The sequence below is a fragment of the Nycticebus coucang genome, chromosome 17 (assembly GCF_027406575.1).
Source record: "Nycticebus coucang isolate mNycCou1 chromosome 17, mNycCou1.pri, whole genome shotgun sequence".
Classification (NCBI taxonomy): Eukaryota; Metazoa; Chordata; class Mammalia; order Primates; family Lorisidae; genus Nycticebus; species Nycticebus coucang.
In genome coordinates this window covers 32539324-32683502 of record NC_069796.1, presented here as the reverse complement: position 1 = coordinate 32683502, position 144179 = coordinate 32539324, and the positions used below count along the sequence as shown (strand labels likewise).

The 144179-nt window shown below is 40.8% G+C and overlaps 3 protein-coding genes across 4 annotated transcripts; 2 read left to right on the top strand and 1 right to left on the bottom strand.

Moving 5' to 3' along the window:
* Window positions 1-14823: 14823 nt before the first annotated feature.
* On the top strand, window positions 14824-23700 carry CDKN2AIPNL (CDKN2A interacting protein N-terminal like). Its single transcript, XM_053566152.1, has 3 exons — window positions 14824-15113; window positions 17361-17460; window positions 23558-23700. The coding sequence occupies exons 1-3, from the start codon at window positions 14875-14877 to the stop codon at window positions 23567-23569; spliced, it is 351 nt and encodes a 116-aa protein (XP_053422127.1). The 5' UTR covers window positions 14824-14874; the 3' UTR covers window positions 23570-23700.
* Window positions 23701-37141: 13441 nt separating this feature from the next.
* Window positions 37142-54744, bottom strand: UBE2B (ubiquitin conjugating enzyme E2 B). Of its 2 annotated transcripts, XM_053566149.1 has the most exons (6): window positions 54566-54739; window positions 52414-52494; window positions 50772-50797; window positions 45489-45578; window positions 41017-41105; window positions 37142-38448 (listed from the first exon to the last, which is right to left on the bottom strand). In XM_053566149.1, exons 1-6 carry the CDS (start codon window positions 54607-54609, stop codon window positions 38320-38322), a joined length of 459 nt encoding a protein of 152 aa, XP_053422124.1. In that variant the 5' UTR covers window positions 54610-54739; the 3' UTR covers window positions 37142-38319. The 2 variants fall into 2 exon arrangements, with proteins under 2 accessions (XP_053422124.1, XP_053422126.1); XM_053566151.1 differs by lacking the exon at window positions 45489-45578 and having other exon boundaries at window positions 54566-54744.
* A 3927-nt stretch (window positions 54745-58671) lies between these two features.
* CDKL3 (cyclin dependent kinase like 3) lies at window positions 58672-123452 on the top strand. Its single transcript, XM_053566141.1, has 12 exons — window positions 58672-59462; window positions 64536-64730; window positions 79085-79263; window positions 93012-93124; window positions 95384-95523; window positions 99906-99994; window positions 105729-105882; window positions 106001-106329; window positions 108390-108483; window positions 119743-119905; window positions 121025-121122; window positions 123391-123452. Exons 1-12 carry the CDS (start codon window positions 59271-59273, stop codon window positions 123442-123444), a joined length of 1800 nt encoding a protein of 599 aa, XP_053422116.1. The 5' UTR covers window positions 58672-59270; the 3' UTR covers window positions 123445-123452.
* The last annotated feature ends 20727 nt before the right edge of the window (window positions 123453-144179 follow it).

Below are 144179 nucleotides of genomic sequence, written 5' to 3'. Positions count from 1 at the left end.
AACAAAACAAAAGAGCAATAGACTGGCTGGTCTGAGTGCAATGGTATTAATAACTAATTGATCACAACGAGTATTCCTTCTCTATTCCCACTGCTTCACTTGACTAGCAAAAAATAAAAACAAACAAACAAACAAAAAAGCCAAAAACTCCCCAAACAAAACAAAACAAAACAAAGAAACAGAAAAAAAGCAAGCAATAGACTAAAATAGCCAAAACAGTTTTGTAGGAGATGGACACAAATGAAGGACCCATTTTAAGAATTACAATAAATTTACAATAAATTTAAAATGTGATTGGCAAACTATCATCCATGGACCAAAGGTAGCATGCAGCCTGTTTTTGCAGGGCTTACAAGCTAAAAATGCTTTTTACATTTTCAAATTGTTGAAAAAGGAAACAACACAAAAGTATGTAGCAGGAATTATATGTAGCCCACACTTTACATTTGCTAACTATGAACTCCAATAATCAACATGGCACGGTATTGGCAAAAGGATACATGAAGATCAGTGGAATAGTGTAGATTCAAACATATATGGTGAATTTATTTTTATTTATTTATTTATTTATTTTGAGACAGAATTTTATTATGTCGCTCTTGGTAGAGTGCCATGGTATCAGACAGAATCTCATTATGTCGCTCTCGGTAGAGTGCCATTGTATCACAGCTTACAGCAATCTCAAACTCTTGGGCTTAAGCAATTCTCTTGCCTCAGCCTCCCAAATAGCTGGCACTACAGGCACCCACCACAATGCCTGGCTACTTTTTTGTTGTTGTAGTTGTCATTGCTGTAGCTGGCCTGAGCCAGGTTCAAACCTGTCAACCTTGGTGCATGTGGCTGACTCTGCAACCTCTGTGCTAGGGTGTGAATTGATTTTTGACAAAGTTACCAAAGCAACTGAATATAAAAAGGACACTCATTTTGACAAATTGTACTTAAACAAAAAGACGCCCACATGCAAAAAAATTTCAGAGCAAGATTCTTGATTTGGACACGAACTGCTCTTTTGTTCCAGATTATCTTCTTAAAGACAAATTCCTTAGAAACAGCTTAGAGACAGTCTCTATCTCCAGAGCAAAGGGCAAACATGTTAACTGTCCAGGTAAAAATAATGTATTGCTCTGGAGAAAAGGTCAGGCATATTTGTTTTCAGTTCTCTATAATTTATTGATGTTCCCTTAAATTTGGGTTCTTCATCTGTGATAAAACCTACTATATATGTACCTCATCTCTAAAAAATAAGGTTTTTAAAAAACACTCCCACCTCCTCTTTTCTTCCCTGTCTGTTTAAGAATCATGAGCAACACAGTAACTATCTGCACCAGGAAGTTCATGATCAACAAACTAGTTCAGAGGAAACAAATGGTCATTGATATCCTTCACCCTGGGAAGGCAAAAGTACCAAAGACAGAAATTAGGGGAAAACTAACCAAAATGTACAAAACCATGCATTCAATGTCATCTTTGTATTCGGATTCGGAACTCACTTTGGTGGCGGCAAGACAATGGGCTTTGGCATGATTCATGATGCCTTGGATTATGCAAAGAAAAAGGAACCCAAACATAGACTTGCAAGGCATGTCTGTATGAGAAGAAAAAGACCTCAAGAAAGCAGTGTAAAGAATGCAAGAATGGAATGAAGAGAGTCAGGAGGACTGCAAAGGCCTATGTTGTACAGTCAAAATGACAGTCCAGGAGGAGTAAAGATTCTAGCATGACAGTATCTGCAGTCATTGTGTGGACTTTTCAAAAGAGAATTAATAAACTAAAGACTTTTCATGTGGAAAAAAAGAGAAAAAACCCAAAGCCAGGTGTGGAGGCTCACACCTATAATCCTAGCCCTCTGGGAGGCTGAGGCAGGCGAATTGCCTGAGCTCACAGGTTTGAGACCAGCCTAAGCAAGAGCAAGACCCTGTCTCTAAAAATAGCCAGGTGTTGTGGGGGACACCTGTAGGCCCAGCTACTTGGGAGGCTGAGGGAAGAGAATCGCTTGAGCCCAAGCGTTTGAGGTTGCTGTGAACTATGATGCTAGGGCACTCCACTGAGGGCAACAAAGTGAGACTATCTCAAAAACAAAACAAAACAAAACAAAACAACAACAACAAAAAACCCCACAACCACAGAGCAAATATAGCAAAAGTTAACATTTATTGGAGCAGTTGATCAGGTGACTGTTACATTATTTTCCATATGTTTGAAATTTTTAATAAGCAAAAAATTAACTATAATAAAGGGGAAAAGAAAGGGAAAAAGGGTAAGGTATCTGAATACACATGTCTCTAAAGAAGATATACAAATGATCCAGCAGGGTCCAGAAGATATACAAATGATCCAGCAGGGTGCGGTGGCTCACATCTATAATCCCAGCAGTTGGGAGGCTGAGGTGGGTAGATTGCCTGAGCTCACGAGTTCAAGACCAGCCTGAGCCAGAGTGGACCCTGTTTCTAAAAAATAGACAGACAGGGGCAGTACCTGTGGCTCAAAGGAGTAGGTCTCAGGCCCCATATGCTGGAGGTGGTGGGTTCAAACCCAGCCCGAGCCAAAAACTGCAAAAAAAATAAAAGATAGCCAGTCATTGTGGTGGTTCGGGTTCCTGTAGTCCCAGCTACTTGGGAGGCTGAGGTAAGAGGATCTCTTGATCCCAAGAGTTTGAGGTTGCTATGAGCTAAGACACCAGGGCATTCTACCAAGGGTGACCAAGTGAGACTCTATCTCAAAAAAAAAAAAGTAAATGGCCGATAAGCATATGAATATGTTCAACATCAAAACCAAAATGAGTATGAGAAGCAGTGACACATATCTGTAGTTCTAGCTACTTGGAGGTATGAGGCAGGCAGACTCCTTGAACCCAGAAGTTTGAGGTCAGCCTGGGCAACATAGTGAGAGCCCTGTCTCTTGAAAACAAAACAAAACAAAAAAGCCGGGTGGAGTGGCTCATGCCTGTAATCCCAACACTTGGGAGGCCAAGGTGGGTGGATTGCCTGAGCTCACAGGTTCCAGACAAAGCCTGAGCCAGAGTGAGACCTTGTCTCTAAAATAGCCAGGCGTTGTGGTGGGCACCTGTAGTCCCAGCTACTAGGGAGGCTGAGACAAGAGAATTGCTTGGTTGCTGTGAGCTGTGATGCCGCAGCACTTTCCAAGGGCGACATAGTGAGACTCAGTCTCAAAAAAAAAAAAAGAAAAGAAAAGAAAAAGAAAAAAGGACACTTCATACCGGTCAAGGGAACAATATAACAAGAGGGCATTTCAATTCTAAGTATTTATGTACCAAACTTAAATGATCCCAGATTTATGAAACAGACCTTTATTGGTCTGAGCAACATGATATCCTCTAACACCATAAATTCTGGGGACTTTAGCCCCTCTGACAGAACTGGACAGATCCTCCAAACAGAAACTAAACAAAGATACAAGGAAATTAAATGTGACCCTAGAACAAATGGGCTGAATAAACATATATAGAACATACTATCCTAAAGCTAAGGAATATATGTTCTCATCAGCCCATGGAACATACTCCAAAATAGAACATATCCTAGGACACAAATCAAACCTCAAAAAAATGAAAAGAATTGAAATTATACTTTGTATCTTTTCAGACCACAAGGTAATAAAGGTGGAACTCAACTCCAACAAAAATTTTCATCCTCACACAAAGGCATGGAAATAAAACAACCTAAGGCTGAATGACCACTGGGTCAAGGAAGAGCTAAAGGAGGAAATTACTAAATTGGGACAGGTGGCATGGCTCAGGCCTGTAATCCCAACACTCTTGGAGGCTGAGGCGGGTGGATTGCTTGAGTTCACAAGGTTGAGACCAGCCTGAATCAAAGCCAGAACTTGTTTCTAAAAATAGCCAGGCCAGTACCTGTAGTCTCAGTTACTCAGAAGGCTGAGGAATTGGGAGGCTGATTCTCTCAAGAGAATTGCTGAGCCCAAGAATTTGAGGTTGCTGTAAGCTGTGATACCATGGCACTCTACTGAGGGCAACAAAGTGAGACTCTGTCTCAAAAACAAAACAAAATAAAACAAAACAAAAACAGCAACAGCAATAACAACAAAAAAGGAAATTACTAAATTCCTCAAACATAACAACAAAGAAGCCACAAACTACCAAAACCTGTGGGACACTGAAAAAGCAATATTGAGAGGTAAATTTATCACATTAGATGCCTAGATCTGAAAAACAGAAAGCCAGCACATCAATAACATAATGAATCATCTTAAAGAAATGGAAAAGGAAGAACAATCCAATCCCAAGCCTACTAGAGGAAATGAAATAACCAAAATTAAATCAGAAATAAATGAAATTTAAAACAAAAGAATCATTCAGAAAATTAATTAAAAAAAAAGTTGGTCTTTTGAAAAGATAAATAAAATTAATAAACCTTTGGCCAGATTAACTAGAAACAGAAAAGTAAAATGTCTAATAATTTCAATCAAAAACAAAAAGGGGAAAAAACAACAGATATCACAGAGATACAAGAAATTATCTCTCACTACTACAAGAAACTCTATACCCAGAAATTTGACAATGTGGAGGAAATGGACCAATGCCTAGAATCACATCATTTTAACTAGGAAAAAATAAATCTCTTGGCCAGGCACCCATAGTTCAGTGGCTAGGGTGCTGGTCATATGCTCCAGGACTGGTGGGTTTGAACCCAGCCCAAGCCTACTACAAAAGAAAAAAATAGCTGGGCATTGTGGTGGGTGTCTGTAGTCCCAGCTACTAGGCAGGCTGAGGCAAGAGAATCACTTGAGCCCAAGAGTTTGAGGTTGCTGTGAGCTGTGATTCTATGGCACACTACCAAGGGCAACAAAATGAGACTGTCTTAATTAAAATAATAATAAAAAATAGATCTCTTGAACAGAACAATATCAAGCACTGAGATAAAGAAGCAATAAAAAATGTTTCAACTGAAAAATGCCCTGGATCAGACGGCTTCACTTCAGAATTCAAGGACGAGCTTGTACCTATAATGCAGAACCTATTCCAAAACATTGAGAAGGAAGGACCCTCCCCAACACATTCTATGAAGCAAATATCACCCTGATCCCCAAACCAGGAAAGGACCCAACTAAAAAAGGAGAACTACAGACCAATTTTACTAATGAATATTGATGCAAAAATACTCAAAAAATCTTAGCCAATAGATTAAAGGTACACATTAAAAAAATTATACATCACAATCGAGTAGGCTTCATCCCAGGGATGCAAGTCTGGTTTGACATACGCAAATCCATAAAGGTAATTTACCATAAACAAAACAGAGACCATATGATCCGAATAGATACAGAAAAAACATTTGATAAAATTCAGAATCCTTCTTTAACAAGAACATTTAAGAATATAGGCATAGGTGGCACATTTCTTTTTCTTTTCTTTCTTTTTTTTAAATTTATTTTTACATATACATGTGTTTATTAGGTTTCCATTCTTTTGCCTTCACAAAATTAAAAAGGTTTAAATTTTAATAACAATAACAATGTTTAAAATAAGGACTAGAAACAAAAACCTTGTAAAGAATGAATGAACATAAATACATTCAGAAAAGGAATCGGACAATTGCTACATCGAAATATTAAGCAATAATAATAATAATGATAATGCAAAGAAAGTAACATTCACATTATCAAAATAAGAGTGTGTCTCTTATAGAATGCTTTGACTCTGCGATTCAGTATGGAGTCATCAGTTAACTTCCTATTTTTTAAGTCTCAAAAAATAGACAACTAATATTTATAAATAAAAGTAAAAGATAATTTCAAAAAACAGATCATGCCAAATCTTATAGACAATAGAAAAACAAGAAATACTTTAAAATCATTCTACTTTATCTGGGTACACCTGATATTAAAATTGGAGAAAATATATTATTATAAAGGGGAAATTACAAACATATGTCACTTATAAATGAGGATGTAATATCCTAAACAACATATTAACAAGTTGAATTAAAAATTAATGTTTAAGTAATGTACTTTGGTAAAAATTAAATCCAATTTATGTGAGAATTAGTCACTAGTTTCTTTTCTTTTCTTGTTTTTTTCTTCTTTTCCTTTATCTTTCTAAAAAATATAAAGCTTTTGTTTTGGAGACAGACTCTCAGTATGTCACCCCCGGCAGAGTGCCGTGGTGTCACAGCTCACAGAAACCTCCAACTCTTGGGCTTAAGTGATTCTCTTACCTCAGCCTCCTGAGTAGCTGGGACTATAGGCACCCACCACAACGCCCACCTATGTTTTAGAGATGAGGTCTTGCTCTTGCTCAGGCTGGTCTCAAACCTGTGAGTTCAGGCAATCCACCTGCCTGTTCTTCGTTTTGTATGGAACTAGAAAAATACCCTTATAGCCAAGGCAATTTTTTTTGTTGTTGTTGTTGTTGTTGCAGTTTTTGACTGGGGCAGGGTTTGAACCCGCCACCTCCCGTATTATGGAGCTAGTGCCCAACTCCATTAAGCCACAGGCACCACCTAGCCAAGGCAATTTTTAAGGATAAACACAGAGCTGGAGGCATCACTCTACCACACTGTAGGTTATATTCCAAATCTACAGTAATCAAAACAGCCTGGTATTGCCACAAAAATAGAGATATAGACATATGGAACAGAATGGATAACCAAGATATGAAATTAGTCTCTTATAGTCATCTGATCTTTAATAAACCAAACAAAAGCATACACTGGGGAAAATAATTCCTATTCAATACATGTTGCTAGGAGAACTGGATAACCACATGTAAAAGACTGAAACTGGACCTGTATCTTTCACCACTTACAAAAATGGACTCAAGATGGATAAAAGATTTCAATCTAAGATATGAAATGATAAAAATCCTAGAAGAAAGTGTGGGAAAAACTCTTGAAGATGTAAGCCTGGGGAAAGATTATATGAAGAAGACTTCAGTGCCAATCACAACAAAAACCATATTAAACAAAAGGGACTTAATTAAACTGAAAAGCTTCTGCACAGCTAAAGAAACAACAATTAAAACAAATAGACAACTGCAGAATGGGAAAAGAATCAACTAGAATCAACAAGAATTCAAATTAATCAATAAAGAAGAGCAAACATTCCCATCTATCCCTGGGCAAAAGATATGAACAGAAACTTTTCTGAGAAAGATAGACAAATGACCAACAAACATGAAAAAATGCTCATCATCCCCAATCATCAGAGAAATGCAAATCAAAACCATCCTGAGATATCACCTAACCCCAGTAAGATTAGCCCACATCACAAAATCCCAAAGCTGTAGATGCTGGCAGGAATGTGGAGAGAGTGGAACACTTTTACACTCTTTTTTTTCTTTTTTTCGAGTTTTTATTTATTTATTTATTTCTTTATTTATTGTTAAATCATAGCTGTGTACATTAGTGCAATCGCCTGTATCCATTCTAAGATGCACCATAGATGTGGCCCCACCCATTACCCTCCCTCCACCAAAACACTTTTACACTCTTGGTAGGACTGCAAACTAATATAGCCTCTTTCAAAACAAGGATGGAGAATCCTCAAAGATCTCAAATTAGATCTCCCATTTGATCCTGCAGTTCCATTACTAGGCATCTACCTAGAAGAAAAAAATAATTTTATCATGAGGACATTTGCACTAGACTGTTTATCTCAGCTCAATTTACAATTGCCAAGATTTCAAAACAACGTAAATGCCCATCAACCCAGGAATGGATTAATAAACTGTAGTATATGTATACCATGGAATACATATTCAGCCCTAAAAAGTGGAGACTTTACATCTTTTATATTAACCTGGATGGAGCTGAAACACATTCTTCTGGCTTGGAGCCTGTAGCTCAGTGGCTAGGGCGCCGGCCACATACAATAGAGCTGGGGGGTTCGAATCCAGTCCAGGCCTGCCAAACAACAATGACGGCTACAACCAAAAAATAGATGGGCTTGTGGTGGGTGCCTGTAGTCCCAGCTACTTGGGAGGCTGAAGTAAGAGAATCACTTAAGCCCAAGAGTTGGAAGTTGCTGTGAGCTTTGACACCACTGCACTCTACTCAGGGCAACAGCTTGAGACTCTGTCTCAAACAAAACAAAACACAACACTTCTTAGTAGTATCACAAGAATGAGAAAGCAAATATCCAAGATACTCAATGCTAATATGAAGCCAGTAGACTATCTATTACATGTTCCCATAAGAGAAAAACTCAATTCAATTCAAGGTGGGGGGAGGGGACCCAAGGGTGAGGGAAGGGAGGGGCCTGTGTGCTCCCATTCAATGGGCACAATGTAAGTATACATAGTACACTTCTTGGGTATAGGACACAACTACAAGAGGGACTCTACCTAACAAATACAAATATTGTGCCTAGTTGTTTGTACCCTCACATTAACATGAAATTAAAAAACAAAACACTGATTACTGCTTGTACTTAGAGGAGTTCAAGACCAGCCTGAGCAAGAGAGAGACTCTGTCTGTAAAAAAAAAGAAAAAACGCCCAGTTGTGGTGGGCACCTGTAGTCCCAGCTACACAGGAGACTGAGGCAAGAGGATCACATGAGCCCAAGAGTTTAAAGTTGCTGTGACACCACAGCACTTTACCCAGGGTGACAGAGTGAGACTCTGTCTCAAAATAAACCAACCCAAAACAAACACAAAAACACTGATTACTATATTTTAGAATTAAGGCAGTCATCATTCTTAGAACCCATTGCCTGAAGAGGCAGTGACAGCCTCAGGGGAAAGGACCATACAAAGCCAAGGTGAGATATATACACAGAATAGATAGTGTTTCACAGAAGAATGAGATCCTTGGTTATTCATTTGGTAAATGTGGACTGGCGTGTAGAAGATTCTAAGGCCTGTTGCAGGATGTCAGAAATAGGGTCTGTGTTGATAAGGAAACATGGAAACTGAAGCATCCTTATGTAGTCATTCTCTTTCTCTGTTAGAAATGGAATATATTGGGTGGTGCCTGTAGCTCACTGGGTAGGGTGTCGGCCACATACACCAAGGCTGGAGGGTTTGAACCCAGCCCGGGCCAGCTAAAATCAACAATGACAACTGCAACAACAACAAAAAATAGCTCGGCATTGTGGCAGGGGCCTACAGTCCCAGATACTTGGGAAGCTGAGGCAAGAGAATCTTAAGCCCAAGAGTTTGAGGTTGCTGTGAGCTGTGACACTACAGCAGTCTACCGAGGGTGACATAGTAAGACTTTGTCTCAAAAGAAAAAAAAAGAAAGGAATATATTGGGAGAGACGTGGGGAGGAGAGGTAATAAATAGAGTTCTACTAAAGGACTGGCTTATAGAAAAACACACACACACATACAATGAGGTACAACATGACATTCCCCAGGATTGCTATAATAAAGAAAAGGAGGCCCTTGGGTGGCGCCTGTGGCTCAGTGAGTAGGGCGCTGGCCACATATACCAAGGGTAACGGGTTCAAACCCGTCCCTGGCCAAACTGCAACAACAAAAAAAATAGCCGGGCATTGCAGTGGGCGCCTATAGTCCCAGCTACTTGGGAGGCTGAGGCAAGAGAATCGCCTAAGCCCTAGAGCTGGAGGTTGCTGTGAGCTGTGATGTCACAGCACACTACTGAGGGGCAGCAAAGTAAAACTCTGTCTCTAAAAAAAAAAAAAAGAAAGAAAAGGAGGCCCACAGGTCGCTCATGCCTATAGTCCCAGCACTCTGGGAGATTGAAGCAGATGGACTGCTTGAGCTGAGGAGTTCGAGACCAGCCCAAGCAACAGAAAGACCTAAAAATAAAAAAACTAACTAGGCAAAGTGGCAGGGGTCTGTAGTCCCAACTACTCAAAAGACTGAGGCAAGAAAATGGCTTCAGTCCAAGAATTTGAAGTTGCTATGATGACACCATGGCACTCTGTCCAGGGCAACAGAGTGAGACTTTGTCTCCAAAAAAAAAAGAAAGAAAGAAAAGAAAAAAGAAAGAAAGGAAAAATACTAAGTGTTTACAAGGATGTGAAGAATTGGAACTCTCATACTTTTTCTTTTTGGAGACAGAGTGAGACTCTGTCCCCCTAGGTAGAATGCTGTGGCGTCATAGCTCACAGCAACATCAAAATCCTGGGCTCAAGTGATCTTTTTGCCTCAGCCTTCCAAGTAGCTGGGACTATAGGCACCCAATGCCACATCCAGCTAATTTTTCTATTTTTAGTAGAGATGGGGTCACTCTCTTGCTCAGACTAGTCTTGAACTTCTGAGTTCAGGCAAGCCACCCATCTTGGAACCCTCATATATTGGATTCAGACACTGTGGAGACACTGTGAAAAATAATCTGTTAGTTTTTATAAAAATTAAACATAGAGTTACCATATGACTCATTAATCAACTATATACCAATTTCAATTTCAAGGGAATTGAAAACATATGTCCACACAAAAAGTTAATGAATATGCTAGCAGCATTATCCATCATAGCTGAAAAATAGATATAACTGAAATATTCATCAAGTGATGTGTATGGTAGATCTATGCAATGGAATATTATTCAGCTATAAAAAGAATGAGGTACTAAGGCCGGGCGTGGTGACTCAGGCTCGTAATCCCAGCACTTGGGAGGCCAAGGCAGGTGGGTTACCTGATCTCACAGGTTTGAGATCAGCCTGAGCCAGAACGAGACCTCCGTCTCTAAAAATAGCCAGGCATTGTGGTGGCGCCAGTAGTCCAGATTCTTGGGAGGCTGAGGCAAGGGAGTTGAGCTGTGATGCCACAGCACTCTACCAAGGGTGACAAAGTGAGACTCTGTCTCCAAAAAAAAAAAAAGAAAGAAAAAAAGAAAGGAAAGAAAAAAAAAAGAATGAGGTACTGACACATGCTACTCATGTGGCTGAAAGAAGCCAGTCACAGAAACATTAATTTACATGAAATGTCTAGACTAGGAAATCTATAGAGATAAAAAGTAGATTAGTTGTTGCCCAAGGCTAGGCAGAATGGGAGGTGACTGCAAAGGGGTGTGGGGTGATGAAATATTCTATACTTACCTTGTGTTGATGGTTGCACAAATCTGTGAATACACTAAATATAAGGAATTGTATATGTTAAGTGGGTGAATTTTATGGTATTTAAATAATATTTCAATAGAGATGTTTTAAAAAATGAGGTAGGATCTTGTTTTGGCTGTATTAATAAGTACACCACACTGGTAGCACTTGTAGCTTAAGTGGCTGAGGCGCCAGCCACATACTCCAGAGCTGGAGGGTTCGAATCCAGCCTGGGCCTGCCAAAAAATGACAACTACAACCAAAAAAATAGCCAGGCATTGTGGCAGGCGCCTGTAGTCCCAGCTACTTGGGAGGCTGAGGCAAGAGAATCACTTAAGCCCAGGAGTTGGAGGTTGCTGTGAACTGTGATGCCATGGCACTCTATCCAGGGTGATAGCTTGAGACTCTGTCTCAAAAAAAAAAAAACAGTACTCCACAATAAGAAATAAAAAATAAAAATAAACTGGTCAATAATTGGACTTGTCATAGGGTCCTATGGAATGTTAATATTAACCAATATTTCTTTCTTTTTTTTTTTGTAGAGACGGAGTCTCACTTTATGGCCCTCGGTAGAGTGCTGTGCCCTCACCCAGCTCACAGCAACCTCCAACTCCTGGGCTTAAGCGATTCTCTTGCCTCAGCCTAAAGAGTACTGGGACTACACGTGCCCGCCACAACGCCCGGCTATTTTTTGGTTGCAGTTCAGCCGGGGCCGGGTTTGAACCCGCCACCCTCGGTATATGGGGCCGGCACTTTACCAACTGAGCCACAGGCGCCGCCCAACCAATATTTCTAAACTGCTTCACATTTTGTAAGTAAAATGTTAACAATTTGATATTGTACACAAATACTTATTTGTGTACTTTTGGCTTTATGTCTTTACGCATGTCTAAACATGTTTATATGTACTTATATGTTTATGCCCCATACTGGTCAGTGATAATGCTAAATAAGGTAGGTGAAGTGTGACTTTTAGCTTTTCATACATGTAGGGAGGGTTGGCTCTGTGGCTGCAGCTGCTAGTCACAGAGCCCACATTCCTATTTCTGGGATAGCCTCTGCACTGTTCAATCAAGTGACCAAGAATTTGGCTCAGAGAACCCTTAATAATGGTTGAGTGGTTTTCAAAGATAGGTCACCTACAGGTGGAAGCAGAATTACCTGGAGCCTTGATTTTGAGCATCCAATGGGGGCCTGGGGAAACCTGTCATTTTAAGAAGCCCCACAGGACATGTGATCTACACTTGATTTTTGGAAATTTAGCTCTGGGCTATCTATTCCTGATTGCTGTCAGTACCTGAGTCTGTCTTTGGTTTCACAGACCCTGTTCACACTCTCCCTGCCCACCTGAGCACATCAGCATGCCTCCCTGTTGTTAACTGTAAGCCTGGACACGGAGCCTGGTGCTGGGTCTCCAGGCTCATTCTACTCCTCAGATTGCCTGGTATTTCCATGCTCTATTGGTTCTTGCCTGCTGGAGGCCTTGACACTTCAAAAGCAGCAGCAGACAGCACATAATCAGCTCCTCTACTGGCCCCACTCACAATATAGGACCTATGCTGGAGTCCTAGAACCTGGATTCTAGGCCCGCCTTTCTACCCCAATACTTCACCAGATGGAGGACAATGGGGACTTTTCAGTCAGTAAACTGTGAAGGTTGGGGGAGGCTCAAATGATTTGCCATGTTGGGGCCTAAGGGAAAACTTCCCCTTTGCTCTCTCAAGGTTTGCATAAAATCAACTGAGAAATGGCAGATTAATAGGAGAAGAGGCATACAAATTAATTAACATTCATGGTGGAGAGTTACAGAGTGGCTACCCAACCATGCAATGGGTTACAGATGATTACATGCCCTTCTTAGAGGGAAGGGAGATAGGGAGGTGTGGATGATTTTAAATGGGTAGTAAATGATTTTTAGGTGAATTCAATGGGCTTGAAGAATGTGCAATAGCCTGGGACAAAGTCTTAGGCTGGCAGAGCAGACAATGGTTGGTGACAAATGTCTGTCCAGGTGTGTTGACAGACTTCAGTCTTTCTTCCTGGGATATGAATTCAGTTAATGAAAACTCAGGGATGGGACGAGAAGTAATTGTTCTCTTCTTTGGCATTTTGAACTGTAGGCAGATAAGGGAACTTTAGAGAACAGCTTCTGGTTGTGCTTTGGGAGAGACAGAGGACTGAGACAGGAGAGTAGGGAGAACGTCAGAGAGACCTTGAGCTTTCTTCAATTCAGCATGTCAAAGCACAGAATTTCGGGGTCTCTGTTTCTGACCTCCAACACTCAATTACAGCACTAGAATGCTTCAGGGGATAGGGAATTCACCACTTAAAAGGCAGGTCTTCTTTCAGTGGGTCTGCCACTTAACCCTAGAACAGACAGCAGAGAGTCATGCCAGCTAAATCCAAATCCTTGGGCCTACCTGCTCATCTACTGTGGTTATATTCTTTCTGGCTCCTTCCAACACCTTCTGTAAACACAGGTTTCACTGTTTTGGCTAGAATGTTTCAGGGTTCTCATTCCTCTTTGAATCCTGACCCAGGCTGACCTCAGCAGCCTTATCTCCTCCACTCTACCCACTTCACCCCGCCCCGCCCCCTCTTCTGTTCCACTGTCTTGCAATTCTCTTGCCATGGCCTCCTCCCCTTTACTTAACTCCTGTTCATTCTTTAGCATCACTTCCCTGATGCGAAGAGTAGACCAGGTGTCTTGCTTATTTATACTTGTAGCTCTCGGGGTTTCTCTTTATTAATATTTGTTGACTTTAACATTTTCTGTTTCCGGCCAGGTGCAGTAATTCTAGCACTTTCAGAGGCTGAGGCTAGAGGATCGCTTGAGATCAGGAGTTCCAGACCAGCCTGAGCAAAATTGAACCCCTGTCTCTACTTAAAAAAAAAAAAGAAAAGAAAAATTAGCCAGGTGGCATTGTATGCGCCAGGAGTCTTAGATACTAGGGAGGCTGACCCAGGAGGGTCACCGAACCCAGAAGTCTGAGGTTGCTGTGAGCCAGGCTGACACCACAGCACTCTAGCCTGGGTGACAGAGCAAGATTCTATCAAAAAAAAAATTAAAAAAAAGTTCTTTTGGGCAGTGCCTGTGGCTCAGTGGGTAGGGTGCTGGCACCATATTCCCAGGGTGGTGGGTTTGAACCCCGCCCTGGCCAAACTGCAACAAAAAAATAGCTGGACGTTCTGGCGGGCACCTGTAGTCCCAGCTACTCGGGAGGCTGAGGCAAGAGAATCGCTAAGCCCATGAGTTGGAGGTTGCTGTGAGCTGTGACGCCACAGTACTCTACCGAGGGTGATAACGTGAAACTCTGTCTCGTTGCCTCTTCAGCACCTAGCAAAATGCCTTGGCAGGTATATATTGGGATGAATGACTCGCTCCAGGAAGGCGGGCCCCAAGCTTAGTGGGGTGTCAAGACTCCTGGGAGACAGACCTCAGGCAGCTACACGTATAAGTCCCCAGAGCTGAGAATATCCATGTTCTGCTTGGGTCCCCTGATGGTTGCTCAGGACAAGGCGATACCCGGAGAATTCTCAGGGCAAGAAGGACACACAGCATAATTTTAGCTGGCATCTAGCTGCTGACTAGGAAGGAGGCGCCAGACTCTACACTTGGGGGGGGGGTGTCTCAGTTTCCCCACTGGTTCCCTGCGGGGTAGCCCATTAACCGCCCTTGCAGCCCTGGGTAGCTCCCAGCCAGGTGCTGTGGGTTGCATAGGCCTAGAACCGCAGGCTGAGCTGTCACAGGCCGCCTGGCCGGGCGAGGGCGCTCCAGGCCCATCCTCCGGGGCCTGCGCACGCCACCGGGGCCCCTCTAGTGGGCAGGTGGTAGAGCGATGCGCGTCGGGAAGGCAGTGGGCGGTCCGGCCTTAGGCGGATGAGGGTAGCATGGTGGGTGGCGAGGCGGCCGCCGCGGTTGAGGAGCTGGTGTCAGGTGTGCGGCAGGCGGCCGACTTCGCGGAGCAGTTCCGCTCCTACTCGGAGAGCGAGAAGCAATGGAAGGCCCGCATGGAATTCATCTTGCGCCACCTACCCGACTACCGTGACCCGCCCGATGGCGGCGGCCGCCTGGACCAGTTGCTGTCCCTCTCCATGGTCTGGGCCAACCACCTCTTTCTGGGCTGCAGGTGCGGACCCCTGAGGCCGTCCGGTCCTACCCCTGCCTTTTGACCGGCAGCCCTCTCAGGGCTCACCCCTGACCTAGACAGTGCCCCCGACCTCCTTGCGCATTGGCCAGTCCGACGGGTGATTCCCGCCTCGGCAGCCCCTCTGAAAGATACTGAGCTTCGGTTTCCTCACTTGGTAAAATGGGTGGTTGTGATGACAACAGTAATTAAAGGGTCAAGAGCTAAATACAAGATGGACTTCAAAGTTGCTATTGTTATTTGTGTTTTTGCTATTACTACCTGAAACCACCATCATCTTTGCAGAATGCATTTTAAGTCCATTAGCTCCTTTTACCCACATGGCAAACGTGTAAGGACAATGGATAATTTAACAAATGAAAAAGCCGAAGGAAAGGAAGCGATGTACCTGGGATCATGCAACTTTGGGGGAGGGTTGGTGGGGTTTACTACATATAGCCAGATGTAATTCTGTGTTCTGTGGCTTTTTCTCCCCGTCCCCCACCTTCCTGGGTCCTGAGAACTTTATCTCTACTTGCCTTCCCATGAAAACTTCAGATACTTTTTTTTTTGAGACAGAGTCTCACTATGTCACCCTCGGTAGAGTTCTGTAGCGTCACAGCTCACAGCAACCTCCCAACTCTTGGGGTTTAAGCGATTCTCTTGCCTCAGCCTCCCAAGTAGCTGGGACTACAGGCGCCAGCCACAACGCCCAGCTATTTTTTATTGTTGTTGTGGTTGTCATTGTTGTTTAGCAGGCCCGGGCTGGGTTCGAACCTGACAAACTTGGTGTATGTGGCTGGCGCTGTAACCACTGTGTTAAGGGCACCGAGCCTGATACCTTTTTGTCAAGGTCCCAAAGCCCACTGCACTAAGAGGGCAGGGGCCTACTTTTGAAGTGCCTAATAAGGGGCTTTGTTTACCACATTATTAAGAAGGTGGGCAATTGTGTTAGGAGAATAGGATGGCTCTGTTTGCTCTGGTTTCTCTACCTGTTATGGCTGTCTGACTCTGATCACATGGCTCCTCCAGGCCTAAGCCACCAGGTTTTGTTTCAGATGTTGGGGCTTAGGATGCAGGGAAGCAGTGCCAAATGCACCCATCTCTCTTCCTTGCCTTCTTGGTGCTCTTGGGAAATCCTGATTAACAGAATTTGTGGTTAAGCAAATGTCAGAGAATTGGGCAAGTGAACAAATAAAGTTATTTTTATTAGATCAACATTCTGCATGTTTAAAAAATAATCAGAAATATTTTTGGCCCTTATCTCATATCTGAGAATATGTACTTTTAGAGGTACAGTGCCTCTGTTTTTATAAATTTTGAAACATCTGTTCTGTTGGCATTCCTAAAGCCCACTTTTGTATCTACAAGCAGGAAGAACCATTTCCTAACCTTGTATTGAATATGTATGTTTCTCTTGCAGTATCAAATGAGTCATCTTGACAGTTTGCAGTGCAGCAACCTGCTATTTCTTATTTGGTTAGGTGTTTACTTTTTGTTTAATAATCCTTTCTACAGTTTTTACAGGAAAACATAACTGGTTTTTAATTTTCAGAATTGACTTTTTTATTTTATACTTTTTTCATTTGTTTTCAATGAAACATACAAATTTTTTTTATCTTCATGTGTTAACTCTTAAATTTTTACTTTATTATTTAGTCCCTATATATGGATATGTAAGAAATCTAAGCGTTTAAACATTGTTCCTGATTCTGTAATAGTTAATTAAGATTTATTAATTAAAATTAATTCTAGAGCTGGGCACAGCGACATGGGCCTATAGTTCCAGCAACTTGGAAGGCTGAGGTGGAAAGACTTTTGAGCCTAGGAGTTTGCGTTCAACCTGGGCAACAAAGTGAGACCTTCATCTCTGAAAAGTACATACAGCAGGGTAGCAACCAGAATGAATCTGACCATAACTGCCACAAGTACTTGGTCACTTAACTCCTTTTATAACTGAATCATCACCCAGTGTCAAACTCTAAACTTCACCTTGATACTTGGCCATTCCAGGTCTGAAACTAGGCTCAGCTTATGGTTCAGAATTCTTTGAACTACCCAGAATATAGAATCACTCTGAGGCTGCATTTCCTATGCCCTGCAGAGGAGCTATCTCACTAATTCCTGGTGAGAGGGGACAGAGACTTGTTTCTGGGGACTGCTCCCATCACCCCTCCAACCTGCAATTACTAAATAATCCACAGTGGCAATTTTTCCAAAGTTTTTATCTTACTACTTTTTATTGTGCAGTTACAATAAAGACCTTTTAGACAAGGTGATGGAAATGGCTGATGGGATTGAAGTGGAAGACCTGCCACAGTTTACTACCAGAAGTGAATTAATGAAAAAGGTAAACAGGATATCCGAGTGCATATAATGAAATGTTATAGAGTTAATGGACCCTGCTTTGATCAAGACACTATATTAGAGTATATTATTTTTTGAATGTTCTTGTTTACCCTAAAGATCTAAGCCCTTTCATTATTATTTCCCCGTAAGTGGTAAAAAACTATTTTAGAATTTAAAAAGTCAGTATGATAAATTATGCATTGTTGGTGGATAACACAAACTTGGCCTCTTCAGATTGTCTAGGAACACTGTTTTGAGTTTTTTGCTATAATTTTGTTATTATTTTTGAGACAGAGCCTCAGGCTGTTGCCCTGGGTAGAGTGCTATGTCATCACAGCTCACAGCAACCTCCAACTCCTGGGCTCAAGCAATTCTCCTGCCTCTGCCTCCCAAGTAGCTGGGACTACAGGCACCACCACAATGCTTGGCTATTTTTTTGGTTACAGCCATCATTGTTTGGCGGGCCCAGGCTGGATTTGAACCTGCCAGCTCAGGTGTATGTGGCTGGCGCCTTAGCGGCTTGAGCCACAGGAGCCAAGCCTATTACTTTTTTTTTGTAGAGACAGAGTCTCACTTTATCGCCCTTGGTAGAGTGCCGTGGTGTCAACACAGCTCACAGCAACCTCCAACTCTTGGGCTTAGGCCATTCTCTTGCCTCAGCCTCCCGAGTGGCTGGGACTACAGGTGCCCGCCACAACGCCCAGCTATTTTTTGTTGCAGTTTGACTGGGGCTGGGTTTGAACCCGCCACCCTCAGTATATGGGACCGGCACCCTAGTTACTGAGCCACAGGCACCGCCCTTTTTTGCTTGATTATTAAGAAAATACTGGTTACAGTTCTAAAGTTTCCAATTTATTAAAAAAAATCTTGTTAATAAAAGTAACTCATTTTTACCCCAACCAGAGAGGACCTGACTAGACTTACTTGACCTTTTTTTGACTTGTTGATAGTAATGTGACTGGAATAATAGCCAGATACTATAGCTGTTTTCTTTTTTTTCTTTCTTTTTTTCTTTTTAAGCTGTTTTCTCTTCTTCAGGGCTTAGTCTCATCTCGGGTTATAGACTTTTTACACAGTGAACTCTTTCTTTGAAACTTCAGTCTGGACCTTGGAGGTGGGGCTATAGAGGGGGTGGCAGAAAGAACCTCAGAGGGTGGGACTGGGCATCCTAGGTACTTTTCAGACATTTTCCAGTTGTATTTTATCACATTTGTCCCAGTTCTCTCAAAGTTCCTTTTGTACTTTATTCAAGCATCTTTTAGAGCAGTTGTAACCTTGAGGGAAGAGATGGTACCTAAAATTTTTAGCCTTTACAACTCCAAAACCTAGTATAGTCATACCGTAGAGAAGATACTCAGAAAATACTTAAAAATTGACCACGACAGTAGAGTTTAAAGCTGGGGGCCCTTATTCAATTCTACCTCCAGCAACATAGATAAGCCCGTTTTACTCCAGTTGGGTCTTATTTGGGGAGGCAGGGCACATAAGGAGGTCCCCTTATCAAGGAACTAATGGCATTCTCAGCTAGTCATGTATTAGTCCCAAACAACACCTCCAACTTGATTTCAGACGGTTTGTTTTCCTTTCTTTTTGAGACTGAGTCTCACTTTGTTACCCTCAGTAGAGTGCTGTGGCATTATAGTTCACAGCAACCTCAAACTGTTGAGTTCAAGTGATTCTCTTGCCTCAGCCTCCTGAGTAGCTGAGACTACAGGCATCTGCCACAATGCCTGGCTATTTTTAGAGATAAAAATCGCTCTGGCTCTGGCTGGTCTCGAACCTGAGAGTTCAGGCAATCCACCCGCCTTCACCTCCCAGATTGCTGGGATTACAGGCATGAGCCCCTGCGCCCAGCTGGTTTGTTTTCCTGAAAAAATATTCTTTTAGTTTTCAATCTGAACCAGTAGTTAAAACCTTCAGGTTGGTGTTCGAGACACTGTTTTTTTTTTTTTTCAGACAGAGTCTTACTCTGTTACCCAGGCTAGAGTGCCATGTCATCAGCCTAGGGCACAGCAACCTTAAACTCCTGGGTTCAAGTAATCCTCCTGCCTCAGTCTCATGAGTAGCTGTCACTACAGGCACCTGCCAAGACGCCTGGCTAATTTTTCTATTTTTAGTAGAGATGGGGTCTTGCTCTTGCTTAGGCTGGTCTCAAACTCCTGAGCTCAAGGGATCTTCCTGCCTTGGCCTCCCATATTGTTAGGATTACAAGGCACGAGCCACTGCATCATGGGGACACTTTTTTTTTTTTGCAGAGTTTGGCCGGGGCTGGGCTCGAACCCGCCATCCCCGGTATATGGGGCTGGCGCCCTATTCCTTGAGCTACAGGCGCTGTGTGTGTTTGTTGGGAAGGGTTTGTCTACCAGGGGTCCTCAAACTTTTTAAACAGGGGGCCAGTTCACTGTTCCTCAGACCGTTGGAGGGCCAGACTATAGTTTAAAAAAAAAAAAATCTACGAACAAATTCCTGTGCACACTGCACATATCTTATTTTGAAGTAAAAAAACAAAGCGGTGACAAATACAATCACATCGCCGCATGTGGCCTGCGGGCCATAGTTTGAGGACCCCTGCTTAAATCCATTAAAGGTTTTCATACCTCAAAAATAAGGAACATTGGGCGGCGCCTGTGGCTCAGTCGGTAAGGCGCTGGCCCCATATACCAAGGGTGGCAGGTTCAAACACGGCCCCAGCTGAACTGCAACCAAAAAATAGCTGGGTGTTGTGGCGGGCGCCTGTAGTCCCAGCTACTCGGGAGGCTGAGGCAAGAGAATTGCTGAAGCCCAGGAGTTGGAGGTTGCTGTGAGCTGTGTGATGCCACGGCACTCTACCAAGGGCTATAAAGTGAAACTCTGTCTCTACAAAAAAAAAAAAAAAAACTTAAAAAAAAAAAACAAATAAGGAACATTGCCACCTTAGAATCTCAGCTAAGAATGTTTCTTGATGTTATCATTGTGTAGTTGCAGCCTCCAGGGAAGAGTCTTTAGGCATGAAGTTAGCATCCCTGAAAAACCAGTGCTAATAATCATAAGCAGTTAGTTATGTGTAAGAAGCCCCTACAAAAGTCATAATTTTATAGCATTTTTGGATTATGTGTATTGCAACTTCCTTCAAATAAAACTTAGTAACCAAGTTTTTTTTTTTTTTTGAGACAGAGTCTCAAGCTGTCACCCTGGGTAGAGCGCTATGGCATCATAGCTCACAGTAACCTCTAACTCGGGCTCAAGCGATCCTTTTGCCTCAGTTTTTCCATATTTTAGTAGAGAAGGGGTCTCGATTTTGCTCAGGCTGGTCTCAAACTCATGACCTCAAGCAATCCACCCAACTTAGCCTCCCAGGGTGCTAGGATTACAGGTGTGAGCCACCTCCCAACCAGGTTTAACATTTTCTTTTTTTTGGAGACAAGAGTCTTACTATGTTGTCCTCGGTAGAGTGCTGTAGCATCACAGCTCACAGCAACCTCAAACTCTTGGGCTTAAGCAATTCTCTTGCCTCAGCCTCCCAAGTAGCTAGGACTACAGGCACCCGCCACAATGCCGGGCTGTTTTTTGGTTGCAGTTGTCATTGTTGTTTTAGCAGGCCCCGGCCAGGCTTCAACCTTCCAGTTTCAGTGTATGTGACGGGCACCCAACTCCCTGAGCTACAGGCGCTGAGCCCATGTTTAACTTTAGACTGTTGATGCCACTGAAAATGAAATTCAGCTGATCCTGAAAAATGAGATACTAAGAGGGTGCATAGAGTTTTGCCAGTTGTTAAGACTAAGCCCATCCTGAGAATGAATGATCAGATCTATGTGCCATGACAGATTGTGTGGTATTGAAGGCTGTCCCCTCTCCATTGATGGCCACCCTGAGAACCTACTGTTCAGAGAGCCATGGGTACTTTGTAGGAGTAGTTTTGTCCCTTGCCTGTATTTTTTGCACGTGATACATTAGTCTGGCAAATAGGCAACAGAGAAAAAAAACCCTGATGTCAAACCACGCACCTGACAATATTGTTCTTTCTAGAATTGATCCTTAATTCTAAAAGTAAGCGTTTGTTTGGATTTTAAAGCTAGCTACCAAGTGGAAATGAATTGCCCGGCATTGTGGGTATCTCAAGACCAGAGAGTGATGAAAACTTGGAGACAGACATAAGCTTATTAAAGTAGGATTTTAAAAATACTTCATGGTTATTCTGCAGCTTTGAGGCAAGTACATCTATGTGTCTAACTTTTTTTTTTTTAGTCTTAGAAAAAAGCATTGGTCTTGGATAGGTGAGATTTGTCAAGATTGTTGCAGTGTAAGATTTTTTTCTTTGGAAAAAAGGGGATTCAAACAGATTCAATGTATTGAGCAAACAATCTTGATTATCTAACTGCTATCCTAGGCACCTGCTAACAGCCTTTGTGGCTGTGCAGCTTAACTTTTAATGAGTGATAATTAACAAAGAACAGCGGCTGACTCAAGAAAGGTATCATCACTATGTGTCAAGAGTTAATATTTTCAAGATAATGTCTTAATCAAAGAGAAAGAGGAGTAATTGACCAGGAAACCATCATTATTGACTCAAAGAAAGAAGCTGTCAACCTAATTACTTGGTCCATTTTTCCAAGAACATTTTTATCCCAGGAGGGAAAATGGCAGTATGAAAAATGACTATGAAATGTGAAAAGAAAGTTAGAAAAGCAAGTGTGTCCACATTTCATTCTTTTTGTGCATTATGTTCAGTCTTGGCAAGCTCGGAGGTAATGGAGCTTTCCACTTTTTTGGTGGAAAAAGCTGTGTTTCTAAGGAGGCAAGTGTTGGTTGAGTATTTTAAAAATTCAACTTGTTTGGCCAGGCGTGGTGTGGTGGCTTACCTCTGTATTCCCAGCTACTTGGGAGGCTGAGGCAAGAGGATCACCTGAGCCCAAGAGTTTGAGGTTGCTGTGAGCTGTGATGATGACACAGCACTCAGCCCAGGGTGACAGAGTGAGACTCTCTCAAAAAAAAAAAAAAAAAAAAAAAATTTTTTTTTTTTTTTTTTTTCAACTTGTTAGATTAGTTAAATCAGAAGAGGTCTTGTATCCCAAGATAAATGCTCAGTACAGGTACTTGTCTTTTGCTCTTTATCCACTCTGAAATAGAAGCCAGAAAAGCTGTGTCTGACCCTGCCGACCAGTTTTATCTGATGTACAAAATGAGTTGAGTGGATCACCTGTTGTCAGCACCTTTTGGAAAAGACTACTTGGTAGCAGCCCAAACCAAATGGCACTTGTGTCCCTCTCAGTCTTGGCCTATCCCATTGGAACTTTGACAGGTGGCTTAGAAGATTTTTTTCTCTTTGGACACAAAATGGTTTCTTTAGGTGATATTGCATTCTTCTAAATGGAGAAAGACTTCTTATATTTTGCTTTTGCTGAGGAATTTTATTTTTTCATCTGAAAAGGACTGGCTTAAATAGAAAATAGGTCATACCTTGAAATCTCTTATTACTAAAAAGACTCTCAGATTGATTCACTCACACTGCTAAATGTTAAGGAAATTCATTCAAATACAAGGTGACAGCCAAAGTGATTTCTTAACACCCTGCTTAAAAGTTGTCTAAAGCCAAGTTTAAATTTACCAAAGGTGCTAGAGAGTACCCAGAAAGAATATATCCGCTTCATTTTACCACTATCTGAAGACGTGCTTTTACAGTTTCTAATAGTGTGAAATCCAGAAATATATAACCTTCACATATCCTAAATAATCCTGACTCAATGTGAAATGTTGTGAATTACTACCTGAATCTGAATGGTTTTAATTTAGAACAGTAAGTGTTTGCGTGAGTCTGCTTTTAGAAGTGTTGACTGTAGAGGATGCCAGGAAAAGTTGTATTTTAAGTATTTCCATTATCTCTTTTAATTGTGAACATTTATAGATCACAAATGACAAGAAAATTAGGTTCTGGCCTCCAAATGGATGGTGTGGTCATTTTTTTGCTGAATTTTAAAATATTAATAATTTCTGAGTATACTTACCATTGGGTTAGTACATAAATACTGCATCACTGCTATATTTTAATTTATGAAGATGAATTTGAATCCATGAATTCACTGGATTACATGGTTACATAACCTTTTCTTTTTTTCCCCTAGCATCGTAGCTAAGGCAGAAGATTTATCCCATTTTCATCACCATCTACAGGCTTAGAAAAGAGGCTGGGATGAACGTGAAACAGACCACAGTAGCTCTCTTAAGACTCCTGGTATTACCAACAGAAAGAGGCAGGTGGGATGAGGAGGAATCTGTCTAGCTAGGCTTTTAAAAAGTGATCATTCTTCCAGTAGCTGTCACCATAAAAATGTGCATGGATATTTATGTATTTATAAACCATCAACATTGTAAAAGCTCTTTTCTATTTTCAGTTGTTAAATGTCAGACTTTTTCTTTAAAATGATCTTTTTTTGTTGATGTGATAATGGCAGGTCATGAATTTTATAGTTTGGATTTTTCAACAATTTAAGTGTGATTCTGTTTTATGGCCTTTTATTCCCCCCCCGCCCCACGGCATACTAGATCCTTTATTTCCTTATTTCCACCTTAAATTTATACTATACCTATATCCCACTACCACACAGACTCATCTTTTCTTGAGAAATGAGAATTGAATTATAGACCTGAGGTAACCACCAGCTCATGGGAAGAGGCAAGGGCAGCCTACAAAAAGGTTTTATTTTATTATTATTTGGTGACAGAGTCTCTGTCACCCTGAGCAGAGAGCTGTGGTGTCATGGCTCACATTGGGCTTGAGCGATCCTCTTGCTTCAGCCTCCCTGGGTAGCTGGGACTACAGGTGTGTGCCATGATGCCCTGCTAGTTTTCCTATTTTTATTAGAGATGTGGTCTCATTCTTGCTCAGGCTGGTCTCAAACTCCTGAGTTCAAGCAATCCACCCACTTCAGCCTCCCAGAGTGCTAGGACTACAAGTGTGAGCCACTGCACATAGTAAAAAGGACTTTATTTTAGTACTATTTTATTGACAGGTCTAAGGCTGCAGCCAGCCAGCCACCACAGCTCCAGCTGATTTGTAGGTTTAGAAGATCTCCTACACTTTTTTCCTGGATAGAGCCTGAGGCTTGGATCTTATAGACTTGAGGAATTGCCTTGCACATGGCCTCTTAAAAAATACTTGTACTGGGGCGAGGCCTGTGGCTCAGTGGGTAGGGCGATGGTCCCATATACCAAGGGTGGCAGGTTCGAACCCAGCCCGGCCACATTGAAACAAAAAATAGCTGAGTGTTGTGGCAGGCGCCTGTAGTCCCAGCCACTTGGGAGGCTGAGGCAAGAGAATCCCCTAAACCTAGGAGTTGGAGGTTGCTGTGAGTTGTGATGCCATGGCACTCTGCCGAGGGTGATAGGTTGAGACTCTTAAAAAAAAAGAAAGAAATACCTACCACAGAGAGCTGGGGGCAAGGACTTAGACAGCAGAAGTTAGAGGGCCAAGCACCATGTTAATCGAGTCCCTTCTATCCTCAAATGTATCTTTTTTCCTTTCTGATTATTTGACAAACTTGTGAGGCTTAAAAAATGAAATTACAAAATAGGAAACAGCATGATTATTCATGGTGGTCCTTGTCTGGGTGCAGTGGCTCATGCTGGTAATCCTAGCAGTTTGGGAGGCAAAGGTGGGAGGATCACTTGAGTCCAAGAGTTTGACACCAGCCTGAGCAACATCATCAATTCTATTTTCTGGTAATTTTTTTTTTTTTTTTTTTTTTTTGAGACAGTCTTACATTCACCTTTGGTAGAATGCCATGGCAACCTCAAAGTCTTGGGCTCAAGTGATCATCTTGCCTCAGCCTCCCAAGTAGCTGGGACTATAGGTGTCTGCCAGAATGCCCAGCTATTTTTAGAGATGGGGTCTTGTTCTTGCTAAGGCTGGTCTTGAACTCTGGAGCTCAAGAGATTCACCTGCCTTGGCCTCCTAGAGTGCTGGGATTACAGGCGTGAACCACTGTGCCTGGCCTTTTTTTTTTTCTTTTAGAGTCTCTGTGGGCCTGAGAAAGTGCAGTTGTATCATAGCTCACAGCAACTTCAAACTCCTGGGCTCAAGTGATCCTTCTTGCCTCAGCCTCCAGAGTAGTTGGGGACTACAGGCACCCACCACCACACGTGGCTCGTTTTTCTGGTTTTAGTAGAGAAGTCTCACTTTTGCTCAGGCTGGGCTCAAACTCCTGATCTCAACCTATCAACCCACCTCTGCCTCCCAGAGTGCAAAGATAACAGGCAAGAGCCACCACGCCTAGCAATTCTATTTTCTTTATATGATATGATGTCACAATAAAATAATGGCCTTTTAGGAATGCAACCATTGTATGAAGCAGGTTTAAGTTGTGTAATGATTTTTTCCCAATATTTTTCAGTTTGTTTTTTTATTTTCAGGACTTCTCTGGTTAAGTTATTTTCCTTTTCTTCTTCTCTCAAACTGCCTGCTTTTCATCTTTTACAACCTCTATGGCTATCTCACATATAAAATTCACTAGTATTTTAGAATTTCATCCTTTATTTCTGGAATAGAAAGTGGTAAAGAATCTAAAGTTTTGCATGGCAGCACTTCTTGTATAGGTAAAATAGCCCACTGTTAACCCTGAAGTAAGAGCTCATACCACCATAAAAGCTGCATGTTTCTTAACCGTGTGTGTGTATGTATATATGTGTGTGTATATATATATATATATATATAGAGAGAGAGAGAGAGAGAGCGCCCTTTTCAAGACCTGGGGTGACATGATAGGAAGGAACAAATAATTACCAGGAGATGTATGTCTCAGGCCTTGTGAGGCCTAATATTTAGTATAGTTAAGCATGCTGAGTTAACATTGATGCTCTCATATTACCCAAACACCTAGAAAAGAGCTTTCTGAAACATTCTTTAAGAGCCTGGCCCACCGGGGCGGCGCCTGTGGCTCAGTTTGTAAGGCGCCGGCCCCATATACCAAGGGTGGTGGGTTCAAACCCAGCCCCGGCTGAACTGCAACCAAAAAATAGCTGGGTGTTGTGGCAGGCGCCTGTAGTCCCAGCTACTCGGGAGGCTGAGGCAAGAGAATTGCTTAAGCCCAGGAGTTGGAGGCTGCTGTGAGCTGTGTGATGCCATGGCACTCTACCGAGGGCCATAAAGTGAGACTGTCTCTACAAAAAAAAAAAAAAGAGTCTGGCCCACCTGATCAATCCTCTACCTTATCAGAGGTAAGAATCCCCTGTGAACTTATCTAGCATCCATTTGGATCAGTAGCTTATGTATGGGCACTGGGAGGAATCATATTAAGTATCTTTGCCCATGTACTGATGCTTTGTAATCTGTAGTAAAATATGTATTGTGTCACGTGATATGCGATTACCCTAAATGTCAGATAAGTTGGTGCTGCCCAGTTCTCTAGCTTTAAAGAGTCTCTGCTAGGTACCCATATGTTTTTTTTTTTTTTTTTTTTGTAGAGACAGAGTCTCACTGTACCGCCCTCGGGTAGAGTGCCGTGGCGTCACACGGCTCACAGCAACCTCTAACTCCTGGGCTTCCGCGATTCTCTTGCCTCAGCCTCCCTAGTAGCTGGGACTACAGGCGCCCGCCACAACGCCCGGCTATTTTTTTTTTTGTTGTTGCAGTTTGACCGGGGCTGGGTTTGAACCCGCCACCCTCGGCATGTGGGGCCGGCGCCCTACTCGCTGAGCCACAGGCGCCGCCCGGTACCCATATGTTTTGAAGGAGAGCACGAGACTTTTGGTATTGTGGCCCTTATGCCCTGTGACATCTAGTCGTGGCTTTCATTCTGTTTTTTTTGTTGTTGTTGTTGTTTTGAGAGTCTCAAGCTGTCACCTCAGGTAGAGTGCTGTGGTGTCACAGCTCACAGCAACCTTAAACTCTTGGGCTTAAGTGATTCTCTTGCCTCAGTGTCCCAAGTAGCTGGGACTACAGGTGCTCACCACACCTGGCTATTTTCTTGTTGTTGTTGTTTTAGCTGTCCCGGGCTGGGTTCGAACCCGCCAGCCTTGATGTATGTGGCTGGTGCCCTACTGACTGAGCTACGGGCGCAGCCTCTTTTTTGAGATCACTCTGTTGCCCAAGGTAGAGTGCATTGGTGTCATCATAGCTCAGTGCAACCTCAAACTCCTGGGCTCAAGCAATATTTCTGCCTCAGCCTCCAGAAGGGACTATAGGTGCATACCACCAGGCCCAGCTAATTTTTGCATTTTTTGTATAGGTGGGATCTTTGTTGCTCAGGCTGGTCTTGAGCTCCTGGCTCAAGCAATCTTTAGGCCTCAGCCTCCCAAAGAGTTAGGATTATAGGTGTTAACCACTGCTCCTGGCAATGGTTCTTTTTTTTTGTAGGGCCACTTTATGGCCCTCGGTAGAGTGCCGTGGCCTCACACAGCTCACAGCAACCTCCAACTCCTGGGCTTAAGCGATTGTCTTGCCTCAGCCTCCCCTGGCAATGGTTCTTATTCTTAACTTCTGTAAAGATAACTTTCTGTAGGAATAAGTAAACACTGATGTGCAGAGGCAAGGTTTAGAACTTATAAAATAGACTTTTGGTCATATGGAAATTATGTCATTCAACAAATATTGAATACATGCTAAAAAAAAAAAAAATCTCTGCCCTCATTGTCTATGTGTATGTGTAAAATGAAAAGCAAGCCAGGCAAGATTATTTCTAACCTCCAAAGTTTACTGTGCTCTTTTACATTTTTTTTTTAGAGTCTGGGTCTTGCTATGTTGCCAAGGCTGGAGTGCAGTGACGGTTCACAGGTGCAATCACATAGCACACTACTGCCTCAAACTCCTGGCCTCAAGCAATCTTCCCACAAGGCCCTACTAGCCTACCCAATAGCTAGGACCTTAGGTACACACCGATTTGCCCATCTCACTATGCCCTTTCTAAAATTAGGACTCCTGGAGATATTGGGTGGTGGCAGTGTTGTCTCCTTATTTTGGTTTGGAAGGTTTTCCCACAATGACAGCAGTGTCCACGTCCTCATGTCAGCGATGGAAGTGGGCCTAAAGCCTTGCCCACAGACACCAGCACACTGAAGACCAACTAAGGGTGGGTAAAGAGACCATTATCTGAACACAAATTCCCTTGGAAATCAAAGTTGAGATTATCAAGTTCCCCTTAGAATCAGGCTAATTCTTACCTAACCTAGACCTGGGCATGTGACAGGTCCTTTTGTCCTTGACAATGTGAAAGATAGGGATGACTTTTTAGATTGTAATCCACACGGTCCCAGCCCAAATCCCATCCATTTTTCCAGCCTAATAGACTAACGAACCAAGTAAATCTAGAGTATCCTTGAATGTGGCACTCCAACCTCATCTGTCTGGGAGAAAGTCTGTTAGGCCCTGAGGCAGGCATTAGTCCTCTCCTACCATAATGAAGGGGCAGTAGACAAGGTCAAGCCAGGTAGTCCCAGATACTTGGAAGGCTGAGGCAGAGGAAGACTGCTTGAAGCCAGGAGTTTTGAGATTAGCCTGGTCAACATGATGATACCCCTTTTCTTTTTTTTTTTTTTTTTTTTTTTTACATCTTTTTTTTTTTTTGTAGAGAGAGTCTCACTTTATGGCCCTCGGTAGAGTGCCGTGGCCTCACATAGCTCACAGCAATCTCCAACTCCTGGGCTTAAGCGATTCTCTTGCCTCAGCCTCCCGAGTAGCTGGGACTACAGGCGCCCGCCACAACGCCCGGCTATTTTTTGGTTGCAGTTTGGCTGGGACCGGGTTTGAACCCGTCACCCTTGGTATATGGGGCCGGCGCCTTACCGACTGAGCCACAGGCGCCGCCCGATGATACCCCTTTTCAAAGAAACAAAACAGTGAAGAGGTCAACCTTGAGCTGGGTGGGCCCACTGACTAAAGCTCTTGCTGGTGTCTCTTTCCTTTCCCTTTGACATTTCATTTCCTCATAGTAAGAATGTTAAATCATCCCTCCTGTGAGCAACTAGATAGTTCTTTCTTTCTTTTTTAAACAGAGTCTGTTGCCCAGGTTAGATTGCCATGGTGTCCTAGCTCACAACAGCCTCAAACTGGGATCCTTCTGCCTTAGCCTCCCAAGTAACTGGGACTGCAGGTGCCTGCCATAAAAATTGGCTAATTTTTTTTATCTTTAGTAGAGATAGGGTTTTGCTCTTGCTCAGGCTGGTCTCCAAGTCCTGACCTCAGGCAATCCTCCCGCCTTGGCCTTCTAGAGTGCTAGGATTATAAGAGTGAGCTACTGCCCCTGGTTAATAATTTCCTTCTTGCTGGGTTATCTTCGTGTAGGCATGTGCAAAGTGGGGATGATTCCTTCTTCAATCTTCGTTATAGGAGTCAGTGCAGAAACTGTGAAGGTACCTGGTACTTTATGTTCTCACTGCTTTATTCCTGTCCTAGTTTCCCTTTAAGGCCAAGCTAGGAAGGTAAGAAAACTTTTCAACTTAGATTTACACAAAAGAAAAATGAGTGCCCACAATTATCCTACTCAACCAGACTCCATCCCAGGGCTGTAAAAGGGCAGACTTCTGTTTTAAGTTGTGGTGCAAGGCCTCACATACAACCTGGCATTCATTAGGTCCCAAGTAAATGTGGTTGACTGATGGAACAGTGGCAGGCACTGAACAATGGATTACCAACCAAATTCAAAACTGCTCTGGAAAAGCTAAAGCAAAACCTCCAGGGGAAAGTGGTTTCTAGGTGGCAAACCTTAGCCAGAGCTCATGTGGCCACTGCAGCCCTCTCAACAGTGAGTGGGTGTATTGGAACCCCTGTAGTGGATATGGAAGGTCTGGAGTTTGTGCAGCCTGTGGCAATGTTCTTTTTACCTGAGCATGGACTTTGCTCCAGCACTGACAGAGGCTTGTACTGGAGTTTTGTCCTGCAAACTGATTAGATTCCTTATCACTGTGGCTGTGAATTTCAAGTCCCAGCTCACTGTAGCACCCATTTTCCCAGTATCTCAGGCTATGCAACTGACCCAAGTTTCCTTCTACCTTTGTTTGTGCTCACCAAATTAGCATTTACAACTATTTTCTATTTTTTTTTTTTTTTTTTTTGCAGTTGTCGTCGTTTCGCTGGCCTGGGCTGAGTTCAAACCTGTCAGCCTCGATGCATGTGGCCAGCGCTGCAATCACTGTGCTACGGTTGTTGAGCCTATTTTCTACTTTTATAACAAAACCCACTACTGCTATTTAAAGTGTCCCCAGAGGAGTCAGAGCCTGGGCCCCAGAAGTCCTCTGCTATCCTATAGGCCTCTTGCCAGGGCCTGAGTGTACACAGCCAGGGGCTGTCTGAAAACCAGTTCCTAATCTTTGGGTGTAACTTTCAATCTTTGGTTCTTAAATTGTTGCTCTTACAGCTTGATTCCTGACTTGGTTTGAGAGGAAGGCATAGTGATTGTGACCTGTTATCAAACTATGCTGTGCAAAGGAAGACCTACCTAGCTTTGTCAAAGAACCAATGTAGCCAGGTGCAGTGGCAGTGTGTGCCTATATTCTCAGCCAAATGAGAGATCTCTTGAGCCCAAGAATTTGAGTCTAGCCTGGACAACATTGTAAGACCCCATCTCTTAAAGTTAAATTAGAAACAATGAGCCAGGCTGTGTGCCTGTGGTTTAGTGGTTAGGGTGCCAGCCACATGCTCCGGAGCTGGTGGGTTTGAACCTGGTTAGGGCCTGCTAAACAAACAAACAAAAAATAGCCAGGTGTGGCTCGGTGCCTGTAACACAGTGGTTATGGTGCCAGCCACATACATGGAGGTTGGTGGGTTCAAACCTGGCTCAGGCCAGCTAAACAACAACAACTGCAACAAAAAGCTGGGGCTTGTGGTGGGTACCTATAGTACCAGCTACTTGGGAGGCCAAGGCAAGAGAATCGCTTAAGCCTAAGAGTTTGAGGTTACTGTGAGCTGTGATTTCACAGCACTCTACTGAGTGCAACTAAGTGAGACTCTGTCTCAAAAACAAAACAAAAAAACAATGAGCCAATGTATTAATGCTAACAAAAGCCAGGAGTGGAACTTTTCTCTTAAACTCACCACTGCCAGGCCCCAGTACTGCTACTGCTGCTGGGCAGATCTCTTATATTCACCCCTTTAGAGTTATTGTCCTCACTCTAAAGGCAACCTTGCAGCTGATGTTCTAGGGAGTCTCCACCTGAAACCACAGCCATGTGTCCATGCAGGAATAGCTGACTGCCACACAGCAAGGTTACTAATTTAGCTTTCTTTGGAGGTACTATTTCAAGCCTATAGCCAAAGCTTATGACTACAGGCTGAAGTCTCTGGATTCCTCCCTATTCTCTGCCCAGTAAGGTCATCAGGCTAAGCAAAGCATCTTTTTTTTTTTTTTTGAGACGGAGTCTCACTTTGTCATCTCAGTAGAGTACTGTGGCATCATAGCTCACAGCAACTTCAAACTCTTGGTCTTAAGCAATTCTCTTGCCTCAGCTTCCCAGGTAGCTGGGACTACAGGCACCTGCCTGTTTTTTAGAGATGGAGTCTCACTTTTGCTCAGGCTGGTCTCGAACTCCTGAGCTCAGGCAATCCACCATCTCAGCTTCCCAGAGTGGTAGGATTACAGGCATGAGCTACCTTTGGCTGGCCAGCCAAAGCATCTTTTTTTGTAGGAAAAGGAAAATACCCTGCAGATTGAAACCAAGTAGTAGCTAAGCAACTTCTAGTTCCTTCTTTTCTTTGCTCTAGCACCAACACAAAAACAAAATTTCCAACTTAAATTCTATAAAAAGACATTGTAAAGGGGCCAGCCATAGAGCTACAAGCTTCTCTGTATTTGATATGCTTTTGTTCAGGAGTGCAGCTAGTCCAATTCAGTTGGTGGGCTGTGGTATTCTTGGCAAAAGATCTTGTTTGTAAAGGGGGAAGGGTTTCTGAAAGAAAGCAGTCATTACCAACATTTTGCTCTAAGAGGGTCTGTGTTAAGTGCTCTTATGTTTGCATTCTGGCAGCCTTAAAGATAATAGAGAACCCCTCGAGCATTACAGAAAGAATCACTAAATTGTTCAGGTAGGTGGAGCTTGGGGGGAATCTTTTCAGAGGCTGATTCCCTTTATACAAATTCTCAGCCCAGTGGCACTTTATGAATCTGAGTTTTCCAAGTAAGACTTCAGATCAGCCAATCTTTCCCCCCAAAGACTACAGGAACATCATACTTGTAACCAGGACCATCACCAACCATAAAGACTTTCTCTGACTAAAAGGTCATTTTCTTTCTCTCAGGAGACCATATTCTATAAATTATACTTTAGAGTCTTCTAAACATATTAATCCAAGAGTCACTGATGAAAGCAACATGTAGCCAAGCTTTAGCACTTAGTGAAATGCCAGAGTTCCTGAAAGTCATTCCATATGCAAGTTTCTCATTAAAGTCTGAATATGTCATATGCCAAAGAGAAAGCCTAGAGCCCATGTCCTTCTAAGGTTCTTAAATTCTAACCATTAAGGAGCTAATGTTTAACTGTGTGACAATCACATACTCAACCTGATTTGGAATGGGCACAGCTCATTCATCTTTTTAGCCTAACTAAAAAAAATTCCTAGTCCATACTACTGATGGAGGAAATATTCCTCAAGACATTCCTGAATTACTGAATTTAAAAACAGTAGTGATGGTGGGGAAGGCTTATTGAAAGAATGGCACAAACATTTCTCCTTTGTTTAAACAAAGTCAATCCCTTTTTTTTTTTGAGACAGAGTTTCACTATGTCATATTCGGTAGAGTGCTATGGTGTCACAGCTCAGAGCAACCTTCACCTTTTGGGCTTAAGTGATTCTCTTGCCTTAGCCTCCCAAGTAGCTGGGACTACACGCACCCACCACAATGCCTGGCTATTTTTTTTGTTGCAGTTGTTGTTGTTTAGCTGGCTTGGGCCGGGTTTGAACCCACTAGCCTTGGTGCATGTGGCCAGCACCGTAACCACTGTGCTACAGGTGCCAAGCCCAGAGTCAGTCCTTTCAACAATAAAATTTCGTTCCTATTATCTTTGTTTTCTGTTATATATTAGCATAACTGAAGATAACTATCCTTTCCCCCCTATTTGATAATAGCTCATTTTTTTAACTAGATGATAAACTGAAAGGAGCCACTATATTGGCACAGGCACCTCTCCTATGGACAATTTTTTTTTTTTTGAGCGAGAGTTGCTGGCTTGGGCTAGAGTGCAGTGGTGTCACTATAGCTCACTGCATCCTCTATTTCTTGGGCTCAAGTGATCCTCCTGTTTCAGCCTCCCAAGTATCTAGGACTGTAGGCACACACCACCAAACCTGGCTAGTATTTGTTTTTTTGTAGAGATGGGGTCTCCCTCTTGTTTAGGCTGATATCCAACTCCAAAGGTCAGGCAATTCTCCAAGATAGGCCTCTCAGAATGCTAGGATTATAGAAGCCACTATTCCTGGCCAATAAATAGCTTTTCAACTATTGGTTTTCTTGTTTATATACATAATCTGCACATATTGAGATTCTACTAGGACTCTGCATTGCAGAATGCAGTGAAATTAACATCATAAACACCATCAAGTCCCCCAAATTTGATGCTGACCTCCAATAACTTGGTTGAGGTATGAAACACCTTGGATATTAAGTCTGCAGTGTCCTAGGCACCCTGGGGTTATTTCTTAATACTAAATCAATAAATTAAGTAGGTAGGTACTTTTGGTTATTTAGCAAAATATAGCCCCCCTTGGGCGGCGCCTGTGGCTCAGTTGGTAAGGCGCCGGCCCCGTATACCGAGGGTGGTGGGTTCAAACCCAGCCCCGACCAAACTGCAACCAAAAAATAGCCGGGCATTGTGGCAGGCGCCTGTAGTCCCAGCTACTCGGGAGGCTGAGGCAAGAGAATCGCTTAAGCCCAGGAGTTGGAGGTTGCTGTAAGCTGTGTGAGGCCACGGCACTCTACCGAGGGCCATAAAGTGAGACCCTGTCTCTACAAAAAAACAAAACAAAACAAAAACAATATAGCCCCCCTTTTTTATTGAGACAAGAGTCTCACTTTGTTGGCCTTGGTAGAGTGCTGTGGTGCTATAGGTTGCAGTAATCTCAAACTTGTGGGCTCAAGTGATCCTCTTGCCTCAGCCTCCCAGGTAGCTGGGACTACAGGCGCCTGCCACAACATCCAGCTATTTTTTAGAGATGGAGTATCGCTCTTGCTCAAGCTGGTCTTGAATTACTGAGCTCAGGCAATCCACCTGCTTCAGCCTCTCAAAATATAGCACTTTTAATAGTTTTCATCTCTACTACCTTCCACCAATATAAGAATTTAAATCAGTTCCAGAAGTTATTAATATTAATGAAACTTTGGGGGTTAGGAGGGGCTGTCCTATAGACTCATGAAAATTTCCAGGAAGGGGAAAAAAGTGTGATTTATTGGTAAGTCATAATCTGTTATATCACAGACCAGAAAGAGTGTTCCTATATTTCAGACTGATTTACATTAAAAAGAGTTGGAAAATGGTGCAGGAAAACATTTTTTCTTTTTTCTGAGACAGAGTCTTACTATGTCGACCTCAGTAAAGTGCGGTAGTGTCACAGCTCACAGCAACCTCAAACTCCTGAGCCCAAGAAATTCTCTTGCCTCAGCCTTCCAAGTAGCTGGGACCACAAGAGCCCACCACAATGCCTGGCTGTTTTTTTTTTTTTTGAGACACAGTTTTACTATGTCACCCTCGGTAGTGCTGTGGTGTCACAGCTCACAGCAACTTACAACTCTTGGGCTTAAGCGATTCTCTTGCCTTAGCCCCCCAGTAGCTGGGACTACAGGTGCCCACAACACCCAGCTATTTTTCGGTGCCCACAACACCCAGCTATTTTTTGGTTGTAGCTGTCATTGTTGTTTGGCAGGCCCAGGATGGATTTGAACCCGCCAGCTCTGGTGTATGTGGCTGGCACCCTAGCCACGAAGCTACAGGCATCAAGCCCTGCACCCTGCCCCACCTTTCTTGGTTGAGACCATGTCTCAAGTTGTCGCCCTGGATAGAGGGCTGTGGCATCATAGCTCACAGCAACCTCCAACTCTTGGGCTCAAGCAATCCTCTTGCCTCAGTTTTTCTATTTTTAGAAGAGATGCAGTCTCAATTTTTGCTTAGGCTAGTCTTAAACCTGTAAGCTCAAACTAACCACCCACCTCAGTCTCCCAGAGTGCTAGGATTACAGGCGAGAGCCACCGGGTCTGGCCAGGAAAACCTTTTCATTTGAGTAGTTGTAAGTCTGTATCTAACTAAAACAACTTAAGTTTATTTCTACAAATTGGGTTAAATATTTAAGTTCAATACAATTCCCAACACTAATCTCAATCTCTTAATATTTCTTTAAGAGACAGTGTCTTACTTTGTCACTCTCAGTAGAGTGCTGTGATGTCATAGCTCACAGCAGCCTCAAACTCTTGGGCTCTAGTGAGTCTCTTGCCTCAGCCTCCCGAGTAGCTGGGACTACAGGCACCCGCCACAACGCCCAGCTATTGTTTTTGTTTGTTTTGTTTAGCAAGCCCAGTCCATTGGAACCCACCAGCCCCAGAGCATGTGGCCAGTGCCCTAAGCACTGAGTTATGGGCGCCCAGCCTTAATATTTCTTAAGGGATAGTACAGTTGCTGGTTCAAAGACCAGACTGGGTTCAAATCCCAGCTCTACCACTTACTGGCTGCTTGACCTTCAGCAAATTGCTTCATTTCTCTGTACCTAGTTTCCGCATCTGTAATATAACAATGCCTACCCCTCATAGGGTTACTGTGAATTTGAAATTAAATAATATCTGTTAAAGTGCTTAGTGCCCTGCATAGATTGTCGTACGGTAGAGGTATTGTTACAAAGGAAGTATATCACAAATGCATTTAAATTTCAACATAAATCCACCAATATAACTTTGTACCAACAAAGTAATATCTTTTCTAGCTTCTTGCCATACCATACATTTGTAAAATTGACGTAGAGGTTATACGTGAAGGTTATATGTATTTTTTGTATGACATAGCCTTGTAAACCTGTAACAAGGCTGAAGGGGGGAAAAAACAAACAAACAAACAGTGAGGAGTTACTTAGAGATGGAACCTTCTTAAGGATTTTCTCCAAAAAATGTGGACCGAGTATGAGTTTTATGCATGTGTTAAACTTAAGAGTTATAACTCACTGAGTTTCCTGCAGAGTAAGATGTAATTCACTAATAATTATCAATACTTGAAATGTTCCCATTTTAAATTGGAACAGAAAAAAATAGGTTAAGGATAAAAATGGATATTAAAGCAGTAACCAAATAGCATTTAATGAAATAAGAGAGGAGACCCTCACAGCTACTGCATTTTTAATCTTGGAGTTACTGGAATAAATGTCTGTAATTTGTTTTAGAACTTTTATAGTTTTAAAATCACCACATATTTAATATGACCATAAAGTACTTTTAAATCAAGCATCTTTTGGTGGTGGTGGGGGAAAGCCATCATCCCAGTGAGTGAATTCTCCATTCGTACCAAAGTTTCCTAAAATCATACACTTAACCCAGAATTTGCCAAGTGCTAACTTTTAAAGGGAAATGTTAGCATTTAGCCATTCAGTGTTAAGCTCTGCTTAATGAATAGAAGCTGTAGATACTGCCATCCTCTAACCCAGTCTTCTAACAGAGAAGAAGTTTATTCCCAGGAGACTAGTCTGGTTATGACAAGAAACTCTTAGGGTTACTGAAATAGCTGTTTTTTACTACTAGAGAGACTACACAGGTGATTCAACAGAATTTACTTGTATATTTTCAATCTTCTATACTATTTGAAGGCATAGGATAGCTTTATATTAGCTTTCTACAATACTGTGTTTTAAATTTATCCAGCAAACTAAGATGCAGTACAACTTTTATACAACTTAGGAGATTAAAAAAATCTCCACAAGAGAAAGCAACTCAGCAGGCCCCAGTGTTAAAACATTTCCCCAGAATAAACAGATATGCAACTGCATTTAAAGGTAGTTTTCAAATATTTAAATTACACCAAGATTCCTTTCAAATAAATGTGCCTTACTCAAACCAATGCAACCAATTCATTGTTTATGGTGGGGCCTGAATTTTTGGCAAATGTTTATCATTTTACTTTAATTTACTTTTAAAGTGCTACCAAGCAGCAAAATAAGTTGCATCAATTCTCTGCTCAGGGCAGAGGGGCCAACCATGAAATTGCAAAAGGTACAGTTTTAACAGTAAGTAATGCATGAACTGTAACAACTGGCTGAATGAAGTACAGGCTTGGACATAATCAAACCAGTTATGTCTAGAATTACTCAACTGAAACTAATATAGGTACATTCAAAATAAAGTTGGAGATTATAAGATTATAACTGGTATTTAGAATCAAATTTGAAGACTTTCTTGATAAAATATAATTATGTTCTTTTGAAATTGGAAATGAACTTATTAACTGATGGAGAGCTAGAGACTTATTAACCCCTCCTACACAGATGAAGGAAATAAGTGACAAAGTCTCTTGCACTGAAGTTATGTATTTTAACAGCTTTACATGTAATATTCATATATAAAAAACTTTAAGTGCTTTTCTCCAATTTAAAAATCTAAAGAATTCAAAAATAAGGCATTCAATATTTGAAAAAAGTACAGATTTACAAAATGTGTATATTCTGTCATGAAAACTCCACACCAACATTATACACTTGGAAAAAAATACAAACAGGATATATTACAAATTTATGCAGCAATAACTTAGTTCACACCATGCAATAAAAAGTACATTAATCAAGATACACAAGCTTTTGTAGGTTCTAAACTGAAGGACTTTTTTCTTTTTTCTGCAGAATCCTTAAAACCTGTGGCACTTAAAATTTGTTAGCCTTTCTACTCAAGAGGTAAATTATACACAACAATGATGAAAAGATTAACAGACCAGTTGTCTATTAGGAATCATTCCAGCTTTGTTCAACAATGGCCGAAACTCTTTTCTCATATTCTCGTTTGTTCTCCTGATATAGCTGTGCTGCCTGGCTATTTGCTGGACTGTTTGGATTCGGTTCATCCAGCAGAGACTAGAAGGAAAAGAGAAGACAAGACAGATTTACAGAGTTACTCTTTATATTAACAGGTCAGATATGGTGTATAGAAAAGTTATACAAAACAACAGAAATTATTTCAGAGATTAGTATGCCACATAGTTTTAGGTCTAAATCTTTTCAAAAAGGGCTTGATAGGGTGACGCCTGTGGCTCAGTGAGTAGGCACCAGTCCCATATTTCTTTTTTTTTTATTTTTTTATTTTATTTTTTTTATTGTTGGGGATTCATTGAGGGTACAATAAGCCAGTTACACTGATTGCAATTGTTAGGTAAAGTCCCTCCAGTCCCATATTTCAAGTGTGGCGGGTTCAAACTGGGCCCAGCCAAACAGCAAGAAAAAAATAGCCGGGCATTGTGGCAGGCACCTGTAGTCCCAGCTACTTGGAAGGCTGAGGCAAGAGAATCACCTAAGCCCAGGAGCTTGGAGGTTGCTGTGAGCTGTGTGAGGCCACGGCACTCTACTGAGAGGGATAAAGTGAGACTCTGTCTCTACAAAAAAAAAAAAAGAAAAGAAACAGCTTGATAAATATAGTAATGAGAGGTTTACTGCTGCTGAAAAGCTTAAGCTGCTTCTTTTTTTTTTTTTTTTTTTAAGCTTAAGCTTCTAAAACAAATAAATCTTAATTGCCTTAAGACCTCCAATTTCGGGCGGCGCCTGTGGCTCAGTCGTTAAGGCGCCAGTCCCATATACCGAGGGTGGCGGGTTCAAACCTGGCCCCGGCTGAACTGCAACCAAAAAATAGCTGGGCATTGTGGCGGGCACCTGTAGTCCCAGCTACTCGGGAGGCTGAGGCAAGAGAATCGCTTAAGCCCAGGAGTTGGAGGTTGCTGTGAGCTGTATGATGCCATGGCACTCTACCGAGGGCCATAAAGTGAGACTCTGTCTCTACAAAAAAAAAAAAAAAAAGACCTCCAATTTCAAAGAAATTAGAAAAGAATATTCTTCAGCATACTGAGACTTTCTCATTAACCATGGAGATAAACAACCTAATTTGGTTAAGGTATTATACCCATAAATACTTTTGTAACCAACATTGCCAATGGTAAACTCTATTGTTGTGGTAACTTAGCAAATGTTGGACAGTAAGTTGGGCGGTGTGTGTAAATCTTATTCCCTTTAATCAACAAAACATACATTTACTAGTGAGAGAATGAAATAGGAAGGTTGAAATCAATCTTTGTAAGATTATCTGAATTAAAAGAGGAAATGTGATAGAAAAAAGTTTTAAAAGGTCACAAACCAAAATATTATTCTGCTCCTCTCAATCCATACAACTAAGACATCCCCTCAATTCCACCCCTCCAAAACTCATTCAAGATCTATTCTGAGGGTGGCACCTGTGGCTCAGTTAGTAGGGCGCCGGCCCCATATTCTGAGGGCAGCTGGTTTGAATGTGGCCTCGGCCAAACTGCAACAAAAAAATAGCCAGGCCTTGTGGTGGGCACCTGTAGTCCCAGCTATTCGGGAGGCTGAGACAAGAGAATCGCCTAAGCCCAGGATTTGGAGGTTGCTGTGAGCTGTGATGCCACATCACTCTACCAAGGGCAACAAAGTGAAACTCTGTCTCTGAAAAGAAGATCTATTCTGAAATATTCAGACAGCTGGAAGTGCCCATAGCTTAGTGGGTAGGGTGCAGGCCACATACACCGAGGCTGGCAGGTTCAAACCCATCCTGGGCCAGATAAAATCAACAATGACAGCTACAATAAAAAACTAGGCCATGGGCGGCGCCTGTGGCTCAGTGAGTAGAGCACCGGCCCCATATGCTGAGGGTAGCGGGTTCAAACCCAGCCCCAGCCAAACTGCAATAAAAAAATAGCCGGGCATTGTGGCGGGTGCCTGTAGTCCCAGCTGCTCGGGAGGCTGAGGCAAGAGAATCGCGTAAGCCCAAGAGTTAAGAGGTTGCTGTGAGCCGTGTGACATCATGACACTCTACCAGAGGGCGGTACAGTGAGACTCTGTCTCTACAAAAAAAAAAAAAAAAAAAAATAGGCCAGTGTTGTGGCGGGTGCCTGTAGTCCAGCTACTTGGGAGGCTGAGGCAAGATAATCACTTAAGCCCAAGAGTTTGAGGTTCCTGTGAGCTGTGATGCCATGGCACTCTACCGAGGGTGACAGCTGTCTAAAGAAAAAAGAAAAATTCACACTGCTTGGCAAATAGTTACACTACTTTCTTTTCCTTTTCTTTTTTTAAATAAAATTTTCTTGGATAAGGCAACACTCAATGCTTCTCTACATTTAGCAGTTTCTTGAGGTCCTTATGGTTTTTACAAGCAATATTTTTCCCCAAGATTTTTTTTTCCACCACCTCTGGGTATGCACCATTGCACCAATAAAGTTTAACCCGTGAGAACATACAAGTTACACATGATCAGAAAAGGGACAGTGGACTAGTTTCCATGTAGTCAGAAAATCAGTTCTTATCTGATCCCTGCCATTGGTTACCTGGGTCCTAGGGAAGTTAATCTGCTGATGTGGTCTTTAGATTGCTGATTATATCCCACAGAATACTAAAAAACTATACATCCTAACACACACTTACCTGAATTGATGTTAAGATAGAAGATACATCATATGTTGGACTCCATCGATTCTGAAGGATATCTAAACATATGCTACCATCAGCATACACTGCAAAGACAACACTAATTAGTTACATAAGTAACTTTGTCAGACCTGATAGTTAAGAAAAATCACCACAACTAATGTTGCTTAGTCACAAGTGTCAAATGTCAGGTCATAACTCTTCTGTATCATAGGAAAATCTTTATTAAAACTAAGGTCTCCTATTTTTCACCTGCTAAGGTTTGAATGTCCCCTCCAAAACCTATGTTGAAATGTAATTGCCATTTTAACAGTACTGAGAGGTGGGCCTTTAAAAGATGATTCGATTATGAGGGCTTGCTGCTCTCATGGATGGATTAATGCCATTATATCAGGAGTGGGCTCATGAAAAGATGAGTTCAGCTTGACTTCCTGTCTTGTGTGCTTGCTTTGCTTGCCCTTCTGCTTTCCACCATGGGATGCCACAGCACAAAGGCCCTTGCCAGGTGATGGTCATGCTCTTGGACTTTTCAGTCTTCAGAACCATGAACCAAATAAACTTCTATTGAACTTCTATTATAAATCATTACCTAGTCTTCATATTTCATTAGAGAGACTAAGTACCTTGTCATCAGGATGCAAAGAGGTAAATTTTTCAACACATACCACATAGCAATCTGTTTATATTCCATATTTCTTTTTTTTATATTTCATGTTTCTAAATAGTCTTAAATAAAGCTCTTGAAAAACTATTTATTGACATAGCAATTCCCCTCCTAGAAATTATTCTAAGGAAATAATCATGGACATACACAAACATTTATTTGCCAGATGTTCGCTATAATACTATTAATAGGAGTGAAAAACTAGAAACTACCTTGTGGCCCATGAATATTGGGCCTGCTAAGTAAGTAATGGCACATTCATATAACCAATACCAATAGTCACGAGAAATGGTATTTATATATCTGCTGTTTATTTAGGTAGAAAGACACCCATACTGTATTGCCCTAAGAGACAAATTTTTAATTATTTATATTGGATAATTCCATATTTTGGCAAAAGAATTATATATAAATATTTTCATTCAAAGTATATGTAGTCATAAAAACATTTATTGTAAGCTGAAATGCCAACATGTAAGCAGTGGATATCTGTGTATAGCAGGATTATTAATGATCCTAATTTTCTTTATACTTCCTTGTATTTATGATTTTGTTCTGCAATGAGTATAATATATTCCTTTCATAATAATAAAAAACCCCAAGTGATTAACGTGTATTAAGTCTTAAATATTTGGGAGGATCCCCCCTCCCTTAGATTATGTGAAAACATAAGCAATAAACAAATTTTTTACCCACTTGTGAGACTATCTTCAGAATAAATTTCTAGAAGTAGAATTGCTATGTTGACAAAGGGCAAATGCATCTAAGTGTTACAGATCCTGCTAACTGTGAAAGCTTCATAGAGCAAGCCAGAATAGTCCATATAAAAAGAGGGATAAGTGAGGGTTTTCCCACAGAACAGGGAACAAATCACACTTATGTTCTGTCATTCCTCAGGGCTCTATTTTAGGCCCTTTTCTTTTCACCCTTTATATACCCACTGGGCAATCCTATAAACTCCCACGACCTCAATTACTATTTATGTGCTCAGAATCCCAATTGTTAGCCTCTGCCCTCTATCGCTCAGCTTCACAGCAGCATAACCAACTACTTATTTTCCTATCCCATGAGAATATTAAACTTAGCATGCCCAAAGCAAAAACCAGCACCTCTGTAAAAACCATAAAAATATAAAACAATTGTAAGGTTTTGAACTAGAAATTAATTTTGAGAATCCAAAAGTAACTATACCCCAATGGTTTGTCAAATGATGAATGGATAAAATGCAGTATTTCCATAAAATGGAATATTATTTAGCAAGAAAAATGAAGTGAAGATACATGTTACAACATAGATGAACCCTGAAAACTGCTAAATGAGATTAAGTTGGTTGCAAAGGACAACGTATTATAAGATTCCATTTATATGAAATGTCCAAAATATTTGAATATAGACACAGAAAATAGATAAGTGGTTACCTAGGATGGGAGGAGTGGGTGGCAGAGAAATGAGGAGTGACTTATAATATTTATGGGGTTTTCTGTTGTTCTAAAATTGATCATAGTGATGGTGGCAATAACTGTGATAATAAAAACCACTGGATTATATAATTGAAATGAGTGAAAAGCATGGTATGTAAATTTCAATACATGTTTTTAAAAGAGTAAACTAGAAGGTTAAATAAAGGTTAAATAGCAGAAAAGGGAGACAATAGTATAAATCCGAAGGGATGAGAAAACCAAATACATTTTTTTTTTTAAGATTTGCTTGAGTAGGTAACCTTATGTCTATACATGTATACCCCTATTTATCTACAGTCTTTCCCACCTTAATTTAAAGGCCCTCTTACTATGGTTTAGTTTGATTCAATACCAGGTCTGAGCCAGGTAAAATTACACAGTGCAATAAATGGTAAGTGACTTGGGAATTTCCCTAAAGAAACAGAAAATAAAACTGAACCTATCTTAGCCAAAACCAAAACAACAGCTAGAGGAAAAAGCAAATTTCACAGTAATGAAACATAAAAGGCTGTTACTGAACAGTCATCTTGATTCCAGACACAAACACCTCTCTCCTCTGGATAGGAAACTATTATACAGTGTGCAGTATTAGAGACACAATCAGGAGGACCTCTGAAAATGATCTTCCTAAAAGTCAGTGAGCTGATGAGGAAGACCTATTTAAATGATCAAACATTTTTAAGAAGAAAAAGACCTTCAAGATTTTGGAGAAGTCTTTCACATGGTGATTTATAATCCAGGAATATAAATGTAATATTATCAACAGCAAGAAGTCAAGGAAGACCAAATTTATTACAAAATTGTCATTCAGCCATCATTTAATGAAGAATAGTAACAGATACTGAAGGAAAAAATGGAAAACTGTATTAAAAGCAGTAATTCCACCTTTTTTTTTTTTTTTGAGACTTTCACCGTGTTGCCCCTGGTAGAATGCCGTGGTGTCACAGCTCACAGCAACCTCCAACTCTTGGGCTTAAGCGATTCTCTTGTCTCAGCCTCCTGGGTAGCTGGGACCACAGGCACCCGCCACAGTGCCCGACTATTTTTTGGTTGCAGTTATCATTGTTGTTTAGCAGGCCTGGGCCAGGTTTGAATCCGCCACCTTTGGTGTATTTGGCCGGTGCCCTACTCACTGAGCTATAGGCACCAAGCCAAAAGCACTAATTCCACTTTTAAAAATTCATTCTAAATAAGTGATCATTGGTATCTGAAAAGATTTTTCTTTTTTTTTTTTTATAGTTTTTGGCCGGGGCCGAGTTTGAACCCACCACCTCTGGTATATAGGGCAGGTGCCCTACTCTTTGAGCCACAGGTGCTGCCTGAAAGGATTTATTTTCAATAATGTTCAAAGTGCTATTTAAAATTTTAAACAATTGAAAACTACTAACAATTGGACACTGGTTAAATGGATTATGGTAAATCTATAAGAGAACACTTTTTAGAGAGACTTTAAAAATGGTGTAATAGAATATTAGTAAGAAAAAATGTTCACAACATAAAAAATTACCCCACTTTATATACAACATGATCCCAATTTTGCGGAAACAATTTTTTATATATATGTGTATACGTGTGCATATATATGTGTGTGTATACGTGTGTGTGTGTGTGTGTGTGTGTATATATATATATATATATATAAATAGATACTAACTAACTCTATCATTCTGGCTAGAGTACCGTGGCATCATGACAGCTCATAGCAACCTTAAATTCCTGAGCTCCAGTGATCCTCCTGCCTTAGCCTCCTGAGTAGCTAAGACTACAGGTGCGCACAATCATACCTGGCTAATTTTTTCTACTTTGAGTAGAGATAGGATCTTGCTCTTGCTCAGGCTGGTCTCGAACTCCTGACCTCAAGTGATACTCATGCCTCCGTCTCCCAGAGTGTTAGGATTACAGTTGTGAGCCACTGCTCCCGGCCAAAATTCTATTTTTTAAAAGCTGTATTTTAGGCAACACTTTTGAGGCATCTTTCACATTTCTACAAATAGATACATGTTATTTTATTTATTAGAAACAAAGTCTCACTATGTTGCCCAAGCTGGCCTCCAACTTCCTAGGCTCAAGTGATTCTCCCACTGAAGTCAGCCTCCTGTGCAGCTGGGACTGTGCATGCTCCTGTGCCTGGCTTACATATTACTTTCAATTCAGAAGTTATTAAAACAAAACAGTTTTACCTCAAATTTGAGATTTCATCTACAAAAAGGTAGCTAATATGGACATGGAAGGAGAACCTACAAGTAAGCCCTATTAGTGAAAAGTAAGGGACAAGACCTAAAAGGAGGGAAACAAGTCTCCCTGCTCCCTTTTCATTGCAAAGTCTAATATAAATTGCTACTTACCATTTGGATGAAACATTTTGGATAAAAACCTAACAGTTGGCGGTTTATTTGGATATTCTTCAGAAAATTCTATTACTAGTTTAAAAGTACCTAGATAGAAAACAAACCAAAATAATTACAGTAAAAACAAGCACAACTTTTATTCTCTTCATCAATCAATCCTTAGCCCCTTACTGGTTTTTACACAAATACACAAAAGTTAGTATGTCAATTTGGTTTAGCACACAAAACATACTAAATATACCTCTATGTGACACTGATAACATGTAACATTGGCAAACAGCTGGGGAACAAGGATATTCACGTGTTTATTGGTGAGCATGTTAACTGTCATGTTTTAGGAAGGCAAATAGGCCCTAGCTACCAAGATTTAAAATGCACATTTGGGGAACCACAAATACTTCATTACAGCTGAGAGGGGAGTGCCAAGGGATTCTGAGAGGGACTGACTACCACATAACAAAGGAACCAGACAGGAGGCATGGATGCTTATATAAAGATTGGTGCTGTCCTACACCAATCCCTTCATTTAAATATAACAAGAATCATTACGCTTTAGTATAAATGCCTAACTTTGATTATAGGCCAACATATATGGTACAACATTTTGATCAGTCTAAATCCATACTTAACTACTATTAATAGTTTCATGTTTGTCTATACAGATTTCTTTAGGGTTAAACTATCCAGAGCCCACCTGAAGACTGGAGAGGCCCTCTAATTAAAACCCCTTGGACGTATCCAGTAAGTTGGGACTTACTTCTTTTTTTTTTTTTTAGTTGGGACTTATTTCTAATGAAATCAATAAAACCTTAAAGCATTCCAGATGTCTCTACAAAGTTCTTTCCTTATTTCATTAATGTAGTTAAAAACAAAACAAAACACTCTTTGTCAGTGTAAATTCTAAGCTCCTGGCTTCAGTCTACCATGATTAAAGGTTCATTTTTAGTGAAATATTTTATATCATTGGTCATATACTTGGTATACAACTGTTACCTCCTTACTTTTTTGTTTGGAAATTTTTTCATTTGATAAAAATTTACCTCAAATTTCATAGGCAGTTTCTCCTTTATATATTCACGGTAACATAAATTGTTTTTGTTTTATTTATTTATTTATTTTTTTTACTGAGACCGAGTTTCACCTTGTCACCCTCAGTAGAGTGCAGTGGTGTCATAGCTCACAGCAACCTCAAACTCTTAGGCTCAAACAATTCTCTTGCCTCAGCCTCCCTAGTACCTGGAACTATAGGTGCCTGCCACAAAGCCTGGCTATTTTGTTTGTTTGTTTAGTAGCCCCATAGCACATGGCCAGCTCCCTAAGCACTCAGCTATGGGTTCCCCATATCTTAAATTCTTTAAACATTAAAAGGTCTTTATTTTGTTTTTTTTTTGTGGTTTTTGGCTGGGGCTGGGTTTGAACCCGCCACCTCCAGCATATGGGAGCAGCGCCCTACTCCTTGAGCCACAGGCGCTGACCTTGTTTTGTTTTGAGACAGAGTTTCACTTTGTCACCCTTGGTAGAGTGTCATGACGTCACAGCTCACAGTAACCTCAAACTCATGGGCTCAAGCAATTCTCTTGCCTCAGTCTCCCGAGTAGCTGGGATTATAGGCGCCCGCCACATCGCCCGGCTATAAACTTTGAAAAGTTTTTAACCAGAATATCATTTCTAACATATATATCTTAACTTGATCAAAATTTTAGAAAGAAAAATTATGATTTAAAATTTTCATGTTTGTGATTTTAATTTAAAGGCAAATAATGTTCCCAGCTGCTTGGGAGGCTGAGGCAAGAGAATCACCTAAGCCCAGGAGTTGAAGGTTGCTGTGAGTTATGTGACACCATGGCACTCTACCGAGGGCGATAAAGTGAGACTCTGTCTCTACAAAAAAAAAAAACAAAAAAAAGGCAAATGATGTTACAATTATAATAGTTATTTTTTTTTTGAGACAGAGCCTCAAACTGTCACCCTAGGTAGAGTGTCGTGGCATCACAGCTCACAGCAACCTCTAACTCCTGGGCTCAAGCGATTCTCCTGCCTCTGCCTCCCAAGTAGCTGGGACTACAGGTGCCCGCCACAACGACCGGCTATTTTTTTGGTTGCAGCCATCATTGTTGTTTGGTGGGCCCAGGCTGGATTTGAACCCGCCAGCTTAGGTGTTATGTGGCTGGCACCTTAGCCGCTTGAGCCACAGGTGCGGATAAAATGTTTGGTTCTTTAATAACCAGGTTGTAAAAATTCCTGAAATTTTAACAACTGGCTCTCATGAATCAGTATAGGCTGCCTCTAGTGCACCACTGGTTAAGCCTATTGACATCTGTTATATTAGAAATTATAACAGAAGGGCGGCGCCTGTGGCTCAGTCGGTAAGGCGCCGGCCCCATATACCGAGGGTGGCGGGTTCAAACCCGGCCCCGGCCGAACTGCAACCAAAAAATAGCCGGGCGTTGTGGCGGGCGCCTGTAGTCCCAGCTACTTGGGAGGCTGAGGCAAGAGAATCGCTTAAGCCCAGGAGTTGGAGGTTGCTGTGAGCTGTGTGAGGCCACGGCACTCTACCGAGGGCCATAAAGTGAGACTCTGTCTCTACAAAAAAAAAAAAAAGAAATTATAACAGAAAATCTTAAAGTATTTATTAATTCATTAAAAATAACTACAAACCCATTATATAATAACTAAGATATTTAATGACAAGTATTTCCTCCCCCCAAAAGTTAGTAAGAAATGTGAACGCTATTTTACCAATTTTTTGTACCTTTTTATTGACTGACTCAACAGAAAACAGCTGGATTCTCTTATCTGCTTCTGTGCTCGGGTAATTGTACAATATGCTGTTTGGCTGAAGTATATAAAGGAAATCTGGCCTCACACAAATAGGCTATTGAAAAAGAAAGTATTTTCATAGCCTTTTCAGGTAACTACACATTTTTTTTATATTACACCAAAAATAAAGGTGGTATGTTGCAATGTAACGTGTAATCTGAAATCTTATCAATAACCTTTTTGTACTCAATTACATTAAAATCTGTTGTACTCTGCATAAATCTTTTTTTTTTTTTTTTAGACACAAGAGTCTCATTTTGTTGCCCTCCTTAGAGTGCTATGGTGCCACAGCTCACAGCAACCTCTAGCTCTTGGGCTTAGGCGATTCTCTTGCCTCAGTCTCCCAAGTAGCTGGGACTACAGGCGCCCGCCACAACGCCCAGCTATTTTTTGTTGCAGTTTGGCCTGGGCCGGGTTTGAACCTGCCACTCTAGGTATATGGGGCCAGTGCCCTACTCACTGAGCCACAGGCACTACCCTACTCTGCATAAATCTTTTACCCATCCATAATTTTGTAATATTACGCATTAGTCACTTGTAAAATATTGGCATGCATTTTCCAAATGTTGCCATATTCCATTATATTCATATACTATCCAAAAAAAAAAAAAAAGCCACCCACAATAAGTAATACCCACTGCTAATCTTATCAGGAAAAGTCTTTTAAGTATTGGGAAGCTTTCATTTTTTCATCAGCAACAAATATATTCAGTCATTTTCCTTAACCTGACAACCCATTTAGGTCATTTTAGAGAATATATCTGCCATATATTCAAACCTTAATAACCACAGCTTGTCTGTCAGTCATTCTTTCAAGTAAAAATGTTCCGTGAAAGAAGCAGTGGTTCAAGCTGCAACTCAAACAAATGCAGAAGTATTATGACCACCATGATACTTCGGTATCAGGAAAGGTGTTTTATTCCTACTTCTCATGTCATTACACACATTATTAAAAAGATGTATGTATACTGAAGGGTCAGGCTTAACAATGTCAATAATTTCTACCGTTTCAAGGCATTTTTAAGTAAAACTGACATCTTTTAAAATGCAAAGAATACAATAACAATATAGATTGGTACCACTGTCTTGATTTGTTCTAAGATGCTAAATTGCTTAAGTGCTATTTTTAGCCACCACTGCTTTTGTACCATCAATGCAAATGTCAACATGTCTTAGTATGAACAGTTTTTAATCACATGGATTCACTTAAAGGGTTTCAGAGACCCTCAGGGGTTCAGGGACCATACTTAAGAGCTCCTGGTATAGAAAAAAAGCTAAAGTCCTTAAGTACCTCCTTCAATTCCTTACCCCCACCTAGAGATTGTCACCAACATCACAGTTAATACTGTAACACACATACACACCCATGTATTTAGTAAAAATGTGATACTGCAATAAACATTCTGCAATATTTTTGTCTACTAAGACATATGACCAAATCTACCTTATTCTTATTCTACAGTTGTTGCCAACCTTTTTGGCACCAGGAACGAGTTTCATGGAAACTCGTTTTCATTTTTCCCTTCTGGGTGGGTAGAGAATCTTATAGGAGAAGGGGCTCAGGCAGTGATGTGAGCAATGGAAAGCAAGCAATGGAGAATGGCTATAAATACAGATGAAGCTCCCTTGCTCAGCTGCCACTCACCTGTTGTGTGGCAAGTTCCTCACAGGCCATACACTGACCCATAGGCTTTTCTCCCACTGAGCATTTAAATTATCTCCTTACAAATAGTGCTACATGCCCCATAATCATATCATTGTATACAGTTATGATGTAATAAAAAAAATAAATAAACAAATAGTGCTACAGTCAGTATTCCCGTGCAAATATCCTTACTGGATTAACTCCGAAGTCATTTTGCTAATTATAACAAAACTGCTTAATAATTTAAAACAAATCCATAATTAAGAAAAAATCTTAGTGCCTAGTTAAAAATAATTTAATAAGCTCAATTATAAATATATGTTACAACTAGTTTCCCATTTTCCTGGCTCCTGGTGAAAATACCCAACTTGAGATGCAAAAGATTATTCGGAATGCTTACTACTTATGAGAGTTAATACTAGTAGTACTTAAAGGTACTGGCAGCTATATAGGTTAAAGAAAATTTCAGCTCAACATCCTATCAATATAAACATCAACGTATAAAAAAACATGATTACTACTCTCCTGGTATTTACTTCAGGGCTATCTTTATTGTGCTACAAAGCCACCTAAACGTAAGTTATTCTCAACACAGACCTCACCATCTAGGCTTACAAATATGAAAGTAATAGAGGGACCTGGTTATGAAGGTGACCAAGCTGATGTGGGATGGAGGGTCCCTTATAAATCACAAATTCTCAGTAGCCTTAGTTTTATTGATAGAAAATGGTTGCAAGTAGATCTGTTGATATTACAATTTCCTACTAAAAAGCACCCTCTTACTACTATAGAAAACATAGTTAATTATGACTTACCATCTTCAAAGGGTGTCCCTTCTGGTCTGAAAACAAGAAGATTTCTGATTAAAACAAGTTTTTCATTCTGCTTTTTGCTGATGTTCAATAACGGAAAGGATAAACTCCAACAGACAAAGAGGGGCTCATTTTGTAGTTTAATACCATCTTAGCCCTGGATTTTCACAGAAGCAAGCACAAAGAATAACTTTTATTTTCTAGTGGTTTTTAAGAAACAAAACAAAAAACTTGTCCATAGTTCTAGCACTAAAAGAATTCAGTTCATAAATACTAAGCAGTCATTTGGTAAATATATATATTCTTAAAAGTTATCTTTTCATTTCACAGTAATAAGATGAAAATCAATACCCATTAGATTAAGATAATTATGATACTAAACCAAAGTACCCTGCTTTGTGATAGAGCAGTAACTCTTGCCCAAACTGGCTAAGCATAGCTGATGTCAGCAAAAAAGCCAGATTCTTTTGCTCAGATGTTTACCTTGCCTCCAAATCCCAATTTAATCTTTCCTAAGCAGCAACATAAAGTTTAAGTATTATTTGCAAGGCACATTCAGGATCTCAAAGAGCAGGATAACAGACTGAATGTAACAGAAACAGTTTACCAGAAGGAAGAACTTCATTCATTTTCCACTAGTCTTTAAACATAGACTTCTGTGGAAGTCAAAATTCTGTTTATGAAAGTATTTCTTTTACTTTTTAGGGTAAATTCTAATTTAAAAAGAATTGAGGATGACTAGCAGAAGAAATTAAGAAAAAAAAAAAGACTGAGTAAGAAAAAAAAAAAAGACTGAGTCCAGAAAAACCATAAAATAAATAAGTAAATTTTAAATTAAAAAGCATGTACATGTATGCAATATGTAAAATGTAAGGGTCAAATGGCTTATATTTCCATTCAGACATTTCACATTGGGCTATAAAACATTTTTTATTTAAATTCTTGCTACAATGGAAGTTATCAATTTTTTGGTTCCGAGCCTTTTTACAGCTTCAATGGAATGAGAGCATAAACATTTGCATAGTATATTTTGTACAAAATAATTTTTCTCCCTTATTATTCTATTCCATTTAATTTCAAATCATATTTTTTAAGTAAAACCCAATAGTATTTTTTATTATAAACCCATATGCAGTTACACCAAAGAGTCAATAAATTTCATGTAGTGCCAAAAGCTTTTTTTTTTTTTTTTTTTTTTTAAAGAAATACGTTTTCACTCTGTTGGCCAGGTTGGAGTGCAGTGGTGTGATCACAGCTCACTGCAGCCTTGAACTCCTGGGCTTAAACGATCCTCCTACATTAGCCTTCCAAGTAGCTGGGGCTACGGGTATATGCCAAGTCCAGCACATTTTTTAAAAAAGCTTTTTTAAGAGATGGGGTCTTGTTATGTTGTCTTGGCTAGTGTTAAACTCCTATTAAAACTCAAGTGATCATCCAGCGTTGGCCTCCCAAAGTGCTATGATTACAAGCGTAAGCCACCATGTCACACCCTAAAACTCTTACTGAAAATTTTTTACAAATTAATCTGTAGTTTCAATCCTTAAGAACCTTCATTCTACCTCAGTTTTGTTTCCTAGATAAATGTAACAGATTCACTTTTCTTAAAGAATCACCACACATTTAATTGTTAAATCTTTCAACTCACCCAAATATAACAGCATTCCACTGCATGATGTTGTTTTCAGATGGTGCACCACTGACGCCCACAGGTGGGTCCTCTTGCAATCTAAAAATCCAGAGTGGTAATTTTAAAAGTTGAACAGTAACGCCACTAAGGAGGCCAAACACCTATGGACACTATTTTGGGATTCAAGCGAAATCCATTTCCTTGTTTTTGTGCTGAACTGGAATGAACCATATGACTTAAACATATAGACCAGGTACATATATACTTTTTATTAAATACCTCTCCAAATTATTTAAAAGTCCACAGGGCTTGGAAATCATCCCTCTTCAAAAAACTAGCTTATACAAACTGTCCTCTTGGAAGAAAAAATGTTTTAAAAAACCTCAACAGTAAAAATTATTTTTATAGAAGTACTGATTTTGTTACCAAGCAAAGACTGGGTAAGTCTTAACACAGCTATTTGCACAACATGGCTACAAGGAAAAATAGCAAACTTCAATGTAAACACTAAATGATCAAACATACATTCAATCTAATTAGGAAGCTAGTTTTAAGCAGGAGATTTACTTTATTTGTTTCAGATAGCAATGGTTTTTAAAAATAATCAGAAGCATCAGGTTTTCCACCAGAGCCTATTTTAAAGGTTCTGCAGTAGCACAAAATTTACCTCTCAGACCAGAAGACTCAATATAACTGTTCCAACAGTCGTTATGTTACAGTCAAATTCTTGTAACCAGAAAGACCCCTGGAAAACTTCCAAAGGTGCCATATATTCAACTAAGAATTAAGCAGAGAATTACAGTAGGAAACCAGGGGGGCAATGGACGTGAACTGAAAGCTTTATTCTTTGAATTTTTCATGAGAGTAAATCGAATCTACTGATTTCAAGCTTTAGAGAGGATTTTTTCCACCAAATAGACCATCTCCTTTTAAAGACTGCCACCTCCATCTTAAAAATGCTACACTGTACATACACACAAATATTTATGTAGTCGTTCTCATGTGGCATAATACTTTGCTAATAGTCTACATAAAAATAGCTTTTAATCAATTTCAAGCAAATTAGGCCACCATAACCATTAGACTTCAATACTATTTGATAACTACCTTTAAATGGCTAAGAGAAGCTAGGAATGAATAAGCTGGCCAAAACCCAAAACAATGGCTTTCCAATGCTTCACAGAAAATAAACCTAAATGGCCGTGATTAAACGTTAACTTCATAAGCGGCAAATCTAAGTTTTTGTACTGAATATTTCGTCTCAATCAAGGCAGGTCTCCTCAGGAATCTTCCCCCCAAATTGCAGAGTATCGTAATGCTAAGTTTTCTCACTCCTTTTTTAATGTACGTGGTACCTCTAAGTATTCACCACAAAATAAACTGAAAGACAAAGTCGTTCTCTCCTCATAAACCCAAGCCTCCTGGCAAATCCTATTTTACAAAAGGAGGCGCAGGGAGTATCAGATTAGCGCCAGTCTGAGGAAAGGCATTTTTCCAGACTTTGGAGGCTATAGATAGGGCTTTATTCACCAGCCAGAGCTGAGTTCCAGAAGGCACTGGCAGCCAGAGTGGCCAGCTTTAAGGTCCCAGAGCTCTAAGTCGGTTCTCAAGGTCTTTCAGGCAGGCGGGGGCAGTCGGGTTTCGGGGGGAATGGGTTAACAACCCCCGGACCTTGCGCAGTAGACCCCACCCTCACTGCAGAAAAGAAGGGGGGTTGCTTTTCGCCCCAACCCTGATCCTCAGAGAAGACTGCGAGGCCGGGGAACAAAGCTGACTGGTGCAGCAGAAGAGGAAAAATCTCCCGGAAGGGCTCACTTGTATGGGACAAGAAGAGGACGCCGCAGGGTGCAGGGACAGGATGTTTGATCGCTTAGGGGAGACGTGGGGCAGGTGGCCGAAATGGACAGCAGGGAACCCTAGGCCAGCCGATCGCCACCTTTTTACTTTCTAGGGGGAGTGGGGGAGGAGGTGTATCGAAATTTCTTGGGCTGCCAAAGTGGGCAGCAATGATCAGGAATTGGGAGCTAAGGATAAGAATGGGCTTCCGTCGGTCCCGCTGGGCCCGCAGCCAGTCCTCTTAAGAGTTATAAGAGAGGTGTCCAGATCCCCGCCCTGCAGCCCCTCAGCTTTGGGGAGGAGTCGTCATCCAGGCGAAAGTGAAGGCCCTTACCGCTTGAAATCCCGCATGAGCCTCCTCCTGGCCGGGGTCGACATGCTCCCCAGCTGCCCCGCGGTCAGTCTGAAAGAAAAGAGTCCCACGCAGCCCCCCCACCCCCCGGCGCAGCGGTCGAATCACTGTGGGTCACCACCGCCGCCGAGACTGCACAAACAACCCTGCAATGACGTCTCCCTCCGCCGCCTCCAGATCCCTCCGCCCTCAGCCAGTACCACATAGCCTGGGGGTGAAGGAGAAGGGCTAGGTGTATGAGTGCTTGTTCCTGGAGGTTTTCGGCGAGGTCTGTTTGCATCTTGCCTTCCTGAAGTAATCGACAAATTAGGGTTCTTTGTGCTCGGAGTGGAGATTGTGGCTTAAGAGACACCGAAACTGAAACACTATATATCTTCCTCCCCATCGCTAGTTTAAGATCGGCGGAAAGGGGGAGGGAAAGAGGGACGCATCCGGGACCAGAGATTTCAGGGGAAGGAGGTGGGATGACGTAAGGTCACGTGACTGCCGGCGGCGTTGTCAACAATCCACCCCTGAGGGGGAGGGGGCGAAGTATCTAGAACCACGTGTCCCTATGACGCGATTAGAATGGGTCAGGTGAGAGCGTCGCCTGGATCTGAGTTTCAGTCCGGTTTGTGAATCCGGTGGTTAAGTTTCCGGGTTTGAGGGCGTGACACCTCTTTATTAGTTGTTCCGTTTGTCCCAGGTATAGGGACATTACCGAAGAGATCGTGGCAGGGTAACAGCTTGTTTTGCTTTTGCTTTCTTTAAAAATAATTTGGACTTTACTCCTTTCTGGCTGGCTTACCAACTGGTACGTGGGACAAGGAGGAAGAGTGAAAAGTTCGCTGTCTAATGCAGCATTGAATGCTGAGGGCCATACGACATTAAATCTGAAATGCTTCCTTAGGGCCACCAAATAGCTCTTCTGCTTTGCAGTGGGGTTTCCAGGATTGGAAATTTTGAGCAAAGATAAAAGAATAGTGTTGAGATTGTCCGAGACTTCTTTGAAGTCCACGGAATTAATGACCTTATTTTTTTTTTATGGCTCTGCTTTTATTTGAAAAGATGTGTGTCTGTGGATTTGCCAACGGACGGGTACCATTTTATCTGTGAAGAAATGGGGTGAGCTTGAGAGCATTATCAATGAGTGGTCACGAAGCCTACAAATATGATTCAGATCTGGGGAGAGAGATCGTGCAGATGGTGAGGGTTATATATCTAGCATGATATCTAGCATGAGATAACTCGGGTTTTCTACACTAGCAACTAAGGTGCAAATAGGCTAGAAGTGCCCTCCTACCAGAGCACTCAACTTAGAGGAGTTGACATACCCCACCCTCAACATTTATCCTGATCGCTGGATTCCTTCATTCTGTGGCCTCCTATTCACATCTTCAGGACTTTGTTGGTCAGGAGGCTACTCAGCAATTGTTCATCCATTTGGGAAATTCTTTAGCTCAATAGGAAAAGGGAAGGTGGAATAATGATTTTGCCATTGCATCAAGCTTGCCTTTGGTTCCATAGAAACAGAAAAGTTTAACCTTTCCTGCTTTCGTTGTACCTCCCTTTCTTCAAATTCATTTCTTGCTTTTATATGTCTGCTGTAGGGATCAAGTTTGCCAGGCCTAACTTTTTTTTTCTTTCAGAGACAAGAGTGTCACTTTGTCACCCTTGGTAGAGTGCCGTGACGTCACAGCTCACAGCAACCTCCAGCTCTTGGGCTTAGGCGATTCTCTTGCCTCAGCCTCCCGAGTAGCTGGGACCACAGGTGCCCACCACAATACCCGGCTATTTTGGACAGGGCAGGTTCGAACCAGCCACCCTTGGTATATGGGGCCGGCGCCCTACTCACTTGCCACCCTGCCAGGGCCTAACTTTTGATAGATCTTGCTGTGCGTTCACAATGATTCTCTACATCAAAGTTGAATATTCTTTTATTGTTTTGCCTTCCTGCCATAGCAATCCTAATCCTCTCCATAGGAAGACGTGTGGGGTTACATGTTTAACAGAAACTATATAATTTTTAAAAATCTCTCCTATATAATTTATCTAGCAATTTATAATTGTTTTGGAAACTGACAGTTTGATTTTCCAAAATAATTTTTTCCCCTATTTTTAGTAGAGATGGAGGTCTTGCTGTTGCTCAGGCTGGTCTTGAACTTCTGAGCTTAAGCAATGCACCTGCCTCAGCCTTCCAGAGTGCTTGGATTATGTGTGTCCAGCCCAAAATGAAGTATTTTGACTAATTCAGTGAATGTGCTTCCTGAAGTCTCAAAGTAGTATACTAGGCAAGAATCACTAGCTCTTCCAGCCACCAGGCCTGTCATAACCAATTTGTAGAAAAAGCTTTAGTTTTAAAGCTCTTTAACTGTATACTGTAGCAATTCTGTAGCTCTGGATTGTGAGCTTTCTGAGGGCAAGGGCTCAGTCTGGTTTATGCATTCTCTCTTAGAAATATATAACCCAAACAAATATTTAATAAACATGCTTACAGCAAGTCTGAGCCCATATTATGATAAATAATACGATTTATTATAACATTCTTATTTATAGACAGTACCTCAAAGTGTGGTTGAATAACTTTTCAAAAGGAAAGACAACTCTGAATATTTCGTGTGATAAACGAAAATCACGACCATTTCTTTCTCTCCTAGTCCTCTCTCCCTATAACCCCTACCAGCATTTAGAAACACTTGGGAAGCTCTTAAAATATCTCAAACAGACTCTTTGGGGATGAGCTCTTTAAAAGCTCCCCAGATGTGGTTTTAATATGCATGCTGGGGTGGGATCCACTGGACTAAAATTTATTAGATAATAATTCCCTTCCTCTTCAGGGGAAGCACAGCGAGATTTGGTCTTTTATATTTAACTAATTTTACGGAAAAAAAAGAAATTAAGCCCCAGTAAAAATGGCATTCCACGGACACTTCGTCTAGTGATATCATTATTTGAGGCTGTCACTCTAGTTGAACACTGTCTACTTAATTAGACAACTGTCCTCTTTCTGCGTCCTTGTACATCACTCTGTATGTGGCAGAACCCTTTAACTGAGAGTTTTGAGAGTCAACAAGGACGTTTAAAAACTACATGGAGTTAGATGGAGACTACATCTTTTGATGGAAGTGGAACACATTCTTAGTAAAGCATCGCAAGAATGGAGAAACAAGAAACCTATGTACTTAATTCTGATAAGAGGACAATTGACACGGTAAGGGGTGCAGGGAAAGGTAAGGAGGGAGGGGTGGGGGGATCACGGGGTATGACACACCTCTTGGGGACGGGCACAATTATAAGAGGGATTTTAGGCGCCTGTGGCTCAGCCCCATGTAACGAGGGTGGCCGGTTCGAATCTGGCTCCGGACCAAACTGCAACAACAACAACAAAATAGCTGGGCGTTATAGCGGGCGCCTGTAGTCCCTGCTATTTGGGAGGCTGAGGCAAGAGAATCGCCTAAGCCCAAGAGGTGGAGGTTGCTGTGAGCTTTGACACCACAACACTCTACCGAGGGCGACAAAGTGAGACTCTGTCTCTAAAAAAAAAGAAAAAGGATTTTACCTAACAAATGCAATCAGTGTAACCTGGTTCTTTGTACCCTCAATGAATCCCCAACAATAAAACAAAGATGTGGAGTTGAAAAAATTTTAAAGGTATATAGCAGGTGTTTATTAAAAAGTTCTTGAGAATCATCTCATCCCCATTTTAAGAACGAATGTCGACTTCTGGGATCAAACTCATATCTAGGGATGTTAGCCAGGTAATTTAGAAAACTAATCGCACAAGACTTCCTTGGAAGTCTCGCTATTTATAACTTGTTTCTGTTTAATGACACCTGCTAGCATTTTGGAACTCAGTACAAGTGGCTGGTGTTCTCCAACCTGGGAACATAATGGGAACGCAGATCGAACAGGCTTCCACCCCGTTTTCCTTCCCTAACGATTTTGTCACTCGGGCTGCAGTCAAAATGCGGATGCTCCCCATCCCCATTCAGAACCAACCTTGTGAGGAGACTCAAACTGCGATACCCTGCACTCCCCTCTTTCATCCCCAAGCGCTCCTTTTCCCTCGGCGCCCACCTAGAGCTGGTTTCCCTCGTCTCGCGTTCTCTTCCGGGTCGTGACCCTGCCGAGGTTCCGGTTTTGCCCTCTAGGGCTTGAGCGCAGCCTCCGCCTCCCACCGCCGCGTTTCCATGGCAGCGGGCGGCCGGGAGCTAGAAGGGTCGGTGTCCGGTTGCCGGGCAGGGAGCGCGCCGGGACCAGGCCAGCGGGACCACAGAATGGGCTGAGGCGTCGACCCCTGGGCGAGGGATCCTGAGACGTCCGGTTTGAGGAGAGGGCGGGACCGTGGCTTTCCCGGGAGAGCCTGATAAGTGGGCTACTGCAGTAGTGCTGGGACCTCTTATTTGACCGGAGCACCACAGGATGTGTGAGGACCCCTCGCCTAATGGATGGTGACATGTAGCGAGGGAATCTCAGTATTAATGGGAAGGACCGAGGCGGCAGGAATACCCCTAAGTTCTCTTAGGGGTTGGAAGCCTCACAAGGACACCTTCCTGCCAAGTTGCCGCCGTCGACAAAGAGAAGGCTCTGTGGGAAAAATCCCGTTTTTTCTATTTCTCTATATTTGAAAGTACAGGTTTGTTATGCATTATGCAGCTTGAATTAATGAAAGTATAAGTGTTTAACAGTTTTCATTTTCTTTATTTCTATGAAGGGGCGAAAATCCAGCTTGAAAATGGAGATGTACGAAACCCTTGGAAAAGTGGGAGAGGGAAGTTACGGAACAGTCATGAAATGTAAACACAAGGAAACGGGACAGATAGTGGCCATTAAGATATTTTATGAGAAACCAGAAAAGTCTGTCAACAAAATTGCAACAAGGGAAATAAAGTTTCTAAAGGTTTGCTTCTTTTGCCTTAATTGCTCTATAAGTCAAAAGAAAAATTTTTATGGAAAAAAAATTGTATACAAAAATTTCAGCGGGCGGCGCCTGTGGCTCGGTGAGTAAGGCGCCGGCCCCATATACTGAGGGTGACGGGTTCAAACCCAGCCCCGGCCAAACTGCAACAAAGAAATAGCCGGGCGTTGCTGCGGTCACCTGTAGTCCCAGCTGCTTGGGAGGCTGAGGCAAGAGAATCGCCTAAGTCCAAGAGGTGGAGGTTGATCTGAGCTGTGACGCCACAGCACTCTACCTAGGGCAACAAAACAAGACTGTCACTAAAAAAAAAAAAAAATTTTTTTTTTCAGCTAACACATGTACTGAGACACATAAAAGAAAAATAAGACATTGTCTACATTTTGTAATCGCATAATGATAAAGGTGTGTGTATGGGCTGTTGTCTAATGTAACAAAAACTAAGCCACTCTTGTGAAATAATTATTCAATAATATTCAAGTACAATATTTCATAAAAATGTCTGCTTTGTACAAGGCCTTGTGCTAGATGTCAAGACTCAGGAGGTAAAGGACGGTTCTTGCTCTTAAGAACTTCATAAAACCCAGAGGGTCTATAAAAATACTGAATAAAAAGTGGCTCATAATTAATGCTTAGTGATTGACACAAAGTCCTCTTAGGCAGGGAAAGTTTCTTGGAGGAAGTGAAACGTGAATTTGGCTTTAAAGAATGTGTACGATTTAGATAGACTGTTGTGTTGAGGAACCACATAAGCTCTGAGAGGCTGAAGTGCACAAAGGACAAAGAGCAGAGTGGAAAGACAGAGCAGAAACATTTTTCTATAGAGTTTTTGGGGAATTAGAAAGAGGTGAGATTAAAACATTAAATTAGAGGTAGATTTTAAAGTCTTTTAGATTAAGTTAAAACTTGTTTTTTGGTAACAGATGAAACGTCAATGAAGGTTTTGAATTCAGTGTAAAGAAACTGTAAATATTAATCTAGCACTATTAGGTAAAATAGATTGGAGAATTGAGAGAATAAAAATAGGCCTGTTTTGAGTTTGATTCAGGAATCCTGTTGTCATGAGGTCTCTTGCTAGAATGTAGCAATATGAATACAAGGCAAAGTTAGAATATGATATATTGCAAAAGAAGACTTGAAAGAGTATAGAAGGATATGGAGAGGCAAGAGTCAAAGGTTCAGAGATTTCTACAATTAATGAAAGTATGAGAGAATTTCATGGTTTGGATACCAGTTCAATTTTAGAAATGTTGAATTTGAGTTGACAGAAGCACATTTAAGTAGAGATGACCAATAGACTTTTAGAGATGGAGAGCATTATCAGGAGAGATTAGGGCAGAAGGTAGAATCATGTGTAGATATGAGAGGGAAAGAACTGATGTGTGTGGAGCAAAGAGCATTAGAATTCCTTGGGGATTAGGTTCAGAACTAGTAGTTTTAAAAATATTTATTTATTTATTTGTAGAGACAGAGTCTCACTTTATGGCCCTCGGTAGAGTGCCGTGGCCTCACACAGCTCACAGCAACCTCCAGCTCTTGGGCTTAAGCGATTCTCTTGCCTCAGCCTCCTAAGTAGCCGGGACTACAGGCGCCCGCCACAACGCCTGGCTATTTTTTGGTTGCAGTTTGGCCGGGGCTGGGTTTGAACCCGCCACCCTTGGTATATGGGGCTGGTGCCTTACTGACTGAGCCACAGGCGCCGCCCATAAATATTTATTTATTTTTGAGACAGAGTCTCTGTCACCCTGGGTCGAGTGCCATGGTTGTCATAGTTCACAGGAATCTCAACTCAATTGCCCAAGCTCAAGTGATCCTCCTGCCTTCGTCTCCTGAGTAGGTGGGACTACAGATGCCCACCGCAATGGGGGCCAGCTAATTTTTCTATTTTTAGTAGAGACAGCATCTCACTCTTGCTCAGTCTGGTTAAAAATATTTAAATATGTAGGATGCAGTGGCTCATGCCTATAATCCTAGCACCCTGGGAGGCCGAGGTGGGTGGATTACCTAAACTCAGGAGTTCAAGACCAGCTTAATCAAGAACAAGATCCTGTCTCTAAAAATAGCCAGGCATTGTTGTAGGCACTTTAGTTCCAGCTGCTGGGGGAGGCTGTGGCAAGAGGATTGCTTGAGCCCAAGAGACTGAGGTTGCTGTGAGCTATGATGCCTTAGCACTCTGTCTAGGGTGAGACTGAAAAAAAAAATTTAAGTGTTTATGTGTTCTATTTATTGGAATCTATCTAGGTGCTTAAATGATCTTAACAATTGGAAGTTTTATATGTGATGAAGTAAACACAAACTTTTGTTTATCTTTGTCAGATCCAAAAGTGATGTTTTTCTTTCTTTGTAAATCTGTATTAGATATGGATCAATTTGCTTTCTAGCCTCTTTGCCTACTTGCTCTGGCAATGGAGGCCAGTTTATGGTCTACGGCCGATTTATCCTGCTTTGTAAGCTTTCTTACTCTGTAAGTCTATCTTTCTCTTCCTCAATAAACTTTGTTTCATGCTAGGCTTAACAAAAATTTTGCTTTATAAATAGAAGAAATAAATTAGGCATCTGTGAATTACTGGAACTGCTCTATTTTAGACAAAGAAAAGGAAAGTTAAAGTCAGTAAAGATATTATGATTTTGTGAAAGATAGTAGTTACTATCCTGATGGCCTAAAACCTAATAATACTGTAAGGCAACAGTTGTGCACCATAAATGAAAATATGATTAGAAGGAAACTTTTCTCCAGACAGTATCTCTTGCTCTTTTTTCAAATGTTGCACTTAAACTGATTTTTTTTCTACTTAGTCGTTCTGTAAAAATAACCAATATGTGGCAAGAACAGGTAGATGAACTTGAAAATGTATTTTATTGGGCGGCGCCTGTGGCTCAGCCCGTAAGGCGCCGGCCCCATATACCGAGGGTGGCGGGTTCAAACCCAGCCCCCAACTGCAACCAAAAAATAGCTGGGCATTGTGCCGGTTGCCTGTAGTCCCAGCTACTCGGGAGGTTGAGGCAAGAGAATCGCTTAAGCCCAGGAGTTGGAGGTTGCTGTGAGCTGTGTGATGCCATGGCACTCTACCGAGGGCCATAAAGTGAGACTCTGTCTCTACAAAAAAAAAAAAAAAAGAAAATGTATTTTACTACGTATTATAACTATTACACAAATTATTTTGAGATACATTTGCTATTCTCGTTGGCTTTTTATAAGATTTTTTTTCCAATCCCACTAGAGACATTTCTTGGATTAGTGACGTTCTTAGTCTAAAATGATTGTCATAATGACTTAATTTGAACTAAATTTTTATCTGTTAGAATTTCATTAATAAGTTACAGTTTTAGAGTAATTAGTAGGAATATCTGTAGTGGAAAAAAATTAAATACCTTGAAGAAGGGTAATGAAGCGTTTCTTGGGATTTCATTTCGTGGTTTATCATTTCTCATTCCTGGATGAATCTTCCCTAATGCTTATTAACTCATATTAACTCTTTACTGCTTTCATGGCTTTTGCCTTTAAAATAAACACTGGTCAGGAAGCCAGTAATTTTCCTTAGGTGAAAGATTAATATAGTAGTGTCCAAAAGCAGTCAGTTATTTGTACTGCTGCCAGTATGCTGTTGCTGCAACATCTTGTCAACTAGGGAAATTGGAAGCAAAAAGAAAAGGAATCTAGTATATTTTGGCGTGTTTTTCTTCTAGTTTTGTTTTAAGGACTTTAATCTCTGTATTAGTTATAGAGAAGTAGACAAATTGACATTGTGCCATTAGAATAAAGACAAATATTTTTGCAGAAAAGTATAGTTTTCTGGGCAGTGCCTGTGACTCAAGGAGTGTGGTGCCGGCCCCATATACCTGGGATGGCGGGTTCAAGCCCGGCCCCAGCCAAAAAATGAAAAAAAAAAAAAAAAAAAAGTATAGTTTTCTAATGAACCCAACATTGAAAATATATCTGTTAATTTTTAGCCAAGTGAATGAATATTTTTGGTAATTTGAAAAACGTGTTTAAGTATTTTAGAATTAATTGTAACTAAGTTAATGTGTTGAAAAACAGACTAAACAGCATTAAATATCAAATCTCATTTGTTTTCTAAGCTGATATATGGCCATTTTCAATATTTTAAAATTATTTTAATGTTACCAGTCTAAAAAGGTGTTTAGTTGTTTAATAGAATGGTACAATGAACAAAATTTACCCACAATTATATATTTATGTAAATTTCTTGTGATTATAAATTGCTATATCACATATATGACAATTTTCTAGATGTTAAAATGCTTTTTTTGTTATAGTCTAGCAAATTGATAGTGTCTTCCTAAAACATTTGGCTTACTTTCTAGAGTTTAACATCAAAATTAGAGAATAATTAATTTGCATAAATTCAGATCACATACTCAGTGGTGTTGAAATCCATACTCATTTGAAAACAGAACCTTTTAAATTCAGTTGTTAAATTTAGTCACAAACCAAGTTAAAAGATAGGCTATCTCTTAGCATTAGTATTTTCATTATAGTATATTATCTCTAAAATTTTAAAATAAGTTATCAAATGCCAACTTGAAGTAAAGTAATACATTTTAATTTGTTCCATAAATATGATCACAAAATGGATTAAAATTTTCTTAAGAATGTGAGCTGGGCACAGTGACTCACACCTGTAATTGTAGCACTCTGGGAGGCCAAGGCTGGTGGATTGCTTGAGCTTAGGAGTTTGAGACCAGCCTGACCAAGAGCAGGACCTGTCTCTAAAAAAAAAACAATAGCTAGGTGTTGTGGCAGGTACCTGTAGTCCCAGCTACTCGGGAGACTGAGGCAAGAGAATTGCTTGAGCCCAAGAGTTTGAGGTTGCTGTGAGCTGTGATGGCACAGCACTCTACCAGCGTGGCCAAGTGAGACTCTGTTTCAAAAAAAAAAAAAAAAAGAATGTGTGCAAATCAGTTGAAAAATTTCAGTTGAAATGCATGGAAGAATAACTGAATATATTTGTTTCTTTTCAAAAGTAGATAGGTGTTATAAGTATAAATGATTACGCTTGAAATAATTTATTAAAAATTTGTTTCTTTTGTCAATAGCAATTTCGTCATGAAAACCTGGTCAATCTGATTGAAGTTTTTAGACAGAAGAAGAAAATTCATTTAGTATTTGAATTTATCGACCACACAGTATTAGATGAGTTACAGCATTATTGTCATGGACTAGAGAGTAAACGACTTAGAAAATATCTCTTCCAGATCCTTCGAGGAATTGAATATCTTCACAATAATAATGTAAGTGTTTCAGAGTAAGCCAAATTATAGGATGAATATAAATCTTAAGTTCCCTTTAACCATTGTTTTATTTTAGGAGGGTTGCTATAATTCTTTTTCTGTACAATATTGATAGACATCCTGAAAATGGGAGTTGGGAGCACTACCTTACAATTCAGTTGTAGAACTAAAAAACATTTACTGAACACACAATATTATGAATATAGGGCAGACTGAGTATGGGATGCTAAAGGCAGTATCAGTGATTATGTTTAGAGGGTCAGGCATGGTGGCTCACACCTTAATCCTAGCACTTTGAGAGGCCAAGGTGGGAAAATTGCTTGTGGCCAAGAGTTTGAGACTAGTCTGGGCAACATGGCAAGACCCCATCTCTACAAAAAATTAAAAAATTAGCCAGGCATGGTGGCGTGGAAGGATTGCTTGAGGTCAGGAGTTTGAGACAAGTCTGAGCAAGAATGAGAATACTATATCTACTAAAAATAGAAAAATTAGCCAAGCTTGGTGGCTTGTGCCTGTAGTTGAGAAGCTGAGGCAGGAGATTGCTTGAATCCAATCTCAAGCAATGGCGCTGTAGCCTGGGTAATTGCATAACATCAGATTGAAAAGTTTGTTAAATTGAAGCTTTGGGTGATTTATAACTCAGTGTCTCTGAGGTTGTTGGAGGTTGTGGAGATTTGAACTCTATTCTTTGATTGGTATTTAAATTCAAAACACACATGTCTATATAGAACAGAAGTATTATGAATCAAATTATACTATAGAGCATTGGTTCTTAACCTTCCTAATGCCATGACCCTTTATTTTTTATTTTTTAGAGACAGAGCTTCAAGCTGTCACCCTGGGTAGAGTGCCATGGCATCACAGCTCACAGCAACCTCAAACTCCTGGGCTCAAGTGATTCTCCTGCCTCAGTCTCCCAAGTAGCTGGGACTACAGGCACCTGCCACAACACCTGGCTATTTTTTGGTTGCAGCCATCATTGTTTGGCAGGCCCTGGGCTGGATTCCAACCTGCCACTCAGTGGGTGGCTGGCGCCTTAGCCGCTTGAGCCACAGGCGCTGAGCCCTGTGACCCTTTAATACAGTTCCCCATGTTGTGGTGACCCCCCAACCATAAAATTATTTTCGTTGCTACTTCATAACTGTAATTTTGCTGCTGTTATGAATCGTAATGTAAATATCTGATACACAAGATGCATTTTCATTGTTACAAAGAGATTGCGACCCATAGGTTGAGAACTGCTGCTATAGAGGGTTATGTAGTCTTGGGAAGCAATCAAATGCAAAGTAAAAGTTAATTAAACTCATTATTTGATAGTTCACACTGTACGCAAAAATTAACTCAAAATGGACCAAAGACTTAAGTGGAAGAGCTCAAACTGTAAAACTCACAGAAGAAAACATAGGTGAAAAATCTGTCACCATGCATCAGGCAATGGATCATCAGAGAAGATACCAAAAGTAAAAGCAATCAAAGAAAAAATAGACAAACTGGTCTTAATTAAACTTTAAAACTTTTGTGTATTAGAGGACACCATCAGAAAGTGAAAATACCTGCAGAATGAGAGATAGGTTAAAATAGTATATGGAAGCCTACTGGCTTGAGTCATGGGGTCAATACTGGTTCTATACACTGAAGTAATGGATTGTTGAGAACCAGTAGGTTTTGGGGAGAAGATGATGCATTTAATTTTGGATTTGCTGAATTTGAGGGGTCTGTTATCAGCTTTGTGGATTTCTTACGGACTTTCATTTCTTTCACTTCTGGGAGAAGTATATCGGTTAGAGAGATTTAGAAATTATCAGTATAGAGATATTAAAGCCATAAGACTAGATGAACCACATGATAAAAATCAACTAAAGATAGATTAAAGACTTAAATATAAGACTTAAACTGTAAAACTACTAAAAGAAAACATAGTGAAAAAGGTCCATGACATTGTTCTGGGCAATGCTTTTTTTGGATATGAACCCCAAAATATAGGCAACAAAAGCAAAAAGAGACAAATTTCATCAAACCAAAAATCTTCATATCTAAAGAACCAATAGAATGAAGAGATAACCCACAGAATGGGAGAAAATATCTGCAAACTATTTTGCATACAGAAACTATTTTGCAAACATTTTGCATACAGAAAATATTTGCAAACTAACTTCAGAGTTAAAATCCCAAACATGCAAGAAACTCAGCTCAATAGTAAGAAAACATTCTGATTAAAAAATGAGCAGTGGCTTTCCGCGGTTGCAAAGCTAGTGAGGTCCTGGCCGGGCCGAAGACGTTGGATCGCAGCATCCCATGCGCTTCTTTGTTCCCTGCCCCCAATTCCCTTCAATAAAACGGTTTGAACCCCCCAGACCCCCCAAAAAAATGAGCAGTGGAGGAGGCTAGGCACAGTGTCTTATGCCTGTAATCCTAGCAATTCAGGAGGTTGAGTTGGGAGGATCTCATGAGGTCAGGAGTTCATGACTAGCCTGGGGCAACAGGCTCCTAAAAATAAAAAAAAAACCTAGCTAGGCCTGATGATACATACACGTGGTCCCAACTGTCAGGAGGATAAGGTGGGAGGAATAGTTTGAGCCTGAGAGTTCCAGATGACAGTAAGCTAGGATTTTGCCATTGCATTACAACCTGAGTGACAGAGTGAGACCCTGTCCTAGTAAAAATGGACATTTCTCTAAAGAATACATAAAGGGCCAACAAGTATGTGAAAAAATGTTCAACATAACTAATCATCAGAGAAATGCAAATCAAAAGTACAATGAGGTATCTCACCCCAGTTAAAAAAATGTTTTTTGTTTGTTTTGAGATAGAATTTCACTGTTACCCTGGGTAGAGTGCTGTGGCATTATAGGTCACAGCAACCTCAAATTTTTGGGCTTGAGCAGTCTTCTTGCCTCACCTCCCGAGTAGCTGGAACTATAGGTGCCTGCCACAACACTCAACTAGTTTTTCTATTTTTAGTAGAAACAGGGTCTTGCTCCTACTCAGGCTGGTCTTGACTCCTCAGCTCAACCAATCTACCCACCTTGGCCTCCTAGAGTGCTAGGATTACAGGTGTGAGCTAATGTACCTGGCTCTAGTTAAAATGTTTTTTAACCAACAGATGAGCAATAATGTATGCTGGAGAAGATATAGAGAAAGGGGAATTTTGTATGCTGTTGATGGAAATGTAAATTAGTACAACTACTGTGGAGAACAGTATAGAGGTTCCTCAAAATACTAAAAATAGGGCACTGTGGCTCACACAGGATATCCTCGCATTCTGGGAGCCTGAAGTTCAGGAGTTTGAGACCAGCCTGAGCAAGAGTAAAACTCTGTTTCTACTAAAAAATAAAAAATTAGCAGGACATTACGGTAGGCACTTGCAGTCTTCAGCTACTCAGGAGGCTGAGGCAGGAGGATCACTTGAACCAAGAGTTTGAGTTTGCTGTGAGCAAGGCTGACAGACAGTGTAGCACTCTAGCCTGGGCAACAGAGTGAGACTCTGTCTTCTGTCTCTACAAAACATAACAAAAACTAAAAATAGGCTTGGTGCCTGAGGCTCAAGCAGCTAAGGTGTCAGCCACATACACCTGAGCTGACAGGTTCGAATCCAGCCTGGGCCCGCTGGAACCAAAAAGTAGCCAGGCACTGTGGCAGGTGCCTGTAGTCCCAGCTACTTCAGAGGTGGAGGCAGGAGAATCGCTTGAGCCCAGGAGTTGGAGGTTGCTGTGAGCTGTGATGCCACGGCACTCTACCCAGGGCGACAGCTTGAGGCTCTGTCTCAAAAAAACAAACAAACAGCAATAATAAAAAACACTAAAAATGGAACTACCATGTAACTGCTGGGTATATATCCAAAATAAAGGAAATCATTATGCCTAGGAAATACCTGCCCTCCCGTGTTTATTGCAGCATTGTTGACAAACTAAGATATGAAATCAACCTAAATGTCCATCAGTAGATCAAGGGATAAAGAAAATGTGGTGTATATACACAATGGAATACTATTCAGCCATAAAAATTGTCATTTACAACAATATGGATAAAACTGGAGGACATTATGTTAGTGAAGTAAACCAAGCACAAAAAGACAAAAATAACCACGTTTTCACTCATATGTGGGAGTGAAAAAAAATTGATTATTGCACATCATATTCCCGTATCAAGATGTAACGTCCCATAAATATGTATGACTATTAAATATTTATAATAAAAGTAATTTAAAAATGGTTAAGTAGACATTTTGCAAAAGAAGACATATAAATGGCCAACAGGAATGTGAAAAAATGCTCAAAATGACTAATCACAAAAGTGCAAATTAAAATTACAGAATATCTCGTACCTGTTAAAATGGCTGTTATCCAAAAGATAAAAGAGGCAAGGTGTAATCCCATGCCTGTAATCCCAGTACTTTGGGAGGCAGAGACAGAAGGATTGCTTGAACCCAAGAGTTCAAAGATGTAGTGAGTTGTGATCACACTACTGCACTCTAGTCTGGGACCTTGTCTCTAAGAAGAATTTTTAAAAGGTGAAAAATAGCTCGTGGAGCAAGATGGCGGCTGAATAACAGCTTCCCTGCAACTGGGCATGGTGAGTCTGGGGAGATAAGACTCCAGGCATCTCTGGCTGGTGGGATCTGCCTATAATCATCCCTTTGAGGATACAGGGAGTCAGCAAGAGACTTCTGGACCCCAAGAGGAGGACAAAAACAGTGGAAAACTGGCAAGTGGTTGCGCATGTTTGATCGACCTAATCCCGCTGGCAACCGTAAGTACAAGCAGCACTGAGACTGCAAACCGGAAAGGCCTTACCTGTGAACTGTTTCAGTGTTTTTGGACTTGGCACTCAGTTGAATTGCCTTGGGGAGAGCTTGAGCAGGAGTGCAGAGAACTTTGGGCATTGTCTAGGGCCCCAGACTGAGCCACTGAGCTGGACGGAGCTAATAGTATTTGGCTGTGGGCCACAGGGAGCCATTGTGAGACAATTGCCCTGGCAAGCTCTGCCCTCAGGGTCGCAGAGCAGGGATTGGGCGGGAGCTAGTAACCTAGTGACTGAGCAGCCTAAAGGCGGGGCCTGAGCTGCCTTATAGCCTTAACCCTCAGGGGCAGAGTGAGATGGGTTTTGGCCCACTGGAGCCTCAGGCTGTTGCTCTGGGTAGAGTGCCATGGCATCACAGCTTATAGCAACCTCAAACTCCTGGGCTTGGCACCGCGTGGACCTCCATAAGAGCGGCGCCCACCAGGCCTCCGCATCCCCTGACCAGGAACTGTGGAAACCGCAGTCCTCCCTCCCTCCGGTACCCTCCCTGCTTCCACACCGGCCTGCTCGTCTGGCCAGGGACACTGGTAGACGTGTGCCCTCTGGAGCCCTCCCTGCCTCTGTGCAGAGCCCTTCTCCTGGCCAGAGACTGCTGGAGCCTTGGGCTGTCTGTGCCAAAGTCACTGGGCGCCAGGCACTCCCAGAACTGTGTGCACCACCTCCTGCCCTGTTGCTGGATCTGGGTGTGTCACACTCTGGAGCTGCTTCCACAACCAGAACTCCCTAGCTGGGGCAGCCACAGAGGAACTACACAGGGTCACTCCCTACAAAGATCCAGCAACAATAGAATGATCCCTCTGGGGTCAATCTTGGAGAGACACCTCCCCAACTCTGAGGACGGCCAGAGGCAACAGTGAAAAATAATCATGAGGCGAAATTAACAGAAAAACTCTGGCAATATGAATAATCAGAGTAGATCAACTCCCCTAAGGATCAATGGGGCAGACACAGCACAAGATCCCATGCACAAACAAATAGCTGAGATGTCAGAAATCCAATTGAGAATCTGGATAGCAAATAAGATCGAATTAGAATTCCAAGCAGTAACCCAAAAGATATCTCAAGAATTCAACAAATTCAGAGACCAAATGGGGCTCGGCGCCTGTGGCTCAAGCGCCTAAGGCACCAGCCACATACACCTGAGCTGGCGGGTTGGAATCCAGCCCGGGCCCGCCAAACAACAGTGATGGCTGCAACCAAAAAGTAGCCAGGCGTTGTGGCGGGCGCCTGTAGCCCCAGCTACTTGGGAGGCGGAGACAGGAGACTCGCTTGAGCCCAGGAGTTTGAGGTTGCTGTGAGCTATAATGCCATAGCACTTTAACCAGGGCGACAGCTTGATGCTCTGTCTCAAAAAATAAAAAATAAACATAGACCAAATGACCAAAGATTTTGACACATTGAGACAAGAAGTTGTAGCCCTCAAAGATCTGAGAAACACAGTAGAATCCCTCAGTAACAGAATGGAGCAAGCAGAAGAAAGGATTTCTGACATTGATGACAAAGCTTTTGAATGCTCCCAAACTCTCAGAGGAAGAGAAATGGAGAGCAAAAACAGATCACTCTCTCAGAGAGCTCTGGGACAATTTGAAGAAAATCAATATTCGTCTTATAGGGATCCCCAAAAGCGATGAAGTGACTTCACAAGGCACAGAGTCTCTTCCCCATGAGATTATAAAGGAGAACTTTCCAGACATGCCAAGAGATTCTGAAATTCAGACAGCAGACAGTTTCAGAACTCCAGCATGACTCAACCCAAATAAGACATCCCCCAGACACGTCATAATCAATTTCACTAAAGTTAATATGAAGGAGAAAATTCTGAAAGCAGCCAGATGAAAGATAACCATCACCTACAAGGGCAAGAATATTAGAATAACTGCAGATCTCTCTGCTGAAACCTTTCAAGCTAGAAGAGGATGGTCATCAACTTTTAATCTCCTAAAACAAAATAACTTTCAACCCAGGATCCTGTACCCAGCTAAACTGAGTTTCATTTATGACAGAGAAATTAAATACTTCAATGACATTCACATGTTGAAGAAATTTGCCATAACTAAACCAGTTCTCCAGGATATTCTCAGACCTATCCTCCATAAAGACCAGCATAATCCTCCACCACAAAAGTAAAGCCACCCAGAAAATTCTGATCAAATTTCAACTTACACAGTCACAAAAGGATTAAAAAAGTCCACCGGACTCTCAAAAGGCTTATCAATAGTCTCAACTAATGTGAATGGTTTAAATTGTCCTCTAAAGAGGCACAGGTTGGCTGACTGGATACAAAAACTCAAGCCAGATATCTGCTGCATACAAGAATCACATCTTACATTAAAAGACAAATATAGACTCAAGGTGAAGGGATGGTCATCTATACTCCAGGCAAATGGAAAGCAGAAAAAAGCAGGCATTGCTATCCTATTCGCAGATGCAAAAGGTTTTAAACCAACCGAAATAAGGAAGATTAAGGATGGACACTTCATATTTGTTAAAGGTAATAATATGATGAGATCTCAATTATTAATATTTATGCACCCAACCAAAACGCACCTCAATTTATAAGAGAAACTCTAACAGACATGAGTAACTTGATTTCCTCCAGTTGCATAGTAGTTGGAGATTTTAACACCTCTTTAGCAGTGCTGGATAGATCCTCCAAAATAAGCTAAGCAAAGAAATCTTACATTTAAACTTAACCATTCAACATCTGGACTTAACAGGTATCTGCAGAACATTTCATCCCAACAAAACTGAATACACATTCTTCTCATCAGCCCACGGAACATACTCCAAAATTGACCACATCCTAGGCCACAAATCTAACCTCAGCAAATTAAAAAAAAATAGAAATTGGGCGGCGCCTGTGGCTCAATTAGTAGGGCGCCTGTCCCATATGCCGGAGGTGGCGGGTTCAAACCCAGCCCCGGCCAAAAACCAAAAACAAAGAAAAAATAAAATAAAAAAATAGAAATTATTCCTTGCATCTTCTCAGACCTTCATGGAATAAAAGTTGAACTCAATAACAACAGGAACCTGCGTACCCATACAAAAACATGGAAGCTAAACAACCTTATGCTGAAGGATAGATGGGTTATAGATGAGATTAAGAAGGAAATCACCAAATTTTTGGAACAAAACAACAATCAAGACATGAATTATCAGAACCTCTGGGATACTGCAGAGGCAGTCCTAAGAGAGAAATTTATAGCACTGCAAGCCTTCCTCAAGAAAACGGAAAGAGAGGAAGTTAATAACTTAATGGGACATCTCAAGCAACTGGAGAAGGAAGAACACTCCAAACCTAAACCTTGCAGAAGAAAAGAAATAACCAAAATCAGAGCAGAATTAAATGAAATTGAAAACAAAAGAATTATACAACAGGTCAATAAATCCAAAAGTTGGTTTTTTGAAAAGATCAATAAAATAGATAAACCTTTGGCCAACCTAACCAGGAAAAAAAGAGTAAAATCTCTAATTTCATCAATCAGAAATGGTAACAATGAAATAACAACAGACACCTCAGAAATTCAAAAAATCCTTAGTGAATACTACAAGAAACTCTACTCTCAGAAATATGAAAATCTGAAAGAAATCGACCAACACCTGGAAGTATGCCACCTACCAAGACTTAGCCAGGAAGAAGTGGAAATGTTGAACAGGCCTATATCAAGTTCTGAAATAGCATCAACTATACAAAACCTCCCTAAAAAGAAAAGCCCAGGACCAGATGGCTTTACTTCAGAATTCTACCAAACATTTAAAGAAGAACTAGTACCTATACTACTAAACCTCTTCCAAAATATAGAAAAAGAAGGAATATTACCCAGCACATTCTATGAAGCAAACATCACCTTGATCCCCAAACCAGGGAAAGACCCAACAAGAAAAGAAAATTATAGACCAATATCACTAATGAATATTGATGCTAAAATACTCAATAAGATCCTAACAAACAGAATCCAACAACACATCAAAAAAATTATACACCACGACCAAGTGGGATTTAACCCAGGGTCTCAAGTCTGGTTTAATATATGTAAATCTATAAATGTAATTCAGCACATAAACAAACTAAAAAATAAGGACCATATGATTCTTTCAATTGATGCAGAAAAAGCTTTTGATAATATCCAGCATCCCTTCATGATCAGAACACTTCAGAAATTGGTATAGAAGGGACATTTCTTAAACTAATAGAGGCCATCTACAGCAAACCCACAGCCAATATCGTATTGAATAGAGTTAAATTGAAATCATTTCCACTTAGATTAGGAACCAGGCAAGGTTGCCCATTGTCTCCATTGCTCTTTAAGATTGTAATGGAAGTTTTAGCCATTGCAATTAGGGAAGAAAAGGCGATCAAGGGTATCCACATAGGGTCAGAAGAGATCAAACTTTCACTCTTCACAGATGATATGATTGTATATCTGGAAAACACTAGGGATTCTACTACAAAACTTTTAGAAGTGATCAAGGAATACAGCAATGTCTCAGGCTACAAAATCAACACCCATAAATCTGTAGCCTTTATATATACCAAAAATAACCAAGCCGAAAAAATAGTCAAGGACTCTATTCCTTTCATAGTAGTGCCAAAAAAGATGAAATATTTGGGAGTATACCTAACAAAGGACGTGAAAGATCTCTACAAAGAGAACTATGAAACTTTAAGAAAAGAAATAGCTGAAGATGTTAACAAATGGAAAAACATACCATGCTCATGGCTGGGAAGAATCAACATTGTTAAAATATCTATACTACCCAAAGCAATATATCATTTTAACGCAATTCCTATTAAAGCTCCATTGTCATACTTTAAAGATGTTGAAAAAATAATACTTCGTTTTATGTGGAATCAGAAAAAAACTTGAATAGCCAAAACATATAAAACAGCAATAAAAACAAAGCAGGAGGAATCACACTACCAGACCTGAGACTACTATAAATCGATAGTGATCAAAACAGCATAGTCCTGGCACAAAAACAGAGAAGTAGATGTCTGGAACAGAATAGAGAACCAAGAGATGAATCCAGCTACTTAACCGTTATTGGATCTTTGACAAGCCAATTAAAAACATTTAGTGGGGAAAACTCCATATTTAACAAATGGTGCTGGGTGAACTGGCTGGCAACCTGTAGAAGATTGAAACTGGAGCCACACCTTTCACCATTAACTAAGATAGACTCTCACTGGATAAAAGATTTAAACTTAAGACATGAAACTATAAAAATACTTGAAGAAAGTGCAGGGAAAACTCTTGAAGGAATCGGCCTGGGTGAACATCTTCTGAGGAGGACTCCCCAGGCAATTGAAGCAGTATCAAAAATACACTGCTGAGACCTGATCAAACTAAAAAGCTTCTGCACGGCCAAGAACATAGTAAATAAAGCAAGCAGACAGCCCTCAAAATGGGAGAAAATATTTGCAGGTTATATCTCCGATAAAGGTCTAATAACCAGAATCCACAGAAAACTCAAACGTATTAGCAAGAAAAGAACAAGTGATCCCATCTCAGGGTTGGCAAGGGACTTGAAGAGAAACTTCTCTAAAGAAGACAGATGCACGATCTACAAACACATGAAAAAAAGCTCATCATCCTTAATCATCAGAGAAATGCAAATCAAAACTACTTTGAGATATCACCTAACCCCAGTAAGAGTACCCACATAACAAAATCCCAAAACCAGAGATGTTGGCATGGATGTGGAGAAAAGGGCACACTTCTACACTGCTAGTGGGAATGCACAATAATACGTTCCTTCTGGAAGGATGTTTGGAGAATACTTAGAGACCTAAAAATAGACCTGCCATTCAATCCTATAATTCCTTTAATAGGTTTATACCCAGAAGACCAAAAATCACAACATAACAAAGACATCTGTACCAGAATGTTTATTGCAGCCCAATTCATAATTGCTAAGTCATGGAAGAAGCCCAAGTGCCCATCGACCCACGAATGGACTAGCAAATTGTGGTACATGTATACCATGGAATATTATGCAGCCTTAAAGAAAGATGGAGACTTAACCTCTTTCATGTTTACATGGATGGAGCTGGAACATATTCTTCTTAGCAAAGTATCTCAGGAATGGAAGAAAAAGTATCCAATGTACTCAGCCCTACTATAAAGCTAATTTATAGCTTTCACATGAAGGCTATAACCCAACTATAGCACAAGACTATGGGGAAAGGGCCAAGGAAGGGGAAGGGAGGAGGGAGGTTAGAGTGGAGGGAGGGTACTGGGTGGGGCCACACCTACGGTGCATCTTAGAATGGGTACAGGAGAAACTTACTAAATGCAGAATACAAATGTCTACATACAATAACTAAGAAAATGCCATGAAGGCTATGTTGAACAGTTTGATGAGAATATTTCAGATTGTCATGAAACCAGCACATTGTACCCCTTGATTGCACTAATGTACACAGCTATGATTTAAAATTATTAAAAAAAAAAAAGGTGAAAGATAGGCTCTGCACCCATAGCTCAGCAGTTAGGGTGCTGGCCACACACACTGAGGCTGACAGGTTCAAGCCCAGCCTGGGCCTGCCAAACAACAATGACAACAACAACAAAAAATAGCTGGACACTTTGGCCAGTGCCTATAGTCCCAGCTACTTGGGAGGCTGAGGCAAGAAAATCATTTAAGCCCAAGAGTTTGAGGTTGCTGTGAGCTGTGACACCAAGGCACTCTACCGAGGGCAACATAGTCAAACTCTGTCTCAAAACTAAATAAGTAAAATAAAGGTGAAAGATAAATTTTGGAGAGGATCTAGAGGAAAGGAAACCTTTGCATACTGTTTGTGGGAATATAAATTAATACAGCCATTATAGAAAATAGTATGGAGGTTCTTCAAAAAATTGAAAATAGGGGCGTCGCCTGTGGCTCAGCGAGTAGGGCACCAGCCCCATATACCAAGGGTGGTGGGTTCAAACCCAGCCCCCAGCTAAACTGCAACAAAAAAATAGCTGGGTGTTGTGGCAGGCACCTGTAGTCCCAGCTACTTGGGAGGCTGAGGCAAGAGAATCGCCTAAGCCCAGGAATTGGAGGTTGCTGTGAGCTGTGTGATGCCACGGCACTCTACCGAGGGTGATAAAGTGAGATTCTGTCTCAACAAAAAAAAAAAAAAAAAGAATTGAAAAAAGAACTACCATATCATCTAGCATTCTACCACTGGATATATATCCAAAGGAAATGAAATCAGTATGTCAAAGAAATATCTGTGCTCCCATGTTCACTGCAGCATTATTTACAATAGCTAAGGTATAGAATCAACCTAAGTGTATATCAAGGATGAATAAATAAAGGTAATCTGGTGTGTTTTTTGGTTTTTTTTTGAGATAGAGTCTCATTGTGGCCCTGGGTAGAGTGTCATGATATCATACCTCATAGCAAACTCAAACTTTTGGGCTCTAGAGATCCTCTTGCCTTAGCCTCCTGAATAGCTGGAACTACAGGTGCCTACCACAATGCCCAGCTGGTTTTTCTATTTTAGTAGGGACTGGGTCTTGCTTTGCTCAGGCTGGTCTTGAACCCCTGAGCTCAAGGGATCCACTCACCTTGGCCTCCCAGAGGCCACCACCTCCACCCAAAAATGTGGTATATACACAATGGGATACTATACAGCCATAAAAAGAAGAAAATCCTGTTATTTGTGATAACCTGGATGAATCCAGAAGACATTATGTTAAGTAAAGTATGTCAGGCACAGGAGGATAAATATGGCATGATTTCACTAATATATGGAATGTATAAACATTGAACTCGTAAGTACAGATTATAGTGGTTACCAGGGATTGGGGAGATACTGGTTAATGGATATGAAATTTCAGATAGCTAAGAATAAGCTTAGGAAATCCATTGTACTCTACCCAGGGCAACAGCTTGAGGCTCTGTCTCAAAAAAAAAAAAAAAAAAAAAAAAGGAGACCAAGAAATCCATTGTATAGGCTTGGCACCCATAGCACATTAATAGACACTGGTATGTCGCCACTGATTATGGCACTGGCGACATACCCCAAGCCTGGAGGGTTTGAACCTGGCCTGGGCCAGTAAACAACAATGACAACTGCAACAAAAAATGGCCAGGCATTGTGGCGGGTACCTGTAGTCCCAGCTGCTTGGGAGGCTGAGACAGGAGAATCGCTTAACTCAAAGAGTTTGAGATTGCTGTGAGCTATGACGCCACAGCACTCTATTCGCCACAGCACTCTATTGAGGGCAACATGGTGAGACTTTGTCTCAAAAAAAAAAAAAGAAAGAAAAAAATCCATTGTATGAAATGGTAACTATAGTTAATATGTTGGTTTTTTTGAGACAGTCTCACTTTGTCACCTTGGGTAGAGTGTTGTGGCATCATAGCTCACAGCAACCTCAAACTTAGGCTCAATTTATCCTCCTGCCTCAGCCTCCAGAGTAACTGGGACTATAGTTGCCTGCCATAACACCCAGCTATTTTTTAGAGTTAGGGTCTTGCTCTTTGCTCAGTCTGATCTAGAATTCCTGAGTTCAGGCAATCCACTTGCCTTGGCTTTCCAGAGAGCAAGGATTACAGGTGTGAACCACCATGCTTGGCCAATAACAATGTATTTTAATCTTGAAAATTGCTAAGAGAATAGATTTTAAGTGTTTTTACAAAAAAAATATGTAAGGTAATACATATGTTAATTGTCTTGATTTAGCCATTCCACAATATATACCTAGATATTTCAAAACATGTCCATAGTAAATATATACAATTTTAATTTATCAATTAAAATAAATAAAATGTTAAAAAATAATAATTAAAACAAAAGAGTAGATATTGAGATGGAGCAGCCAATAGGTGGGAAGAAGCCTAAGGTAATATGTTGTCCCTGTAACCAAATGACGAAAGTGGTCCAAAAACAGAGTAAATGAGTTGACCAGAAAACAATGTATGAAGGAAAAGCCTAAAACCAGAACCCTGCATTTAAAGCACAGAGAAAAAAGACCTGCCATGGAGATGGAAGGAGAATTTTAAGTTCTAGAAACTAGGAATGGAGAAGTAGTTAGCAATTTTTTTATACTAAGAACTCAAGGAAGATATGGATTGAAAAGTGTCTATTAATGTAGCAAAAATGTAGATGACTTTGGCTAGTGAAGTTTAATGCAGTGTTGAAGCAGAAGATGAGATGGTGTTATCTACTGTGACTGAGTGGTCAGAAAGTGAAGACTGAGTACAAACAATGTCTTCCAGTGGTTTTGTTGTGAAGGATCTGAGAGAAAGGGCAGTAATTGGAGTGGGACATAGGGTTAAAGGAAAGTTTCATTTCTTTCACTAAGTTCTTTTGATTTTCCTTATAGGAATGTGATTTGCCTTTTCAGTATTATGTCTATTTTCTTGGCTTCATTGCATTTTGAGGTGATGAATGGAGCAAAAATTGAAAGCATATGTATGTATTGTGTAGTTGACCCTTTGCATGTGGTAAGGAAATAACTTCACTATCCTAATTAGTAAGATTTTCTCTGTATAATTTTTGAGAGATTCTCATAAAGTCTCATTTTAATATATTTCATATTCTGTTTGTTTTTTAGATTATTCATCGAGATATAAAACCTGAGAATATTTTAGTATCCCAGTCAGGAATTACAAAGCTCTGTGATTTTGGTTTTGCACGAACACTAGCAGCTCCAGGGGACATTTATACGGACTATGTGGCCACACGCTGGTATAGAGCTCCAGAATTAGTATTAAAAGATACTTCTTATGGAAAGTATGTATATTTGGGATCCTGCTTGGCCTTTCCTAAGCATCTCTTTTTTCCCTTGGCATATTTGCCATCCCTACTCTTGACATTTTCTGTCCTCTGCGTCTGAGTTGGGGCTAAGAAGAGGGATATGTCTAAAGGTAACGAGAAAAAACCTATAGGCACTTACAATGCCACTTACTGCTGATGCTATGCTCATTCAGTCCTCATGAATTGACTGGCCTCAGCCCCAAGAAACCTATGTAGACATCCCTAAGGTTGTATCCACAATTGCTTTAAGACAAGGGTGTCCAACCTGCAGCCCATTGGCCACATGCAGCTTAGGATGGCTATGAATGCAGCCCAACACAAAATAATTAAAACATCATGAAATTTTTTTAGTGGAACTTGATTGTGCGGTTCTTTTTTTTTTTTTTTTTGATAGTGCGGTTCTTGAGCCTGAACTTCATAGATGATAATGTCATGTCAGAATATCATGCAAAATAAACATACATATGCTCTTGATATTTGTACACATGCATGACTTCAGTTCTATGGAGATGTGCAGCTTCCAGTGTGTTATCTTCCAAGGGTGGACAGTTGAATTGACACCATCAGATATTACATGTGCTTGTGGGGACTTGGCGAGGCAGCAATTATCAATAATATTTCAGGCCAGGCATGGTGGCTCACGCCTGTAATCCTAGCACTCTGGTAGGCCAAGGCAAGCAGATTCCTTGAGCTCTGGAGTTCAAAGCCAGCCTGAGAGCGAGATCCTCTCTCTAAAAAAAAATAGCTGGGTAGTTGTTGCAGGTGCCTGCAATCCCGGCTACTCTGGAGGCTGAGGCAAGAGAATCACTTGACCCCAAGAGTTTGAGGTTGCTGTGAGCTATGATGCCATAGCACCCCAACCCCAGGGCAACAGAGTGAGACTGTGTCCAAAAGAAAAAAAATATTTCAACCTACCATTGCAACAATGGCATTTAATGTTACTTAGAAGTCAGGTAGGCATTCTTATTTGATTATTAAGGTATTTCACCTTGATGGTACTTCACACGTTGCCTGCGGTGCTTTACAATTGGCCCTCTGCCTCACTCTGCATCAGCAGCCAAGATGGGGAAGGGCCCAAACCTTGCTATTTCCTGTCAATTAATTTTCATAGTAAGAGTAAATATAGTCCCTTATCTATTATTATTTTTAATCCCAGCATGGTTTCTACAATATCTCAAAAGAAAACAGAACCCTAAAAAAGAAAAATTAGAAATGAAGGAAGATTGTTCAATGAAAAGTGGGTAGATAACTACTCTTTGGTTGAAGCAAATAGTAACGTTCTCTGCTTAATTTGTAGGGAATTTGTGCAAGTTTTCAAAGACTATAATTTGAAAAAGCGTTATAGGCAAAAACATGCGGTCAAATTTGATGAGTATAAAGGATTGTGTCATAAGGACAAAACAACAGAACTGAAAAAAGTCTGCTCAACAGATTTTTTTTTAAGAAGTTAGAACTCAGATTTGTAATAGCAAAAAAATCAAAATGATTTACTATGGTGAATTTATTAAGCAATGCATGGAAAGCATTGCAGATATAATTTGCCCTGAGAAAAAGGTGGATCTTTCTAAAATCAGTTTGTCTCACCAGCCTATAGCCAGGTGAATTGAAGAAATTGGAAAGTCTATTGATAGAAGTTTGGAGAGTAAAGCTGCTAATTTTCAATTGTTTGCTTTGGTTATGGGTGACAGCACTGATGCTACAAATACAGCTCAACTTGCCACTTTTATCAGAGGTATTGACAAATATAATGTCACTGAAGAAATGGCTTCTTTAGTGCCTTTAGAAAACTCATCTAAATCAAGTGATTTGTTCAAAGTAGTAAAAAAATATGTTAATGCCATTTTCTTTGTCCATTATCAACATATCTGGTACAGTTACTGATGGTACTCCAGCAATGGTAGGTAAAAGAGAGGGACCTATAAAATTAATGGAAGATGATGCAATTGCTCCCCAAATCTCACATTTAATGAAATATCACTGCTTAGTACATCAAGAAAATTCACGTGCAAAGCTTTAAAAATGGATAACATCATGTAAATCAAGACTGTGAATTTCATAAGGGAAAAGGGATTGAATTATCACCAATTCTAGAAAGTATTAATGCTGAAAATGGCAACATCATTTTCTTTTCAGAAATACGATGGCTTAAGTCAAGGCCAGACGTTAAAAAGATTTTATGATTTGCAACATGTTATCAAGTCATTTATGGTATCACAAATCAAATGTGTGCCACAACTTGATGATGAAGACTGGCTTACAGATTTAGCAGTTTTAGTGGATTTAACCACTCATTTAAATGAGTTAAACATGTGTCTTCAAGATGACAACCACCTTCTCAATACAATGTTTTAAACCATGACAGCATTCCAACTGAAACTGAAATTATGACAAGCTCAAATTAAGGCAAATAATTTTATGCATTTTGACATGTTGGCTAACCACAGTGAACAGTGAAAATATGCAGCCTTGTTTTCTGATTTGATACAAGAAATTGAAAACAGATTTCAAGATTTCTGGGAAAATACTCAATACTTGGTGCATTTGAGACTCCATTTTTTTTTTTTTTTTTGTAGAGGCAGAGTTTTCCTTTATCGCCCTCGGTAGAGTGCCGTGGTGTCACACAGCTCACAGCAACCTTCAACTCTTGGGCTTAGGCGATTCTCTTATCTAAGCCTCCCAAGTAGCTGGGACTACAGGCGCCTGCCACAATGCCCAGCCATTTTTTTGTTGCAGTTTGGCCAGGGCCAGGTTTGAACCCGCCACCCTCAGTATATGGGGCTGGCACCCTATCCACTGAGCCACAGACGCCGCCTGGAGACTCCACTTTCAGTTGACATAAATATGTTACCTGCCAATTTTCAAATGGAATGCATAGAGCTGCAATCTGGCATTCAACTTAAAGAAAAAAATGGATCATATCTCTTTACTGGACTTCTGTAGGTTCTGTCTTTCCAGAGACAAATATCTCTTTTCACAATCATGCCTTATTCATGTCATTGCTTTTTAGTAGCACCTACATTTGTGCACATTAAGAGTAAAATTAGAACCAAAATACCTGATGAGCACTTTGAGAACTCGCTGAGAACTGAAATACTTCCATCAAACCAGATATAGATGCATTACTTTCTCAAATACAATGTCAGATATTCCACTAATCCCTCCCTCCCTTAAGGCCTTCCTTCCTCTCTCTTTCTCTCTCTGTATCTTTTTTTTTGGGACAGAGTGTCATTCTGTTGCCCTGGCTAGAGTGCTGTGGTGTCGTAGTTCACAGCAACCTCCAGAAGCTGGGACTGTAAGTGCCTGCTACAACATCTGGCTAATTTTTCTGTTTTTAGTGGAGACAGGGTCTCACTCTTGCTCAGGCTATTCTTGAATTCCTGACCTCAGGTGATCCACCAGACTCAGCCTCCCAGAATGCTAGGATTACAGGCATGAGCTACCGCTCCTGGCCTTGTTGCTCACTTTTCTTTTACTTTTACAATAAAAATACTTTTAAAAAACCCAAAGATGTTTTATTTTTTAAATGTATACATTTTCTATATTAGTGATTGCAAACTTGGGACCTGCTTGATGATTATAGAAGACTCTCTGAATGGACCACTGCATAATTAGGATTTTTTTTTTTTTTAGAGCTAGAGTCTCACTTTATTGCCCTTGGTAGAGTGCCATGGCGTCACAGCTTACAGCAACCTCCAACTCCTGGGCTTACGTGATTCTCTTGCCTCAGTCTCCTGAGAAGCTGGACTACAGGCACCTGCCACAATGCCCGGGTTTTTTTTTTTTTTTTTTTTTTGGTAGTTTGGCTGGGGCTGGGTTCGAACCTGCCACCCTCGTGTATGGGGCCAGCGCCCTACCCAGTGAGCCACAGGAACTGCCCCATAATTAGGATTATTATGTGAGGACTTTTTTGCTTATCTGTGGTGGTGGGTATCACAAAAATTATGCATAGACTTTTTTTATTTTTCTCATCAGCTTTTGTTCACGTTTGTGTATTTAATGTGTAGCCCAAGAGAATTCTTATTCCATTGTGGCCTGGAGAAGCCAAAAGGTTGGACACCCGTGCTTTTAAATTGTGCCACAGCCTTGGCAGAGCTGCTTCTACATGCTGCAAAGAAACTGCCAAGTTTCCTATTTCCTGGAAAGATTGCACTCTCTTAGCAAAGACTGGCAAATAATTTTTAAATTGTAGTATTTTAGGAGCCTCAAAAATAGCATGGTCTCAGACTAATGTGAAACAGCAACTTAAAATAATAATCAGTTTGAGGAACTTAAAGGGACAAAGGTTTATAATTTAATACCTTATTCAATAGAAACGGAGGACAGAATTCTCATGTGTTTTTCCCAGAAACAAGTATTCTTTTATTGTAATGATATCTAATATCAGCAAGTACATACTTTCTGCCAGAAACTAATCTAAATGCTTTACATGCATTTAATCATTTTATCTTCCCAACAACTCTATGATGAAGGAGAGACTGTTATCATTCCCATTAAATAATACTGACCCACAGAGATAAAGTAATTTTCCTAAAGTCACATAACTGGTTAATAGTAGAACCAGGATTCTACCCCAGGAGGTCTGCACAATCCATGCCCCAGGATACCTTCCTATTGTACCTACCACGGACTCTCTCATCTCTCATGAGACAGTCCGTGCTAGGTACAGTTGAAAAGGTATCTGTAAGATGGAAATCATAATTTATCTGTAAGATGGAAATCATAATTTATCTGTAAGATAGAAATCACAATAGGCTCACTTCATAGGTTTATTGTGAAGATTAAATGTTTCTATGCATGATTAAAATATAGTATAGGAAATGCTCAATAAACGTTAGCTTTTCTTGTTCAAAGTCCTCAAACTTCTTTTCTGCAATTCTTTTTGCCTTTGGTCATAATGTAGTCTGGAGAAGAGTTCTCTATATCTCAGTTTTATTCTCTTTTCATGATGTAGCCTAAACTTTTCTGATATACTCCCTAGTCCTCAAATTATATCTTCTTCTAAACCCTCTAATATATTCTATAAATGTTGTTAATATTTAACATGCTTTCTATTGTTAAAATCTAGTTCTTTTTTAAGAAAATAACCTGCTAAAAGATAATTTCCTCAAGGAAAGGCATAATCTCTTACATTCCACATGGTCAAACTTGGTGTCTGACTTGTGGTATGGTTGGATTCCAGGAGACTTCACATTGTGTTTGAAACAAATTTGCTAGTGAGTCTTTTTAAAAAACATTTTTATTGTAAAACAAAACACAGATACAGAAAATCTCTCCCTATTTCCTCCCAAACCCTCTAGGCCTAGACAAACACCCACCTACTTTTGTTCTCTATGAACTTACCTATTCTGGACATTTCATATAAATGGAATGATATAATACATGGTCCTTTGAGACTAGCTTCTTTCACTTAGCATTATGTTTTCAAGGTTCATCTATATACTCACATATATTAGGACTTTTCTTTTCTTCTTTTTAGAGATAGGGTCTTGCTCTGTTGCTCAGGCTAGAATGCAGTGGTATGATTATAGCTCACTGCAGCCTTGAACTCCTAGGCTCAAGCAATCATCCTGCCTCAGCCTTCTGAGTAGCTATGACTACAGGCATGTGTCAATATGCTTGGCTAATTTATTTTTGAGTAAAGAAAGGAGAGTCTCACTATGTGGCAGAAGCTGGTCTCAAACTCCTGGCCTCAACTGATTGTTCTATCTTGGCCTCCCAAGAAATAGGCCAAGTGTTAGGTCAAGGCCTATTTCTTTTAATGGCTAAATATATTCCACTGAATGGATAAACTTCATTTTATTTACCCATCCATCAGTTGTGACATTTTGTTTTTTTTCTAGTTTTTTGCTATTATGAATAATGCTGCTACAAACATTCGTGAACCCGTTCTTATGCAGATACATGTTTTGATTTATTTTGGATATATACCTAGGACCTGGAATGTGGCTCTTGCATTTAATCTTTGATAAACTGCCAGACTGTTTTCTAAAGCATTTGTATCATTTTACATTCCTACTAGCCAAATTGAAGGTTTACAGTCTCTCTATCTCTTTGGGCCAATCTTGTTATTATTGTAAAAACACTTAACTGGAGCCGGGCCCACAGGGGCTGGCGGGTTCAAACCCAGCCTGGGCCAGCTAAACAATAATGACAACTGCAGCAAAAGATGGCTGGGCATTGTGGCGGGCACCTGTAGTCCCAGCTACTTGGGAGGCTGAGGCAAGAGAATCACTTAAGCCCAAGAGTTGGAGGTTGTTGTGAGCTGTGATGCTACAGCACTCTACTGAGGGCAACATAGACTCTGTCTTAAAACAAACAAACAAACAAAAAACAATAACTGGGGCTGATGGCATGGACCTATAGTGCCAGCCACTCAGTAGGCAGATGGGAGCCCCAAATTTAGAAACTATAGTGAGCAATGATTCTGCCTAGCTTGGGCACATAGTGAGATCCCATCTCTGAAAAAGAAAACAAAATCTAGTCTTGTCTTTTTTTTTTTTTTTTTTAAGAGATAGAGTCTCATAAAAGAAAAAGAGATAGAGTCTCACTTTGTCTCCCTCAGTTGAGAGCTGTGGCATCACAGCTCACAGCAACCTCCAGCTCTTGGGCTTAGGCGATTCTCCTGCCTCAGCCTCCTGAGTAGCTGGGAACACAGGCGCCTGTCACAATGCCTGAGATGTGGTAAGTTTCTTAAGTCTATTTTAAACTATAGGGGAACTTTTTCTATTCTTGTCTTTTTCTACAATTTACCTCTTCAAGAATCCAAACTGCTTTGGTGAATTTCTCACTTCGGAATTTTGTTGATTGTATACTCAGAGGAGTTCAACATGTTTATATGACCTTTATATTTTCTGCAAATTGGTGGCTGGACCCAGAAGCTGGATTAGTCTGAGATTCAACTCTTTTGGCAAGACTATAGATACAGACTCTTGTTTTCTTTTATTAGGAGGCACATAATGTCTGAATGTCTCTCCTTGTGAAGTTAGCAGTCATTAATGCCTAGTAGCTAGTTCTGTTGATTTATTGGGGTTTGCAACTGATGGCATTTTAATTTTATCATCTCTTTTTAATTTATTAGTTAGAATACCTTTTTTTCTTTTTTTTTGAGATAGAGTCTCAAAAAAGCCTGAAGCGCAGAGATGTCATCATAACTCACTGCAGCCTCAACCCTAGGCTCTACAGATCCTTCTGCCTCAGCCTCCCAAATGGCTGGGATTACAAGCACATGCCACCATAACCAGCTAAATTTTTTTTCTAGTCTTTGGAGAGATGGGGTCTCGCTATTGGTCAGGCTGGTCTCAAACTGGTCTAGAACTCCTGGCCTCATGTGATCCTCTCACTGTGGCCTCCCAAAGTGCTAAAATTACAGGCATGAGCCACCATACCTGGACAACTCTTATTTCTTAAGTCATGATCTAGCAATACACACGTACACAGCTCTGTCTCCTTCATTTAAAAATAAACAGGAGCACATTTTATACCTAGCAGGTAATCTTTCTTCCTCTTTTTAAAAAAATCAATAGACTAATTTTCAGAACAATTTTAGGTTTATAGAAAAATCAAACAGAAGCTTGGTGCTGGTACTCAGTGGTTAGGGCACTGGCCACATATACCAGGGCTGGTGGGTTCGAACCCAGCCTGGGCCTGCTAAACAACAATGACAACTACAACAAAAAAATTGCCAGGCTTTGTGGCAGGCACCTGTAGTTCCAGCTACTTGGGAAACTGAGGCAAGTCGCTTAAGCCCAAGAGTTTGAGGTTACAATTATAAGAGGGACTTTACCTAACAAATGCAATCATTGTAACCTGGTTCTTTGTGCCCTCAATGAATCCCCAACAATAATAAAAAAAAAGTTTGAGGTTGCTGTGAGCTATGACTCCATGACACTCTACCGAGGGCAACCTAGTAAGACTCTGTCTGAAGAGGAGAGGAGAAAGAAGGGGAGGGGAGGAGAGGACTCGGCACTTGTAGCTCAGTGAGTAGGACTCCAGCCACATACACTGAGGCTGGCAGGTTCAAGCCTGGCCTGGGCCTGCTAAACAACAATAACAACTGCAACAAGAAAATAGCTGGGCGTTGTGGCAGGTGCCTGTAGTCCCAGCTATTTGGGAGGCTGAGGCAAGAGAATAACTTAAGTGCAAGAGTTTGAGGTTGCTGTGAGCTGTGACATCATAGCACTCTACTGAGGGTGACATAGTCAGACTCTGCCTCAAAAAAAAGAAAAGAAAAAGAAAAATCAAACAGAAAGGGCAAGAGTTTCCATATATCCCCTCCATTCCACTCCCACATTTACCTATTACTAACATTTTGGTTTTTTTTTTTTTTTTAATTGTTGGGGATTCATTGAGGGTACAAGAAACCAGGTTACACTGATTGCATTTGTTGGTTAAAGTCCCTCTTATAATCCTGTCTTGCCCCCAAAAGGTGTGGCACACACCAAAGCCCCACCCCCCTCCCTCCTTCCCTCTCTTTGCCATTACTCACATTTTGTATTAATGTGGTTCCTTTGTTACAACTGATGAATCAAAATTGATACATTATTAATAACTAAATTCCATAGTTTACATTAGGGTTTGTTCTTTGTGTTGTCCTTCCTGAGTTTTGATATATGGTATATACATCTATCATTACAGTATCATACAGAATAGTTTTATGGTCCTAAAAATTGTATGTGCTCTACTTTTTTTATTCTTCCTTCCTTCTCCCTGAACTCTTGGCAACAACTGATCTTTTTATTGTGACTATACTTTAGCCTTTTTTTTTGTAGAGACAGAGTCTCTCTTTATAGCCCTCAGTAGAGTGCCGTGGCATCACACAGCTCACAGCAACCTCCAACTCCTGGACCCAAGCGATTCTCTTGCCTCAGCCTCCCGAGTAGCTGGGACTACAGGCACCCACCACAACGCCCAGCTATTTTTTGGTTGCAGTTGAGCCGGGGCCGGGTTTGAACCCATCACCCTCGGTATATGGGGCCGGCACCTTACCGACTGAGCCACAGGCGCTGCCCACTTTAGCCTTTTTCAGAATGTCATTTAATTGCAATTACACAGTGTATAGGTTTTTGGGATTGGCATCTTTGACTTACCAATATATATTTAGGGTTCCTTCTTTTATTTTTTGTTGAGACAGAGTCCCACCCTATGCCCTGAGCAGAGTGCAGAGTCATCATAGCCCACTGCAACCTCAGACTCGTGCTATGGGCCTCCTGCTGCCTCAGCCTCTGGAAGCTGCTGGGATTATATAGCTACTGGGATTGTCGGCACCAGCTGGGGTTGTCATCTTTTTAATGAGTCAGGGTCTCTCACTCAGACAAGTCTCAAACTCCTGAGCTCAAGCAACCCTCCTGTCTCAGCCTCCTGCATTGTTGGGATTACAGGCGTGAGCAACCTCACCCAGCCCCGCATGTTTTTTGTAGCTAGCTAATTTTCTTTTTTACCACTAAATAATATTCCATTGTATGTATGTACCACCTTTGGTTTATCCACTGTTGAAGTTGATTGTTTCCATGTTTTGGCAGTTATGAAGCAAACTGCTATAAACATTTACTTCCAAGTTTTTGTGTGGACTAAAATTTCAGCTCCAAATTTCAAATACCACAGAGTACAGTTGCTGGTTTATATGGTAAGACTGTAGGAAGCTATCAGACTATCCTCAAAAATGGCTATATAATTTAGCATTCCTACTAGCAATCAGGGACAGTCTCTGTTGCTCTACATCCTTTCCAGCATTTGATGTTGTCTGTGTTTTGTATTTTAGCTTTTCAAATAGGTGTGTAGTGTACTAGCATCTCATTGTAATTTTAATTAGCAATTCTCTAATGACATATGGTATTAGACATTTTTTTTTTTTTTTTTTGGAGAAAGAGTCTCACTCTGTTGCCCTGGGCAGAGTGCTGTGGCGTCATAGCTCAAGGCAATCTCAAACTCTTGGGCTCAACCAGTCTTCCTGCCTTGGCCTCCCAAGTAGCTGGGACTACAGGCCCCTGCCACTTTTGCTCAGGCTGGTCTCAAACTCCTGAGCTCAAGCAATTCACCCACCTCGGCTTCCCAGACTGCTAGGATTATAGGCGTGAGCCACCGTGCCCAGCCTGAGCATCTTTTAATATGCCTATTTGCCAACTGTACATCTTCTCTGGTGAGTGTCTATTCATACAATTTGTCAGCTTTAAAACTGGGTTATTTTCTGATTGTTGAGTTTTAAGAGGTTTTCTGTATTTTGGATACAAGTCCTTTATGAGGTAGGTGATTTACAAATATTTTCTCCCAGTCTGTGGCTTAACTTTTTATCTTTCAACAGTATCTTTCTTTTCTTTTCTTTCTTTTTTTTTTTTTTTTTTGAGACAGTCTTGCTATGTCGCCCTCAGTAGAGTGCTATAGCATCACAGCTCACAGCAACCTCAAACTCTTGGGCTTAAGCGATTCTCCTGCCTCAGCTTCCCCAGTAGCTGGGACTACAGGTGCCTGCCACAAAGCCCAGCTATTTTTTTGGTTGTAGTTGTCATTGTTGTTTGGCAGGCCTGGTCTAGGTTTGAACCTGCCATCTCTGGTGTATGTGGTTGGTCCCTAGCCGCTGAGCTACAGGCGCCAAGCCTTAGCAGTATCTTTCACAGAGTAAAAATTTTTAATTGTAATGAAGTTTCGCTTAAAAAGTTTCACTTTTTTTCTTTTGTGGATATTTTTGATGCCGTCATCTAGATTTTCTCCTATGTGATTGTTCAGAAGTTCTGTAATTTTGTATTTTATATTTTAGGCCTATCATTCTTTTTGATTTAATTTTTGTGAAAGGTATAAGGTGTATGTCTATATTTACTTTATTTATTTATTGCTTGTGGATCCTCACTTGTTCAAGCACCATTTGTTGAAAAGACTATCCTTTCTCTATTCAATTGCCTTTCCTCCTTTGCCAAAGATCAGTTGAGTATATTTGTGAGTCTATTTCTGGGTTCTTTGTTCTGTTCCCTTGATCTATTTGTTTATTCTTTCACCAATATCATGCTGTCTTTTTTTTTTTTTTTTTTTTGAGACAGAGTCTCACTTTGTCACCCTCAGTAGGGTGCTGGTGTCATAGGTCCCAGGAACCTCAAACTCTTGGGCTCAAATCATTCTCTTGCCTCAGCCTTCCAAATAGCTGAGACTACAGCCACAACGCCTGGCTTTTTTTTAGAGATGGGGTCTTGCTCTTGCTCAGGCTGATCTCAAACCCATAAGCTCAGGCAATGCACACACCTTGGCCTCCCAGAGTGCTAGAATTATAGGAGTGAGCCACCACACCTGGCAATGTCATGCTGTCTTATTGTGGCTTCATGGTCCATCTGGAAGGTGGGTAGTGTCAGTCTTCTGACTTTGCTCTTCTTCAACATTGTGTTGGCTATTCTAGGTCTTTTGCTTTATAAACTCTACAATCAATTTGTCAATATCTACAAAATAATTTCCTGGCATTTAAAAAATTGACGGATAAAATTGTGTGTATTGGGGTGGTGCCTGTGGCTCAGTGAATAGGGCGCTCGCCCTATATACTAAGGGTGGTGGGTTCAAACCCGGCCCTGGCCAAACTGCAACAAAAAGTAGCCACTGCATTGTGGCGGGCACCTGTAGTCCCAGCTACTTGGGAGGCTGAGGCAAGAGAATTGCCTAAGCCCAGGAGCTGGAGGTTGCTGTGAGCTGTGATGCCACGGCACTCTACCAAGGGCAACAAAGTGAGATTCTGTCTCTAAAAAATAAATAAATAAAATTGTGTGTATTTATCATGTACAACATGATGTTTTGAAGTATATATATACATTGTGGATAACAAAATCTGGTTAATTAACATATGCATTACCTCACATTATGATTTTTTAATTTACAGGAATTTTAATTAGGATTGCATTGAATCTTTATATAAAGTTTGACACTATTGAGGCTTCCCATCCATGAACATGGAGTATCTCTCCATTTATTTAGATCTTTGATTTTTTTCATGAGTCTTGCTTTTTTCACTTGTATATGTAACTTAGAGATCATTCCATTTCAGCACATGTAGACTTATCATTTTAAACACATGAATAATAGGCTATTGTGTGGTTGTGCAAAAATTTGCTTAGCCTTTTCCTTCTAGATGTTTAAGTTGTTTCCAATCTTTATCCACCACAAACAGCGCTATAATGAGATTCTCATAAGATTTATCTTTTTAGACATTATGAGTATTTATTTGGATAAATTTCCTAGGAATAAAGTTTTATAGTCAAGAGTATGTACAGTTTAAATTTTGGTACCTTTTACCTATTTTCCTTCTAAAGAAGTTGTCTAAGTTTACACTCCTAGAACAGTACATCATAATCTCACCAATATAAAAGTAGTCAATTGTTACGATCTTTATCATTTGGATCAGTTAAAAACAGATCTTGAGGCCAAGGCGGGTGGATTGCTTAAGCTCAGAGTTCAAGACCAGCCTCAGCAAAAGTGAGAGCCTGTCTCTAAAAAATAGCCAGGTGTTTGTGGCCGGTGCCTATTGTACCAGCCATTTGGAAGGCTGAGGCAAGAGGATTGCTCATGCCCAAGAGTTTGACATTACCGTGAGCTATGACGCCATAGCCCTCTACTGAGGGTGACAAAGTGAGGATCTGTGTCCAAAAAAAAAGAAAAATAGATCTCCTAGTGTTTATTTATATTTTTCCTAAATGTGAGGTTGAGTGTCTTTTCGTGTATTTAAAAGTCTCTTCCATAGAAACTGTTTTTTTCTTTTTCTTTTTTAAAGGTAAAGTCTTGTTCTGTCACCCAGGCTGAAGTCTAGTGGCATGATCATAGTTCACTGCAGCCTCAAACTCCTGGGTTCAAACAAACCTCCACCAAGCCTCCTAAGTAGCTGGTACTATAGGCGTATACCACACCCAGCTAATTTTTTTATTTTTTGTAGAGATGAGACCATACCATGTTGTTCAGGCTAGTCTCAAACTCTTGGCCTCGAGTGAGGCTAATGCCTCAGCCTCCCAAAGTGCTGAGATAATAGGTTTGAGCCACCATGTTTGGCCAGAAACTATTTTTTAAAAAACAAATTATGTGTAAAAAAATTTCGATTACTGGATTAAGGTAAATAAATGACATGTAAGTGGTAAAATTTTTGAAATTAAAATTTTTATTTTTAAATATTTTAGTGTTTAATCTTCTAATTCATAAGCCATTTGTGGTAATGTTCTTATACATGTATAAGTATACATGTATACTGAAAACATTTTATTTTATTTTATTTTATTTATTTATTTATTTATTTATTTTTAGATACAGAGTCTCACTTTGTTGCCCTCAGTAGAGTGCTGTGGCGTCACAGCTCACAGCAACCTCTAGCTCTTGGGCTTAGGTGATTCTCTTGTCTCAGCCTCCCAAGTAGCTGGGACTACAGTCTGCACAACACCTGGCTATTTTTTGTTGTTGTTGTTGTTTAGCGGGCATGGACCAGGTTGGAAACCACCAGCCACAGAGTACGTGGCCAGCGCCCTAACTACTGAGCTATGGGCACTGAGCTTAAAAACAATTTTAGAATTACTTTTTATCTTGACTGCAACGTGACTTCTGATACAACTTAAATACGTGGTATTTATTGTTATTGTATTGGTAAAGTGTGATAATATTTAATGTATATCTTTAGTGGAAATTTATAAATGATAACACTTATAATTCTTATTTCTTTGGCCTTGATGTTACACGCATTTCTGCATAAGTAAGTGATTTATTCTGATATGTTTCAGACCTGTGGATATTTGGGCTTTGGGCTGTATGATCATCGAGATGGCCACAGGAAATCCCTATCTTCCTAGCAGCTCTGATTTGGATTTACTCCATAAAATTGTTTTAAAAGTAGGTAGGTATTACTGAAATATTCTATTAAATATCTAAAATAAATGTTGCTAAATAATAAATAGATCAATTCTAAAAAATAAACAGATCAATTCTGTTTGATTTTCAAATTTAGCTCTTCTATATAAGAACAGGGAAGCATATTGTTTTGATAGATAGCAGCAGATGGATGCTTTGGGCTGATACAGAAGGCAGAAAATTTTCTGGTTTTGCAAATAATATTTTCTTTCCTAGGATGCAAATAGCTAAGCCATATGTTGATGGTTGTTACTAAGAAAAATAGTGTAATAGTAATTTACTTCAGTTTATTTAAAAGTTGGCTTTTACAAGTATTTATACCTGTAAGCAAGCACTTTTAAATAATAGAGCCCAACACTTGGAGATAGACAATCAATTATGTACTCAGAAACCACTCTCCTTTTTTAAAACCATAGTAGTAGCCAGATAGCTAAATAACTTACTCAAGAATGTCTTTGATGGGAGTTTAATTTTGTTGTTCTACAAATAATAACAACAAAATTCTTTTTTTTTTTTTTTTGGACAGAGTCTCACTCTGTTGCCCTGGATAGAGCACTATGACATCATAGCTCACAGCAACCTCAAACTCTTGGGCTCAAGCGATCTTCTTGCCTCAGTCTCCTTGGTAGCTGGAACTATAGGTGCCTGCCACAACACCCAGCTAATTTTTCTACTTTTAGTAGAGATGGGGTCTTGCTCTTCTCAGGCTGGTCTCGAACTTCTGAGCTCAAGCAATCCTCTTGCCTAGGACTCCAGAGTGCTAGGATTTCCAAGAATGAGCTACCATGCCAGGCCAAGAATTTAATTATTATTTTTTGTATTTCTTTGGAGACAGTCTCACTCTGTTGCCCAGGCTAGAGTGAGATGGCATCAGACTAGCTCAAGTGATCCTTCTGCCTCTGCCTCCTGAATAACTGAGACTAGAGGTGCCTGCCACAACACCAGGCTTATTTTTCTGTTTTTAGTAGAGTAGGGGTTTCCGCTCTTGCTCAGGCTGGTCTTGAACTGTAGACCTCAAGAGATTCTCTTACCATGGCCTCCCAGATTCCAGGCATGAGCCACTGAGCCTGGCTGAGAGTTTAATTATTTAATGATGCTGTTTGACCAACCAAACTTTTTAATGATTAGCCTTAGCCTCACACATGGTATTTCAATAACTTTTTTTTTCTCCAGAGACAGAGTCTTGCTCTGTTGCCCTGGCTATAGTGCAGTGGTGTTATCAAGGATCCCTGCAACCTCAAACTCCCAGGCTCAAGTGATCCTCCTGCCTCAGCCTCCTAAGTAGGTGGGACTATGAGCACATGCCACCACGCATGGCTAAGTTTTCTATTTTTGCAGAGAAGGGGGTCTCCACTTTGTTCTTCAGGCTGGTCTTGAACTCCTGGCCTCAAGTAAATCCCCACCTTGACCTCCCAAACTGCTATGATTACAGGCATAAGATACCTGGTTTGAGGTTTTATTTCTGAATGAGGACCTTGAAGAGCCCTTTGTGTGGTGGGGAAGCTCAACATAAACTTGTAATTACAGGATCAGGTACTGAGAATAGTTTTAAGACCAGTGAAATCTGGATTAAAAATTAAGGTACAGTTCAAAGCCTAAAGGCATTACATTTTGTTTGTATTTTCTTTAAAGTCCTAGTTATAAGGTTAATGTTAGAAAACACCTTAGAGATGATGGGACTAATCCTATCATTTTACAGACACAAAAGGGGAAGAGATTTACCGAGGTCATAGAAATAGTTAAAGCAAAACTGGTGCTAGACCTTAGTTCTTTCCATTCCTGTTGTTCTTTGCATTCTACTACTACTAGTCTGTTTCTTTTTGGCAGTATTTTGATTTTGAAATAATTTTTAATACTTTAAGCTGTTTTGAGTAAGGTTTCAATGTATTTTGCTGATGAACACTTCACTGTTAAGCAATGGAGCTATCCAAATGCAAATGTATAAAATTTGACTGTGATTTTTCTGATGGAATTACTTACGTCTTATAGGTTGAGAATAGAAAATGAACCTGGTGATTTTACATTCTTTGTTGCCCATGTGTTATCAGTAGATTGCTAGGGAAACCTCAATTTTTAAAATGACATAATTAGTTTCTTGTTTAACTTTACACAATTAAAAGACATAACTTTTATTTTTCCTTGTCTTGGTTTTTAGTAATTTAATGCAGATTACATAGCAATTTCATTATTTTGATTGTATTCTAATTTCTCTGTTTTGTTATATACATATTTCTTCTCTTTTCAGGCAATTTGACACCTCACTTGCAGAATATCTTTTCTACAAGTCCCATTTTTGCTGGGGTGGTCCTTCCTCAAGTTCAACACCTCAAAAATGCAAGAAAAAAATACCCAAAGCTTAATGGATTGTTGGCAGATATAGTTCATGTATGTTATGAGATTAAGAACTTTTATCTGAGAAATTTGCATTAATTATAATATAGTTTTAAATGATTACTTTAATGGAATTCCAAAAAGATTCCTAAAGTAATGCTATCTCTAAAAAGTTTTTAATAGAGGATGGGTGCAGTGACTCATTGCCTGTAATTCTAGCACTCTGGGAGGCCGAGGATAGTGAATCACCTGGGCTTAGGAGTTCAAGACCAGCCTAAGCAAGAGTGAGACTCTCCTCTCTACTAAAAAAAAAAAAAAAAAAAAAAATTGGGAAACTAGCTAGCCATTGTGGCAGGTTCCTGTAGTCCCAGCTACTTGGGAGACTGAGGCAAGAGGATCGCCCAGGAGTCTGAGATTGCTGTGAGCCACAGCACTCTACCTAGGGTGATAGAATGAGACTCTGTCTTAAAATAAAAAAAGATTTTAATACAGAGGAATTAAAATTCATAGGCTGTCAGAACCCCCAAAGATAATCATATCCACTGTTTTTAGTTTATCCCACTTTAATGACAATTAGACATAAATTGCAAAAGTTCCTACCATACTTATCACTACTTTTTACAAGTAGTCTAGACAGGTTAGAGATCTGTTCTTTGTACTGTGGTACCTTGCTATCATTTGGATATTAGATGTTGAATTTTGATTCCCACCATGTTGGAGATGGATCCTTCATGAATAGCTTGGTTCAGTCCTCATAGTAATGAGTGAGTTCTTCCTTATTAGTTCCCTTGAGAGTCCCTCCCCTACCTAGAGCAGAAAGTGGTACCTCCCCACTCCCTCTTCTGTTTCTGCTGTTACCATGGAGTCCCCGTACTCTGGTTTCCCTTTTGCTGTGACCCTCACCAGAAGCAAATGTAATTCCTTTTAGTATAGTCTATAAAACCATGAGCCAAATAAACCATTTTTCTTTATAAATTACAAAGATTCAGTTATTCTATTGTATCTACTCCCCCATCTCTCACCAGGCTGCCAGAACTCCACCTCCCTCACCCACTTGAGCTATGGAAAAATTATCTTTCAAGAAATTGGTCCCTAGTCCCAAAAAGGTTGGGACCACTGTCTTAACGTAGCCACAAGACATTGGCAGCTGTAATTTTAATGTTTTTTGACGTTACATCAAGGCCAAACTCAACCATGAATTGAAAAAAACAAAAACCTTATATAGCTGTTTTTTATTATTTTAATATAACTTATTTATTTTTTGAGACAGAGTCTCATTTTGTCACCCTTAGTAGAGTGCTGTGGCATCACAGCTCATAGCAACCTCAAACCCTTGGGCTTGAGCAATTCTCTTGCCTCAGTCTCCCATGTAGCTGGGACTACAGGCACCCGCCACAGTGCCCAGCTATTTTTTGGTGCATTTGTCATTGTTGTTTTAGCTGGCCTGGGCCAGGTTCAAACCCCCCAGCCTAGGTGTATGTGGCTGGCACCGTAACCACTGCGCTATGGGAGCTCAGCCACACACAGCTATTTTTAAAGACTAGGTCTTGCTCTGAGCTTAGGCAATCGGCCCACCTCAGCCTCCCAGAGTGCTAGGATTACAGGCATGAGCCACTGCACCCAGCCTTTATAATTTTTTTTTTTTTTTTGTAGAGACAGAGTCTCACTTTATGGCCCTCGGTAGAGTGCCATGGCATCACACAGCTTACAGCAAGCTCCAACTCCTGGGCTTAGGCGATTCTCTTGCCTCACCCTCCCGAGTAGCTGGGACTACAGGCGCCCGCCACAACGCCCGGCTATTTTTTTTTTTGGTTGCAGTTTTGGCCGGGGCCGGGTTTGAACCCTCCACCCTCGTCATATGGGGCCGGCGCCCTACCGACTGAGCCACAGGCGCCATCCAATTTTTTTTTTTTTAATGGAGTCTCTTTCTGTTTCTCATGTTAGAGTGCAGTGATCATAGTTCACTGTGTGTGTGTCTGCCTCAGCTTCTCAAGTAGCTGGGCCAAAATGCATACCACAAGCCTGGTTAATGTTTCCTATTTTTTATAGAGACAGGGTCATGTTATATGGCCAGGCTGGTCTTAAACTTGTGGCCTCAAATGATTTTCCCACCTCAGCTTCTCAAAGAGCTGAGATTATAGGAGTGAGCCCCCACACCAAGCCTAAATTGTGTTTTCACTAGGTTAATAAATATACCAACTACTCAGTATGAAATTCAAAATGTAAGATGTGTTTATTGTAAAAAGTAAATCTGCTTTTATTTTTTCTTTTCTCTAACTAGCCAATTTCCTTTAGCACGAACAATTTCTAATATGTAGATAGCCCTTAAAAAAGTTGTTCTGGCCATGCGCAGTGGCTCATGCCTGTATCCGAGCACTCTGGTAGGATCCCTTAGCGTAGGAGCTTAAGACTAGCCTGAGCAAGAGCAAGACCCCATCTCTACTAAATAATAGAAAAACTAGCCAGGATGAGGTCCTATAGTCCCAGCTACTTGGGAGGTTGAGGCAAGGGGATTGCTTGAGTCTAAGAGTTTGAGGTGCTATGAACTAGGCTGATGCCAGGGCACTCTACCAAGGGGGACAGAGTGAGACTCTGACTTAAAATGAATAAGTACATAAGTAAGGAAATAATAAATTTTAAAAGTATGCATTTTGAAATAAACAGAAGCATAATATTGTATATAATTACCTGGAATTTATACAATAACTTTTTTTTTTTTTTGTAGAGACAGAGTCTCACTTTACTGCCCTCCGTAGAGTGCCGTGGTATCACACGGCTCACAGCAACCTCCAGCTCTTGGGCTTACGTGATTTTCCTGCCTCAGCCTCCCGAGCAGCTGGGACTACAGGCGCCCGCCACAACGCCCAGCTATTTTTTTGTTGCAGTTTGGCCGGGGCTGGGTTTGAACCTGCCACCCTCGGTATATGGGGCCGGTGCCCTACTCACTGAGCCACAGGCACCGCCCTATACAATAACTTTGTAAAAGACTAAGTTTAAAAAGGCAACCTAAATGATTTTCTCTATCTAATCAGCATTCTGATGTATTTATTTTTAAATTTTCTCATAGAAATAACTGAAGAATTGTGTCTGTTCCTCTTTTGGAGAAATCTATGTTTCCCAAGTTTTATGGGACCTGGCTATTCCTTGTCCCCCCAAACCTTTTCATTTCTTCCTGGAATTTTCTGGATTTTAATTCTAACTTTTCTAGATATGAGATCTTAGACAAATTACTTAATCTCTCTGGCCCTCAGTCCACTTTATCTGTATAGTGAGGATAAAAATAATACACCTCGGGGGGCACCTGTGCCTCAGTGGGTAGGGCACTGGCGCATATACCAAGGGTGGTGGGTTGGAACCTGGCCCCTGGCCAGCTAAAACAGCAGTGACAACTGCAATAAAAAATAGCCAGGTAGGGCAGCGCCTATGGCTCAGTCAGTAAGGCTCCGGCCCCATATACCGAGGATGGCGGGTTCAAACCCGGCTCTGGCCAAACTGCAACCAAAAAAAAAAGTAGCCAGGCGTTGTGGCAGGTGCCTGTAATCCAAGCTATTGGGAGGCTGAGGCAAGAGAATCGCCTAAGCCCAGGAGTTGGAGGTTGCTGTGAGGTGTGACACCACAGCACTCTACCAAGGGTAATAAAGTGAGACTCTGTCTCTCAAAAAAAAAAAAGAAAATAGCCGGGTGTTGTGGCGGGTACCTGTAGTCCCAGCTACTGGGGAGGCTGAGGCAAGAGAATCGCCTAAGCCCAAGAGCTAGAGGTTGCTGTGAGCTGTGACGCCATAGCACTTTACCAAGGGCAACAAAGTGAAACTCTGTCTGTAAAAAAAAAAAAAAAAAATATATATATATATATATATATACCTATTTTATAAAGTTGTAGTTGGTATGAAGTGATAGGAACAGGCTAAGCCATTTTCTTTAGTAAGCATAAAAGTCACCTATGTCACCTATTACTATTATGTTTATGCCTTCCTTCAGAGAAGAATGAAAAATTGTGAAGCAGATGGTTTTATAAATTCTATCTTTGATTAAAGAAATGTGTTCTATTTATTATTATAGTCATTTCATTAGGCACAACTTAATATCAAAACTTCGTACTATTATTTATTTTTGTTTTTCGTTTTTGTGGTTTTGTGGTTGTTTCTCTACTCAGTTAAAATACTCCCAAGGAAGAGGAAGAAAAAAGAAATATTCTAATAATGGAATATTGAAAGATTTGGAGACTTCAATGTTTATAAAATTGTATTATGCCGTAGAAAGAGCACTGGATTCAGAGTCAGACAACATGAGTTAAAATTCTAGTTTGGCCAGTTTTTCAAGAATCCTTTTAGCTCTGGATAATTAATTACTTTTTTATTCGTCAAATAAATTTAATTTTTACCATAGGGAGCGCTGTTAAGAACTCGCTTGTCATTAAAATATTTTTCCTTTTCTAGGCTTGTTTACAAATTGATCCTGCTGAGAGGATATCATCTACTGATCTTTTGCATCATGAGTATTTTACCAGGGATGGATTTATTGAAAAGTAAGCATTTTGAGTGAATGTAGATTTTTTTTTTTTTTTTTTTGAGACAGAGTCTCACTATGTCACCCTTGGTAGAGTGCTGTGGTGTCACAGCTAACAGCAACCTCCAGCTCTTGGGCTTAAGGGATTCTCTTGCCTTAGCCTCCCAAGTATCTTGGACTACAGGTGCCCGCCACAATGCCAGCTATTTTTTGTTGCAGTTGTCATTGTTGTTTTTAGCTGGCCCAGCTGGGTTTGAACCTGTCAGCTTCGGTGTATGTGGCTGGCGCTGTAACCATTGTGCTATGGGCACAGAGCCTTTTAAGTCCTTTTTATTAGCAGGAGAATGGCTACATAGGTTAATGTTGTATATCGGAGATATGCAGCTTAACAAAATTTACTGAATTACTGCATCAGATATCAACTAGGTAGATGGTAGACTTATAAGTGTCGTGGATGAAAAGTCTAATAATAAAACATAATTGATGTGGCTCAGCACCTGTAGCTCAAGCGGCTGAGGCGCCAGCCACATACACTAGAACTGGTGGGTTCGAATCCAGCCTGGGCCCGCCAAACAACAATGACACTACAACCAAAAAATAGCTGGGCATTCTGGCGGGTGCTGTAGTCCCAGCTACTTGGGAGGCTGAGGCAAGAGAATCTCTTAAGCCCAGGATTTGGAGGTCGCTGTGAGCTGTGATGTCACTGCACTCTACCCAGGGCAACAGCTTAAGGCTCTGTCTCAAAAAATAAATAAATAAATAAATAAAGTTGATGAAAAGTCTAATAATAAAAAAAATAGTTCATGATACAGTTATAATGTCCTAAACTCTTCATATGAAGAGTTTGAATGTCATCATAGAACAAGGGAATATTAAATACACAATTGATACTTTATAGCTTTACTCTCATTTGAACCTCTGAGTCAGAGAGTAGTCTGGGTTTTCCTCTTCTTTTTTTTTTTTTTAATTAAATCATAGCTGTGTACATTGATATGATCATGGGGCATCATTCACTAGCTTTACAGACCGTTTGACACACTTTCATCACACTAGTTAACATAGCCTTCCTGGCATTCTCTCAGTTACTGTGCCAAGACACTTACATTCCACATTTACCAAGTTTCATATACCCTTGTAAGATGCACCGCCGGGTTTTCCTCTTCTGATAGCATCTCTGATCTATTTATTATAACTAGTGCTCACTCCCCAAATGATTTTTTCTCTGTTCATTCTCTCTTGTAATGCCTGTTATCTTATTCAACCCCCTAATTTAGAAGTTCTCGGGTGGCGCCTGTGGCTCAGTAGGTAGGGCGCCGGCCCCATATACTGAGGGTGGCGGGTTCAAACCCAGCCCCGGCCAAACTGCAACAAAAAAATAGCCGGGCGTTGTGGCGGGCGCCTGTAGTCCCAGCTACTCGGGAGGCTGAGGCAAGAGAATCGCTTAAGCCCAGGAGTTGGAGGTTGCTGTGAGCTGTGTGACGCCACGGCACTCTACCGAGGGCCATAAAGTGAGACTCTGTCTCTACAAAAAAAAAAAAAAAAAAAAGAAGTTCTCTGAAGACAGGGGCCATACTTCCTGTAGCCCTTCTTGCCTGTGACAAGCTCAGCATATAGTATATATTGACAATTTAGATTTTGTCATATTTCTAAAAAATACCACTTTCTATTTGGGCTTTGAAAGAAACGGGAAAAGTTTCTCATTAATTACAAAATCATTCAGATCATCTTTGGATCTGAAGTCAAAAAGATGCACATCAATTAAAAATATGATGGAAGTAAGGTCAGATATGAAAAAGTTTAGGAAATGCCATTGGAGGTAGACTATTTAAACAGAAAAAGGCAAACTAAAGAGAATCCTTGAGAGTAACTAGAACTTCAAGTATTTTAGGAATTTTACCATGAACTAAAAAATAAGGTGATATATTTAATGTGCCATTGATGAAATGTGCTAGCTACTAAATAAAAAATTCTGCTTCATATCATAATATAATTAGACAAAGTTAATTTATCTTAAGTATTTAGATATTAAGATTTTGCTATTGGGAGGTGAAAGTACCTTGAGTTCAAATTATATAACTTTCAGAAAATGTTTGGAAAAGACCTCTGTGAATAGATGTCTCTTTCTTGGACTTCTACAATGCAAAGGAGACTGGATAGAAGTGTGACATTTTCTCACTTAGCTAAACTAATCACACTATTTCTTTGATTCTTTTTTTTTTCTTTTTTTCATAGAGACAGAGTTTCACTTTATCGCCCACCATAGAGTGCTATGGTGTCACACAGCTCACAGCAACCTCCAGCTCCTGGGCTTAGCGATTCCCTTGCCTAGGCCTCCCAAACAGCTGGGACTATAGGCGCTCACCACAACGCCCGACTATTTTTTCTGTTGCAGTTTGGCTGGGGCTGGGTTTGAACCCACCACCCTTGGTATATGGGGCCAGCACCCAGCCCACTGAGCCACAGGCGCAGCCCTTGATTTTTTTTTTTTTCATCTCCTCACATTACTTGCTATTAGGCTAAACATACGCCCCATATAGCACTGGCCAAGGTGGGCTGCACTAGGGAAGAATTCATTGATGGACTGATGCTCTTAAACTTTCTCAAAGTGATAGCAGTAGCTGTTTCAAGGAGGGGAAACTGTGCAATTCAGGGACAGGATGGAAAGGAAACTTCTCAGTATAGCCTTTGAATTTTGAACCATACAACTGGATTTTCTATTAAAAAATAAATAACTTCTTTTTTTTTGAGACAGAGCCTCAAGCTGTCACCCTGGGTAGAGTGCCATGGCATCTTAGCTCACAGAAACCTCCTCCAACTCCTGGGCTTAAGCGATTCTCTTGCCTCAGCCTCCCAAGTAGCTGGGACTACAGGCGCCTGCCACAACGCCCAGCTATTTGTTTTGGTTACAGCCGTCATTGTTGTTTGGCAGGTCCTGGGCTGGATTCGAACCCGCCACCTCAGGTGTATGTGGCTGGCGCCTTAGCCACTTGAGCCATAGGCGCCAAGCCTAAAAAATAAATAACTTCTAAAAGGAAAGAGGAGGCCGGACATGGGTGGCTCACACCTATAATCCTAGCACTCTGGAAGGCTGAGGCAATGGATTGCCTGAGCTCAGAAGTTCAAGACCAGCCTGAGCAAGAGACCTGTCTCTTTAGTAGTCCTGTCTCTACTAAAAAATAGAAAAATGAGCTAGATGTGTGGTGGGCACCCGTAGACCCAGCTATTCGGGAGGCTAAGGCAAAAGGATCACTCGAACCCAACAGTCTGAGGTTGCTGTGAGCTCTACTCCATGACACTCTACCCAGGACAACAGAATAAGACTCTTATCTCCAAAATAATAATAATAATAATAATAAATTAGAAAATAAAATAAATAAATAAAAGGAGAGAGGGCTGGATATGGCGGTCATGCCTGTAATACCAATGTTCTGGGGAGCTAAGATGAGACAATTACTTAAGCCTAAGAGTTTGAGACCAGCTTGGACAACATAATAAGACCTTTCTCAACAAAAATTAAAAATTAGCTGGGCATGGTGGAGCATACCTAAAAAGGCTGAAGCCAGAGGATCATTTGAGCCCAGAAGTTCCAGCCTGGGTGACAGAACAAGACTCTGTGTCATGGCTGGGCTCTGTGGCTCACACTGGTAATTCTAGCACTCTGGGAGGCTGAGGTGGGTGGATTGCTTGAACTCACCAGTTAAAGACCAGCCTGAGCAAAAGCAAGACCCCGTCTCTACTAAAAATGGAAAAAACTGAGGCAAGAGGATCCCTTGAGCCCGAGTTGGAGGTTCCTGTGAGCTATGATGCCATGGCATTCTACCCAGGGTGACAGCTTGAGATTCTGTCTCAAAAAAAAAAAAAAAGACACTATGTCAATCAATCGATCAATCAATCATCAATCTAAAACCAATAAAATTTAAAAAAGAAAGAAACCAAGCTAAAACAAAATGATATTTCTTCAATATTGATGCGTTCTGTCACATTTTGTATTGAAAACATTTCTTAAAAAGGACAGCATCTGTGGCTCAGTGGGTAGGGTGCCAGCCCCATATACCGACGGTGGCGGGTCGAACCCGGCCCCTGCCAAAACTGCAACAACAACAACAACAAAATAGCTGGGTGTTGTGGCTGGTGCCTGTAGTCCCAGCTACTCGGGAGGCTGAGACAAGAGAATTGCCTGAGCCCAGGAGCTGGAGGTTGCTGTGAGCTGTGACACCACAGCACTCTACCAAGGGTGAATCTCAAAAAAAAAAAGAAAGAAAGAAAAAGAAAAAAGAAAATATTTCTTTAAAAAAAGGAAATATCAGGTGGTGCCTGTGGCATATACCAGGGGTGGCGGGTTCAAACCTGGCTCCGGCCAAAACTTAAAAAAAAAAAAAAAAAAGGAAATATTTCTCTAGAGTACAATTTCAGAAACTTGTTAGTTCACTTTTGAGACTAGTCTTATCTCTTTAAAGAACTGCCAAAAAGTGATCTGCATCTTCTTTGAAAAAGATAATATATCAAAATTAAGAGTTATATTTTTATTTTTATTTATTTATTTTTTTTTTGAGGCAGAGTCTCAAGATGTCACCCTGGGTAGAGTGCTGTGACATCACAGCTCACAGCAACCTCAAAATCTTGGGCTTAAGAGATTCTCTTGCCTCAGCCACTGGAGTAGCTGGGATTACAGGCACCCATGCGAAGCTATTTTTTGGTTGTTTAGTGGGCCCAGGCTGGATTCGAACCCACCAGCTCTGGTGTATGTGGTTGGTGCCTTAGCCATTTGAGCTATAGGCGCTGAGTCTATTTATTTATTTATTTATTTATTTTTGAGACAGAGTTTCACTATGTCACCCTTGGTAGTGTGCTGTGGCCTTACAGTGCTGTGGTGTCACAGCTCACAGCAACCTCCGACTCTTGGGCTTAAGCGATTCTCTTACCTCAGCGTCCCAAGTAGCTGGGACTACAGATGCCTGCCACAACATCTGGCAATTTTTTTTATTTTTTATTTTTGGTTGTAGTTGTCATTGTTTTTTGGAAGGCCCGGGCTGGGTTTGAACCTGCCAGCTCCAGTGTATGTGGCTGGCACCCTAGCCGCTAAGTTACAAGTGCCCAGCCGTGATATTTTTATTGAGTAAAATTTTCATAAGGGAATCTAATTTTGCATTGCGAAAGGAATTAGCTTTTTTTTTTTTTTTTTTTGAGACAGGATCTTGCTCTGTCATTGAGGCTGGAGCACAGTGGTAAGATTATAAATCACTACAGCTGCTATCCTGGGCTCCAGGGATTGTTGCACCTCAGCTTCCTGAATAGCTGGGACTAGAGGCACGTGTCAACACATCTGCTTAATTTTTAAATTTTGTTGTAGAGATAGGATCTTTCTCTGTTGCTCAGGCTTGTCTCAAACTCCTGGCCTCAAGTGAACCTCCCACCCTTAGCATCCCAGAGTGCTAAGATTGCAGGTGTTAGCCACTGTGCCTAGCTGGGTCTATTTTATAAAAGTCTTATATTGTAGATTACCAAAGCAAAATTTTTGAAAGATATAACTTTACCAGAAAGCAATTTTTATTTGCTAACTCTTGGCATACATTATAATTATACAGTATTATTTATACTGGAGCTGAAATGTAAATTAATTGATTAAATGGTTATTAAAGATAAAATATCCGCGTAAATAAAAAGACTATTCCCCATGATTGCATTAATGTACACAGCTATGATTTAATAATTAAAAAAAAAGACTATTGGTTGATATTGCTTATTTTTGTCAGATTCATACCAGAACTAAGAGCTAAATTACTACAGGAAGCAAAAGTCAATTCATTCATCAAGCCAAAAGAAAATTCTAAAGAAAATGAATTTATGAGAGAAGAAAGAAAAACAATGTACACCAATACACTGCTAAGTAGCTCAGTAGGGGGAAAGGTAAGAAGTTTGGTTTCGTTTCAGCCAGTATAATTATATTATAGTTACATTATGGTTATACTCTTAAGGACAAAAATAACTGTTCTCACTAGGTAGATTTTGGATGTATCTATTCCAGGAAACAGAAAAAGAGAAAAGGTCCAAGGATATCAAAGTCAGAGTTACTAAAGTTAAAGGAGGAAAAGGAGATATCTCAGAACCAAAAAAGACTGAGTATGAAAATGGATATTGTCAACAGGATGCAATTGAAAATGCTCATGCTGTATCTGAAGATATAAAATCTGTATTAATTGAACCACCAAACCCTGTTAATCCTAGCACTAATTCTAATGACATGAAAGAAGATCTACATTCTGGAGGTTGTATGACAATGCCACCCATCAATCTAACTAGTGGTAATTTGATGGCTGCAAATCTCAATTCAAATCTCTCTCACTCTAATGCAAGGTGAGCTGTAACAGACAAGAGATGTAAGTAATACAATGTTCCTGTATAATGGTGTTTCAAAGAATCACATTCATAGTCCCTCTGTGAAACCTGAACTTGAGGAAGGTATATTGAAATTATAATTGTATAATGGGTCATTTACTGGGTGCTTTCTTTTTTTTTAACTGGGTGCTTCTTATGAATGCTGTAGAAGAAATTAACTTTTGTGGGGGGGAGTCTCATTCAGTCACCCTGGGGTTGAGTGCCCTGGCATCATAGCAACCTCAAACACTTGGGCTCAACTGATTCTCTTGTGTCAGCCTCTTGAACAGGTGCCCTCCACAATGCCTGGCTATTTTTAGATAAGGTGTCTCACTTTCCTCAGGCTGGTCTTGAACTAAGACCAGCTCAGGTGATACACCTGCCTTGGCCTCCCAGAGCGCTAGGATTACAGGCATGAGCCATTGTGCCTGGCCAAAGAAATTGATGTTTCCTTGGCCATAAAGATGTTTAAATTTTCACTAATGTCTTTCGGTAAAATTTCACTTAAAAAAAATCCTTGGAAAAATGTCTTTCCTTCTGAAGAGAAAAAAGCTGATATTATCTAAATTCTAGTATAGATGTGCCTTAACAAAGTAATCTTTATTTTTATATCATAGCAAATTCTCTAAGTGTAAAAAGGATAGACAAAAATAATTGTGCGTAGTCAAACAGCCCTTCAAGATCAAATATTTTGAGAGGAAAACAGCATATTGGGCCAGTTGTAGATTTAGCCTTGGATATAGATTGGGAAAATGGTCATATGGTCTTATTGATCAAGGGCAGTGTGATAGATATTGAGGGTCTGTTTAGCAAGGCATAGGGCTACTTTTGTTTTTTTTTTTGAGACAGTCTCATTATGTTGCCCTCGGTAGAGTGCTATGGTGTAACAGCTCACAGCAACCTCAAACTTTTGGCCTTAAGAAATTCTCTTGCCTCAGCCTCCCAAGCAGCTGGGACTATAGGTGCTCGGCACAATGCCCAGCTATTTTTTTGTTGTTATTGTTGCAGCTATCGTTGCTTAGCTGGCCTGGGTTGGGTTTGAACCCACCAGCCTGAGTGTATGTGGCCGACGCCCTACCCACTGAGCTACAGGTGCTACCTATAGGGCCACTTCTATTTCTTTTTTTTAAGACAGAGTCTCATTTGTCGCCCTCGGTAGAGTGCTGTGGCATCACAGCTCACATCAACCTCACATTCTTGGGCTCAAGTGATTCTCTTGCCTCAACCTCCTGAGTAGCTGGGACTATAAGCACCTGCCACAACGCCCGGCTATTTTTAGAGACGGGGTCTCCTCTTGCTCAGGCTGGTCTTTAAACTGAACTCAGGCAATCTACCTGCCTTGGCCTCCCAGAGTGCTAGGATTACAGGCATGAGCCACCGCGCCTGACCAGCCACTTCTAAAATTAAGAAGACTACTGTGATTTTAGGTGAGAAAGGAGGTTTATTAGGTTTATTAGCCCAAGAACATTCAAGCATAATGGTTCTCAACCTTCCTAATGCTGCGACCCTTTAATACAGTTCTTCTGTGGTTGGGGGTCACCACAACATGAGGAACTATATTAAAGGGTTGTGGCATTAGGAAGGTTGAGAACCACTATTAGCAGACTGATGTGGGCTTAGGTTGTGAAGCCTAATGGTCTTCAAAGGCAAGCAAGTATACAGTCTGTGTCAGTCTAAAGGTTTAGCAGTAGTTCAGTTGTTCTTGAGGTGACCCCAAAACTGTGGTGTCAGTAACCATGGTTGTAAGCCATTCTTGGACAGCAAGATTATAAACTGAGAAACCCAGTAGTTAAGAGACCTAAATTCAGAGTAGATAAAAGAGAGCAAATAGGCAAGCAGGAGTTCCCCACCTGGTTATCACCACTGATGTTAGGGGTTTTCAACCTGTTATCTAGAGCAATTGGAACTCAGGGACTAACAATGGCAATTTTGGCATTCAACATTCAAACAGTAGACTTCCATCCATATTCATTCTTGAAACTAAAGCAAAGGCATTTCTAGGAAGTTCTAATAACTTCTCATTCATTTTTAAATAATAGGTTAACTGAAAGAGCAAAAAAGAGACGTACTTCTTCACAATCTATTGGACAAGTTATATATAATGGCAGGCAAGAGGATGCAGGTCCCATGCAAGTAAGGCAAGAATTTAGTCATTAAAATATGGCCTCTGTTAACATTGCCTCCCTTTTCCTTTTCTCTATCTTTGAGGAATTAGCACTTAAAAAAATGTGCATTTAGTTTTTTTTGTTTCTTCCTAAGATTAAAATAGGCCATCATTTCCTTAAAGCTTGTGCAATTTTAATCAATTTTCCATATCTTAATTTGTATACTCTGACTTGGGCAGAATAAGATTTTCGCCCTTAAAAGTTACAAAAATTTCTGGTTTTTCATTTCCAAAAAATGTTTTAATACCTGGATTTATGCAATAAAAACAATAACCAAATAAACACTTTCTCTCTCTCTTTTTTTTTTTGGCAGTTTTTGGCCAGGGCTGAGTTTGAACCCGCCACCTCCAGTATATAGGGCCGTTGCCCTACTCCTTTGAGCCACAGGCGCTATCCTACACACTTACTTTCACTGGAAAAAAAAATCACTGTAGAGGGCAGTGCCTGTGGCCCAGTGAGTAGGGTGCCAGCCCCACATACTGAGGGTGGCGGATTCAAACCCGGCCCCGGCCAAACTGCAACAAAAAAATAGCTGGGCGTTGTGGCAGGTGCCTATAGTCCCAGCTACTTGGGAGGCTGAGGCAAGAGAATCACCTAGTGTTGCGGACCGCCAGTCGAATGAGTCTCAGTCCGAGGGCTTTCAGGGCGAACGGCTCAGGTTGATTGGAAGGTCGACGCAGGGTGAATTGACAGACTACTACACACCACGGGTGATGAAGAAAGTAGCTGTACTTTACTGATTTTTAGGCATGGTATTTATACATTTTTGACAATGTCTTACAAACTACAAAAGATATTTTTATGACTTGCTGATGCTTACAAAGTTCTTATCGAGTTTTGTAGATGGGAGTAGTCAACCGTCTTTTCTTAGACAATGTTTTTGCCCGTAAGGGGGAACAAAGGACTGCTGCTTATCAGCAGTTACTTTTTTACTTCTCTTTATCTATGTTTAAACCTTCTTTCTTTGTAAAACTGCTTTGTTTACATTTTGTATTTTTATATTTTTATATTTGATTATGATTTTTATGTTGTTAGTGAATTGATAGTGAATTATGTATATGTTTTAAGTGTATAGTGACAAAATTATAGAGAAAGCAATTTCATAGAAAACTTATTTCAAAGAAACAGTTTTAAAGGGACATAAGGTAGAGATAAGAGACCGGAGGGAGTGGGTATCTGGTAGGAACATCTTAACTTGTCATTCCTGCATTCTCTTGATACATTGTTTCAATTAACTGACTTTTATGGTGGGAACGTGTTCCCTTGGAGACATTTAGTCTCCATTGTATAGATGAAGTCATGGATTAGTAAGTCATTATGTTTATTCTTAGTTTCTGAGGACATTCAAGCAACAATTAACCATTCAACTCAACAAACAAGTTTCAAACAGGTTTCAGGGTAAAGGTTATTCAGGCCTTTATGCCGCACCTCATGAATTCTTACGTTCACTAAAAGGCATGCTAGGCAACTTATGCGCTGCTGTCGCAGGCCAGGGGGACTGGGGGCAACGCTCCGGGGAGCACTCACCGCCTTACCACAGTTTTTACAACGCGGACAGAGCCATCCCGCCACGGCTTGATGCCGGGGGTGCGGCATTTCCCCCTTTTTTGTTAATGAAACGTAGTTCAAAGAGGTCTTGGCGAACAGCCTTTAAGGAGGAAAAGACACAACGAAGGAGACAAGGTAACAGTAAAACAACACAGAATATCAAGCATCCAATAATGACAATAAACACAATGTACTGAATCCAGGACACAGGATTTAAAGATTTAAGATTGTCAGAGAGGGATTGAGCCAGTGAATCAAGAGAAGTGCTAGGTAAATGAGCTTCACTGATGGCAGTGATATCTTTTTGAAGAGTATGTAAATCATGTGTAATATCATTGTCCTTCCAGACACCCTGTAGATGAGCTTTAGTTTTGTCCCAGGAAGTGGACATATTATAAGGTAAAGGAGTTACATAAATAGCAGGAAAGGCAGAATGACATCTGGTTTGGAGTTTATGTTGTATAAATTTTATATCTTGTCCTAAGGCTAAAACTACTTCTTCTAGGATGTTAAGTTTTGCTTCAAGTTTATTATCTATGCTGGCTTGAGTCATTAAAGCTAGAGTTATGTTGTTGCTGAGAGAATTAACAAAGTGAGCTGTGTGAACTTTTTGAACCAAAGCAGTAGTGGCTACCGCAAATGTTGTAACTATAGAAATTAAAGCTAAAATACCGAGAATTAAAGCAGCTACAAACCTCTTAGGTCGAATTAACTGATTAACAGTATGTAAAACTTGTAAAGCAGAATTATCATACCAAGGATCATCTTGTAAATCAACAGGTAATAGTACATAAGAGGGTCTTTTAACAATTAAAACAGAATTAAACAAGCGTTCATTGAATAAATTAGTAGAAGTAAGACAATTTGTAACTTTACAAGCGGTACAAGAAATATGATAAGAGTTTTTAGATTGTGTAATAGTTAAATACTTATTTGGAGCTAAAAGTAGAGCATATGGATATCCAACACAAGTTCTTACTGACATTGCATTTGGTTTTGGCATATTAGGTTTTTTTTCTAAAATTAAGTTGGATGCAGCAACAAGTCTAAATAAATCATAGTGTATTTGAGTTTTATTTTTGTCTTGAGCTACCCATATGGGCTCAACTAGACCAGGTGTGAACCATCGTCGTATTGGTTGGGGAGTACCAGACCACTGATACTGATGAAATTTATTTAATTGGTTCGAGAAATATTTATTATGATCAAAACAAGAAGTAGGAGAATAATCCCAGATGACTGTGTTTGAATTTATAGGAGAATGCTTGTTGGCAGCATTTGGGAATTCATAGGAAAGCCAAGTAGGTGTTTTAGTCAATGATGATTCCCAGAATTGATTTTTATCTCTATATTTTTCTTTACAGTTAGGGAGAGGTAACGAGTCCACAGGTAAACAGGTTTCATTATAATTAGGACTTCCAATAGTTTGTAACTCATATTCCCAAACATAACGTCTATTTGCATCGTGAGGATCTGGAGCATCAGTTAAAAATACCCTGTAGCTAGTAGGTAAACAAAAAGGAGGTGTGTTGCCTCTTAAAGTAAAGCAAATAGGCAAGGAGTCGGCTTTGCCAGTGAAATTAATTAAAGCCGCAGCATGATGTCTGGATTCTGAGTCAGTTAAACCTCCTAAGCGGATAGAATCATTAGAAAGAATTTTTATGGGGTCTGGATCTAGCCAGCCCACAGGGTGTAGCAGTGGAGGATTAGGAACATAAGACCAATAAGCTGCAGTTTTTACCTTAGGAGTAGAGATTAGTGATAGAAACGCAAGAAAGTACATTGTAGGAGTTAGAGGGTTTCTTTGAGACATGAGAAGCTGTTTAGCTTGTTTCACCAGGGCACGGATCTGTGTCCATGTGATCTTGGAGGGTTTCGGTGAAACTTCCACAGTCGTCCTCATTTGTGCAGATAGGATCTTCATCCGCCGCAGGCGTTGTCTTCTGCGCCGGGGTCTCCGGAGGAGCCGGTTTGATGAGCCGGTCTGGAATCTAGATGGGAGAGTCGGCATCCTGTGGAAATATGCAAGCATAGCCTCGTCCGGAGGTTAACAATACATCAGGGCCTTTCCATTGGCCCGATAATAAATCTTTCCAAAGAACTTTAGGAAGGGTGGCAGCCGATTGTGGCTGCCAATGGGAGAGAGCAGGGGTTAAATTGTTGGAGTTTACATTAAGGTGATTCAGGACGAATAAAGCATGGGTTAAAATATGATGAGGAGAGAAATATTTATGAGCCTTTTGTAGACGTTCAATCTGTAATTTTAATATTTGATTAGTTCTTTTAACAATCGCTTGACCCTGAGGATTATAAGGAATCCCCGTAGAATGAGAAATCTTCCACTGTATACAAAATTGTTCAAATGCTCGAGAGGTATAAGCTGGAGCATTGTCTGTTTTTAATTGATGAGGAACACCTAGCTGCTGAAAGCAGTAAAATAGGTGCTGTACAACATCTTTATAAGCCTCGCCAGATCTCGCAGAGGCACAGATATAATGAGAAAAGGTATCAACAGTAACATGTACATACTGTAGTTTTCCAAAACTAGACACATGTGTTACATCCATTTGCCATAATACATTGGGGCGTAAACCCCGAGGATTAACACCAAATTTTAAAGGATGATGGGTAATAGGACAGGCTTTACACTTTAATACTATTTGTTTTGCTTGTTCTCTAGTAATTTGAAACATTTTTCTTAATGCGTTAGCATTCTGATGATGTAAGGCATGGCTTTCTTCAGCTTCAGCCACTGATGCCACCATAGTACGTGTTAACAAATCTGCAGTGGCATTTCCTTGGGCCAAAGGGCCAGGTAAATTAGTATGTCCTCTTATGTGACCAATATAAAATTGATTATTTCTTTGCTGAATTAAAGTTTGTAGTTTCTTTAATAAAGGTAGAATAGTTGAGGTTCCTGTTAAAAGAGCAGTTTCAAGAGCCGGAAAAAGAGAAGCAATATATTTTGAATCTGTGTACAAGTTAAACCTTTGTTTGAAGTTATTAAAGGCTGAGATTAGAGCCCATAATTCTGTTTGTTGGGCAGAGGCTTGTGTAACCTCTTTGATAAGAGGAGACAGGCCTGTACTAAAAACTACAGCTCGACTTGTAGAGGAGCCATCTGTGAATAAGGTTATTGCGTCAGACAGAGGCTGTTTGGAACACATAAGAGGAAATATAAGTGAAACTGTTTTTGTAAATTCAATTAAAGGATGTTTAGGATAATGGTATAAGATTTGACCTGCATAGCCTTGTAAGGCTAATACCCAATCATCATTATTTTGGAACAGTTGTTCTACTTGAGTTTTATTATAAGCAGTTACAATTACATGAGGATCTTTACCAAATAATTCCCGTGATCTTTTTCTTCCTTTATCAATTAATAAAGACACCAGGTATGGATAATCAGCAACAATCTTTGTCTGAACATGTGGTAAATGAATCCATTCTAAAATACCTTCCTGCCATAGGCAAGCTGTAGGAGTATACTCAGTAGAAAAAATAAGTAGAGACCATGGATTTTGATAATTAATTTGTTTAACCCTAGCTTGAGTTAAAGCCTGTTCAACAACTTGTAAAGCCTGCAAGGCTTCTGGAGTTAAATGTCTAGGGGAACGGGGATTAGAGTCTCCCTGTAAGATAGCAAACAAAGGACTAAGAGTTCCTGTAGTAATTTTTAAAAAAGGTCGAATCCAATTTATTTCTCCCAGTAATTTTTGATAATCATTAAGAGTTTGTAATTTATCTCTCCGTATTTGCACCTTTTGAGGTGCAATATAGTCAGAGTGAATCCATTGTCCCAGATAACTTAATGGTTTATCTCTCTGAATTTTTTCTGGGGCAATTACTAAACCAAATTTAGTTAATTGTTCTATAGCCTTTTCTAGCATTAGCTGTACTTGTGGTAGCTCAGGATGAGCTAGTAAGATATCATCCATATAATGAATTATGTAAGCACTAGGAAATTGTTTTCTCAGTGCTGCCAATGCAGCCGCCACAAATTTTTGACATAAGGTAGGGCTATTTTTCATGCCCTGTGGTAAAGTTTTCCATTGATATCTTTTAAACGGTTCCTGTAAGTTTAGAGAAGGAACACTGAAAGCAAAACGAGGACAGTCATCAGGATGTAGATTAATAGTAAAAAAGCAGTCTTGTAAATCAATAATTATAAGTGGCCATTGTTCAGGTACTGCTACAGGAGATGGGAGCCCAGGTTGAAGGGAGCCCATGTCTTCCATAATGGCATTTACTGCTCTTAAATCTTGTAAAAGTCTCCATTTGCCAGATTTTTTCTTAATGACAAACACAGGAGTGTTCCATGGACTAGTGGATTCCTCTAAATGACCTTTATCTAATTGTTCTTGTACTAAAATTTGTAATGCCTGTAACTTTTCTGTTGTTAGGGGCCACTGACTAACCCACACAGGAACATCTGTTAACCATTTTATCTTACAGGCATAGTTTTCTGCAGTGGCCCCTATGAAAAACACTGATCGTTCAGCTGATCCCCTGTAACTAGTTTCATATCTAGAACATGTAAAAGATCTCGTCCCCACAAAGTATAGGGTAGAGAGGGTAACACATAAGGTTGAAAGTAAATTTTCTTATCCTTATATTCACATAATAAATGAGATGTACTCCGCATAACACCAGAAACAGAACCTAAACCGACTAATGAAGACCCAGTCCGATGTACTGGCCAGGATTTTGGCCAGTCAGAAGCTGCAATGCAAGTTACATCAGCTCCTGTGTCCATTAACCCTTTAATAGGCCTGCCCTCAACTTTCATTTTCAGCATTGGTCTATCATATAAATCATGTATGAGAGCTACACAGTCCTGATCAGTAAATCCAAATTGACCCTCTCCCCTGGCATCATGTAAGTGATAGGTGGGAAGTGGTATATATGGCAACAACAATAACTGAGCAATTCTTTGTCCCTTATGAATTTGTGTAGTTTCTACTAAAGACTTTACCATGACTTTAATTGTATTCTCAGTGTCAGAATCAATAACTCCCGGAATAACTTCAAAATGTTTGGTATAATTGGAACTGCGACCTAAAATAACACCCACTGTGCCCGGTAACAATTTTCCTTTAATTCCAGTAGGAACTAGAGTAACACCATCATGTTTAGATATAATTATGTCTTTAGAGCTGGCAAGATCAAGGCCTGCACTGCCAGGAGTTCCACGCGGGAGGTCATGAATTGTCCATTCTGGCGGTATACAATTAGTGGCAGATGTAGGCTCTAAAAAAGGTTGTACTACAGTAGACTTAGGCTCTCCCTTGGGGTCGGGGCTGGGAGAATGCCCCTCATCTAGTTTTTTGACCTATTGCCATTATTAGCATTTGCACCCTTGTCAGACAAGGGGGTTCCATCTTTATGAAACTTAGATTTACATTCATTTCTCCAATGCCTGCCCTTCTTACAACGAGGGCATGGTCCCGGGGGAAGCCCACGGGACTTACTATTATTGTTATTGGCACCGGTGGATTTCTTACAATCCTTCTGTATATGACCTGGCTTCCCACAGTTATAACAAGTGGGTAAATCATGTGGGGGGTCACACCCGAAACATGTATTGCTGGGGTCTCTATCAAAAGCACTTTTAACATATGAACTGAATTTCTGACCCCGCATAGCTGCAGCAAACGCCATTCCCTGGACGATTGCTGGTGAGGCATCCATGCATGCTTTAATATAATCCTGTATTGTACCTGTTTTCCTGAGTGGACGTATTAAGTCCTGACACAGCGTATTTGCATTTTCCCAAGCCAACTGCTTGAGTAATAATGCTGTGCCTTCAGACGGTGGGAGCATTCTATTAATAGCTTCTTCTAGGCGAGAAATAAAGTCAGGATAGGATTCTTCCATACCCTGTTTTATGCCTGCTAAAGTTGTGCCCTTAGTACCTGGAGGAGGTATTCTGCGCCAAGCAGAAACTGCATTATGGTTAATTATTTCTAAAAATTGCCGTGGTAGTTTAATTTGATTTTCAGAGGTGGCAAATTCATCTGTTCCTAAAAGCATAGATAACGTGGGCTGTGCCTTTCTACCCACATGTTGATTAACGCTTTCTCTGCATCTGTCCTCATATTCTGTTCTCCATAAAATATAGTCACCTGGGGAAAGTGTGGCCTTGGCCGTCTGTTGCCAATCATACGGAGTAAGCCACTGACTGCTAATTGATTCTACAATTTGTAAAGTATAAGGGGCAGAAGCTCCCGATGTACGGACAGCTTGTTGCAATTCTTTAAGTGTCTTTAACGACAGAGGTTCCCAGGTGGGTGGTGCCCTTTCCTCGGTAGGAAAGCGTACCGGGAAAGCGAAAGTAAAATCTCCCTGCTGACGGGCTTCTCGCACCGCCACCTGAAAGCCTATGGGCGGCGGGGGGAGACAAGGAGGCACACGGGGAAGTGGAGCCCGCAAAGTTGGCCTGGGTGTAGTCACAGGCATACGGACTGCCGGATAAGCTCGGCGAGGGTGAATGAAATCATGCATGTTATCTTTTTCATCTGGTTTAGTAAATTCATCCACCACATCCCACTCGTCACTATCCGATGAATTATCAACCGGTGGGAGCGGCGGTAGAATATCTTTGAGTGTTGGAGCTGAGGGAATGACGCCCTCAGCGTTAGATATTGGCTCGGGGTCTTTAAGAGCCTCTGGGGGGACTTCATCGTAAATGGGTGCCACCTTAGTTTCAGGGCCTCCAGCCTCCGAATCAGTTTCTCTTATGAATGCTTCTAAAAAGGTATTGTCAGCTAAAAGTTCTCTAACCTGTAACCACAAAGGAAAAGCTTGTGGGGGCAAAACCTGCTCCCCATGTTCCTGCATGTAATTCCGCATTTCGCGTCCCACTCTCTTCCAGTCGGAGAGAGAGAGAGAGCCTTCCTCCAGAAACCAAGGACTAACCAACTTTATGAAATGCATAAGCTCCTCCAACCGTTTGAGAGACACATGAAAACCATTTTTCTCTAACAGACGCTGTATCATGACACTGAGCATGTGTTCCTCTTTTCCTAATGTATGCCCCATGTTGTCCTGCGGATTACTCACACTTAACCGGTCAGCCTTTACCGGCGGGACTCGAGCTCCCTGGTGAGAGTCGCCTTCAATCTGAAAAGAGAGGAAAGAAAGAAAAAGAAAGATCACCTGTCCTTCAGGTCCCTGTTCGGGCGCCAGCTGTTGCGGACCGCCAGTCGAATGAGTCTCAGTCCGAGGGCTTTCAGGGCGAACGGCTCAGGTTGATTGGAAGGTCGACGCAGGGTGAATTGACAGACTACTACACACCACGGGTGATGAAGAAAGTAGCTGTACTTTACTGATTTTTAGGCATGGTATTTATACATTTTTGACAATGTCTTACAAACTACAAAAGATATTTTTATGACTTGCTGATGCTTACAAAGTTCTTATCGAGTTTTGTAGATGGGAGTAGTCAACCGTCTTTTCTTAGACAATGTTTTTGCCCGTAAGGGGGAACAAAGGACTGCTGCTTATCAGCAGTTACTTTTTTACTTCTCTTTATCTATGTTTAAACCTTCTTTCTTTGTAAAACTGCTTTGTTCACATTTTGTATTTTTATATTTTTATATTTGATTATGATTTTTATGTTGTTAGTGAATTGATAGTGAATTATGTATATGTTTTAAGTGTATAGTGACAAAATTATAGAGAAAGCAATTTCATAGAAAACTTATTTCAAAGAAACAGTTTTAAAGGGACATAAGGTAGAGATAAGAGACCGGAGGGAGTGGGTATCTGGTAGGAACATCTTAACTTGTCATTCCTGCATTCTCTTGATACATTGTTTCAATTAACTGACTTTTATGGTGGGAACGTGTTCCCTTGGAGACATTTAGTCTCCATTGTATAGATGAAGTCATGGATTAGTAAGTCATTATGTTTATTCTTAGTTTCTGAGGACATTCAAGCAACAATTAACCATTCAACTCAACAAACAAGTTTCAAACAGGTTTCAGGGTAAAGGTTATTCAGGCCTTTATGCCGCACCTCATGAATTCTTACGTTCACTAAAAGGCATGCTAGGCAACTTATGCGCTGCTGTCGCAGGCCAGGGGGACTGGGGGCAACGCTCCGGGGAGCACTCACCGCCTTACCACAGTTTTTACAACGCGGACAGAGCCATCCCGCCACGGCTTGATGCCGGGGGTGCGGCAACCTAGGCCCAAGAGCTGGAGATTACTGTGAGCTGTGACACCACGGCACTCTACCAAGGGCAACAAAGTGCAACTGTCTCTAAAAAAAAAAATAATAATCACTGTAGGGGTGGCGCCTGTGGCTCAGTCAGTAGGGCACCGGCCCCATATACTGAGGGTGGCAGGTTTAAACCCGGCCCTGGCCAAACTCAACAAAAAATAGCTATGTGTTGTGGTGGGCGCCTGTAGTCCCAGCTACTCGGGAGGCTGAGGCAAGAGAATCGCCTAAGCCCAGGAGTTGGAGGTTGCTATGAGCAGTGTGATGCCATGGCACTCTACCGAGGGTGACAAAGTGAGACTCTGTCTCTACAAAAACAAACAAACAAACAAAAACTAGCTGGGCCTTGTGTTGGATGCCTGTAGTCCCAGCTACTTGGGAGGCTAAGGGAAAAGAATCACCTAAGCCCAAGAATCTGAGGTTGCTGTGCACTGTAACGCATGGCACCCTACCAACATAGTGAAGCTCTGTCTCAAAAAAAAAAAAAATAATGATGATAATAATCACTGTAGATCATCCCCCCATTTTTTACATAGGAAAGTGATTTATTCAAAATGGAAGCATAGGTTTGACACCCATAGCTCAGTGGTTAGGGTGCCAGCCACATACACTGGAGCTAGCGGGTTCGAACCTGGCCCGGGCCTGCTGAACAACAATAATGACAACAACAACAACAACAACAATAAAAATAGCTAGGTGTTGTGGCAGGTGCCTGTAGTCCCAGCTACTTAGGAGGCTAAGGCAAGAGAATTGCTTAAGCCCAAGAGTTTGAGGTTGCTGTGAGCTGAGATGCCACAGCTCTCTACCAAGGGCAACATAGTGAGACTCTGTCTCAAGCAAACTAACAAACAACAACAACAAAAATGGAGGCACAGTGTTATTTATAATAATAAAAAATAACACAAACCTATCCAATAGGTGAATGATTAAGTACATTAGGGTACATTCATACAGTAAGATACTTACACATTACATTGTGGAAGAGTGTTCATTGACCAAGAAAGATTTTAGTGATTTGTTGTCAAATTAACAAAAATAGATAACACAAAAGGTTTCCAAGATGCTGGGTATATGAATAATTTTTCTCCTTGGGTTTTTCCTAATATCCATTAAACATATCAGTTTATAAATAGATAAAGAAGTTACTGTGAAAATGAACTGAACCAATTTGTTCAAAGTCAGAGTGCAGTGATTAGTATTAAATATTAACATTTAATATTGTCGGTCTCATGGTCAAGACTATTATTCTCAGAAAATTAAATATGGTAAAAAATGTCTCCTCTCTGAAACTTTCATTGGAGTTTGATTTGTTGATATGTTTAATGATATTCTTTATAAGTATTAAAATAGTTATTATGCCTACCTTATATCATGCCAATGGCTAGCAATTCTGGGTTTTTCATTCTACAAATAGTTTCACATATTTCTTCAAATGAATTCTTGTCTGTTTGTTTAGAGCCAAATGGAAAAGGGTATATTTAATGAGCGAACAGGTCAAAGTGACCAAATGGCAAATGGGAACAAAAGGAAGCTGAATTTTTCCAGATCTGACAGGAAAGAATTCCATTTTCCAGAATTGCCTTTTACAATACAGTCGAAGGATATTAAAGGAATGGAAGGTATACATTTGTTGCATAGCTTTACAAATCTGGATAATATCATGTATAAGATGTTTTATAATATCATGTAGATTTTATAGTGTGATTTAGGTAGAAAAAAGTAAATTGGTGAGAAAAACATTTTTAGCTGATGACATATTTTTCCCCACCATCAAATAAGGAGTAAGACTTAAAAGAGATAATCTTAAATAAGAGGAGTTAAGACAGCTTCAAAGAGTCGATTTTTCATTACTTCAATGTTGTTGAAATGTTAAAACAATATTTGAGGAAGATGGTTTTGGTTCAGTGGAAGAAATCGCGTTCATATTTTTCTCCATGATATTTCCTCATATAATGACAGGAATTTTGGGCATTGCCTGTAGCTCAGTGAGTAGGACTCTGGCCACATACACCCAGGCTGGCGGGTGCTAACCCAGCCCGGGCCAGCTAGACAGCAATGACAGCTGCAACAACAATAAAAAAAAAATAGCCAGGCATTGTGGCGGGCGCCTGTGGTCCCAGCTACTTGGGAGGCTGAGGCAAGAGAATCTTAAGCCCAAGAGTTTGAGGTAGCTGTGAGCTGTGACAGCACAGCACTTTACCAGCAGTGACATGGTGAGACTCTGTCTCAAAAAAAAAAAAAAAAAAAAAAATAGCAGGAATTTTATATATGGTCTGAACATTCCAGGATTTAGTAGATAAGATTTATAAATTTAGGATTTACTTTCGTCTTAAATTTGAGAATTACTTAAAAATGAAACTCATGTTTATCTTAAATAAATGTTATGTTTCTTTGAAGAATAGTGACACCTTGTGAAAAGTTAATATAATAGCAAGAATATACATATGCATAACTTAAGAGAAATTATCTGTTTTACTTAGCATTCATACTGAGAATAATAAAACCAAATAAAGTAAGTGTCTTCTTTTAATATGTGGTAGGCTATTTGTAAAGTTATAAAGCAAATAATTTTCCATATTTTATCATTACAACTCAAGAACGTGTTCAGTTCTTTTGTAATAAATTGAGAAAGTGATGTTAGTAGACATCAGAATTTCCAGTTGAAGTTCTTGAAAAGGAAAGTAAAATTTCAAGGTAGGAATAACAAATTTTCATTGTTTTATGTAATTTTGTAAAAGCTAAACAGACAAAAGTGTTGAAAAGGGATTCAAAGAAAACAGATTCATCTAAAATACCAACTTTACTTAATATGGATCAAAATCAAGAAAAACAGGAGGTAAAATTTTTTTCATTTATAGTTTTTACTAAAGAATATTGTTTAGAGCCCTTGACTCAGTGTATAAGTTTAGCTATTATAATTGGAAAGCTATATACAAATTCAAAATTCTATAATTTTTAAACCCTAGAAACATTTATATTTCCTTAGATAACCAATTACTAAAAGTTTCTAAAAGTTCTTTTTGGGGGGATAGTAAATACCAGCCCTTATTTGAATATCAAATGATTAAAATACTTGGTACCCAGAGAAAATAGTATCTCTGCTATGTGTATTGTCAAACATTGGGCAGGTAAGCCATCCCAGTGAAAATGGATGATGGGACACATGGCATATGGCCATGAGGATATATGTATTTGTCTTTAGCCTCTTTCTTCCTTTTATTTTTTGTTTGTTTTGTTTTATTTTATTGTTTTATCTTCAGTTTATTTCCCTATTTCTACTGTCTACCTACTGTCCTATTTTCATGAATATTCACTCTCAAGCTAGCTCTCAGGTAATCTTACTGAAATGTCCCCAACAGCTACCTACCAGAGAGATTCTTGAATTTTATTCAGAAATCATGAAGCCTTTAACATCCAAATGAATGCTCTCTAAAGGTACTCTTTTTAAGGGAAAGAGATCATGGTCACCCCCACCCCCCTGAATTAAATCATATAGATGGCTTCCTATCTTGGATTTGTGAGGTTATCTCTGTAAGTGATTTATCAACTTCATGACTTCTATTTTTTTTTTAATAAAATTGATTATAGTTTTACTCATGATAAAAAATAGCACATACTTATTAAGGACATTTGAAGAAACTAAACATATAGAAAAGCTGATCTGAAACTGTAAGAAGGCATTTTAACAAGGCTTCAATCTCTACAACATTTGGATAAAAGGGTTATCAGACACTGTTAGAAGTATTATCACTGTGATATTTAGGGCTATGCCTTAGTCTTGGCCTAGAACTTGTTAATAACTCCACAATTCGCTTTGCAGAAAGGAGATTTTGTAGAACAAGCAAGCCATTAGTGGTCATCTTTTAGTTCCTTATAAAAAGCAATAAAAAGGCTTTACATTTTTAAATTTGAGTGACTTACTCATGTAATAGCATGTACAGCACACCATTTGCACATTTTTGAATGCTTAGGTGAATTAGGTCTCCTGAGCTTGGGCAGTCTAGAAATGTGACACATGTGTTTATCCCATTGTTCTATGAGAGGCCCCAGGAAATTTCATTTCAATACAGGAAAAAAAGAAACTCTTGAGACACTTTTGACATTTTTAGGATAAGTAAATAAATGAGGAGGAAAACTCTTCTTGCTCATGGAAGAATTCCTGAAAAGATGACCTTTTATAAAAGTAATTTTGAAACAAGTAGTAGTTATTAGAAAAAAACAGAAGTTGACAGTGTTGGTTATAGTTTCTTTGTACTGCTTATTCAAATGCAGTTCTGATAAGTGACTGAAATTGCATATAAGGCAAGTTCAAATGCTTTCAATAAATTATTGTAAGAGTTAAGAAAATGTCTTAAATTTTGAGTCTGGATTATATTTTAGAACATGAGAGAATATAGGGGGGAATAGCCACTTATTTGTTCTATTGTTGGCCCTGGCATTGACGTTTTTTCTTTTCTTTTTTTTTTTTTGAGACAGAGTCTCACTTTGTTACCCTCAGTATTATGCTGTAGTATCATAACTCACAGCAACTTCAGACTCTTGGGTTCAAGTGATCCTCTTGCCTCAGCCTCCCAAGTAGCTGGGACTACAGGTGCCAGCTATAATACCTGGCTATTTTTCTTTTTAAGACACAAGGTCTTGCTCTTGCTCAGGCTGGTCTTGAACTCCTGAGCCTAGGCAATCCATCTGCCTTGGCCTCCCAGAGTGGTAGGATAACAGGTGTGAGCCACCATACCCAGCCCATTGACTTATTTTTTGAATTATCTAATCAGATCCAAGCCCTTCCCAGTTTTACATTCAACTCTTTCAGGTATCTTAAAAGTATATTGAAATAGTGCATATGTGCATTGACTCAGCTCTATGACCAAATATAAACCCTAAATTACTGTGAATGAGTGATTTAGACTACAGAGAAGATTCCCCATAAAGGGCACTTTTGGTTCTGTTGGATGATGATAAAGAGAAATACTCTGGTAAATAGTGTCCCTGTACCTTATAAAGTACCCTTCAGGGGCAAAGTACAAGTATTTATCCCTGGCTGTATTTCCTCAGCCAAAGACTGACCATTTCCTCAATTAAGGTCGTGTTTCTATTTACTTTTTAGAATACAGGAAATGCACAAACTGAAAGGAAGAAGAACCTGCCCGATGTAGAGTAGAAAATGCAGCAGCTGAAAATTCAGGGAATCCCAGAAACACTGTATGGTTTTAAAAAAATCCTTTTTATTAATGTTACATGCACAAAAATGCTGACTAGAGAATTCTACAGATACATCATAAATTCTGTATAGTTATGTGTATATTCTCCTAAATTTATTTTTAAATTTATTAATCCTTAAGGTATTCATGTTTTCTTAATTTGAACATTAATTTATAAAAACTGCTTGACTGGTACATTCTAATAAAACTATAGTTTATATTTCATCATATACCTTTATTTGATCATCTATTATTTGTTATGTTTTGATTAGTGGTCATTCTTAGCTTTGATTCAAAACTTTATAATTACAAAAAGGAAAGTTTCTAAATCTGTGATGAAGTTAGATCCTAATGTCTGGCAGCAGCAAACATTTCTGAGCAAGCAAGTTTACTTGATAAACATGAAACATGGGTTTGGTTTTACACTGAACATTCTGATGCAGCATTTAAACATATCATGGAGGTTATTTAAAAGGACGAAACTTGAGCAAGGCATTGAAGCAAATCTTCTGGTTTGACTAGCATATTTATCATTTAGTAGTTTACAGATTATTTAACATTAATACAGTTGAGGTTTTGACAGCATATATTAATATTTATGGTCTTACCCTTGGTTCTTAATAGTTTGGTTTCTAATTTTAGGGTGGAGATGGCCATTGTGAGGGGAAGAATTTGAAGAGGAACAGATTTTTTTTTCTGGTAGTGTCTTAAAAATACAAACTGACTACTCTTCCCTTCTTATTTTACAGACAATAAAAATGTAATGTGAACTGTTAAGACAGCCTATGGTCTCCATTAGCATCATCCAATGATTTTTTTGTAATTGAAACATTTACTATTTCCTTCTTCTTCCTTCCAAAACTCTGTTGCTGTGATGCTTTGGTTTGAAATTATAAAGTCATCTCCTCTCTGCCTGCTTCTCTATTTGCCACTACTACTTGAGTAGGTAGCATATCCTGTCATATGACACTCACAGTAATTACACTGATTTCTTCCTTCTGATAGTCATATAATCTTGAGTCAGCTGCCTCCTAAAATACTGAGCCTTCCTGAAATAAGTTCTTATTGAAATATCTGACCTCCAGCTTGGCACCTAGAGCTCAGTGGCTAGGGCACCAGCCAGTTGGCAGGTTCGAATCCAGCCCAGGTCTACCAAACAACGACAACTACAAACAAAAAAATAGCTGGGCATTGTGATGGGTGCCTGTAGTCCCAGCTATTTGGGAGGTTGAGGTAAGAGAATCTCTTAAGCCCAAGAGTTTGAGGTTGCTGTGAGCTGGGACGCCACAGCACTCTACCCAGGGTGACAGCTTGAGACTCTGTCTCAAAAAAAAAAAAAAAAAGAAAAGAAAAGAAATATCTGACCCATTGTTTTAAAAGCTGTTCACTACGTGATTAAAAATAGTATGTTGTGTTGGTCAGCAATAAAAGCATTTATAAGATTTGTAAGTTTAATAGCAGAGATTATTATAACATAATACAAAATTTAAAAATTAAGCTCATGTGAGCCCAGGAGTTTGAGGTTGCTGTGAGCTATGATGCCATAGCACTCTACCCAGGGCAACAGAGTGAGACTCTGTCTCAAAACAAAACAACCCCCCCACACACACACATTTACTGGCCTCCCTTGCAGTTAGTTCCAGGCCACTGAAATGTATTTGGAAGTGTTGTATAAAAGTTCTAGAAATATTCTTAAAGGGCAAGTACACCTTTTCTTATTACTTCCTGTTTCCTGGAATGTGGGTATGATGACTAGAGCCTTGGTAGGCATCCTGCCACATGTGAGGAGGGGTACCATCCTGTAGGGGTGACAGCCTGGTTCCCTGGTGATAGTAGAGCCATATATTGGCAAACACTTTATTTATTTATTTAGACAAAGTCTCACTCTGTTGCCCTGGGTAGAGTGCTATGGCATCATAGCTCTCAGTAATCTCAAACTCTTGGGCTTTGGGCCATCCTTTTGCCTTGGCCTCCCGAGTGGCTGGGAGTACACATGCCCACCACAATGGCTGGCTGGTTTTCATGTTTTTAGTAATTTCTCTCAGCAATATTTTGTGGTTTTCATTGTAGCAGCCTAATATATAATTCGTTAAATTTATTTTTATGTATTGTTTTTTGATACTACTATAAATGGTCTTACTTTTTAGTTTCATCTTCCAGTTGCTCATTTCTTTCTTTCTTTTTTTTTTTGTAGAGACAGAGTCTCACTTTATGGCCCTCGGTAGAGTGCCATGACATCACACAGCTCACAGTAACCTCCAACTCCTGGGCTTAAGCGATTCTCTCGCCTCAGCCTCCCGAGTAGCTGGGACTATAGGCACCTGCCACAATGCCCAGCTATTTTTTAGTTGCAGTTCAGCCGGGGCCGGGTTTGAACCTTGGTATATGGGGCCGGCGCCTTACTGACTGAGTCACAGGCGCCGCCCTTTCTTTTTTTTTTTTGAGACAGAGTCTCACTGTGTTGCCCGTAGTAGAGTGCTGTAGCATCACAGCTCACAGCAACCTGAAACTTGCAGGCTTAAACAATTCTCTGGCCTCAGCCTCGCAAGTAGCTGAGACTACAAGTGCCTGCCACAGGGCCTGGCTATTTTTTGTTTGCAGTTGTCATTGTTGTTTAGCAGGCCTGGGCCAGAATCAAACCCACCAGCCTCGGTGTAAATGGCCGATGCCCTACTCACTGAGCTACAGGCGTTGAGCCCCAGTTGCTCATTTATAAAATACAGAGATGTAATTTGTTCTTCTATACTGATCTTGCATCCTGAGACCTTGCTAAATTCACTTACGTGTATTAGTTCTAGTAGGTTTCTTTCTTTCCTTCCTCCCTCTCTGCTTGTTTGCCTGCTTGCCTGTTTGGCTGGCTGGCTTCCTTTCTTTCTTCTTTTCTTCTTTTTGTATATTCTTTAGGATTTCCTCTATGGGCAATCATGACATCTGCAGATAAAAATAATTTTACTTCTTCCTTTCCAAAGTTTGTACCTTTTATTACCTTTTTTTTTTTTTTGACTTATTGCACTGGGTAGGAAGCATAATACAATGTTGACTAGAAGTAGTAGAGTGGGCATCCTTTTTTTTTTCTAGAGACAGAGTCTTACTTTGTCCCTCTCGGTAGAGTGCCATGGTGTCATAGCTTGCAGCAACCTCAAACTCTTGGGCTCAAGTGATTCTCTTGCCTCAGCCTCCTGAGTAGCTAAGACTAAAGGCCCCTGCCACGATGCCTGGCTATTTTTAGAGATGGGGTCTTGCTCTGGCTCAGGCTGGTCTTGAACCTGTGAGGTCAGGCAATCCACCCATTTTGGCCTTCCAGAGTGCTAGGATTACAGGCATGAGCCACCACGCCTGGCCCCCACAAATTTATTTATTTATTTATTTTTTGAGACAGTCACACTTTGTTGCCCTTGGTAGAGTGCTGGGGCGTCACTGTTCACAGCAGCCTCAAACTCTTGGGCTTAAGAGATTCTCTTGCCTTAGCCTCCCGAGTAGCTGAGACTACAGGGGCCCACCACAATGCCCAGCTATTTTTTGTTGCAATTCTCATTGCTGTTTTAGCTGGCTGGCCAGGGCTGGGTTCAAACTTGCCACCCTTGGTATATGGGGCTGGCACCCTATCCACTGAGCCACAGGCACAGCCCAGGATTGATATTTTACTGTCAAAAGATGTTAGTCAGACAAGCATATCTGAGTTATGTTTGTGATCTGTTTTCATTTTCCACATATGACCCTCTCTTGTAAATATTTGACAAATCACTTATTTTTTTGAGCACATGACTGAAGTAATGAGTCGATTTTTTTTTTTTAGACAGAGTCTCACTTTATTGCCCTCCATAGAGTGCTGTGGCATCACTCTCATAGCAACCTCCAACTCCTGGGCTTAGGTGATTCTCTTGCCTCAGCCTCCTGAGTAGCTGGGACTACAGGTGCCTGCCACGATTCCTGGCTATTTTTGGTTGCAGTTTGGCCGGGGCTGGGTTTGAGCCCGCCACCCTTGATATATGGGGCCAGCACCCTACTCACTGAGCCATAGGCGCCACCCTAGTTTTGTCTTCTTTAAGTTGGCTTTCATCCTACTGATTACAAGGGCTTTTTTCTGGTAATCTGACCTCAGGATTACTTTTTCAGAAAAAAACAAAAATCATTATAACCTTTTGCCCTTGATACACTCATCAGTTAACAACTTTGCCTACTCCTGCAGAAGGAAAAGGTAGGCAGTGAGGAGGATAGTAGGATATTTTATATTTTCTGTACTTTTGCCTTTTATTTTTTTTTTGTCGTTTTTGAGACAGTCTCACTATGTCACCCTTAGTAGAGTGCCGTAGCATCACAGCTCACAGCAACCTCAAGCTCTTGGGCTTAATCGATTCTCTTGCCTCAGCCTCCTAATTAGCTGGTAGTACAGGCGCCTGCCACAATGCCTGGCTATTTTTTATTTATTTATTTATTTTTTTATTGTTGCAGTTTGTCCGGGGTTGGGTTTGAACTCACCACCCTCAGCATATGGGGCCAGCACCCTACTCACTGAGCCACAGGCACCACCCGATGCCTGGCTATTTTTTTTTTTTTTTTTGTAGAGACAGAGTCTTACTTTACTGCCCTCGGTAGAGTGCCGTGGCATCACACGGCTCACAGCAACCTCCAGCTCTTGGGCTTATGTGATTCTCTCGCCTCAGCCTCCCGAGCAGCTGGGACTATAGGCGCCCGCCACAATGCCCGGCTATTTTTTGGTTGCAGTTTGGCTGGGGCTGGGTTTGAACCCACCATCCTCGGTATATGGGGCCGGCGCCCTACTCACTGAGCCACAGGCGCTGCCCGCCTGGCTATTTTTTATTGCAGTTGTCGTTGTTTAGCTGGCCCGGGCTGGGTTTGAACCTGCTAGGCTTGGTATATGTGGCCAGCATCCAACCCACTGAGCTACAGGCGCCACCATCCTAGGATATCTAAAAAATAATTGTTATTGATTACTTTTGAATTATTTGGGAAACTTCTCAAAGACAGTAAACAACACTCTTCCTAAAAATGTATTGGGCATTTCAATATTCATTTTAATTTTGAAATCTGAAAGCTTAGAAAGAATCCCCAAATAGTTTATTTATAGTCTTCTGGAGGAACAGTAGATTTGTTATTTTATCTGGTTGGTTTCTCTTAATAACAGTTTAATGAATCCTATAAACAATAAGACAGCAAGAGATATGATGTTTTTATAGTCAAAGTAATAACAATATTTGGGCTCAGTTCTTAGATTGCTTCTCTTTTCTGTCTATACTCCCTTGGTGATCTTGTCCAGACCTAAGTCCTTAATGCTTTTTAAATTTGATGACTCTTAAATCTCTTTCCCCAGTCTGGACTTGTCCCCTAGACTCCAGACTCAGATTTTCAATTGCCCATTCAACAGTTCCATTAAAACATATAAGAGGCATCTCAAACTGTTTTTTTCTTTGAGACAGTCTCACTTTGTTGCCCTGGATATAGCGCCATGGCATCATAGCTCACAGCAACCTCAAATTCTTGGTCTCAAGCAATTCACTTGCCTCAGCCGCCAGAGTAGCTGGGACTATGGGTGCCTACCACAATGCCTGGCTGTTTTTAGAGACAGGGTCTCACTCTAGCTCAGGCTGGTCTTGAACCCATGAGCACAGGCAATCCTCCTGCCTTGGACTTCCAGAGTGCTGGGATTACGGGCATGAGCCACCACACCCAGCCAGTATGTCCAAAATTAAGGTCCTGATCTTTTCTCCATTCCTACCTGCTCCCCTCAGTGTTAATCCACATCTTAGTTAAGGGCAACTTCATTCTTCTAGTATTTCTCAGGAGAACATTCTTGGAGTAATCCTAAACTCTTCTTTTTCTCTCATACACTATATGCTTTCAGCTCCATCTTCTAAGTATTTCCAGGATCTGACCACTTTTTACTCCTCCCCCGCTATTCACAACATTCCAGACATTTTGTCTGGATTCTGTAGAAATCTCCTAACTGTTCTCCCCACTTTTACCCTTGTTCAACATTCAGTTTCTTACCGATGTACTTCTTGGGTATTCCTAATAAAACTTAAATCAAATGATGTCATTACTCTGCCCAAACCCCTGTGGCTTTCCATATCAATCAGAGTGAAAGCTACAGACTCTACAGTAACCTACATGTTACTACACAGTAATGCCTTTACCCTCTTTTCACTCCTTTTGAGGCTTCTTTCCCTATAGTTCATTGTGTTCCCGGCCCACTCGTCCCTTTGCATTTTCTAGAGAATAACAGTTCTGCCTCAGAACCTTTGCTCTTGCTGTTTTCTCTACCTAAAAATCTCATTCCCTGTGTCTGCATGATTTCTCTCTTTATTTCTTTACAGGTCAAGACAGTCTCTTTAGGGTGGTGCCTGTGGCTCAAGGAGTAGGGCGCTGGTCCCATATGCCGGAGGTGGCGGGTTCAAACCCAGCCCCGGCCAAAAACCACAAAAAAAAAATGAAAAAAAAGACAGTCTCTTTACTAGTCTTTACATATATACAAAGGCTCCTCTCCCACCCTACTTAAAATTATTTTTTCAGATAGCATTTTCCTATCTGACAAAGTATATATGTTACTTATTTATCTTGTTTACTAATTGTTTCTTTTATTACAATAGAACTCTTTGGGGCAGCACTTGTGACTCAGTGGGTAGAGTGCCAGCCGCCGGGTTCGAACCTGGCCCTGGCCAAGCTACAACAAAAAATAGCTGGGCATTGTGGTGGGCGCTTGTAGTCCCAGCTACTCAGGAGGCTGAGCCAAGAAAAGCCCAGGAGTTGGAGGTTGCTGTGTGTGTGACACCATGGCATTCTACTGAGAGTGATTAAGTGAGACTCTGTCCCTCAAAAAAAAAAGCTCTTTGAAGGCAGGAATGTATTGTTTTGTTCACTGCTATATTCTCCATGCCTAGAACAATGCTTAGCATATATTGGCATTCAGTGACGTTTGCTCTGTGAATCAATGCATGAATTTATTAAGCACTCCACATTGTAAGTCACTTGGACAAAAAAAAAAAGAATGAAATATGGGATAATTTTACTGGTGGGGCATAATATGGTCTCTGTAATTATGTTGTTATTAATTTCCTTTTTGATAACTACTTATTTATTTAAACAGATAAAGCTGTTCAAGCAGTTGCCCTGGGTAGAGTGCCAGGGCGTTATGGCTCACAGCAACCTCAAACTCTTGGGTTCAAGTGATTCTCTTGCCTCAGCCTTCCCCAGTAGCTGAGACTACAGGTGCCTGCCACAACCCCTAGCAATTTTTAGAGGCAGGGGTCTCATTCTGGCTCAGGCTGTTCTTAAACTCATGAGCTCAGGCAATCTACCCACTTTGGCCTCCCAGAATGTTGGGATTACAGGCGTGAGCCACCGTGCCCGGCTTGGATAACTACTTTATACAGATTGTTGGTGTCCAACATGTCCTATGTGCTCCTCTTGACTAAGAAGTTATCTTCAAAGTCAGATAGTCCAAATGTCCTCCAGAGGGAGCCCAAGGTCCATCATTTTTAGGATCTGGCACCAGGCTCTGCTGTGGTCCCTTGTTGGACTGAACTAGTTTATGAAGATAAGGTAGATAATAGGGCTATTTTTTTTTTCTTCTATAAATCCCCTGGATGAGAGTTGCAATGAAAATGCAAGCTAGGATTTGGTTTCCTCAGACAAGTGACTCCATAGTCTTAGGGAGTTTTTAAACCAACCCCTAGAATATTTACACACATTTCAGGCAGCACTTATTCTCGGGCATCTCCTTTGAGTAACTTCTTTGTGGCTGCTAACTGTTACATTGAACAGTGTTATTATAATGTTAAAAGCATCTGATGTCTCATGAAAACCTTTAAAAACAGAACTTGTGTAATAATTCTGTCATCAATAACTCCTTGGGGCTCAGGGTCTGTAGCTCAGCAGTTAGGGTGCCAGCCACATATACCGGAGCTGGTGGGTTCAAATCCAGCCTGGGCCTGCCAAACAACAATGACAACTACAACCAAAAAACAGCCAGGCATTGTGGCAGGTGCCTATAGACCAAAAACAGCCAGGCAATGTGGCAGGCGCCTGTAGTCCCAGCTACCTGGGAGGCTAAGGCAAGAGAACCACTTAAGGGGTGGCACCTGTGGCTCAGTGAGTAGGGCGCTGGCCCCATATACCGAGGGTGGTGGATTCAAACCCAGCCCCGGCTGAACTGCAACCAAAAAATAGCTGGGCGTTGTGGCAGGCACCGGTAATCCCAGCTGCTCGGGAGGCTGAGGCAGGAGAATCGTGGAAGCCCAAGAACTAGAGGTTGCTGTGAGTCCTGTGACATCATGGCACTCTACTGAAGGGGGTAAAGTGAGACTCTTGTCTCTACAAAAAATAAATAAATGAATAAATAAATAAGAGAGAACCACTTAAGTTTAAGAGTTTGAGGTTGCTGTGAGCTGTGACGCCACAGCATTCTACCGAGGGCAACATAGTGAGACTCTGTCTCAAAAGAAAAAAAAAAACTCCTTGGATTGTTGTTGAATTTGGAAAATTGATTCCTTTAATTTCTTGCTATCCTCCCTCCAAACAGAACATTTGGTAGTATAAGAATATTTATTGGGCGGCGCCTATGGCTCAGTCGGTAGGGAGCCGACCCATATACCAAGGGTGGGGGGTTCAAACCCGGCCCCAGCCAAACTGCAACCAAAAATAGCCAGGCGTTGTGGCGGGCGCCTGTAGTCCCAGCTACTTGGGAGGCTGAGGCAAGAGAATCGCTTAAGTCCAGGAGTTGAAGGTTGCTGTGAGCTGTTTGAGGCCACAGCACTCTACTGAGGGCCACAAAGTGAGACTCTTGTCTCTACAAAAAAAAAAAAAAAAAGAATATTTATTGATGTGCGGCGCCTGTGGCTCAGTGAGTAGGGCCCCAGCCCCATATACTGAGGGTGGCAGGTTCAAATTAGGCCCCGGCCAAACTGCAACAAAAAATAGCTGGGCGCCTGTGATCCCAGCTCCTTGGGAGGCTGAGGCAAGAGAATCATCTAAGCCCAAGAGCTGGAGGTTGCTGTGAGCTGTGATGCCACAGCACTCTACCCAGGGTGACAAAATGAGACTCTGTCTCCAAAAAAAAAAAAAAGAATATTTATTGAAACTCCATACCTGTAAATTTCTGGGAATTTTCTTTTTAACATACGTTTATTGAATGAATGTTCCATTCTTATTAGAAGCCTTATAACATTCTGAGTCCAGACTAGTATGTGATGGCCTGAGTTAGAAGGCAAGTTACTATGTGGTTAGTGCCTTTGCCACTTTTTCACTGGAGAGTGTGTGTGGTATTTTGTTCCCTCAATTTTCCCAGCTGGATAATAGGGACAAGAATAGCTTATCTCTTGGAGATATTTAAGGACTAAATGTTTGACATGTATGCAGGGTATAGTGGGTTTGTACTGATGAAATTTAGTTGTTCCCAGGGTACGAAGGGTCTCCTTTAAGGATGCAAAGTTATGATCTTTATTTTAGTTCTGTTGTCTAAGTTGTCTGAGTTTATCCTGACTCGTTCCCTTTGAATCATTAGGAATGACTCTGGGAATAAATAAGGCATAACCATACCCTCTACTCTTGTTGTGGACTGCCTGTGAAATTCTGAGGTATCTGTGGATTAGTCTCCATTTATTTAGACATGAAGTAGGCATGAGTGATAAATGTATCAATTATCTGTTCTGCATGCATAAAATGTTCATTAAATACAAGAATAAACATGGCATTTAAAATTTTTAAAGAGAACTGTTTAATATGTTCCATCCCTATTGTGGCTGGCAAGAGAATAAATCTCTGGATACCCAGTAGCACTTCTTTAGGGTTGTGCCATGTCAAAGGGGAGATACTAGGACTGTGGTTCTTGTCTGTCCTGGGAAAAATCAAGTTTTTCCGAATTCTCTTGCAGCTTCCAATTTTTACCTTTTGAGGCTATGTTGAATATTCATTAGTGGAGTTTTTAATTAATTGATTAATTTTATTTATTTATTTATTTTTGAGACAAAGTCTCACTTTGTCGCCCTTGGTAAAGGGCCATGGCACCATAGCACACAGCAACCTCAAACTCTTGGGCTCAAGTGATTCTCTTGCCTCAGCCTCCCAAGTAGCTGGGACTGTAGGCAACTGCCACAAAGCCTGGCTATTTTTATTTATTTATTTATTTATTTTTACATTAATATACACAGCTATGATTTAATAAAAAAAAAAAAGAATTGGTATAGAGGGAGCAGAGGATGGGTGGAGGGAGGGTACTTGGTGGGACTACACCTAGGGTGCATCTTACAAGGGTACAACATGTGAAATTTACTAGGTGTAGAATATAAATGTCTTAACACAATAACTAAGAAAATGCCGTGAAGACTATGTTAACCATTTGATGAAAACATTTCAAATTGTACATAAAACCAGCACATTGTACCCCGTGATTACATTAATGTACGCAGCTATGATTTAATTTTTAAAAAAAGAATTGGTGGGTGGTGCCTGTGGCTCAGAGGAGTAGGGCGCCGGCCGCATATACCAGAGGTGGCAGGTTCAAACCCAGCCCCGGCCAAAAACTGCAAAAAAAAAAAAAAGAATTGGTATGGAGGGAGGGGAGGATGGGTGGAGGGAGGGTACTTGGTGGGACCATACGTAGGGTGCATCTTACAAGGGTACATGTGAAATTTACTAGGTGTAGAATATGTCTTAACACAATAACTAAGAAAATGCCGTGAAGACTATGTTAACAAGTTTGATGAAAACATTTCAATTGTATATAAAACCAACACATTGTACGCCATGATTACATTAATGTACACAGCTATGGTTTAATAAAAAAAATTGGTACAGGGGAGGATGGGTGGAGGGAGGGTAATTGGTGGGACCACACCTAGGGTGCATCTTATAAGGGTACATGTGAAATTTACTAGGTGTAGAATATAAATGTCTTAACACAACCACCAAGAAAATGCTGTGAAGGCTACGTTAACCAGTTTGATGAAAATATTTCAAATTGTATACAAAAGCAGTACATTGTATCCCATAATTGTATCAATGTACACAGCTATAATTTATTAAAAAAAAATTGGTATACACTTGGCGCCTACAGCTCAGTGGCTAGGGCGCCAGCCATATACACCAGAGCTGGTGGGTTCGAATCCAGCCCAGGGCTGCCAATGACAACTACAACCAAAAAATAGCCGGGCCTTGTGTAGCTGTAGTCCCAGCTACCTGGGAGGCTGAGGCAAGAGAATAGCTTAAGCTCAAGAGTTTGAGGTGGCTGTGAGCTGTGATGCCAGAAACACTCTACTCAAGGCAACAGCTGGAGACTGTTTCAAAAACATTAATAAAAAGAACTGGTATAGAATAGCTTTATGCAGATGTTTAAGGAAGAATGTGGCTCACACCTATAATCCTAGCACTCTGGGAGGCCAGAGGTGGGAGGATTGCCTGAGCTATTAAGACCAGCCTGAGCAAGTGACCTCATCTCTACTAAAAATAGAAAAAAACTAGCCAGGTGTCATGGCAGGAGACTATAGTCCCAGCTACTGGGGTGAGCCCAGGAATTTGAGGTTGTTGTGAGCTAGGCTGACACCACATCACTCTAGCCTGGGTCAATGGGCAACAGAGACTCTGCCTGCAAAAACAAAACAGAAAAAAACCACTTTAAATTTAATTATGATAAACTGAACAAGTGAAACTTTATATTAAGCATGTCAAGAACTTGGTAGCTAGGGGCATTTCTATCATTGCAGAAAGTTTTACAGGACAGTGTTGTGTTAGGTCTTCTGGGGGAGGGGCAACTCAGTACTTCCAACACAAGGTCTCACATATTTATTACTGCACCAGCTTATTAGGGAATAGCATGTAAACGAAGAGAAAACTCATTTTCCCAATGAAGTGTGGCAAATGTCCAACTGATGACATTTTCAGCTTGATATGGTAAGATGATGATAGTGACCATGATACAGCATAAGTACATGAGCTTGGTTCTTCTCCAGTGTCTCTTCTTTGAGTTGTACCTGATTTTATTACCGGTTTTCATTCGAATCCACTGGGGAATGGGACGATTTTGGTTTTGTTTCTTGGCCAAAAACCGCTTGATCCTGAAAGTCTTAAGAGAGGATGTGGCGACTGCTCGCACTCACCACAATGGAGAAGAGCGAGAGAAAAGCAGCCTGGCTATTTTTAGAGACAGGGTCTCACTCTGGCTCAGACTGATCTCAAAGATTAATTTATTTTTATTTTATTATTATTACTATTATTTTGGCCGGGGCTGGGTTTGAACCTGCTACCTTTAGTATATGGGGCCGGCACCCTACTCAGGAGGCTGAGGCAAGAGAATCGCTTAAGCCCAGGAGTTGAAGGTTGCTGTGACCTAGGATGCCATAGCCCTCTACCCAGGGCAACAGCTTGAGACTCTGTCTCATAAAAATAAAAAAAAACCTTGAAGAATAAAATTAAAATTTGATCCATCAAATACTTGAGTCTGGTTTCTGTTTTAACGACAGTGACTAAACCTTGCTTTTGATGGGCACCAATGATCTCCTTATTGTAAATTCAATGGCTTTTTTGAAGTCCTTATTTTTTCCTGACCTTTGTGTCACATTTGACATTGTGAATCATCTTTTCCTTCTTGAAACACTCTCATCTATTTTGTTATATGCCATCATTTTCTTCTCACCCTCAAATTGTCTCTTGCACCACTGATAATTTATCTTCCCACCTTTTCCCCTGTCAGCATTCTCTGAATTTCAGTTGTTAAGCCCGCCTCTCTTCCCTGTTTCCTCCAGAGAAGCATATTGCTCTTATAGCTTGACTACCACCTCTGAAGATATTTGAGGGTATTATTCCAAAATTTGTAGTTCTGAACCTGATGTTTATCTGAAGTCTCAGTCTCTACAAGTTTGCTAAATATTTCCACTTTTATCATTTTGTTGCTTCTTCGACCTTACTGTTGGGGAATTAATACAGCTACACATGAACCTTTCCCCTCCCCCTCCTCCTCTTCTCCTAGGACAAACAGAAAGGATCTGGCAAGCCCCACCTCCAGAAGTTCTCACCAAAGGACATTAACTTTCCAGGCAAACTGTGGAATTTGCCACTTTCGTATAAAAGAGGTCTCTGACACCTGCCACAGCCGCCACCTTTGCACTGCCCAAGCAGGTTACCCTCCCCGTCAATAAACCTGGCCTAAACATCTCCACTGTAGCCTCATCTCTGGGTACCACTGCTTACACCTTTCATGTGTTGCTGAAACCTGGGACTGGTGGCAGATTAGCAGCTGGCTGGCGACCTACGTGCATTTCACTGCTACCTACCCTAATCACCCCAGTTTTCTTTCTGGACCTAATTCCAGTGGTGCCCAGACCCGACTCTGATGACCCAGCTCTCAGAGAGTCCTAGAGGATTTTATCCCAACTGCCATTCAAATGTGAGTAAGGTCTCTATTTTTTTCTTTTTTTGAGACAATGTCTCACTTTGTTACCTTCAGCAGAATGCCACGGCATCATAGCTCACAGCATCTTCAAACTCTTGGGCTCAAGTGATTCAATGGCCTCAGCCTCCTAAGTAGTGGGGCACAGCATTCGGCTTTTTTTTTAGAGATGGGGTCTCGCTCTTGCTCAGGCTGGTCTTGAACTCCTGAGCTCAAGCAAACCACCCACCTTGGCCTCCCAGAGTGCTGGGGTTATAGGTGTGAGCTACCATGCCTGGCATGAGTAAGATCTCTAAATAGCTTCAAACAGAACCCCCTTCAGCTTGCTCCCTGCCTCTATGTCCTCATATCCGCGTTGCTGCTGCTTCATTTGTTTGCACCTAATAGAGGGTTTTGTCTTAGCGCTGTGCCCTCTTTTGGGGTCTGGGACCTCAAATCATTTTGTTTTTCATTTTTTGCTTCAAGCCCAGTGCTGGACCCTCTTTTAGGCTTTTTAAGGTCCTAGGGACATTAAGTTATCTGAGAAGATCAGGTGTCCCTGATCTTTTTCAGTCTTTCGTTTTTCGCTCCTGGTTCTTGGGAAACAAGGGATGCTTTCTTTTCCACCCAGGTAGGGGAAGAACATCTGAGACATGGGAGCTGGCCCTTCGCCCGTCCTCAGTAGAGACACTGCAGGAATATCTCCTTCAACCTCAATAGAAATTATTATTTTTTTTTGACATGAACAGAAGTTTATTGAAAGAAGATAAATAGCCAACAAACATATGAAAAAACGCTCGACATCACTAATCATCAGGGAAATGGAAATTAAAATTACAATGAGATACCACCTTACCCCATCAGAATAGCCATTATTAGAAACCTCAATAGAAATTCTTAAAGAATTTAAATCATTTTCTTTTTTTTTTTTGTAGAGACAGAGTCTCACTGTACTGCCCGAGGGTAGAGTGCTGTGGCATCACACGGCTCACAGCAACCTCTAACTCTCGGGCTTACGCGATTCTCTCGCCTCAGCCTTCCAAGCAGCTGGGACTACAGGCGCCCGCCACAACGCCCGGCTATTTTTTTGTTGCAGTTTGGCCGGGGCTGGGCTTGAACCCATCACCCTCGGTATATGGGGCCGGCGCCCTACTCACTGAGCCACAGGCGCCACCCGAATTTAAATCATTTTCTAAAGAAAAAAAAAAGGTAAATGGAATGATAATTGAGGGAACAAAATACCACACACACTCTCCAGTGAAAAAGTGGCAAAGGCACTAACCACACAGTAACTTGCCTTCTAACTCAGGCCATCACATACTAGTCTGGACTCAGAATGTTATAAGGCTTCTAATAAGAATGGAACATTCATTCAATAAACGTATGTTACAAAGAAAATTCCCAGAAATTTACAGGTATGGAGTTTCAATAAATATATATATATATATATATATATATTTTTTTTTTTTTAAAGACAGATCCCCTGATCTTTAGGGGATGGGTTAGGAGGTGGAGGAGCAGTAGAAGCTGTCATTTGGGCCTGTCAAACAACGACGACGGCTGTCTCCTCCAGGGATTCCAACAGCCTCTAATGCTCTTCCACCTCCTAACCCATCACCAGAGCCTCAAGACCCACCACTTTCCCCCACCCCACCCTGGACTTCTCATGGCTTCCTTCCCCATGCCCAACCACCTGTGTGCCCCCTCACCCCAGCACAGCTGTTGCTGTGGGCACAAGAGGTGCAAACCACAAGGCTGCAGATCCGCTAGCTCCTGCACAGCTGGCAGCTCCCACAGCAGTGGTGTGGGAGGCCATGCATGCTTTCTAGGCCATAACCAAGATAAGCACAGATGCACAGGCCAGAGCATAGGCCCCGTAGCCACCTAGCACCACGCCCCCCCCCCCATGGAGTTCTCTCTGCACCCACCGCTGGCTCCCTGCCCCTCCCACCAGCTCCCCTCTCCCTGCCCACCAACTTCCCTCTACCCACTGGCTTTGGTTGGAGAGAGGATAAAGAGAGAGAGAAAATGGTACTGAAAGCAAGAAAGTTTTTCAATAGTGGCTGCCACTTTAAAACTTCTCCAGAGATAGTTACTCAAAAGGCCCAGGCCAGGGGACCACACCCTTCTATAGAATGTAGCCCTGCCCACCATTATGACTCTGAGTCTCTAAAATAAAATGCCCCAAGAGGCATCTTTGCTAAAACCCCCGAACTTGCCTCTTCTCAACAAAGGAGAAAAGCTGTAGAAGGGAGAGTATAACATTTTATTCACCTTCTGGAACCGGTGGTCCCCTAAATCAACATGGGAATGGGTTTCAGCTGACCAGCATGTCTGACTTGAAAAGGGGCTCAACTCCATCACACCAGGATGGCCTTACGTAACTTCCTCTATAACACAGGTAAGTAAATTAATTACAATAAATATCAATGCCCATATCCTCTAGACTTCCTAAGTTTAAAAAAACCTCTATTTGGACTTTACCTAACAATTGCAATCAGTGTAACCTGGCTTATTGTACCCTCAATGAATCCCCAACAATAATAAAAAAAAAAAAACCTCTATTTCTCTTTCCTATCTCCATTATTAAAAAAAATAAAATGCAGCTCCCCCTTTATTTATTTATTTTTTGCTTGTAGTTGTCATTGTTGTTTGGCAGGCCCGGGCTGGGTTAGAACCTGCCAGCTCCGGTGTATATGACTGGCGCACTAGCTGCTAAGCTACAGGCGCCAAGCCATCCCCCTCTATATATTCTATAGTTTCTAAGTTCTCTAGAAGATAAAGTTATCTTGACCATCCTTTTATTACTTTCCACTTGTCCCCTGCCCAACCATCTTAGAGGCTTAGATCTACTCAGGCAGAGGAAAGGGGGCCTTTACACTTTTCACAGGATACCTGTTGTTACTATACCAAGAAGTCAGGTCTGGTCCCAGAAAGTGTTGCCTGGCTCCAAGAACAAGCTACCTACCTATGCTCTCAAAATGAGAGATCCTGATTCAACAGCCCATGGGAACGCTGGATCTTACCCTGCTTGGGCCTCTTCACTGTACTCCTGTTATTAACCATTGCCCCTTATGTCATTCAATTCCTGTCCTCATTTATTCAAGACAGTACAAAAAAGATGTCAGCTGCAGTTGCCACCCAATTTCTACCACTTCCAAACCCTCTCCCAATGTACCCCAAACCTGAACAGCTCTACCAACACCTGACTTATCCCACTGAAGACAACTATTACCTTATCAAGCCAGAAGCAATTTTGGAAGATAGACTATCATCATTCCCCTCACCCCCCTTTTTTTTTTTGAGACAGAGCCTCAAGCTGTTGCCCTGGGTAGAGTACTATGACATCACAGCTCACAGCAACCTCCAACTCCTGGGCTCAAGAGATTCTCCTGCCTCTGCCTCCGAAGTAGCTGGAACTACAGGCACCTGCCACAACACCCGGCTGTTTTTTGGTTGCAGCCGTCATGGCAGGCTTTTTGGGCTGGATTCGAACCCGCCAGCTCAGGTGTATGTGGCTGGTGCCTTAGCTGCTTGAGCCACAGGCACCGAGCCCCCATCACCCCTTTTAACTAGAGTCGGGAATGTTGGGGCCTAACACAGCTACACACGAACCCTCCCCCCACCAAGACAAAGGCACAAAGGATCTGGTTAGCTCCTCCCCCAGAATGTCATGCCAAAGCACCCTAACTTTCCAGGCCTTTGTGGAATTTGACCATTCCCTACAGGCCCATATTAAAGGGCGGCGCCTGTGGCTCAGTCGGTAAGGCGCCGGCCCCATATACCGAGGGTGGCGGGTTCAAACCTGACCCCGGCTGAACTGCAACCAAAACATAGCTGGGCGTTGTGGCGGGCGCCTGTAGTCCCAGCTACTTGGGAGGCTGAGGCAAGAGAATCGCTTAAGCCCAGGAGTTGGAGGTTTCTGTGAGCTGTGTGATGCCATGGCACTCTACCGAGGAACATAAAGTGAGACTCTGTCTCTACAAAAAAAATAAATAAATAAATAAAGGGATCTCTAACTGACCCCCAGATGCTGCTGCCACCTTTGCACAGTCCAGAAGTGTCACCCTCCCCTTTCAATAAACCTGGCCTGAACATCTCCAACATGGCCTTGTCTCTGGGTTTACACCTTTCACTTACCATATCTAAGTTGGATCAATTTTTTTTTTTTTTTTTTTTTGGAGATAGTCTCACTATGTTGCCCTTGGTAGAGTACTTTGGCATCATAGCTCACAGCAACCTCAAACTCTTGGACTTAAGCAATTCTCCTGCCTCAGGCTCCCAAGTAGACAGTACTACAGGTGCCTGCCACACGCCTGGCTTTTATGGTTGCAATTGTCATTGTTTAGCTGGCCTGGCCCTGGCTGGGATAGAACCCATTAGCCTTGGTGTATGTGGCTGACACCATAACTATTGTGAACCAGTGTGCTATGGGCACAGTAAACTTTTTTTGAGAGAGTCTTACTTGGTCATTCTTGGTAGAGTGCCATGGCATCACAGCTCACAGCAACCTCCAACCTCTTGGACTTAAGCAATTCTTTTGCCTCAGCCTCCCAAGTATCTGAGACTACAGGAGCCTGCCAAAATGCCCAGTTATCTCTTTTTTGTTACAGTTGTCATTGTTTTAGCTGGCCCTAGCCCAGGTTCGAACCCACCAGCTTCCGTACATGTGGCCGGCAGGTAACCACTGTGCTATGGGCGCCGAGCCATAAATCGGATCAATTTCTTTTCAAACTATCTTTCCTTCGTAGCTTTCCTTATATTTAAAAGTGGTAACCATGGTTTTTCTCTGGCATTAACTTGATTTTTTCAACTTCCATATATCTGATAGCTATTTAGACATTAGGCCTGCTTGACTTACTCTTTCTAACTCCTTTTGATCATCCCAAGTTGTATTAATTTTTTGTGTTTAAGCTTATCTAGCCTCCCTCGTATGACATGGACTCTTCTCATGTAAGGTTATCTGTTTTTCCTCTAGGTTCCCATATTGCTTATATTGTTTTACATCTTTATTTGTGATATTAGTTACCTCTTAATTTTATGTGTGTCCTAAACTATTAGATCTTGGAAAGTTAGAGTTGTCAAATATTTTTATATCTTTACCACCCTATTCCCAGTACTTTTATATAATTATGTATCTTACTATGTATGGAACAAACAATTTAAATTCAGAATGACTTTGGTAATTTGGATACTTCCTGAAGAATTAATGAATGGGCTGGGCGCAGTGGCTCATGCCTATAATCCTAGCCCTTTGGGAGGCCAAGATGGGTGGATTACTTGAGCTCAGTAGTTAGAATCCAGCCTAAGCAAGAGTGAGACCCCATCACTATTAAAAAGAGAAAAAAAACTAGCCAGGTGTGTTGAGTGCCTGTATTCCCAGCTACTCGGGAGGCTGAGGCAAGAGAATTGCTTAAGCCCAAGAGTTAGAGGTTGCTGTGAGCTAGGATACCACAGCTCTCTAATCACAGCAACAGAGACTGTCTCAAAAAAAAAAAGAAAAAAAGAATCAATGAATGGTGTTAAAAATGACCAGTAACAGCTCAGTGCCCTTAGCATAGTGGTTATAGCACCAGCCATATACACCCAGGCTGGCAGGTTCAAACCAGACCTGGACCAGCTAAACAACAACAACTGCAACAAAAAAAAAATAGCCAGGCATTGTGGCAGGTGTCTGTAGTATCAGCTACTTGGGAGGCTGAAGCAAGAGAATCACTTAAGCCCAAGAGTTTGAGGTTGCTGTGAGCTGTGACGCCACTGCACTCTACCGAGGGCAACATATTGAGGCTCCGTCTCCAAAAAAAAAAAAATTTGACCATTAAGAATCTGAGGCATGGGGTGGCACCTGTGGCTCAGTGGGTAGAGTGCTGGCCCCATATACCAAGGGTGGCAGGTTCAAACCTGGCCCTGGCCAAACTGCAACAAAAAATAGCTGGGCATTGTGGCAGGTGCCTGTAGTCCCAGCTACTTAGGAGGCTGAGGGAAGAAAATCGCCTGAGCCCAGGAGTTGGAGGTTGCTGTGAGCTGTGCCACCACAGCACTCCACCAAGGGCAATAAAGTGAGACTCTGTTTCAAAAAAAAAAAAAGAAAGAAAGAAAAAGAATCTGAGGCATGGATGGATGTCGCTGAGCAAGTTTACCAGAAATCTTCAGACATTTGCAATTGTGTTTCCTTTAGGAAGGAAATTAGGGTATTAATTTAATACTAAGGTATTAAAGAATTTTCACAGATACAGTTCTTGTGAGCATAAGTTCACTATTAAAAATGACAAACACATGAAGAAACAAGCCAAGATGAATGAGAGTTTATAGAAATAGCGTCTGTAGCACAGTGGTTATAGCGCCGGCCACATACACCAAGGCTGGTGGGTTCGAACCATTATTTAGCCTGGGCCAGCTAAACAATGACAACTGCAACAAAAAAATAGCCGAGCATTGTGGCAGGCACCTGAAGTCCCAGCTACTTGGGAGGCTGAGGCAAGAGAATTGCTTGAACCCAAGAGTTTGAGGTTGCTGTGAGCTGTGACGCCATGGTACTCTACCAAGGGCAACATAGTGAGACTCTGTCTCAAAAAAAAAAAAAAAAATAGCTAACAGAATCAAACCTTGAAAAACTTCATAAATTAAACTCATCAGATACATAACATACAACAGCTTATTTACTGCATATAAAGAAATAAAAGAGAATATTGAATATATGACTAAGAAACATTTGTTACCTTGTTTATTTGTCTCTTCCCTGGTTTTGTTTCTTGACCTACATGGGAGTTATACATGTTCCCTTCGCTTTGTAATAATTCATTAAACCCTTATGATTTGTGGATCATTGTATGTGAATTATAAATTTTAAAAAGTTTTAAAAAGACTTTTAATGCTTAGAAGAAAATATGTAACTTTCAATGTTTTTATCAGAAGAGAAAGAATGGCCAAAAATTAGAATTAAACACTGAACTGAAGAAGTTTCAAAAAGAACAAAATAAAACCAAACTAGAAGGAAGGAAATAATAACTATAGGAACAGAAATTATGAAATGAAAAATTGAGATTATTGAGAATATAATACAACAGAGAACAAAGCAATGGACACAAGTTTATTTATTTTTATTTATTGTTGGGGATTCATTGAGGGTACAAGAAACCAGGTTACACTGATTGCATTTGTTAGATAAAGTCCCTCTTAAAATCATGTCTTGCCCCCAAAAGGTGTGGCACACACCAAGGCCCCACCCCGCTCCTTCCTCCCCTCTCTCTGCTCTTCCTTTCCCCACCCCTCCCTCCTTCTTTCTCTCTCTGCTCTCCTCTTCCCCTACCCCCACCA

Excerpts from the sequence above, each read along its gene's own strand:
- CDKN2AIPNL (XM_053566152.1), top strand. The coding sequence starts at position 14,875 with ATGGTGGGTGGCGAGGCGGCCGCCGCGGTTGAGGAGCTGGTGTCAGGT. Across the intron at positions 15,114-17,360 it reads CACCTCTTTCTGGGCTGCAG|TTACAATAAAGACCTTTTAG; the intron begins GTGCGGACCCCT and ends TTTATTGTGCAG.
- UBE2B (XM_053566149.1), bottom strand. The coding sequence starts at position 54,609 with ATGTCGACCCCGGCCAGGAGGAGGCTCATGCGGGATTTCAAGCG. Across the intron at positions 50,798-52,413 it reads TGGAATGCTGTTATATTTGG|ACCAGAAGGGACACCCTTTG; the intron begins GTGAGTTGAAAG and ends TCTTGTTTTCAG. Across the intron at positions 38,449-41,016 it reads CTATCTTAACATCAATTCAG|TCTCTGCTGGATGAACCGAA; the intron begins GTAAGTGTGTGT and ends TTTTCCTTCTAG.
- CDKL3 (XM_053566141.1), top strand. The coding sequence starts at position 59,271 with ATGAAGGGGCGAAAATCCAGCTTGAAAATGGAGATGTACGAAACCCTT. Across the intron at positions 99,995-105,728 it reads AGGGATGGATTTATTGAAAA|ATTCATACCAGAACTAAGAG; the intron begins GTAAGCATTTTG and ends TATTTTTGTCAG. Across the intron at positions 119,906-121,024 it reads GGATATTAAAGGAATGGAAG|CTAAACAGACAAAAGTGTTG; the intron begins GTATACATTTGT and ends ATTTTGTAAAAG.